This window comes from Nicotiana tabacum, chromosome 16, assembly GCF_000715075.1.
Source record: "Nicotiana tabacum cultivar K326 chromosome 16, ASM71507v2, whole genome shotgun sequence".
NCBI classification, from domain to species: Eukaryota; Viridiplantae; Streptophyta; class Magnoliopsida; order Solanales; family Solanaceae; genus Nicotiana; species Nicotiana tabacum.
Window position 1 is genome coordinate 95,574,698 of NC_134095.1, and position 144,179 is coordinate 95,718,876.

General features: G+C 38.4%; 2 protein-coding genes and 2 long non-coding RNA genes across 7 annotated transcripts in view; 2 read left to right on the forward strand and 2 right to left on the reverse strand.

Moving 5' to 3' along the window:
* LOC142170736 (uncharacterized) overlaps nucleotides 1-3,841 on the forward strand; it is a 6,319-nt gene extending 2,478 nt beyond the window's left edge. Inside the window, exon 2 of the long non-coding RNA XR_012700171.1 lies at nucleotides 3,465-3,841. This is a non-coding gene — a long non-coding RNA (uncharacterized LOC142170736). The remainder of the gene's footprint in view (nucleotides 1-3,464) is intronic.
* Nucleotides 3,842-6,728: 2,887 nt separating this feature from the next.
* On the forward strand, nucleotides 6,729-12,783 carry LOC107792424 (mitochondrial pyruvate carrier 4). The gene is made up of 5 exons (XM_016614638.2): nucleotides 6,729-6,902; nucleotides 8,783-8,881; nucleotides 9,010-9,062; nucleotides 12,075-12,148; nucleotides 12,355-12,783. The coding sequence occupies exons 1-5, from the start codon at nucleotides 6,848-6,850 to the stop codon at nucleotides 12,398-12,400; spliced, it is 327 nt and encodes a 108-aa protein (XP_016470124.1). The 5' UTR covers nucleotides 6,729-6,847; the 3' UTR covers nucleotides 12,401-12,783.
* Nucleotides 12,784-62,560: 49,777 nt separating this feature from the next.
* Nucleotides 62,561-65,410, reverse strand: LOC142170737 (uncharacterized). The gene is made up of 2 exons (XR_012700172.1): nucleotides 64,923-65,410; nucleotides 62,561-62,868 (listed from the first exon to the last, which is right to left on the reverse strand). It is a non-coding gene; the product is annotated as an uncharacterized LOC142170737 (long non-coding RNA).
* Nucleotides 65,411-69,436: 4,026 nt separating this feature from the next.
* On the reverse strand, nucleotides 69,437-119,857 carry LOC107792423 (uncharacterized). Of its 4 annotated transcripts, XM_075233080.1 has the most exons (14): nucleotides 119,341-119,857; nucleotides 117,706-118,432; nucleotides 109,762-115,742; nucleotides 107,036-108,525; nucleotides 105,177-105,440; nucleotides 95,007-95,227; nucleotides 93,413-93,684; nucleotides 82,964-85,985; nucleotides 82,746-82,878; nucleotides 76,198-76,272; nucleotides 75,512-76,026; nucleotides 74,399-75,301; nucleotides 72,429-72,620; nucleotides 69,437-70,032 (listed from the first exon to the last, which is right to left on the reverse strand). In XM_075233080.1, exons 1-14 carry the CDS (start codon nucleotides 119,682-119,684, stop codon nucleotides 69,835-69,837), a joined length of 14,337 nt encoding a protein of 4,778 aa, XP_075089181.1. In that variant the 5' UTR covers nucleotides 119,685-119,857; the 3' UTR covers nucleotides 69,437-69,834. The 4 variants fall into 4 exon arrangements, 3 of the variants coding, with proteins under 3 accessions (XP_075089181.1, XP_075089182.1, XP_075089183.1); XM_075233081.1 differs by lacking the exon at nucleotides 76,198-76,272; XM_075233082.1 differs by lacking the exon at nucleotides 117,706-118,432 and having other exon boundaries at nucleotides 119,341-119,444.
* Between the last annotated feature and the right edge of the window lie 24,322 nt (nucleotides 119,858-144,179).

Sequence of the window (144,179 nt, forward strand, 5' to 3'; positions counted from 1 at the left end):
GGTGCATTTCATGTGACGCAGTCCAAAGACCTATGTTTTAAGCGACGTTCACATTCTCGTAAAAACAATAATAATAAAGCGGTTAAAAGATAAAATTTGTACATAAGTTCATATTGTATTTACAATCAGATAATCAAGCCAAATATAACAGTTGAGCGACCGTGCTAGAACCACGGAACTCGGGAATGCCTAACACCTTCTCCCGGGTTAACAGAATTCCCTATCTAGATTTCTGGTACGCAGACTGTAATATAGAGTCATTCTTTTCCTCGATTCGGGATTAAAATTGGTGACTTGGGACACCCTAAATCTCCCAAGTGGCGACTCTGAAATAATTAAACCAATCCCGTTTCGATTGTCCTTTAATTGGAAAAAACTCCCCTGCGCCCCCTCGGGTGCGGAAAAAGGAGGTGTGACAAGTACAATACAATCAATATAGGCTAAAAGAATCAATTCCACAAGAAAAATACGAAATTATATCCAAAATCCAAAATCGACTCAAACCTGCCCCCCCGGCCTACGTCTCAAAATCTGACAAAAGTCACAAAATCCGAACACTCACAGGCCTAACCATACTAAATTTACTCAAATCCGATAACAAAATCCCATTTAAAACCCCAAAATTCTGCCCAAAAACTCTTCCTCATTTCCCCTAATTTTCCGCCCCAAATCACAAATTAAATATCGAATTGAAGGCATAATCATGAAATTTGACCAAAATTAGATAGGAATTACTTACCTTAAATACCCACGCAAGAATCTCTCCCAAAATTACCTTATACCGAGCTCCCACTTCAATTTTATGATATGAGCTTGAAACCCCCGTTTTGAATCTTTTAAATCTGTCCAGATGCACCTTCATCGCGAACGCGACCTTCCTCTCATGTTCGCGTAGACCATTCTGACTGCCCATCAATTTAACTCTTTGCGAATGTGACCCCAGCTTCGTGAACTCAAAGTTTTGCCAACCCCACTCTTCGCGAACGCGTCCACTGACCCGCGAATGCGTAGACCAAAAGACTGGGTCCTCGGCTGCCTCAACTCCTTTTCGCGAACGCGATACCTCTCCCGTTTTCGCGATGCACTCAGAGTCGACACCTTCGCATTCACGTCCTCTTCTTTGCGAGCGCGAAGAGCAAAACTTTCTCAAACCACAGACACCCTTCGCGAACGCGAGAACCCTTTCGCGAACGCGTAGGAGAAAACCAAAAGAAACACACCAGCAATTATCAGCCAATAAGATAAGCCCAAAAATGATCCATTAACCACCCGAAACTCACCTGAGACCTCCGGGACCTCAACCAAACATACCATCAAGTTCCAAAATATCACACAAACTTAGTTGAACCCTCAAATTACCTCAAACAATATCAAAAACATGATTGCACACAGATTCAAGCCTAATGAACTTTGAAATTTCCAAATTCTACAAACGACACTGAAACCAATCAAATCACGTCCGATTGACCTTAAATTTTGCCACAAGTCATAAATGACACCACGAACCTGCTCTAACTTCCGAAAATCCAATCCGACCCCGATATTAAAAAGTTCACTCCCGGTCAAACTTTTCAAAATTCCAACTTTCGTCATTTCAAGCCTAATTCTACTACGAACCTTCAAATCATAATCCGAATATGCTCCTAAGTCCAAAATCACCTAACGAAGCTAACAGAACAACCAAAATTCAAATCCGAGATCGTTTACACATAAGTCAATATCCGGTCAATTTTTCTAACTTAAGCTTTCAATTAGGAGAGTGTCTCAATTCACTCCGAAATTTCTCCAGACCCAAACCAACCAACCCGGTAAGTCATATTGTTACATCCCGTATTTTTGTATGTTAAAGTTTCATCATAAGTTAATCGACGTAAGTTCGGGGATGAGATTATTTTGAGATTTTAAGTATTATACTATTTCAAACAAGTGATAAGTAAATTCGTGAAGGTGAGAGGGAAAGCAAGTCAAAGAAAATAAATTTTCGTCTAAGTTTGGCATGTTCGGATAAAATACGGCCCGAGCTAAAATACTCAGTATTTATGGAGTAGTGCCATACGAGGTACCACATGACCATGATAGTAAGGTGTATAATGTATGTAAAAAGTGAATAGTATTTTAAGTAAGTGGGACTAATTCTCAATTATGCGGGTAATTGGTTAATTACCGATAACGAGACATTACCTAATAAGTGGATAAAGATTGAAATTTCTTACCTCACCCCACGTGGCAACCCCTCCCTTTCAATTGAAGGACTCTTAAGTCATTAGTATATGTGGCAACCTAATATGATAATCACAAGACACCTTTATTCATATAACCATAGATGTATGTATGTTCCATCTTTTGTAGCTACCACCTGTACATATAATTCAGTTTGCTTTGTGATGAGATTGCCTATATATCGGTGGAACAATATATAGAATAGTATAACATTGGAATGTGAGGGAATTACTTTTGTTCCATATATCCTGGACTTTGTATGCTTAGTATACACTAGACTTAAATTGCATCTTGAATAAAAAAAATAACTCCAATACCTGAATGTGAACCCACTAAAACATGTTTCCTAATTTGGTCCACAAACATAATTTAAGAAGTTCTTTTTCTCATCCACTTTCATTCCTATCAAAGTTTGGCATTTGCTATACTATTCTTGTTGTTTTGGTAGCTATAGAAAGTCAAAAAGTAAGGATTCACACGAGTTTTAAGGATTTTTCGCTACTTCGATCCGCCGTTACGTGTTTTGTCGTAATCAAAGTGTGTTAAAGGGATTGTTAAGAGAATCGACTCAGGTATGTTAAGACTATCCTTTCTTTCTTTTGGTATGATCCATATGATACAAACAAAATGAGCAAATGCACAATTTCCATAAATGGCTCTATTCATAGAAGTATTAAAGATGACTATATTCTTGAATTCCCATATGTCATATTATTCTATCATCTGTGCATGGGTCTTAGAAAATACGTAAGTTAATTTTATGATATCAATCAGAGGCATAATGGTCTTATGACACTTCGAAAGATTTTATTGACGTACTTCTCATGCATTGCATTCATGTACATTGACCCATGACCAGATGGCATTATATAAGCGTATATATGTACTTATATGTATAAGGGATATGGGAAAAAGGTTACGACATTATATACGTACCACCACCTGATCAGCTGGTATACATTGATGATATTGTCCATAGTGGCCGAGATGATATGATGGGATGCCCTCAGAGGCTTGATGATGTTATGAACACATGTACCTATTGACAACATGACATTCATACACATATGCATGGCACTATAAGAATTTCATGATTTACAGAGTTATCTAGACTTACAGATTGTGTCATTTACTCTATATTTCTTCCATGTCTTTTATGTACTTATTTATGTGCCTTACACACTCGATACATTATTCATACTGACGTCCCTATTGACTGGGGACGATGTGTTTCATGCCCGCAGATCCCAATAGACAGATTGAGAGCCCTCAAAATAGGCTATCAGCTCAGCGGAAGATGTTGGTGCGCTCCATTTGCTTCGGAGTTGCTCGCTTGGTTAGTATGATTTAGACGTGTATTGTTTTATGGCGGGACTCTGTCCCGACCTTTATGAAAATTATGTATTCTTAGAGGCTTGTAGACAGATGTCATGTACGTAAAAGATTGTATGGCCTTGTCGGCCTATGTTCAGTATACGAGTGGATATTTGGTCTTATAGGTCCGTATGTCTTATGTATAAATTGGTATCTCACGTTGTATTCCTCCTATTTTACGGCAGCCTCTCCGGCTCAGTTATCTATGATAGTATAATATAAAAAGATACGTTATGTTGGTACTCAATTGAGTAAGGTACCGGGTTCCTATCGTGGCCATCGATTTGGGTCGTGACACATATAACAGTTGTAGAGCATAACAGGAGCAGTAAATAGGGGAACGAAGCTATAACTCTCGAAATAACCATCTGGGTCGTTACACGGTCATGTGGATTTGGATCGTAACAAGCTACTATCTGAGTTTTAAGAGAAGAGAACACTATTTTTGAAGCAAAAAATCGCTCAGAAGAGTCTTCAATCTATAATGATCAAAAATTTGAAGAGTTTTTCATCAACCATGTTTATTTTCTTTTATTATGGAGATTCTTTTGATAATAGTTGTTTATTTTTTTAGTATAAACATGAATAGTTAAATTTTTTATACAAGGCATTGATGAACTTGTTGTTGGGTGGTTTGAGTAAATATTCCCGAATCGTTAATACTTATTCTATTTGCTTTGACTGCAATTTTAATGAATTCAATTATTTGAGCTTGCAATTATTTATGCTCTGTTGCTTGTTTAATCTGAAAAAGATTTACAGGTTTGGGTAAGTCAAACAATAATACTTCGAGTTAAATTAATGGATTAATTAACTCGACTTAAATTATTATAGGGATGACGTGATTTGACTGTAAACTATAATTGGACGAGTTTATTGTCTTGTATTAATTTTGAGAAAAATAGTTCAAGAACAACGTTATTAGTTATTGGAAAACTTTAGCAAACAACTTTAGGTCCAAGATTGATAGAATAGTGTCAAACAAAGTTTTAAGAGTTAACCCAAAACTAGCCCGACAGTTTGAGAGATTCTCTACCCTAGTTTTATTATCATTTGCAATTTTCAATAGTTGTTTACTGCTTTATTTTAGTTTATTGTTAGTTATTTGAATTAAATTCATTAGTTAATATTCACAAAACTCAAGTATATTTAATCTTTTGTTCCATTAGATTGTTTAGTGATTATGTCAGCTTGAATACTTCATAGTTCTTTATGGGATTCAATCTTGGTTCATAGTTGGCTAAATTATATTGCATACGACCATATCATATCTTTTAACAAGATATATTGTGGACGTCATCAATAGCCATTGTGTGAATGTACACTGTCAGTTTGGGTTCATTGCGGAAACTAGAGTTTGGTCACTCTGTTATACTAGATGAAGAAAAACGAAATAACAAAGTCATATGGATGAAAACCAGCGAAGATATACTTTGGCGCTCCAATACTAGCATGGATAATTTTGCAAATATTTTTATATTCTGGCCATTTTGTTAGTGAAATTAACACATTGCAGAAGGTAGCTGGTTATTGAATATGAATATATTGCAAAACTAGCCAAATTGGCTTGCACATATGGCCACACAAGGGTCGAATAGAGAATAAAAAAGAGCAACACATGAGCTTAACCGGCAAATAAGGAGGGTATATGGAGACCATTTATTCATGAATACGATATATCTTTGGATACATATTAGGATGGACATGATGTACAAGTTTGATGACCTATATGCTTTTATTTGTAGAACATATCGTAAAATTCAAGTGGTGTCCTTCTACACTTGGACAGTAGTTTTTACTTGGTACAAGTTCTTACTACTTTCACTTGTAAAAACTTTATATTATATTCTTGATTATTAATAAAAAAAGCTATTAAGAAAGCAACTTAGTAGCCTTTGATTTAAAAATAAATAAATACAACTCCAGTGATCGATATTGGAGTTCAAAGCTTTGACAAGTGAAACTCCAGCATAATATGTTGGAGTTCAAAAATTTCCTATAGGTAAAACTCTAGTATTATATGCACGTTTGAAATCTGTAAAAGTAAAAATCCAATAACTATTCGTGGAGTTTAAAGCTTTATCAGTTAAAACTCTACCAATAATTCCCGGAGTTCAAATATTTATTGGAGTTTCAAACCCCCAGTAACCATTCATGGCGTTGGAATCTTAATAAGTTCAAACCTCAATAAAGATTCTTGTGGTTGATGCATGCCTTCATCAACATGATTATGTCTATTGCTACAAATATATATGAATTTAGTAAATCAACTCGTTCAACGTTTTAATTTGGGAACAGAGCTTCATATTGCTGGTGGTTGGATTCACAATAAAGTTTAGATTCTAAGTTCTAATCATAACCTTCCTTTATTTATTTTATTCATTAAAAAAAGGGAGTCGTAATGGTCAAAACTACCCAAATGCTGGTAGTAATGATGAGAGGTTTGTTTACAAGAATATATGATCAAAAACACTTTCTGCTACATTTTGCATCATGTACACATCGACCACACCACGCATTAAGGTTGAGCTTCAGCATATGATGCTGAGATTTTATTTTTACAGGTTTCCAAACTGTAGTTATAGAGTACTTTTATATTTCAATACAATGTGTTGGAGTTTTACTAATCAAAAGTTTGAAATCCAGCAATGATTGGTTGAGTTGTTCCATATTTTAGGTAGGGGTATTTTTGTCCAAACTGACAATAGTTTTTTAAATACCAGCTAAACTCTAATAGCAGGGATTAAAAGTTTTCTATGCGAATCATTTTTATGTACAAAAGGGTTCGAATGTTCTAACGGGTAGTATGGTTGATAGTATTGAAATAGTTAATCCCAATATAAAATCTAGAAGTGAGATGATACAATATTTTGTTAGCCGTATAACAATCCTTCATATTAATCACATTATAAGCAATTGCTACATTATAATCACCATATCACTATTGTGTGAATCAAACAATCCCTAAATTGAAGATAAATATTTTTAGGCATACATTGCCTATAAAATAGGCCATGACTAGACCAAGTTGGCTGGGGGTAATGGACCACCACTTTGACAAGCTATAGTCACACCAACCACCAAAAGAATAAAACAAAATAAATAGAAAGATCCTATTTAGCCACCAAAACTTATGATGACCATTACAAAAATATTTCTTTTGACAAAAATATTCATTCTTTTACTTTAGATTGTGCACAGACTGCATACCTTGAACGCAGCCGTAAGAGACACCAATTAAGCTCTTTCTTCCATGGCGACGTCCAAGCTCCAGGCCCTTTGGAATCACCCTGCTGGCCCTAAAACCAGTCTGTTCTTTTCTATCTCTTTAATTGCATATAAATTCGATTCATATTTCTTGTGTTTTCAGATCAATTGAACTATCCTCTTTTTAGATTCAGATTTCCCTTTTTCTTATGATTGCTTTCTGGGTTTTTCTTAGGAGTTGTGTGGAATGTAGAATATCTGTTTCTGAAAATGGGCTCATGTTTAATTTAATTGGAATTCATTTGTTCTGTACAGAGAAGAAAAGAAACTGAAATGGATAAAAGGGAAGAATGCTTGTGTTCTATTTCTGAAAATGTTAAATGGCTTTTATCCATGTCAATGGTGATTTCTTTCCGTATGTCCAAGCTTTGGCGGACAGAGTTACTCGGTACCTATGCTGGTGCGAGGTAGCAGGTACCTTGTGGAATTAGTCGAGGTGCGCCCAAGCTGGCACCACCATGGTTATAAAAAAAATTATCCATGTCAAAACTAAGAAGCCATATATCTGTATGCTTGTGTGGCCTGTGAAACATGGGTTAAGCTAACAAGATTAATTTTGATTAGAACTGAGGTGCATCATGGTTCGGCTTAAGCACTGATCATGCCAACAAAGTGGTGCCAGTGATGATGTCCACAGATAATAGCAGTGTTGTGAAGAGCACGAAGCGAGGAAAAGTGACAAGCCCCTTTTCGCTTAAAGTGTGAAGATGAGAAGCGAAACGCTCGCTTTTTTGAGGTGAAGTGGAATTAAGAAAAAAAATCTAAAATAAAAGATGAAGAACTTAAGAATCTGCAAAAAAAAAAAATCGCAGAATGAAGAACTGAATAAAAAAAATTGGCAGCATTTCACTGCTATTCTAAGCACTGAAACGAAAAGAAGAAGAAGGAGCAGAAGGAGGAGGAGGAGGAGATACAAGAAAACATACCTGGGCTTGAACTTGAAGAAGAAGAGTGCTGAAAATTTAAACCCTAGTCGCTGCTTGCTCTGCTACTCGCTGATTTTGTAAAAAAAGTCTGACCTTTTTTTATTTTTTCATTTCAGTACCGTTGGCAGTGACTTAAAAGACAGAAGCGAGCGCTTCAGTTGCTTCACGCTTCACTAGTGCTTCACGCTTTTTGGCAGAAGCGGTCACTTCCAAACACCGCTTATGCTTCACCCAAACGGCACTATGGCCGCTACGGTTCGCTTCGCGCTTAAAGCGCTGAAGCGAGCGCTTTTCACAATACTGGATAATAGAGCTGCTTATTAGGCTGAGCACTTGTTTTCTTTGGTTAAAATGGTATTACTGGATTGGCTAACAAGAGAAAACCATTAAACAATAAATTTGGAGCGATCTGGAAAAGTAGCCATGGTTGGGGTAGAGTGAGTGAAGGAAAGGGATAAAATGAACTCTCTACGCCTATTCGAAGAGGAATGATCCCGGGGATGGCTATACCCTGAACCCTCTGAGGGATAGATGATAGTTGAGGGGAATTTTCACCATGCACAACAAAGGCTGTAAAAAATCCTGCCTCTATTCGCCCCCATCCCGACCCCTACCAATTCATAGAAAGACACTGAACACCAGGCCTATGTTCATATACCACTTACAGGAATGAAAATTCAGTAAATAATACCCCTTATTGTTCTGAATATTACAAAATATTGTGAGCCAAATCATAGCATAAAGCACCATCACATATCTAGTCGAAAAGGGGTGGGTTAGTGTCAAGTAGCATCACATTACTTGTTATCATCTATGGTTCAAATGGTTGACCCCTCTGAAATGGTTTCATGTGACTTTTCACGCGTTGAGTTTGCTACATCTCTTGTTAAATCATAACTCTCACTTGACATGAAACGTTTTTTCATTCTTTGAACTGTTTTATGGCTTGATTTTGGTTAGTCATTTGAACTCACTCCAGCTCTGTGTTTCACCAGTTCATTTCTGGGCACCAACCTTCAAGTGGGGCATTAGCATAGCAAATATTGCTGATTTCTCCAAGCCACCTGAGAAACTTTCGTATCCCCAGCAGATATGTAGGTGGTCCAATCTGTGTATCAAAAACATGGTCACATTGGTTTAGCTATACTCTATACGCGAACTGTACAAAGTACTAACAGTATAACTGTTTTCTTTTATGTTGCTTATCACTGCCATCATGCAGCTGTTTCAGCTACCGGAATTATCTGGTCACGCTACAGCACTGTGATTACTCCTGTAAGTTAATCTATTGCTATTAAAACAAAGTTTCTTCTCTATTAAATGCCTGTATTCTTTGGATACTGCACTTTCACCAAGTCGTTGTAGACTCCTTAATGTTATATAATGTGTGAATATTTTAAGAGAAGTTTTTTTTTTCCATCTGTTGCTTCCATCACTATGATCTTCCTTTCATGATTTTAGATGAAGTTGCAGCTTCTCTTTCTTCTTCTTTGTTTTTGTTTCTGTTTCTTTTCCTTCAAAGCCTCATGCACTTTTTTTTTTTTTTTTTGAGAAGGTAATAAGTTTTATAAATTTAAGTAGAAAAACCTTTAGCATAAAGATTACAAGACCCTCGAAAAAGAGCAAAAACGCAAACCCAGACTTGTGGTAGTTACAAAGACCCAATAATATCCACTATAGACTCTACATCCTCTACAAGAGCTTCTTTACACCAAAAGTGAAACAAAAATATACAATTCATCTTGATCTTCTGTTTAGTGTTAGCTCTATCTTCAAAGCACCTTGAACTTTTTCTTCTTCCTTTTGTGGTAATTAAAGTATTTTATTTATCAAAGAGATAGGCACAGCTCAAAAACCAAAAAATGAAAAAGAAAACAACTGAAGTTGGACATAGTCCCAACTCCCTATCAGACAAAAACAGCAGAAAACACATCAACTACACCTAACCATCTGGTAACTACTTAGTATTCATCTTACACATCTGTTGAGCTGCTCTATTCTCCTTGCCTATTTAGGCTTCAGGCTTGCTCTATAGATCGCCTCTTGAACAATCTGCTTTAGAATCACTTGCCCCTCTCTTTGTCTACTCTGGAAGCTCCTTAGATTCCTTTCTTTCCATACAAAATAATGCACCTAGCAAGAGACATCCTATAAATTTCTTTTTCTTTTGCTAGATGCATCTAAAGGGAAAAGATTTTGACTACCTTTTCTTTCCTGAACTAAAAATGTTTAAAGAGAAAGATTGAAAGTGTTCAATACCCACATACAGAGAGCATAGAACAAAATGTGACACACCTTGTGTTTTTCTTTCTATCAGCATGGTAAATCCTAATCTTGTGAGATCAGGTATCTGACAAATCTGCCCATCCTTTCATTCTTCCATGTACTCTGTTCTCACTTTTCATTCAATATACATTTTTTCGATCTCGTGTTAAGATTTTATTTATGAAGGGGAAAAATTTGCCCATGTATTATACCAGAAAAGAAGAAACCTACAAAAAGATATGGTTTTGTAATAACAAAATCAATCTTCTATGCATAAAGGAGCCTCATGGGTGCACCAAAAAAGTTACAAGTGATAAGAGGCTATTCTTCAAATGTGCAAAATCAATATAAAAGAATTCTGCAAACGCTCTCCTATTTCTCTTTCTGCAAATGAATCAGATACGTACTAGTGGAGCAACATTCCACGCCCTGCATCTTGTCCTCAATCTTCCATAGATCCAGCTGAACATCTTATCTTTCATAGTGTTTGGCATTACCCAAAATTTTTAGTCCAAACCACCTCATGATTTTCCACCACAATCGAGAAGCTACTCGTCAATGTAGAAGGAGATAGTTGACATGTTCACCCAAGCTCTGGCATATAAAACACCAATTGACCCTTCCTCTTCCTCATAATTCAATCGTCAAGATCGCCCCTCTCGTTGGTAGTCAAGTGAAGAAACATACTTTTCTCCGCACCTTAGGGATCCAAAACGAGAGATGTGGAGGCAACCTCCTCCCTAACCAAAAGCTTTTCATAGTATGACTAAACAGAAAACACTCCATTGTCCACCCTCCCCCCCAAAAAAAAAATCTGCAGTATTAATTTCTTATCCTTCTAAAATCAGTTGTTATCACATATCCTTTCATTCTTCAATGTAATTCTCGCTTCTCATTCTATGTATTTTTCTTGTCCTTGGGAAATCAGTTGTATGGTAGTAGCTGTAGTTATTGTATAATGTCATCTGTTACGTTCTTCAGAGCTGTTTGATTCCCATGTCTTATCAGAACTGTCTGAGCTGGTAACCAGTTAGTTTGCTCAGATTGAACTATGATTTTTGCATCTTTATACTGTCCTTTTTTTCCCGCTTCATCACATCTTTTTCTTTAATTTATCTAATCCTTTGTGGATAGAGTTACCTGGTGCGGTAGCAAGTGCCCGATAAAATTAGTCGAGGCCCGGACACTACCATTATTAAAAAAAGGAATTAATTTGACTGTCATTAATACACTTCTGTATGAATCACTATAATGTGCTTCATCTGTGTACAAGTTGATGATTATTGATCTTTAGGTATCATGGATAGGCCAAGCATAAAAAATTAACATAAATGGCGTCACATCTGAAACACTGCCATTGTCTCTTTTTTAAAAAACAAAAATTCAGTTGCCTCATATGTTCTTCATCTAGTCTAAGCCTAGGGAATTGAAAATAATGGACAAATCTCAGCTGATTAAGTGCTGTAGCTCTTAGCAAGTGTAGATTCTTTTCTTCCCCACAAATTCTTATGCCTGGAACAAGTCCGCGCTTCTCAATAACTTACCCAAAGTCATGTCTGCTTAACTACCTTATTGTGTTTGGTGCAAGCACTTTCTGTAAAATTGCAATCTACTCTCTCACTCACTCACTCACTCACTCAATGAGTTAAGGTTCCGTCTTTTCTGCTATCCATCTGCTTGTGTACTCCTTCCTCACAAGTCTGCACAAAGTGTAACCTTGAACAGTTGGCTTGTGGACATCAAAAAGGCAAGGAACCTTGTTTCCTCTACAGCTCATGCTGGTATCATTGAGTGAGGGTTTCAGTAAATTTCGTAGCTATAATCCATCCACCCTTCACATATGAACATATTTTCACGCATGCATGGTATCGACAGGCCCTTCACATGCACAAAGGTTCCACCATCTTTTGAAAATGTAGAAGCAGACCTTTCATGTTACTATTCGCTGTTTAAACATTGTTGGTTTGGGAAAAGGACATCCTGAGTCTTGTTTTTGGCTGAATAATTGATTCTCGGTTACAGAAAAACTGGAATCTTTTCAGTGTGAATGTGGCCATGGCATGTACAGGACTCTACCAACTCTCAAGGAAACTTCAGTAAGTTGCTTTTCCATTTTATATGAGAATAATTTGTCTTAAGAATGCACCGTCTTTGTCTGGAGCCAAAGCTCCAACATTGAAGAAGTAGGAGGTCGACCTGACCTATATTTTAAGCATCGGCACTCTTTCATGTTTAAGCTGGTCACAATTCTATTCCAGTGATGTCCTTTCCAGTTATCTAAACCACATTTTTGTCTTTTCAGGCATGATTACTCAAAGGAGGAGCAAACAGAAGCACTAAAAGAATGATGACGAAAATCAGTAACCTCTGGCCTTGCATCAAATCCAAAACATTGGAACTGACTCATCACGCCCATAAGTGGGTTTTAATTATTTCTCATCTTGCTCCTTCTTGCATTTTGTAAATGATTTATGACACGGTCAGGTATCAATAGTAATAAGCCTTTGGAGCTGTAAAAACTGCTCAATGTCTTTCTATGGGCTTGGTCTTCAATGTGATAGTGCATATTTCTCGAACAATTCAAGAAATGGCGAATTAAGGTAGTGGCATTGGTCCTTAGGTGTGTAACTAAGCTTAATGCAAAAATGTTGGAGCTATTTGTCATTCAAACATGATCGAGTGGGCATGTTCAAACAGGAATGGATCAAAGGCACATCATGTTTTTCATTTACTTTGCTGATATCACTCTAGTACATATTAAAGTTACTCTTCTGCTGAATATTTCCTAGCTTCACTTGCTGATAAACTTAGTTACATATCCTTCTACTTTCTAAAATCCATGTTTTAGTTTCAAAATTGATGATCATGTCTTGTTACCACTGTCATCTTATATGAGCCCCTTTGACTTTTGAGACCTCGTTTTTTTACTTCAGAGAGAATGGATTTTACCTCAAAGGGTGAGGTTACATGCATTCTACGTGCCGATGATGCGCCATATGTTAAAGTTACGTCTACCTGGTATTTTTTGGATTAACTAAATATAGAACGCTTTAAATAATATTAAACGAGTATATTTATCTGTGCTTCATGTGGTCATAAAAGAAAATAAAAATATGTTCGAATAATTGATAAATCTTTATCTGGTTTCAAGTACTTTGGAGTGCGAGTTTTAAAAAGAATATTTTTGTGAGCTGCAGAAATGGATTAATCATGTTATCACACTACATGTCCGTTTGAGCAGCTGTACTTTGAGTCATGAGTCAAGTCCCAGGGCCAGCACACAGGCAAACTTTTGGCTGATTTCATAACTTAGCAAACAACACAACCGAACTATTAATCAAATTATGCATAATTTAATAACAAAATTAACATAATACGTCAACATGTACAACAATTAAATAAACCAAAGGTTATCCAAGTAGAAGGTTCTACAATTACATAAACAAAAGGTTCTACGATAACACATTAAACACCTATGACAACTGCCGTACACCTTGATCCAACGTTGCATGCTAGATGTTACACCTATAATAAACTTTCAGATGATTTGGCAATGGTGTTTATCTTTTTTGTCAGTTTTTTTGGCATCTTAACTCATTTTTCTAGTAAAAAAATCAATATATTCATGTAATTACAACATAATATATATATAAGAGGGAATAGATAAGGTGATGTGGCACCTCTACTTGGTCAAGGATTCTAAGACAACTGAAAAGTCACATATTCAAGTACCTAATTATTACTACAACCTTTCATATTCCTTTTTGGATCATTTTATAAGCTGCCCAAAAACCATTTCACTTAAAGTTATGGAGACTGATTTGAGTCAGATTTGAAATTTGATTTTGTCATCTTATTTCGCTCATATTTGTATTTGACTCGTAACAATGTTGCGGTATTACTGGTGCTTGGTGGGGCTCATAAGCACTTGGTATTATTTATGTCACACTGAAGAGTTCCTTTGGTTTGTTTGGTCTGGATTTCCATCTCTATAGTTGCCAATTTGGTAGGGAAAGCTTCTTCTAAAACTGTTGCACATGCTGATGTAGAAAAGGAACGAGGATTGAACCTCGAGATATTGATTTGGTTATGACACAAGCAGGTGTGTCAAGGAGCAAGTTAGGCAAAGCTTTGGAATCCTGCAAATTAAAGGAGACATAGTTAGCGCCACAGTGGTGCCGATTATAAGCGGGTTTACAATTTATCTTTGTATTATTGCTCTGTCATGAATTTTGCAGGCTTTGAATCTTAGTCTATTTTTATATTGTTGCTCAACGGGCAAGTTCCCTCTCAAGTAATTAGATCTTGCTTTATTTCAGTTGACCCCAATATATTTTATTTATGAATAATGTGATTATATTGATTTTGTTCATGCTAAAAGAAATGATATGTTTCTCTCTTGAATCTGAAACAAGCTTCTTAATTCATTGAGTTGTATCATTAGGCAAATGTTATGTAGATCTAAAAAGCTTAATTCTTTTATATTTGTAAAAAGGTGTACTGGAACTTCTTATCAGTAAGTAACCTATTATATTCTTTTCTTTTGCTTTTTGCCTTTTTATTTCTTTCTCATTTCCTGCTTTAATTATATTTAAAAATTCGTACTGTGCAAGTACAATTATATAACATTTTCCCTGCCGTACAGTAATTCATTTACTAAATACTTTATTACCCATTTATGTCTTATTTTATGGTTTCAAACTTTTCACATTCCTACTTAATTGTTCATTTACTTAGTATTTTAACATCAATTTATGTGCTTCCTTAAATTCTCTTTTCATAGTGTTATCCTCTCTTTTTCTTTCTTCTGTTAAACCTATTTGATAACTTAAAAGGAGGCAATGTAACTATCAAATGCATCCTTCAACTTGGAAATTGATATTTGGCATTTGTTCCTTTTGTTGTTTCTCCTTATTTTTTTCTATAAAATAATTATTTCATTCCATGGAAGAAAAAGGAAGGCCAAAAAGCATATTCTACAACTCTAATTGTACAATTAATTATAAATATTCTTAAGTAGTAGGTAATTAATTTAGTCAAAGTTTTTACCATGCTGTGTCATATAATTAACTAAGTGTATCAGAAGCCTTGGTTTTATCCTTTAAATTATTTTTTCTTTACAAACTGGAAATAAATTGAGCATGTGAGTTTAAACATGCACATTTAGTATGAAAAGCCTTTAAAAGGTTACATATTACTCAATGTATGTGCGTGCATTATGATTACAAATTAATAATTTTGATAATACATAAAAAGCTTATCTTCCAAATTAATATATTAATCAAAGAGAGAAAATTTTAGTGCTTTTGTTGCATATGTTATACTCCATTATTTACGCATATCATTTAACTAGTGAAGGAAGGCAAGAAGACTTATGTACATAAATGTTTACTTATCCTTCACAATTTAGAGGACAACTGTATATATCATTATAAAAATACAAAGTGGTAGATAATATGTTATTTGTTTGAATTTGTTTTCTTTTATTTGTTCATGTATTTTTTTCTTATTGTTTTGAATTTTTTATTTTCGTCTTAGGTTATACAGTTATTTTTTAATATTTGGTACTTGAAAAAGTTTACTTCTTTATCAACTAAATTTACAAAAGAAGAATTTTTTTACAGCGCAAAGCGCGAGTTAGTTAACTAGTTTATATATATTTAACTATAGTTATGTCGTTCCAGAAATGACTGTTACAATACCACACTTTAATAAGTACTGCGACGTTCCAAGAATTGCCGTTACTATACCAACGTTTCATAAGGACTGAGAATGAATGCTAAACATTCACATTTTATTTGTAATGAAAATAAAGAAAGTTATCTTAACAGTTACTATACCATCCAATTTGCGTTTTCTCCTTCTAACTCTCCTCTCTTTTTGACTAATTGTCATTTGTAAATGAAGGCCTTCCCTTCCCTTCCCTTTTGTCTATGTGGTTATGCATAAAAATTCTTTTCACGATCAGGTATATATATGTTTCAGCAAGTTTTTTCGTTTACCTGTGTATAGGGTATAGCATGCCACGCGGAACCAAAAACATATAAAAGGCGAATCATGTGACAACCAGTACCGGGAACAACATCAACAGTTGGTATCGAATAAACCCCAAAGGAACCTAACCAACCAGAGAAGTTCAGATGTTTGCCATCAGATATCATTCAATGAGGAATATTCTCTAACATTAAATAGGCAGCCATTGCAGAGAATATTTGCATTCATGGCCTTCCATTACATCTTCATCAATGACCCATTTATTGTCATCTAAGAGGGGCTTGATCTTATGATCTTATTTCCCTAACAACCATTGTAACAGAGGAAAATTCTTAGCAAAAACTTATGCTATATTCCATTCTCAAGCTTAATCAAATAACTTTATTTGCTCTTTTACATTGCTCATTTCTGTCCTCGGAGGCATTGCTCTCGGAACCAAGCTTGTCATTTCCTTCGATTTTAACCGCTAAGTCTTATTTTTAATCCTATTTATTTACTATTTTGGATCAGATCAGTTCGCTTGTCTATAAATCACGTAATAAATTCAACTGTACCATTTTACGTGTAAATAGTTTGGCGCCCACCATGAGGCTTAGACAGTTGAGTAATTGAGTTGATCCTTGCATTTATTACTAGCTTGTTTGGTTCTTTGTTCCTTAGCAAAAAATCAAAATATGACCTAACGATGTCAACATCGCATATAACGTTGATGGACATGAAAATCTATGACACTCACAATGAGAGGGATGAGGCAACCCCGGTTCGTGAAGGACAATACCCTCGACATGGACGGGAGCCAACTCCCGATGACGCGGAAGAGGAACACGTTGCGGAACAATAAGAATCCTAAGAGAACAACAAAAGGCAATCATGGGACACCTCTCTAGGCAGGATCAGGTGATGACGGAATTGAAGCAAGCATTGTCAGATGCTTACAACAACACAAACGAAAGGGGCACGGTTCGTTTCAGCGTCCCTGCAAATCAAACGGCTCAAAAAGTAGATAATAATACCCTAGGGGTGAGGTCAATTTCGATGGTGCGGGGGGGGGGGGGGGTAGCGGATCTGGTAACAATAATGACAATGGTCCCTTCAAAACCAAGATCATGAGATTTATGAAAGAAATAAACGAGCAGATGGATCAGAACACGAAGGAGTTTCACGCCCGAATGGATCAGATTTCGGGCGCACCACCAGTTTTGAAGGGTCCAGATTCGAAAAGTACACTCAGCTGCCGTTTAAACCAAGCGCAGCACCGGAGCTAATTTCGAAATGTTTAAAATGCTGGACATACCAAAGTATAATGGGACATAAGATCCTCAGGGCACACCACAACTTATACAACAGCCGTGAAAGGGAATAATTTGGCTCAACATGAGATCGAGACGGTTCTACTGAAAAAGTTTTGAGAAACCTTCACGAAGGGGCCCCTGACATGGTATTCACTCTTATCCAAGCATTCAATTGACTCTTTTGAAATGCTTGCAGATCCGAAACTAGTCAAATAATGTGCAAATCAATCAAAATATACACAATGCGTATAATTTAACAATTTATAATAATTCTCAACTCCGCTTGAAAAGTCAACACTCGGGCCCACGTACCCGGATTCCGAAAATTTTTGAAGATAAACTTTACCCATAACACCACGAACTCAAATTTATGATTTTTTAAAAAGCAAATATATCACTAGGCAGGCTGCCTAGTGATGTTTTTTTATTAATATAAACAAAACAAAAATAAAATATTTCTGAAGGTCTCACAAAATGAAAGTGCGTAAAAGGAAAAAAATACATGGAACCTATTATCAAAGTGTTGTGCAAGACAACCCATCGATAATAAAAAATGAGCTAAATACCCTAAATATAAATAGAGCCAGATTAAGAAAAAACTGGCCTTCTTATATGCGAAAACTTTAGGGAATTTGTACTTCTATTCTTGAACCTCAAGCAGCTTCATATGATGATCATTAATGAGTTTTGAGTTTGGGAATGATTGCCTTTGAATAAAATTCCATGCGAAGTCTTCAACAGCATAATATATTGCACATTGAAGCTTTGCCATCAATAAAACTTAATTATACCTGGACCATTTTGTAATAAACTTGCTATGATCATGTTCCTTGTGTTTGATAGATGTGAGGTATACCAGGAATTTCTTCCAAAACATGCTAGCTTGACCCGTCCAAAAGGCAGAATTCCCTTGATCAATTCTAGTTATTCTGGGCAGTAGCATGCCTTTGGGGTGTCTCTGGCCATTGTATTTTGATAAGACCAGTACACTAAGTAATGCATTCCAGGAGATTTTCATTGAGAGAGTCATACCTTCCCGTGTACTCCACCTTGAACATGGGAATGAGCCATGGTGCAAAGGCTAAAGAGTAGCCTGTTCTATGGCTTTTTATATTTATTACTGGATTGGCCTAAGTAAAGGTTAATCTATAGGGAATGGGTATCAAAGATACTAATACCACCCTAATAGATTTGGCTAAACATAGATCCAATCCACCTCCAAAGTACCTGCAAAATGAGCAACCATGTTAGTATAAAACTCATTCCGTATCTCCTCCCTTAGGATTTGAGTGGGAAGTTGATATTGATCTCCCTTTTGTTAGTGCTTGTTCCAGCTCCTCAAAGTATCTACTCCTCCTTATCATAGCTTCAGGAATCATCCCCACACCCTTCCTTAATAATTCTTTTATTTCAATTATCACTTTGCTTGGCAGTTCTTACCCTATCATAAGGTATTTTGAGCTTGTCATTGTTCAATATCCTCCTACCCTCTGATTCCATTTCCCGGAATGAGTGCACCTGAATCATATGTTGTTGATCCAGTGTCAAATTAGCAAAATGATCTGTTAACTTGTTTTCTTCCCTCAATATATGAACAATCTAGAAAATACCATTAGACATAAGAGATTTTTTTTCATCCACCTGATTAGAAATGTTCCAAGGTGATTCCCATGCATCCTTCAATACTTTATTCATCAATAATGAATTAGTCTCAATTATACAGGGAGGAAACTACATTTGATGAATATACCTGACTGCTTCAAGAATGGCCTGAGCTTCAGCAATATTATTTGTTGCTTCCTCCACTCCATCCGCCTGAGCATATATAAGATCTCTAATACCACCCTAATTCAAAAACCATAGGAAGCTCCCCCATTGTCTCCTCTACAAGACCCATATGTATTACATTTAATCCAACCATCTGGAGGTAGCTGCCATAACACCTTAGTGTACCTCAATCTAGGGAGATGATTTAGCAATTTCTCATGAAGATCTGGCCAGTTAGAAGTAACACCCTTGAACCCTAGTTTTCTTACCTGCATAAATATATGAATTGAGGTTGAAATCTGGAATATCAACCTATTAAATGATACATATTTCCCATGCTTTCCAGAATTCTTTTTCTTCCACAAGTGCCATAAAATGAAGCATGGCATTTCCTGGTACACTACCTTCAGACTGGAATTTTCAGATTTGAGCCACCACTTGTTTATCACTTGAACTAGTTGCTTCCCTTATATTCTAATCCCTAGTGGAGCACCATAGTAGTTCCATACAAATTTGGCTGCTGGAGATGTCAAGAATACATGGGGCAAAGTCTCTTCTTTAGGGTGCATCTTGATGTTCTGAAATATCCCAACCTTAAGAACCAATCATCTAATATGGTAGTTTTGCTTCCAAAGTCTCCACATGAAGAAACTCATCTAGAAAGGCACACCCTTCACCCAAAAGAATTTATATAACTTGCTTTCTGCCTTTCTCTTTCTTATGTATTGCCTAGCTAACTTCACAGAGAATTTCTCTTTTGTTTCTAACTTCCATCATGGTTTATCCTTTATTGAAAAATCTGTAGGTGGTGAGATTGTATCCATAATATAATCTGCTAACTCCTCAAGCATTAGCTATCTTAACAGGCCTTCATTCCATGCACCATTCTCCATCACCTCATCAACATATTTAAAGGATTCATCACACCAATGATCTAAACCTGAAGCATGATAAAGAGCTCCAAGTCCAGTTTAATTATCAAACCAAAAACTGGAATTCCTACTTTTCAATTGCCACCAAATTTGATGTTCTACCTTATCCCTGTTTTGGATCATTTTCCTCCACACATGAGAACCCTATCTCCATGGCACTACCACTTTATTGATCTTCTTGCAATATTTATTTCTCATGAAAGCACTCCATAAAGAATCCTTAGTTCTATAATTCCACCAAAGCTTGGCAAACAAAGCCTTGGACACATCATGCATCGATCTAAAGTCAAGTCCTCCTTCATTTTTAGGCAGACACAAAGTATCCCAAGAAACCTAGTGTCTTGCCCTTCCATTGCCTGAATTGCTCCAAAAGAACCTAGCAAACATCTTGTGTAATTGTTTGATCACATATGCTGGAGGTTCATGAGACGACCCGGCCGGTCGTCTTAAGAATTAACGCCCCGATCCCCTATTAACTGCTTTCCCCAAGTCTATTTCTACTATTTTGATTTGCCGGGATGTTTGGTTTTGAGTTTTGGAGAGTTTTGGGACACTTAGTCCCGAAATGAGAGCTTAAGTGTTGGAAAGTTGACCGTAGTTGGAATGATGTAAAGACAGCCTAGGAATGGAAATCCAATAGTTCCATTAGCTCCGTTGGGTGATTTTGGGTTTAGGAGCGTGTTCGGATTGTGTTTTGGCAATCCGTAGCTAATTTAGGCTTGAAATACCGAAAGTTAAATTTTTGAAGTTTTCGGTCTGAAAGTGAGATTTTGATTCGAGGGTCGGAATGGAATTCAGAAAGTTGGAGTAGTTCTGTAGTGTTGAATGTGACGTGTGTGTAAAATTTCAGGTCATTCAGACGAGGTTTGATAGACTTTTTGATCAAAAGCATATTTTGAGAGTTTTGGAGTTCTTAGGCTTAAATCATGGTTAATTCAAGGTTTCGATGTTGTTTTAGGTGTTTTGAGGATTGGTACAAGTTTGGATAGTGGTTTATGACTTGTTGGGGCCTTTGGTTGAGGTCCCGGAGGCCTCAGGATGATTTCGAATGGTTGACGGAAAGATTTTGGAATTTAAGTTGCAGCTTCAGCTGTTGGTTCTGTCATAACCGCACCTGCGGTTTGGGTTCCGCAGGTGCGGCGCCGCAGAAGCGGCTAACAGGCCGCAGAAGCGAAATTGAGGGAGGTCAGCAGGTTCCACAGATGCGAGAGATTTTCCGCAGAAGCGGACCCGCATATGTGAGTTAGAGACCGCATAAGCGAAATTTGGCCATCTCTTCAGGAACTGCAGATGCGGGTAGTTCACCGCAGAAGCGGTACCGCACCTGTGAAAGGGTAACCGCAGATACAGAAATTGGCCATTAAATGAAAAGTCACAGATGCGACCTTGGATCTGTTGAAGCGGGACCGCACGGCCGCAAATGCGAAAATCGTTGGGCAGAACATATAAATTCTTGCCTTTGCGAAATTTAGCCATTTTTCATCTTTTCAAAATGGGAAGAAGCTTGGGGAGCACTTTTCAAGAGGGATTTTCAGAGTTCATTGGGGTAAGGTCTTTGGTCCCTAAACTCGTTATTGGAATGATTTTTATCAATTTAAGCATGAAAAATTAAGAAAAATCAGTGGTAATTGGGGGGGGGGGAGGTTAGGGTTTGTCTAATTAGAGACCTTTGAGTGATGATTTGAGGGACGAATTGAGGTCCGATTTTAGTACTTTTATTATGATTGGACTCGTGAGAGTGCGAGGTTTCTGGAAATATAAATTTTATCCGATTTCAAGACGTGGGCTCGAGGGGCATTTTGGTCATTTTACATAATTTCGCGTATTAGCTTAGAATTTAATTTTAGAATCAGTTACTTGAAGTGTTATTTACATTATTCAATTGAATTGAATAGATTTGGGCTATTTGAAGTCGAGTACTCGTGGCAAGAACGTGGTCCCGGGTTGATTTTAAAGCCGGTTCGAGGTAAGTGGCTTGTCTAACCTTGTGTGGGGGACCTTCCTCTTAGGATATGATATATTTGATAATTGAAATGCCTTTACGTGAGGTGGCTAGCGCGTACTTGAGCTAATTGTTGAAAATTCGGTTTTTCCTTAAGTATTTCAATTGAGTTCTTTTTCCTGTTTTATTCTACTTGCGAATTTAGCCTGTTGCTAGTTTAGAAAAGCATGTTTAGGTGACTTAATTGCCTATTTTCCTAAACTGCCTTAATTGCATTACATGAAGCATGTTAGGCTAGAATTAACTATTTACTTGGTACAAAATTTAGCTTAATTGAGTATTCTTGTGTTGCTGCTGTTTGTTTTTACTTTGGGACAGTATCCCGGGAGATCCCGTGTACGTATTTATGATCTGAACTGAGGTGCGGGATACCAAGATATCCCTGGCATGTATATTGAGGATATCAAGAGATCCTCGGGATACCGAGAGATCCCTAGCATATATTGAGGATACCAAGAGATCCTCGGGATACCGAGAGATCCCTAGCATATATTGAGGATACCAAGAGATCCTCGGGATACCGAGAGATCCCTAGCATATATTGAGGATACCAAGAGATTCTTGGGATACCAAGAGATCCCTAGCATATATTGAGGATACCAAGAGATCCTCAGGATACCAAGAGATCCCTAGCATATATTGAGGATACCAAGAGATCCTCGGGATACCAAGAGATCCCCGGTTATCATCCTTGTTCTTAGTGGTACTTCCTTGTGGTTTGCCTTCATCTCTGTTTTCCGTTATTATACTCTTATTATCCTGTATAGATTCTTACTGTAGATTCTCAATTGTATTGCTTATTTTATCCTGTCATCTTTATATTTATTTAATCTCAGTAGGGCCCTAACCTTCCTCGTCACTACCCAACCGAGGTTAGGCTTGACACTTACTGAGTACCGCTGTGGAGTATTTATGCCATTTATGCACATGTTTTTCATGTGCAGATCCATGTACCTCTACTCAGGCCTACCATCCTTGAGGGAGGCGACTGCTTTAGAGACTTTGAGGTACATCTGCCGCATCCGCAGACCGAGAAGTCCCTTTCTACTCCTGCTTTTTAGTACTTAGCTTTCTGTATTTACTGTTCTTGTTAGACATTCCGGAGTTAGAGCTACGTAGTACTTCTTAGCTTGTGATTCATGGGTTTTCGGGTGTTGGATTTATGTATTAGTATTGAGGGTTAAACATGGTGTAAGACGAGCAGCACATTTAAATACTGTTACTACTTTATTTCTATTTTAAATTGTTTTACTTCCACAATTTTGGTTTTTCTTCCGCAAATTAGGCTTACCTAGTCGTAGAGACTAGGTACCATCATGATGGTTCACTTAGGGCGAACCGGGGTCGTGATAAGTTGGTATCAGAGCTCTAGTTCATAGGAGTCATGGATCACAAGCCGGTTTATTAGAGTTTAGCTGATCGGTACAGAAGCGTCTGTACTTATCTACGAGAGGCTATGTAACTGTTAGGAAAATTCCACTTCGTTTGATTTCCTTATAGTGCGATATTTTGACATCACAATTCTAAACTTCTATCTTCTATTCTCTCACAGATGGTGAGGACACGCGCTACCCGAGACGATCAGGCACCTGCACCCCCTACTGCAGCCGTCAGAGGCCGGGGTAGAGGCCGAGGATGCGCACGTGGTGCAGCTAGAGCACCTGCACAAGCTGCCGCCGAGGTACCACCAGCAGTTCCAGCCGGAGTCCAGGCGCCTGACATGCCTACTGCTACTACTACTCCAGCCCTTCAGGAGACTTTGGCATAGTTCATGAGCATGTACACCACTCTGGTTCAGGCAGGGTTGCTTCCCCTTGCTGTAGACACATCTCAGGCCGGGGGAGGAGTAAAGACTCCCGTCGCCCGCACTCCTGAGCAGCGAGTGCATGTTGAGCAGGTCCCTGAGATTATTCCTGTACCGCCTACAGTGCCAGCTCAGCCCGAGGACAGGGCAGCGGCTTCTGAGGAGGAGCAGTTGAGGCTTGAGAGGTACAAGAAATACAAGCCTCCTGTATTCAGCGGTCTAGCATCGGAGGATGCTCTGGGATTTCTAGACGAGAGTTACCGTATTCTCCGTACCATGGGTATATCAGGATCGACCGGGGTTTCCTTCACTACTTTCTAGCTTCAAGGAGCCGCCTATGAGTGGTGACGTACCTATGAGTTAGACAGTCCGGATGAGGCTGCTTCACTGACTTGGACTCAGTTTTTAGATCTGTTCCTGAGAGAGTATGTTCCTCAGAGCCTCAGGTTGGCATGGCACGCCGAGTTTGAGAATTTGCACCAGGGTGCTATGACTATCTCAGAGTATGCTGTCCATTATATCAGTTTGGCTAAGCATGCCCCAGCCTTGGTTTCTACTGTCCGCGAGAGGGTTCGCCGGTTTATTGAGGGGATTATTCCCAGCATCAGGTCTAGCATGGCTCACGAGTTGGAGATGGATATTTCTTATCAGTAGGTGGTGTGCATTGCTAGGAGGATTAATGGTATGCATGCTAGAGAGAGAGAGAGAGGAGAGGGAGGCCAAGAGGTCTCGAGAGTCGGGCCATTATTTTGGTGCCCGTACCCCAGCTGCAGGTCGTCATGGTAGGGGTTATATGAGTCGTCCTATTCATTCGGCTCTTCTAGTAGCCAGTAGTGCTCCAGCTCCTCCTAGGCATAAGGAGCCTTATTATGCACCACCGGTTTCTAGCGCGCCTCTAGCGCGGGGTGCTTTTAGAGGTCAGTCCAGCAGACCTGGTCCGAGCCACTCACAACCGCCACGTCCTCCTAGAGCTTGTTTTGAGTGTGGTGACACACGCCACATGGTGGTGGATTGCCCCAGACTTGGGAGGGGTGCACCTCCACAGACTTCTCAGCCACAGCGTGCCCCGCAGAGTTCTTAGGCTATGGTTACAGCTCTAGTTGCTACCCCACCTGCTCAGCTAGCTAGAGGTGGAGGTCGGGGAGGTGAGGTCATCCTAGAGGGGGAGGCCAGGCCAGGCCAGATACTATGCCCTTCCTGCCCATACCGAGGCTGTTGCCTCCAATTCTGTCATCATAGGTATTATATTGGTTTTCCACAGAGATGCATCAATTTTGTTCGATCCAGGCTCTACTTATTCTTATGTGTCTTCTTATTTTGATCTGCATTTGGGTGTATCTCTAATTCTTTGAGTTTCCTCTATTTATGTTTCTACTCCTGTGAGAGATTATCTTGTTGTGGATCGCATTTATCGGTCGTGTTTGGTTGCTCTTAGTGGTTTTGAGACCAGAGCCGATTTATTGTTACTCAACATGGTTGACTTTGATATTATCTTGGGCATGTACTGGTTGTCACCCCATTATGCTATTCTTGATTGTCACGCCAAAACCGTGACGTTGGCTATGCCAGGTGTACCGCGTGTTGAGTGGAGGGTACTTCAGATCACACTCCCAGTAGAGTTATTTCTTTTCTTAAAGCTCAGCGTATGGTTGAGAAAGGGTGTGACGTATTTAGCTTATGTGAGAGACGTAAGTATTGATACCCCTTCAGTTGATTCAGTTCCAGTAGTATGGGATTTTCTCGATGTATTTCCAGCTGATCTCCTGGGCATGCCTTCTGATAGAGACATTGATTTTGGCATTGATCTATTGCCAGGAACTCAACCCATTTCAATTCCTCCGTATCGTATGGCTCCTCCTGAGTTGAAGGAGTTGAAGGATCAGTTACAGGAATTGCTTGAGGTGCTCCTTGAGGTGCTCCTGTCTTGTCTGTGAAGAAAAAAGATGGTTCTAGGCGTACGTGTATTGATTATCACCAGTTGAACCAAGTGACAGTTAAGAACCGTTATTGTTTGCCTCGTATTGATGATTTATTTGACCAGCTTCAGGGTGCACGAGTGTTTTCTAAGATTGATTTGCGCTCAGGTTACCATCAGTTGAAGATTCGGGAGCCAGATATCCCGAAGACTACTTTCAGGACTCGGTATGGTCATTACGAGTTCCTTGCCATGTCATTTGGGCTGACCAATGCCCCAGCAGCCTTTATGCATTTGATGCACAATGTGTTTCGGCCGTATCTTGACTCGTTCGTCATTGTCTTTATTGATGATATTCTGGTGTATTCCCGGAGTCGGGAAGATCATGAGCAACACCTGAGGACTGTGCTTCAGACTCTGAGAGAGAAGTTATATGCTAAGTTCTCGAAATGTGAGTTTTGGTTGGATTCAGTGGCATTCTTAGTCCACGTGGTATCGAGTGAGGGTATTCAGGTGGATCTGAAGAAGATAGCTGCACGATTTTACCCACTCTCACACCTCTCGGTAGAGAGAGTGATTTTGCCCAATTGACTTTTTCATGACCAAATGGGTAGGCAAATTTGCTCAAGCAACTAGGGTTCAAGTCGGGTAATTACTCTCTCGAGGGTTAACCCTTTAATTGGGACTATCAATTCTCTTGAGTCCATCCCAATTCCTTGTTGGGTCAATTGTGGAGACTTAGACTCTCTTTCTCAAGAAGACCTATGTCAACTTAGCACAAACCAGTGTTTGCAACCACCAATTCATAAATTAAACCATAAAATTGACCCAAATAACAAACACCCATAGTCAATCTAGCCCTAAATCACAATACCCATCAATTACCCACACTAGGGTTGAGCCACAACCCTAGCTAATGGGTCTAGCTACTCATGCTTGAAGAGAAAAACAGAGAAATAGATGAAGATAAAGACATATTAATTAATTGCTAAGGTAAATACAAAGATTCGATGATAAAAACTAAGTAAAAATGCCCAAAATGGCTACAGATGGTCTTCTCACGAGCGCAACTCAGTCAAAAAATAGCTGATACCCTAAAAATGTAAAAAGGTTCTATTTATACTAAGCTGGAAAAACAGGACAAAAATGCCCCTGCGGGGTCAGTGCGGGCCGCACAAAATGGTGTGCGGCCGCACTAGGCTCTTGACTCTGAAATTTCAACTCTCTGAACCCAGGCTCCGCGGACCGCGCAGAATTGACCGCGGCTGCAGAGGCTTCCAATGCGGTCCGCACAGAATGGACTGCGGACCGCACAAACTTGAACCTTGGCACTTGACACCTCTCTTAAGTTTGCTTCTGCGGACCGCATAAAATGGTAGTGCGGCCGAGGTGTCTTCAGTGCGGACCGCACAATATATACTGCGGCCGCACTGTTTTGATTAGGAGTGGGCATATATCGGGTAAAACCGATAACCCAAACCGTTAATTCTTTATTGGGTTATCGGTATTGGGTTATTGGGTTAATGGTTCGGTAACAGGTTAATTTTTTTTTAATTGGGTTATCGGTTCGGGCTCGGTTTGCATTTTTGTTATTGGGTAAAAACCGATAACCTAATAAGAATGATGTAATTTACTAATTTACCCTTAAGTATATACTAGGGTTATTTATTTTCCTAATTCCCTCTTCACTCTTCAGTCTTCAGTCGTTTGTCTCTCAGTTCTCATTCTTGTTTCCGTCGCAGCCCCCAAGAGTCAAGACGCAAGACTCACCACCAGTTCTCCACCAGACATCAGTAGATACTGCACAGAAGTGGGAGCGTGCTTTTGTTAAGAAACAACAAAAGTTGGCAGTTTACACGTTCTGGAAGTTTGATTTCTTTGTTTTATATATTGCAATTTTTTTTAGTTGTTTTATGTTATCGGGTAAACCGATAACCGAACTGATAACGATATTTAACCGATTAAACGATAACCTATAACCAATATCTTATCGGTTTGGTTATCGGGTTATGATATTTGTAAACCGACAACCGATAGGCAAAACCGATAATGTTTAAAACCGAACTGAACCGACCGATGCCCACCCCTAGCTTTGATGCCTTCAAATCCAGCTCTCTGAATCTCCTTAGTGCGGACCGCACAAAGTGTAGTGCGGCCGCACTAGGCCTGTTTGTCCTGAGTTGTCTTGTCTTTGGTACTTTTGCAGGTTTCACTCCTTTTGAGCTGATCTTTGACGTCTCGTCACTTTGTTGATCAAACCTGCAATTAAGCACAACTTATGAGCCTTTTTTGGACTATTTTGTAAGAATTTATAATCAAAGCGTAAGCAAGGAGCATGAAACAGGTCAAAATCCCTAGTTATCAACTCCCCCAAACTTAAGCTTTTGCTTGTCCTCAAGCAAACAAAATAAGACCCACCCTTAAGGGAAAATCCAAGAAATTTTTAGTTGTCCTAAAGTAACCTCATCTAGAATCAATTGGGACTAACAATTGCCCTTAATACAAATGAATCATTAACAACTTTTACTCCTTTAAAAAACCACAGATCAAGTGTGACACAAGAGCATAAAGAGTTGACTCATTATATCAAAGAACTCTATCAACTACTTTGGTCACTGTGGAACATCCTCAACTCTCACTAAGCAAACCTCACCTTTTAGAATATTGGCACACAAACCGAGGTTAATGGGAATTCACTCATCTTTCTAGAAAAGGTCACAAGTCCGGCTCTAAGTACCATATGCTTGCCCCTTATGTAAGTATCCACTAATGTAATCTTCATTCAACTCAAGATCATATAGGGCTTTTGTGGAGTCATTGTGAAGGCTTTTGGTTCAGGGTAGGAAATGTTTTGATCTAAGTGGGTTCCATCTTCCCTTAAGCACTTCTTTTGATTCATTTGGCACACATTCTCTTGACTCTTTGAGTCATCTCACTTCTTTTTAAGGGGTTAGAGGGACACGCTATCACTCTTTCTTATGCAATTCAAACCGTTTCTCCTTTTTCAATTTTCCATACCTTTCATTCTTTTGCTTTTCTTGAATCCCTTTTTATTCTTTTTCACATTGAGCATTCTTTTTGTCTTTTGCTTTTCTTTCTTTTTCATTGCCTTTATTTTTCTTCATTTTTGTGCCTTTTACCACTTTGTTGCCACCCTTGTCTCTCCCCCCAAACTTATACTTTTGCCATATGCTCAAGGAAAGATCGGGTGCCAAGAGAGGGTATCTTTTAGAACAGGTATAGGCTTGTCTCATGGTTCTTAAAAGAAAAAGGTCTAAGGCTCGAAAGGGTTAACTAGGGATCATATCATTGGTAGGCTATGAAATTTTTCAAGCTATTATTTGGATCAAGGAGGGCCTATAATCACGTCTCAAGTCAAATTTCACTTAAGATTTCGCCTCAACAAACATTCAAGGCAAGTTCTAGACCAGTGGCTCGGGACTTGGACTCGCAATTTGATTTCTCACCACACAAGCTAAAGGATCGCTAAAGACATAGAGTCGAAGGCCCACAACGACCTTAGATACAATTTGAGCACACAATGGTCCCGAAAAATCACTTGATGATTATCGGTCAACACAAGAGTCTCAAGGTCACGACTTTCACCATCCTAAACACAATATTTTGTCTTTGACCATGGGATCAAAGGCAAATGTACTAGGCCCAAGTGAAGCTTTGCTTGAGGTATCCTTAATTATAAACTACTAAAAACAAAAACAAAAACGGACTCAAACCCTTAAGAAGGTTGTCACGCCATCCATCATTGGGAAGAGCCACCCGGTTCACACAACACTCCACCTTTGGAAAGAACCGTGGCATTAAGAAAACCAAAGGCTTATTGAAAACGTCCAAAACAAAGCAAAAAGCTACGAACATAAATAAGAAGCTAAAAACGAAATTTTTTTGCGAAAATAGAGTGAATATATACAATAGGGGACTTGAATATACAACGGGGATGAATATATACAATGATGTAACTTTATATACACACCCAAAGAAAGATGAAAAATGCGATAAAAGTAACTAAATATCAAATTATATACAAACCAAATGTGAATATCAAAAAAGCATAAAATGAATCAATATAAGCATAAAAAATAATAGAAAAACGATATGAAGACTCCCTAAGATGTGTCTGTCTACATATGCTCATGGGTGGTCCCTGGGTCCTCTGTGTGATCGGGAACCTTAGATTGGTTCCCAGTGGTCTGCTCTGCTACTACTGGGACCTGGGCCTGGACCTCGACATGCTGTGGAACTGGTACATCCTGTGGCTGACTAGAGGAAGCCTCAGGTGGGTCTGCCAACTAGATGATGGCATCATCTGCTCTAGGGATCTTCCTCCTCTTCGGAGGCCTCTAGGTCTGCTCTGGCTGTGGATGAGCTGCTGAGACTGGGTCATCCAGCAACAGGTCCAAAGGCAACTGGTCTGCCTTCAGTCTATCTACATCTGCCCGCAGCTCCTTCACGGACTCCTTGGAGGTCCGTGTCTTCCTAAGCTTCTTATGCTCCCGAGCAAGCTCCTTGAGAGCCTTGCTGTGTGAATCGACTGCCTTGGTCAATGTCTCCTGAGTAGTGAGGATTTTCTTCTGGTTCTCAAGTATCTCTTTCAAAGCATCCTCTATCGACTGGGGCACCTGTGGGGCTGGAGGAGCCGACTGAGCCTCTACTGTGGTAGTCAATGTGGACAACTTGGATGAAGCAGTCTGTATCTAGATGTTTAAACTCAGAAAAGCCTGGCTCAGCCGGTGGGCAGTGATGGGATGGGACCGGGTAGATGGGATCTCCGGGCCTGATGATGTGGAAGGTCCGGGAGACATCTCAGTATGAGTGGAGGCAGGCTCAGCGGGGGTCTCTACCACAACTGGCTCTTCAGACTGGCCAGTTGGGGCAGAAGTAGGGGCTTTGTAGTTCTTGTCCTTGGAGTTGTCATTCCCCTTCAAGCTGTACCAGGAGAACGGGGCTGTCGCCTTGACCTTGATGTCGTATGGCCTCTTATCCACCTGCAAGTCCCGGAAGTACATAGTAAGGGTGTTGGGGAAGGGATAGTTCCGGTCACTCTTGGCACCCACTATAGAAATGATCTGGGACATTGCATTCCCCATGTTGATGGGGTACCCCGCCATAATGGAAGCAACCAAAATAGCCCGGTAGAGAGGAAGTGTCTGGTCATGGGTAGTAGGGTCTAACCGGCTGCACACAAATGTCTCCCAGCCCCTCGCCTCAAAGTTTAGAGTCCTCCATAGTATTTTGACCCCAACAGTCAACCACTCCGGAACGGTACCTGGGATTTCCAAGTACTGAGCTAACCATGGACGAACCTCCTCGCCCATCTCTAGCTTTTCCATATAAAGAGACTCATCTTCCTCATTGAAACCCAAGTATTCATTGAGCGACTTCCCGTCAAACAACACCTTGAGGTTCCGAACCTTAGTCACTTTGGAACCCTTTATGATGTGGGCTACATTACAGTAGAACTCTTTGACTAAGTGTTCATTAGTATCCATGCAGTCATCTGAAAAGTGCTCGCAACCCGCTCTTATTCTGAACTATCTATGCACGTCAGGGTTGTGGGGTAAAAGATCTCTGTCAATGAAACTCTGCTATGGTATCAATTTTCTCACTGGCCACCACTCCCTAAATTTGTGGTACGCCACCTGGATCACGAACCTATCCTCCCAAACTTCGGGTTTTCTAGTTCGGGCAATGCCCCCAACCTGAGGCTTACCACCCTCAAATACCTCCTCATCCCCTTGCACTTCCTCCTCACCTCCGTTTGCACCCTCCCCAGATAATGAAGCTGTGGGGGAGGTGGAGTATTAACCATTGCCGGCTGCTGAGCCCTTAGACGACTCAGTAGAAACATGCCTTGGTGCTTGGGCAGTGGGTGATGGTGGAGGAGTGTCATCTGTCAATCTGAAACTTGAGTAGAAATGTGTTGGTGCTGAGTTTGAAGAGATATATTGGGAAGGCAGATACTCATTCCCCGACAGATCACAGGCTCTATCAGCTGCCTTAATTGCCTTTCTCATCTTCTTTATGTTTTGACGAGCCTAGGGAGTGAGTTTAACCAATCTCTACTTCCCTCCCCGGGAGGAATCGCCTCTGCCGGGTTGTTTGGAGCCTTTTCCTCTTTGTTTAACCATTATCTGCAAACACAGTCATCTCACATTATTAGTATCAATAGAAGCATTGAGCAACATTTCTGCAGAAAGAATTGCAGACAAAATTGAAAAGTTGCAGCCAGGTTGCAGAAATAGCCCAGTGCAGACCGCACAAAATGGAGTGCGGCCGCAGAAGGACCATCGCGGACCGCACAATAGCGACCATGGTCCGCACAGGGATGGGGTTCAGACTACCCTTCCTCTGAACTGACCAGTGCATCCCGCACATAATGGTACCGCGTCCGCACTGGGCCAGTACGGACCGCACAAAATGTAGTGCAGCCCACACAAAATAGTATCGCGGTCACACTGGGTCAGTGCGGTCCGCACAAAATGTAGTGCGGCCGCACTGGGCAAGGGTCACCTTGACACAAGATCATCAGTGTGGTCTGCACAAAGTGGTACTGCGGACCATACTAGGGAACCACAGACCACATAAAAACGACCGTGGTCCGCACAACATGCCCAGAAGTGGCACTGAGTTAGGGTTCTTAGATTTGCCTTAAAGTCCAATTTTCCACTAAATTATTGTCCCTAAACGATTTACCCAGTCCATAAAACTACTAAGCCCACAGAAATCAACCTTTAAACTAATATAATCCTAGAGTCGAACTAATTACGAGAGGAAGAAGAAGAAGTATATTCTAAGAAAAGGAAAATGAAAACAGAACAAAATTACAAAATTAAACATGGAAGAAATGAGTGTAATGTTACCAGATTATGAGGTGGAGTGAAGTTTATCAATGCTAAGCAAGCTTTCACGATCAATATCAGGGAGTGAACAGTAATAATATGCTCTGAGATTCAATTTTTGCAAAAAGAGTAAAAAGGGGGTCCCCAGGGTCTATTTATAGAAAAGCCCCTGGGGCCCAGCCTTACCTATCAGTGCGGACCGCACAAAATGGACCGCGGTCCGCACTAGGCTGTTATGATCAAGCTTGGCCCAGTATCCCACTATGGTCCACACAAAACAGACCACGACGGCGGACCGCACAAAGTGTAGTGCGGCCGCAGTGGCCAACTTCAGAGAGGTATCACTTTGGCCTTTACCAGTGCGGACCGCACAGAGTGTAGTGAGGCCGCACTGGCAACTTCAGAGACTGAACATTTTCTTACTATGTCTTGCACTGCCTCAACACATTCCCTGCAACATCTCACAACCAGTCAACCCAAAAATCAATCCTATACTACAAAGAAAATCAAAGAAAACAAGAAGAAAAACACATGGGTTGCCTCCCAAGAAGCACCTGATTTAACGTTGCGGCACGACGCATGTTACCATCACATCACTTGAGATGAAGGAGAGCCACCACGTGGTTGTCATCAAACTTTCCAAGATAATGCTTGACCCGGTGCCCATTAACTCTGAAGACTTCACCATTTTTATTTTTCAAATCAAGAGCACCAAAAGGGGTCACAAACACAACTTCAAACGGTCCACTCTATTTGGATTTGAGATTTTTCGAAAACAGACGTAACCAGGAGTTGAACAAGAGAATCAAATCACCTATGTTGAACTCCTTTCCACGAGCATATTTGTCATGAAGGTACTTCATCTTATCCTTATACAAGGACGAACTGGAGTAGGCATGGAATCTAAATTCATCGAGTTCATTGAGTTGTTCAACATGAAGATTAGCTGCAACATCCCATTCAAGATTCAACTTCCTCAAAGCCCACATGGCCTTGTGCTCTAACTTAACCGGAAGATGGCATGCTTTCCCAAATATCAACTGATATAGAGACATCCCAATCGGAGTTTTGTAAGCCGTCCGATAAGCCTATAGAGCGTCATCCAACTTCTTTGACCAATCAGTCCTATTTGTATTGACCGTCTTTGACATGATACTTTTGATTTCTCTGTTGGAGACTTCCACTTGATCACTAGCGTGAGGATGATAAGGGGTCAAAACCTTATGATTGACACCGTACTTGGAAAGCAATGTGTCGAAAGCTTTATTGCAAAAGTGAGACCCCCCATCACTAATAATCGCACGAAGAGTGCCAAACTTTGTGAAGATGCTATTTTTAAGAAATGCAACAACACTCTAGGCTTCATTGTTAGGCAAAGTCATGACTTCAACCCATTTTGAGACATAGTCAACTGCCACGAGAATGTAAGTATTCCCACAAGCGCAAACAAATAGACCCATGAAATCGATGCCCCAAACATCAAAGATATCCACTTCAAAAATGGTATTGAGAGGCATCTCATCCCTTTTTGAAATTCCGCCCGTTCTTTGGCAATCGTCACACCTCTTTACAAAATCACCCGCATCATTGAACAAGGTGGGACAATAGAATCCACAACTAAGAACTTTTGAGGCGGTCCTCACCCCACCATGATGGCCACCATAGGGTGAAGAATGGCAAGCCTCTAAGATACTCAATTGTTCTTCTGCCGGGAATTATTCACACCATCCGTGCAAATCTTGAACAAGTATGGCTTATCCCAATAGAAATCCAAAGTATCTCGCTTGAGCTTCTTCCTTTGGTTAGAAGAGAGCTCATACGGGATTACTCCAATCACAATGTAATTGGCAACATCGGCAAACCATGGCATATCATTCATTGACACCGCAAGGAGTTGTTCGTTGGGAAATGAATCATTGATCTCAAGGCCATCACCAGGCCTCCCCTTCTCCTCCAAACGGGGCAAGTGGTCCGCCACTTGATTCTCACTACCTTTCCGGTCCATAATTTCTAGATCAAACTCTAAGTTCTTGAACCCGTGCATCGGGGAATAGATTCACAATTAGGATAGACATATACCTAATTGCCTTGCTTGGTTGAAATACAAAAATTGTAAATGCATTCTTGTTAATCTTAATTCCATAGACATATAGGTATTAAGTTAATTGAATAGGCGAGTAAGGATTCGACAGATTCTTATGAGTAATATCAACCTTGTCAATCAACAATCCAGATAAATCAATTAGTCATTTTAAGCCAAGAACGCAACACGATTGTTAGCTAACCCGTGACCCTGGAATATTCTCTCCTCCCGATTGTTAATCGAAATTGTTTATTTGTTTTGGTTGATTTCTAGTTAATTCATTGCTTGATAATTTTAGGTAGTAAATTAGTCACTTCTTTATTTTGTGAGAAATCTCTTGAATCGATAAGTTATTTGAGTTTAAATCAGTCAAAAGTTAATCATAAGTCTTCGTGGGAACGATACTCTACTCACTACTCTATTACTTGGCGATCGCATACACTTGCGTGAGTGTTTTTGGTCGCAAGGGAAAAAATGTCTTTGAAACTCTGAGATCAAGTGGATAATATTCATTTCATCTACTGGTTCTCCTTCATGCTTATAAAAGGAAGATTTTTCTTTGTTGATTTTCCTGCCTCATAATATCCCAAACATTCATGACAAGCTGGACTGCCCCATAGTGAGAAGAGCAGAAAATGATTGTATCATCTGCATAGGATAAGTAGTTGGTGTTGCGGCACCACTTTGGCATGCCAAAGCCTATGAAATCTGGATTATCAAATAATGCATCCAATGCTCTCCCAAGCACCTCTACTGCTAGAATGAATAAGGTAGGAGATAAAGGACCTCCTTGCTTGACACCCCTTGAAGATTTGAAAAATCCATTAGCCTACCCATTCAATAGTACTGAATACCAATTGTTGGATACTTATCTGAATATCATGTCAATGAAAATCTCTCCAAACCCCATCTACCTCAAGACCTTTGTCGAGAACAACCATGACACTCTATCACAAGCCTATGCCATATCTAATTTGATCACCACATTGGTTGGCTTCCCTCTCAATTTTATATCAGTTATGATCTCCTGAGTAAGTAGAATATTTTCCACTATACTCCTTCCCTTAACAAATCCAGCCTGATTAGGAGAGATTAGGGAAGGAAGAAGCTCTACTAACCTCTCATGAATCACTATAGAAATGATCTTGTTGGAAAAGTTGCTCAAACTGATTAGTCTCATGTTTGAAAATGTTACCACATTCTTCTTCTTTGGAAGCAATACAAGGTTTGTATGTGTGATGAATTTTGGTACTTCTGCACCACAAAAGAAAGCTCTCACCATATGCAACACATCTTCACCAATAATCTCCCAAATAGCCTGAAAGAAATGTACAGCGAATACATCTGGACCACTAGTACTGTTACTATTTAGACCAAATACAACTACCTTAACCTCTTCCATGGATGGTTCTTGCCACAATAATTCCTTATGCTCATTAGACACCAACTTAGGTACATGCTGGATGATGTCATAGTTGGTGGGAACCCTCTCTTCAGTGAATTGAGCATGGAAGAAGTCCAATGTCTCCCCTGCCATGGCTTCTTGTGTGTTAAGACAATTCCCATTGTTATCTAAGATTCTTGGTAGTTGTAGTCTTTTCCTCTTTCCCCTCACATGAGCATGAAAAAACTTAGTATTCCTGTCTCCATCCTGAAACCATTGCATTCCAGCCTTTTGTCTCCAAAGTTCTTCTTCAAGATGATAGAACCTTATGAGGTCAGCTTCTACCTTGTGCAATTTAGCCCTATTCTGGACTGTTGGATTCAATTCAAATTCAATTTCATGAACCTTTATGACATCCTCCAATGCTGCAATTTGTTTGAAAATATCTCTAAAAGTTTCCTTACTCCAGGTTGCCAGTGCTGACTTTACTTTCTTCAACTTACTTTGAAACATGATGAATGGATTTTCCATAGTATCAGTTACCTAATTCTCCTTTATCACTTTCAAAAAGGACTCATGTTTAGCTCAAAAATTGAGAAACTTAAAAGGCTTCTTCACCTGGACAGTGTCAATATTACAAGACAATAGAAGAAGTGCATGATCAGACCCATCCTTGACGAGATGCTCAACTTCTAAAGTTGGGAATAAATCAAGGAATTCCTGATTTGCAAAGAACATATCAAGCCTTTTGAAGATGCAATCTATTCCGACCTTCCATTCCACCAAGTATGCAAACTCCCTTTGAAGCCAAGATCATATAGTTCGCATGTATCCACACAATGTACAAAGTCTTCCACTTCACTCAAATACACAGGACGGGCCCCATACTTTTCCTTCTCAGATAATATCACATTGAAATCCCCTCCAACAAGCCAAAGGGATTTCATATTCGAAGATAAATGGTACATTGAGTCCCATAGCTCAATTCTTTCAATAGCATCACATTTGGCATATACAAGAGTTACGTAGATCTCCTTGTTCGAATTCCTATGAAACAACTTCAGTGTCATTTGTTGTTGCATGTTCATTACAATATCTACATCGATATCTTCATATACAAAGCCCAAATTTTCCATTCATATTTGAATAAGCAGAATGTAACCCCAACTTTTTTCTGTACTCCTCCAGTTTGCTAATGTCTTGCCAATGTTCTGTCAAGCCTATTAAATAGAAATTGTACTTTCTGTGTAGTTTAAGTAACCTATTGAAAGCCTTATGAGTGTTATCGACCTCACATTCCATACTAAAGCATTATACATAAGATTATTTGGAAGTATAAATCACACTCCTTTTTGGGTGCACCCTTAGAGGCACTCTGTCTTTGTTGTCCTTCTTCTGTCTCCTTGTATGTTTTGTTGATGATTTCTTCTTATCCACAATCAAAAGGGATATGTCACCATCCCTTACTGCTTGTTTGAAGTTGGCATCTGTAGATTCTTCTTCTATGTCCTCCCCCAAATCTTCCTCATCTCCTTGTGCACCTTCAACCACCTGAAGGGATAAAGGATTTGGTTCATGATTTTTTGGCAATCATTCCCAATTCCCTTTGACCCTTATTATTGAGCAGAAATCCTTTAGCTAAGATTCCACTAGTGACATTGAAAGTTTTCCTAGCTAATATGCCAAGATCATCAATAACAGCATCAACTAATTGTATATCATTGTTACTTTGTCCAGCTTCCATGTTTCTACCAATAGGAGCCAAGTCCTCAATGTGACTGTCTTGTAGCCTCCTTCAACACTATTGAATCGATCTCCCTAGTCTCCACTGCTTCTTGAATATCCCTGAATTGCAACTTATAGACATCTCCCAAGCTAGGGTTAACTGTAGAAGCAAACCCTGAAATTACTGTTCCATTGCCTTGACCCATCTCCCTAACAACTGTTTGGTTAGGAGACCTATCTTTATGGTCTAGTACTTCAATATGATCATTCCCATGATTAATCCCAGCTGAAACCTCCACCTGATCACTGTCAACAATAGACAACACCTGAGAATCACTACTAGGGTTTACTGTCTCATTGATGCTTTTCTTAGCCGAAGCCTTACTCTTCGATCCACCTATGAAACCAGCTCCTTTTTGTGATTCTTGACCAGTTCCTTTCATTGGAATAGTTGTTGGTTGCCCAGCCCCTTCCTTATCATCAACCTTAGTTTTTGAATTCCTAGGGTTTACAGTAGAATTAGGGCTTAAATTTGCTGTCAAATCTTCCTACTTGTTATGTCTTTCTCCTTTGTTTTTGGGACTCAACTTTGCATCAACAACCTTCTCCATACTCTTTACTTCATAACTCCATAGCTTTGTACTAGAACTAACGTCCAAATTGTCCTCCATATCCTTTGAATCTTCATATGTTTGTGATGGAACTTCCAGGAAAGAATGATTAAGGGTTACATTCATCTTCCTCAATTCTTCTTTATTTGTGCCAAATCTTCTGTGAACCCACTCAATAGTGGATTCTTGTTCAAATTTTCATTCCCAGCTACACTAGGATTAGGAATGGGATGTCTTTAGCTATGCCTTGAGTTGAATCCTTACGCGGAGAGGTTTTCCCAAAGGAGTAGGATTTACCTCATGAGTTGAATTCTTACACTGCTCCTTATTTAACACCTTTTCCACTGCCTCTTTCTTAATTTGTTTTTGAATTTCCTTCTCTCCTTCCTCTAATAAGGAAAATTTGTTATAGTTGTCACAATATTATTAACCTTGTCCTTTCCAACAACTTCTCCCTTCCAGTCGACTCCTTTACTTTAGACTCCTTATTTTCCTCCTGCTGCCCAGTTTTCTTCACACAGTTATCATGAACCTCCTTACATTGTTCACCCATGCTTTCAACAACTTTACCACTCGATAAGATCATGAGAGGCTGATTCACATTGTTCTGATTCATATTGTTCTTCTTCTTCTTCTGCCCATTTTGATCAGCAACTTCATCATCTTGCTCATCATGCACAACTTCCTTGCCATTGTCTTTGCTCTCCATTAATTCTGGATGAATATGCCAACACTCAAACTCATCATGCCCTTATAATTTGCAAGTCTTGAAATACTTAGGTAGATAGTCATAATTGATCTTCACCCATTCAGTACGAGTTTCCCCAGTAGCTTCATTCTCAATGTCTATACGTACCTTCTTTGGTAGGTCAGCAAATAGATCGACAAGTACCTTAACTCTTGCACAGCTAGGTCGAGTCTTATTTATAGCAGCCATATCCAAATGTAAAGGCTTCCCCACAGCTGTGGCTAAAGAGAAAAGGCATTCTTTAATGAAGAAAGTAGGTAGTAGGTTTGGAAAAGAAATCCATGCCATAAACTTTGGTGTTTCTTCCCCGGCTTTAAATTTAGCATCATAGATCAGTGTTCTAAGTTGGTATTCATAACCATCTTTACCATTCACATAATAAACACTTTTTGACGTAAAATTTATAAAATCTTCCCACAATGTCAACCTAATCAAAACATGCCTATCTCTAAGATACCCAATGTTACATTCACCTTTGATTCCACATTGTGCAGGCACAATCCTACGTAATTCTAGGAGTTCAAGCCAGACATAGGAGAACTTACACACGACAGTATATTGAAGTCCTTCAATGACATTCATACGATCAACTTCAGCTTCAATAAACTTCACCACTGGTTGTCCATTTACAAAGGATGCACATCGAAGAGGAACTGGATCAACTGTCACGCTAGAACTAGGGTTCACATTAACATGAGCATTCAGCGTGACTGGTTTTAGTATGTGGGAGTAATCCAAGGGTGTTTTTTGATTGTGTAGTAGGGTTAGGAATGATGGGGGAAGGTTGGAGAGGCAGACCAGCCATTGGAGGAGGCTGGCCGCAGCCTAGAGAGACCATTGACATAGGGTTTTGGCTTCAAGTTTTTACTGTTTTTGCATGAGAGAGAAGAGAGCATTTTTTTCCTTATTCTCAATTCCATATCCAATTTCTTGATCAAAATCCAAAAATATAAATTCTAGGTTTTTCTACCAAAATCCCACAATTTCCATAACTTTTCATTTTTAAATCCATATATTATCCATGTATTTCACTAACATTATGTGGGAATTACTTACCTTGTCATAGATGACAAAAATCTCCCCTTGAAGCTCTCCAAAAATCGCCCCAACCGAGTGAATGAAAGAAAATGGACCAAATCCCGTATAAAATCAAGTCTGCCCGGGCCCATTCTTCTTTACGATCGTGGGGTCATCTTCGCGATCACGAAGGCTAAAATTCGGCTGCCCAAAGTTTACTCTATACATTCACGATCTTCACGTCACGTTCGTGTTAAATGCATCGTGTTTGCGAAGGCCAAATGTCTCAAGGGCCCAGCTCCCTTTCTTTCTTCGCGTTTGCGAACTCCATATCACGTTCGCATAGGTTGCCTCAGGCTTTTCTCTGCGTTCGCGACCCCTGTGTGGCGTTCGCGATGAGTAAATCCCAACATTCCCAAAATCCTTCTCTGCGAACGCTTGAATCCCTTCACGTTCCCAAAGAACAAAACCAGACATCGCAACCAGCTACAATAAATAATTCAAACTTGGTCCGAAACATACCCGATGCCCCCGGGACCCCGTCCAATCACACCAACCAATCCCAGAACATAACACGAACCCGCTCGAAGCCTCATATCACACCAAACAATATCAAAATTATGAATCGACGATCGAACCATTCCTTTCAACTTTCAAACACTCAAACTTTGACGAACGCATTCTAATTATACTTAAACATCCCGGAATGGCGCTGAACTTTATGCACAAGTCAAAAATCATGACACAAATCTATTTCAAGGCCCAGACCCTCAAACGAACATCGATAATACCAAATTCCACTTCAAGTTAAACTTAAGAAATTCTTAAACTTTCAAAATGCCAACTTTCCATAATAAGCACTGAAATGATCCCGGACTACCTGATACTCAACTCGGACATATGCCTAAGTCAAAACTCATCATACGAACCTATTGGAACCTTCAAATCCTAATTCTGAGGTCATTTACTCAAAAGTCAAACCTTAGTCAACTCTTCTAACTTCAAGCTTCCGAATTAAAAATTTTCTATCCGAATCAACTCTGAACTTTCCAAAATCTAATTTCGACCACACGTACAAGTCATAATACATGAAGTAAAGTTACTCAAGGCCTTATACCGCCTAACGACGCACTAGGGCTCAAAAAGACCGATCAAGTCATTACAATTATAGTTGATATCAAACTCCTAAATTGTAGGAAAAAATAATTAAATGACAAATTTGTCCGGTATGAAATCTGTTTTGAAAGAGTAAGGCGAACAACATTTCTCTAAGGAGCTTCATGCTTTTAATGTAGTATAGATAGTTAGATCTAAACCAACCCCAACCTAAAGTGTAAAACCATAAGGGGTCATTTGGTGATAAGTAGGAATTTTAACCTATTATTTGCTCTCTTTTACTTGTATTTTAGGCTACAAATGCTTGAAGGTATTCCCGGAAACTAATGAAATATGCTTGCTTGTAGAAATTGTTCAAAATGAGCCAAAGGAACCTTAATCAACTCACAAAGAAGTTAAAAGTTGAATAAAAACCAAGGCTGGGAAAAGAATTCTGAAGCGCGGACCGCACAGATATTGTGCGACCGCGAAAGCCATGATGCGGCCGTGAGCATAATATGCAGTTCACATAAGGGAGATTCAGAGAGTGTGATTTTTGGGATAAAAGATTAGCGTGGACCGCACTAGAAATGTGCGGCTGCGAAAGTCCCTGTGCGGTCACGATTGAAATTACGCGGACCGCGATGACTGAGGTTCACAGAGTTTACAATTTGAGCAAAAGAGAGAAGTGCGGTCCGCGTCAGAATTGTGCGGCCGTAGAAGTCCCTTGTGCGTCTGCAATCGGAATTATGCGGCCCATGAAAGCTCAGCTCAACCCAGATCCAAAATTGAAGAACGCGGACCACACTCAGAATTGTGTGGCCGCGAAAGCAGTAGGGTTATTTTTGTTAAATATTTTCAGCTTATTATAAATAGAACCTTTTGTGATTTTTAGGTCATGTAATGTATTGGAGGAGCACATGAGACAACTGAGTTTTTTGTTTTGGGAAATTTTGTACTAGATTCATTTTTTAACATTAGATTTTTATCCTTTAATCTATATTATGAATTTTATCTTCATTTCATCTTTAATTTCTGTTATTTCTATGAGTATCTAAACCCATATCTAGGGTTGTGACCTAATCCTTGTATGGGTATTTGATGGATATTTAATTTTAGGGGTTGAATGTGAATGGGTTAGTGATGTTTAGCCTAGTTTTTGGTAGAACTATAGAATTAATGGTTGCAAACATTGATTCATGCCTTTATGACTTAGTCTCTACTTGAGAAAGAAGGACTAAGTCTAGGAAAACTAGGCTAACAAGGAATTGGGGTGAACTCAAGAAATTGATAGCCCCAACTAAAGGGTTAAACCTAGAGATAGTAATACTCGACTTGAGCTAATATCACTTGAATTGCATGAATACCCATTTGGACTTGAGAAAGCCAATTTGGGCAAAATCACTCAAACTACCGAGAGGTATAGAGTGAGTACCGGGTATGATAGCTATATTACGACCCCAACTAATCAAGCTTACCCTAGATTCTTGCTACCCGTTAGATATCCACCTAGGTAGAAGTCATTACCCTAGTCTCTTTAAACTCGTGAAAATCAATAAAAAAAATATTGTGCTTAGTATCAATCATTACATACAATAGAGTAAAGTTAGAAGTAGAAATCACACCCAAAACTTGTGGAAGTGTAATTAGACTCAAAGCCTGTATCTAGCTTAGATATAAAACTAATTCCAAATATTAACTCCTTGTGGATTCGATCCCGACCTAGTTGGGTTAAAACTGCATCGACCACCCTCTCAACTCATTAGTAGTGCAGGCTTGGACCCGATTAATTTTTGGCTCCCTTGCCAGGGAGTTGGACGGTCTTAGCTATTTATCTAAGTATTTGCGTGTTTTGTTTTTCTTTCCTTCCATTTTTCTAATTTTGTGTGTGAATTGCTTTTAGGTACCAAATGGCTCTTAACGACGAAGCCCTCAGAAATTTTCCATTGGGGGAGGAGGTAGATGATGATCAAGTGGATGAGATACAACCCGAACCTCAAGTACAAATGAGAGGCCGCCCACGTAATGAAAACATCCCAAATCCTCCCCCACCTCCTCCAAGGGCAGCATACAGGGTGTTACCAAATGAAGGCTATGCGAGTGCAATAGTACCGCCCCAGATTAGGGCGGGAAACTTTCAAATAACCAATGTCATGCTTACACTGTTGGAACAGAGGGTTTTTTTTACCGGAGCTCCACACCAAAACATCGATAAGCATCTCAAAGGTTTTGTTGACACGTGCTAGGGAAGCAAGCAGACTAATGTCTCCGAGGATGCGTTGAGGTTAAGGATTTTCCCATTTTCTCTAAGGGGGAAGTCTTTGGATTGGCTAAAAAGGTTACCCAACCATTCCATACACACTTGGGATGAGTCGGCCGAGAAGTTCATTGCAAAGTTCTTTTCTTTGGGACATATAGCAACACTAAGATATAAGATCCTTTCTTTTAAACAAGAACCAAATGAACTGTTGCATAAGATTTGGGAAAGGTATCGGACGATGGTTAAAGAATGTCCGAATAATGATATGACCGAAGCCATGATCCAACAAACATTCTACCATGGCATCAATACAACAAACCAATATGTGGTTAACCAACTCGCCGGGGGGTAACTTCATGAACACGCCATATGCCGAAGCTTGTGAAATTCTTGATGAGATGGCGGATACCTCTTCGTCGTGGAAAAGTAGAGCCAATGTGCCACAAGGTAACCCTAATGTTATTCATCTTACACAAGGAGCTATATGACCACATGCAAGCTATAGCCGAGTTGACAACTACCATGAACCAATTGTCCAAAGCTCAGCTTCAACAAGTTCAAGGGCCAAAACAAGTAAATGCCATGGAAGGAGTGAACATGATGGTTAACAAGAGAAGGCAACGAGGTCCACAAGTTCAAAACAATCCGGATCAATTTGAGCAAAGTGGTAGTGGGTACAATCAAGATGATTCATATGATGATCAAAGTGAAGAGGTTCAATATGTCAACAATTATCAAGGTCAACGGGGCAATGATCCGAATCAACAACAGTGGAGATCACAGGGAAACCAAGGAAATTGGGGCAATCAAGGTCAACAAGGAAATTGGAATAGTGGCAACAATAATAGTAATTGGGGAGGCAATAACAATCAAGGGGTTGGAACAACAATAATCAAGGAAATCAGGGGTCGGGCTTTCAAAGGCCCCCCAATGTATCAACAACCGAACAACCTGCCTCCATATCCGTCACAAGGTCCTAGTTCTTCCAACAATGAGATGGGACAGATTGAAACCATGTTCGAGCAAATGATGAAGAAAAATGCCGACTCCGATGCCCAATTATCCTCCCACAATACTTCTATCCGCAACTTGGAAGTCCAACTTGGCCAAATTTCTCAAGCTTTGAATACTCACCCTAAGGGGACACTACCAAGTGATACAGTAGTAAACCCAAAGGGTGGGAACAATACGGGGCATGCTATGGCGGTGACTACAAGAAGTGGGAAACATGGAGTTGATAGTACCTCAAACTTAAGGAAGATTGTGAATGATGATGTGGTGATGCAAGATGATGATGAGACAAGCAATGATGTTTAAGTAAATGATGAGGTGAGGATAGACATTGATGAAAATGTGGAGGAGACACAAGATGATGTGAACCCGTCTAGGGGACATGTGATAGACATACCGGATCCGGTAGCGCACAAAGCCAATGCTCCTTTGCCTAGGCCTCCTTCACCATATCCTCAAAGGCTTGCAAAGAAATACAATGAGAATCAATTCAAAAAATTCATTGATATGATGAAAAGTTTGTCTATAAAAGTGCCATTGGTTGAAGCCTTAGAACAAATGCAGGCATATGCCAAGTTCATGAAGGACTTGGTAACAAAGAAAAGATCAATGAACTGTGAAATGATCAAAATGACACATCAAGTGAGTGCCATTGGGCACTGTGCACTCCATGGCTCCAAAGCTAGAAGACCCCGATGCCTTTACAATCCCATGCACTATTGGTGGTGCCGATTTTGCCAAAGCTTTGTGTGACTTGGGGGCAAGCATTAAATTGATGACCTATTCCGTATTCAAGACATTGGGAATTGGGAAACCAAGAACCACATCCATAAGGTTGCAAATGGCGGACCGGACAATGAAGAGGCCATTGGGGATATTTGATGATGTGTCAGTTCGGGTCGACAAGTTCATACTTCCCGCAGATTTTATGATACTTGACTGTGAGGTTGACTACTAGGTGCCAATCATATTGGGGAGACCTTTCCTAGATACAGGGAAGGCCTTAGTTGATGTGGAAGCTGGGGAGCTCACCTTTCGGGTAGGCGATGAAAAAGTTGTGTTCCATGTTTGCAAGTTAATGAGGCAGCCTAATAGCAACGAAGTGTGTTCGTTTGTGGATCTTGTAACCGAAGTAATTGTTGATGACATAAGTGCTGTGATGAATGTTGAAGACCCTTTGCAAGTTGTGTTATTGAATCATGATGAGTATGAGAAGGAAGGCTTGGTAGAATGTGTCAATGCTTTGCAAGGAATAGGTTCATATACATATGAGCCCCAAAAACTTTCCTTGGACATTGAGAACCAGAAGACTCCGCCAACAAAGCCCTCAATCGAGGAGCCTCCTACATTAGAGTTGAAGACCTTGCCTTCACACCTCAGGTATGAGTTCTTAGGCCCTTGTTCCACTTTACCTTTTATTTTTTCCTCGTGCTTAACTAATGTGCAAGTAGATTCAACCCTTGTGGTGCTCCAAAGGAGGAAGAAGGCAATAGGTTGGATATTGGAGGATATTTGGGGTATAAGACCCGCCTTTTGCATGCACAAAATCATATTGGAGGAGGATGCCAAACCCTCAGTGGAACATCAAAGAAGGTTGAATGAGGCCATGCAAGAGGTAGTCAATAAAGAGATCATCAAGTGGTTGGATGTTGGGGTTGCCTACCCCATTTCTGATAGTTCATGAACTTCACAGGTACAATGTGTCCCAAAGAAAGGGGCATGACTGCGATTACAAATGACAACAATGAGTTGATCCCCACAAGAACTGTCACCGGTTGGAGAGTATGCATGGACTATAGGAAGCTCAACAAAGTGACTCGGAGAGACCATTTTTCGCTTTCATTTCTTGATCAGATGTTGGATAGGCTAGTCGGACATGCTTATTATTGCTTCTTAGATGGGTATTCCGAATATTGCACCTGAAGACCAAGAAAAGACCACCTTCACTTGTCCGTATGACACATTTGCATTCTCAAGGATGCCATTTGGTTTATGTAATGCACCGACTATTTTTTAGCGGTGTATGATAGAAATATTCACGGATATGGTAGAGGACTTCCTCGAGGTTTTCATGGATGATTTCTTTATTGTGGGGGATTCTTTTGAAGAGTATTTGGATAATCTTGATAAGGTATTGCCATGTTGTGAAAAGACCAACTTGGTGCTTAGTTGGGAGAAGTGTCACTTTATGGTCGAGAAGGACATTGTCCTCGGCCACAAGATCTCCAAGAATGGTATTGAAGTGGATAAAGCAAAAATTGAAGTGATATCAAAACTCCCTCCTCTTACTTCCATCAAAGGAGTGAGGAGCTTTCTAGTTCACATAGGGTTTTACCGTCGGTTCATCAAGGATCTCTCAAAGGTGGTGAACCGCTTGTGAAAGTTGTTGGAAAAAGATGCCAAATTTGTTTTCAATGATGATTTTATGAAGGCATTTGAGCTACTCAAGTATAACTTGACTACCACTCCCATCATTACCGCACCAAATTGGAGCTTACCATTTGAGCTCATGTGTGATGTTAGCGACGTGGCGGTAGGAGCAGTATTGGGGAAAAGAATCAATAAGATATTCCGTCCGGTCTACTATGCTAATAAGACCATGAAAGACACACAAGTCAACTATACGGTGACCGAGAAAGAACTCTTAGCCATTGTCTTTGCTATGGAAAAGTTTCGCCCATGCCTCATGGGTACCAAAGTGATTGTTCACACCGATCACGTGGCGCTTCGTTATTTGATGAGTAAAAAGGATTCAAAGGATAGATTGATGTGGAGGGTACTTCTTCTACAAGAATTTGATCTTGAAATCATAGACCGAAAAGGGAGTGAGAATCAAGTGGCGGACAATTTGTCCCGTTTGGAAGAGGAGGGGAGGCCCCACGATGGCCTTGAGATCAATGATTTGTTTCCGGATGAACAACTCCTTTCCATGTCTTTGACCGGGATTCCTTGGTTCGCTGATGTGACTAACTATTTTGTTAGCAGAATTGTCCCCAATGAGCTCTCCTAAAACCAAAGGAAGAAGCTCAAACGGGACTGCTTGGATTATTGTTGGGACAAGCCATATCTTTTCAAAATTTGCACTGATGGTGTTATCTAGAGATGTGTTCCAGAAGAAGAGCAATTGGGTATTCTTGAAGCTTGCCATTCTTCTCCCTATGATGGTCACCATGGTGGGGCTAGAACTGCTACAAAGGTCCTAAGTTGTGGATTCTATTGGCCCACCTTGTACAAAGACGCTCGTGAGCTCGTTAAGCGTTGTGATGATTGCCAAAGGGCTGGTGGGATTTCCAAAAAGAATGAGATGCCTCTCACTACCATCCTTGAGATTGATATTTTTGATGTATGGGGCATCGACTTTATGAGTCCATTTGTGAGTTCGTGTGGGAACACCTATATTTTTGTTGTTGTGGATTACGTTTCCAAATGGGTTGAAGTTGTGGTTTTGCCCAACAATGAAGCACGGAGTGTGGTGACTTTCTTGAAGAAAAACATATTCACAAGGTTCGGCAGCCCAAAGACCATCATTAGTGATGGGGGTTCTCATTTTTGCAACAAAGCTTTCGACACTCTACTCTCCAAGTATGGTGTCACTCACAAAGTGTCAACCCCTTATCACCCCCAGGCAAGTGGACAGGTTGAAGTCTCCAACAGGGAGATCAAGAGTATTCTATCCAAGACTGTCAATGCAAATCGGACTGATTGGTTAAGGAAACTTGACGATGCTCTATGGGCCTATAGAACAACTTACAAGACTTCAATTGGTATGTCTCCTTATCGGTTGGTGTTCGGGAAAGCATGTCACCTCCCAGTGGAATTAGAGCTTAAGGCCATGTGGGAGTTGAAGAAATTAAACCTTGAGTGGTATGTAGCTACCAACCTTTGGGTGGAGCAATTGAATGAACTTGATGAGTTCCGGTTCCATGCTTACTCCAGTTCGTCCTTGTATAAGGATAAGATGAAGTACCTACATGATAAGTATATCCATAACAGAGAGTTCAAAGAAGGTGACCTTGTTCTCTTATTCAACACTCGGTTATGGATGTTTTCGGGAAAGCTAAAGTCAAAGTGGAGTGGTCCCTTTGAAGTGGTGCATGTGACTCTTTTTGGTGCTCTATATTTTAAAAACAAGAATTGTGAGATCTTTAGAGTCAATGGGCACCGGGTGAAGCACTACCTTAGTAAGGTTGATGATGGCCACGTTGTGGCATTGATCCATTTCAAATGAATGATGGTAACATGCGTCATGCCGCGACGTTAAGTCAGGCGCTTCTTGGGAGGCAAACTCATGTGTTTTTCTTTCTTTTGATTTTCTTCTTAGATTAGGAATTGTTTTGGACTAAGTGGTTGTGAAGTGTATGTAGGAATTGGTTGTGCAGTGCAGGAAATTGACAAGGAAAAATTTGGCTAAGAGGTGAAATTGTGCGGATCGCGCCAGAATTATGTGTACCGCATAAGCACTTTGTGGCCGCACAATTTTGTGTGCGGTCTCCCAAAATGGGGAAAATGCTAACTCTCTGAAGTTTGGCTTGACAAAATCCTTTAATAGTTCGCGGCCGCGCCCAAAATTTTGCGGTCCGCACAAATTGTGCGACCGCAACCATTTTTATGTGGATCGCACTAATAAAGCTGATGCTGAGCTACAAAAAGTAAAGAGTGCGGACCGTACCAAAAGAGTGCGGACCGCACCAAAATTGTGCGGCCGCACTCAGGTAAGTCGGTGGATCACTGGGGTCAGAGTATAAATAGGACATCTTGAAACTATATACACTTTACACACTCTGACCTTTCAAGCAAGCCTAAAGCACAGTGCACTTCCTTGTTTTCAATCTCATCTTTCAAGGCACTGTACAACTGGTATGTTCATTTCAATGAATTATTTTCATCTTTCTCTTTTCTTTTCTCATTGTTTTAGTTTTCTTCTTTAGCTAGGGTTAGGTTCATGTCAAATATGTCGAATTGATGCTTAAATCGTGCTTAGAAATATATGGGTAGTGTTTGAATGCATAATGGGGGTTGGGGTAGTAGCTTTTATTGTCTAATTGCCATAAATCATGCCTAATTAGTGAAAACCCTAATATTAATCGTACCTCAGTGCCGATATGATTCGAATTTTGCGGCCGCACACATTTTTGTGCAGTTCGCAATAGGGTATCGGCCGCATACAAGATTGTGTGGTTCACGATACCCTAGTTTCAAGGCACTTTTAATTGCTTAGATTGTGTGGCCACACTCAATTTTGTGCGGTCCGCGGTTGGTTTTTTGCGGCCGCACTTAATTTTGTGCGGTCCACGGTTGGTTATCTTCAGAGAACCAGTAGTCTGAACCTGGTATCTCCGTGACCGCATTCAAAATTGTGCGGTCCATGATGAGCATTCCGCGGCCACATTCAATTTTATGCTATCCGTGATGGGCAGTCCGCGGCTGCACTCACTTTTATGAGGTCTGCACTGCCCTGTTCTGAGAATTAGTGTCTTTCTTTTCAATTGTAATTCAATAACACATGTTGAATCCTAATTCTAACTGACTTTCACTACTTGTGTGTTGCAGACAATGATGCATTCATGTAGTCAAGGTGATACTTCAAAAGGGAGGGCAAAACCCTCCCGAGGTCGGGGCAAAGGTAAAAGCAGCTTGCCTCTCGCACTTCAACGAGTTATCAATAAGAAAGCAACCCCCAGTAGAGCCTCAGACACTTCTAAGACTAGTGAGTATGTCCCCTCTGGGGAAGCTTCTGAACGAAACTCCGTGCAAGCACAACCGGAAGTCTAGTCCCAACAAATCCCCAATGGACCTTCTCATGGAGGAGACAATCCCAACAGCACATGCAGCAGAGCCTGAGGCACCAGGGGCAACAACCGGCCAGTCTGAGGAGCCAGCTGCAACATCACGCACTGCTGAGGAGCTGATTCAGATGCTCAACAACCCTGTAATCCCCCAATCAGAGGGTGTGGAGATCTAGTTAGAGGATACGGAGGGTGCTGATGTTGAGGACCCAATGCAGACATAGACCACATAGGGAGTTCTCTTTACTCTCTACCCCTTTTCCCTATTCTTATTTGTTATTAGCATTGAGGACAATGCTATCTTTCATTGGGGAAGGGGGGTGGTCCATTTTGATTTTATGACATTTGGTATGTCATAACCATTATACTATTTTTCTTTATCTTTATTTATCTTTATTTTCACTTTTGTTATGTATATATTTTTACCATTCGATGTATATATTCATTTCCATTATGTATATATTCGTTTTACTTCATTTTGTACATATTCAGTTTACTTTCCGTAGTTTACTTCATAACTTCTTTCATTGTTTTTCCTTAGTAGCATAGCTTCTTATTTCCTTTAGTAGGTTCTTTTTAAGTTGTTAGCTTCTTTTTTACGTTTTATGTGAACAATAAGCCTTTGGTTTCCTTAATGCCATGGTTCTTTTAAAGCTGGATGTTGTGTGAACCGAGTGGCTCTTCCCAATGATGGATGACATGTCAACCTTCTTAAGGGATTGAGTCCGTTTTCTTTATGTTTTGGTATATACAGTAGTAATGAATAAAAGTGTCTCAAGTAGGCTTCACTTGGTACTAACACATTTACCTTCGACCTTATGGTTAGAAACAAGTTGATTGGCAAAGAATAGCTCTAGTTGTGACATTTAGACTTTTGTGTTGACAAAAACAATTATCGAGTGATTTCTTTGAGCCTTTTGTGATGTTCAATCTTAGCTTGGGTTGTTGTGGGCCCTTGACTCTGTTCTCTTTAACAATCCATCAGCTTGAGGGGTGAGGTATTGAATTGCAAGTCCAAGTTTTGTGCCAATAAGTCTAGAACTTGCCTAAATGTTTGTCTAGACAAAATTCTAAGTGTAGCTCGACTTGAGAAATGATTGTAGGCTCTCCTTGATCCAATTTGAAACTTGAAAGCTTCTGTAGCCTGCCAATGTGATATCTCTAGTCAACCCCTTTGAGCCGAAGCCCTTTTTCTTTCAATAACCACGTTACAAGCCTTTATCCGTTCTATAATGACACTCTCTTGGCACCCGATCTTTCCTTGGCATTATTTATAGACAATTGGCAAAAGCATAAGTTTGGGGGATATACGAGAAATGTGAAAGCGATAAAAGGTACAAAGAACAAAAAGAAATGAAGAATAGGGAAGTCAAAGAAAAGAAAGAAAGTCCAAAAAGAAATATGTCAAAAAGAAAGTGAATAAGGAAGAAAGTTGAAGGGATTCAAAGAAAACAATGATGAAAGGCATGAAATGATTAGAAAAGAAAACAATTATTGTCATGAGCAAGAAAGAGTGACAATGTGTCTCTCTAGTTCCCCTAAGGAGGAAGAAAATAACTCAAAGAGTCAAGAAAGTATAAGCCAAAATGAGAAAATGGAGGGCTTAAGGAAAGATGAAACCATCATATACCGATAAGTCCTACCTTGATCCAAAAGCCTTCATTACATTCCCGTAAAAGCCCTATATGATTTCGAGTTGAGTGAGCTTACATTAGTAGTGATTTACATAAGGGGCAAGCTTATGGTACTTAGATCCGGACTTTTGTCATTCTTTTGAGAGAGATGAACGTACTTCTCCACAATCCGTGTTTGAGTGTTATATTCTAAAGTGAGATTTTCTCATGGAGAGTAGAGGAGGAGGAGTTTGGGTTCCACAATGACCTACGTGATAGAGCAAACTTCCTTAATGAATTAAGTCAACTCTTGATACTCTAGTGCCACAATAGAACTATGGTACTCAAAAGGTCATAACATAGTGTTGTTGATAATTCATTTGTGTTGAGTGTAATTGTTAGTCCCAATTGATGCATGATTGATTCACCTTAGGCTAGCTGAAATATCCTTTTTTCTAGTGGAGGTGGGAATTACCTTATTTGCTTGAGTATAAGCAAAAGCTTAAGTTTTAGGGAGTTGATAAGTAGGGATTCTAACCTATTATTTTCTCTCTTTTACTTGTGTTTTAGGCTAAAAATGCTTGAAGGTATTCCTAGAAACTAATGAAATATGCTTGCTTGCAGGAATTGTTCAAAATGAGCCAAAGGAACCTTAATCAACTCACAAAGGTGTCACGACCCAATTTAGGATCATGACCGACGCTTAGGAGCAAGTGCTCCCAAGTAAGCCTCTTCGATAATTTACCGAAAATCAGACAGTTTTCCTTATTTTAGGACTATCCAAAAATAAACCTGTCTTAGAAATCAACAACACAACCAACCTATATCGACCAAACAAGTTATAATCCTCATTCACGAAGTATTTCCAACACAATAATACTAACTTCATCTCCAAGTACACGATAGGAAAGTCTAATACGAATCATAAGTCTATATCAATAAATGAATACCTATGACACTCATAAAAATGACTATAGAGCGACTTTAAGAGTTTTAAGAAATAGACTATAACAAATAAACAACAATCTTTGCCCACGCGAACGGGGCTCACAAGGAACTGACAACTCGTGTACTCTAATTAACGGAATCCTTGCCTGTGTCTACTGTTGTCTATGTAAAAATAATAGCGGGGAGTGAGTCGCTAGCTCAGTGAGTAATAATACTTAACCACAACCGTTTTTACTAGGGGACAAGTCAGAAAACATGCTTGTATAATAATCACAAAAGAAAATGCCCTTTTTAAAAACGGTAATAATAATCAGTCTTATCATGCATTTCCTGTAACAAAATCAATTTAATAATTCAGTAATAAACTCGGTAAATATTGTGTCATAGCAAATCTTTATATTTGGGAGGTTTCCAAAAAAGGATCATGTAATCTGTATCACTGTGTAGACCTTCGTAAAAGGAGTCAAATATAATTGTATGTCCCTACTCGAGGGAAAATTGTAACTGTCACACCTCCTTTTCCTACCTACACCCCCGTAAAGGAGTGTATAAGGGAGTTTTTTACAACTTAAAGTGACAATCGAAATGGGATTATTTATCTAAAGATTCAGAGTCACCACTTAGGATAATTTATGGTGTCCCAAGTCACTGGTTCAAATCCCGAATCGAGGAACAGATTGACTCTGTATTACAGTCCGCGAACTAGAAATCCGGGTAAGGAATTTTGTTAACCCGGGAGAAGGTGTTAGGCATTCCCGAGTTCCGTCGTTCTAGCACGATCGCTCAACTGTTATAATGGGCCTATTATCTGATTTTAGTACATGTTTTAACGTATGGTGGAATTTTAAACCTTTAACCGCTTTTATTCATTTTTAAAGAAAATTGCAACGTCATTTAAAATATGTTTTGAACCGCGTCACATAAATGCACCCGCGGTCCACGACACATTTTACCTAACATTGTTGAGATTTGGATTTGGGTCACATAAATGCACACCCCAATTGAGATTTATGTATTGTGACCATGCCACGGGATCCGTACCCATAGCCACGATAATTTATTATAATTAACGCGCCTAAATCAAGCTACGATGTTACTGCGCTATTCATTATTCCTCCTAAAAAAGCCTTCAAATTTATTTATTTTTTCTAAAAGTACGACTACTATCATTTAATGGTTCAATTAGTCAAAAATTGTAAACAAATTAGTAATACGAGAAAAGTAAGATTCTGAAAAAAAAAAATATAATACTACAAGACAAAAGAGAGTTAATGGGGTGCATAAAAGTGTGGCTACATTACTGCCTTTGATCACATTTTCCAACTCTCTTTAATTCAATATTGGCCAAAAATGCAATAGTTTTGCTCACTTTAGAGTGGCGACGAACACATAGATGAAGTAAAAAACAATAACGGGAAATAGAAATGAAATATTACCAGAAATTCGATGACTATACTGATCAGATAGATGAAAGATTACCAAAAATTTTGACATTAAGTTTCTCTACATTTTCCGTAGTTGTTGTGGAACAAAAGAGCTTCAGTCTGATAAAATACAAATGACTTGTTGCGCCATTGTTACCAATTCCACATATCTAATCCTATTTTAGCGAAACCGACGAGAAGGGAACTGGGGTGGCGGTTATTTCTTGTAAACAGGAATGCTGATGGTGTAAGGCCCTTAGCTTAGGGAATTTTGGGTAAGGCGTGCGGCGGATTTTTCAGAAAATGCGCCGTTTTCTGTTTTTTTAGGGTCTAGGAATTGAAAAACTTAGGGTAGGGTTTCTATAATTGGGTATTTTATATGGAAGTGGGAAAGGATGATGGTCATTGGATTAGAAGGAAATAGAAGGCTAGGATTAAATCTTGCACTTAAATGGGCTCATAGGTTGGGAAGAATGGGCTAAGGGTAATTGGGTTGGACCATGTCTTTTTTTTTGTGTTTCAATTTTGGGCTAAGAAGACTCTCAAAAATTATTAATTAAAACCATAGCTAAATTCCCTTAATATAAGATAACTATACTACATGATGCAAAAATAAATTCTAATTAACTAAACTAAACTATATTAAAACATGAAACTATTACATATTTTTTGTATTTTCAAGATTATATGAAGATAAAATTAAGGTACTATTTTTTGTATGTTTCTTTACTTTATGAAAGGTACATAAAATAAAATAAAAATATTTTTTTGTAATTTTCATTTTCTTGTAGTAAAATAAAGTAAAAGAGTAAAAATGAGTTGAAATAGTTGTCCTAAATTAAATATTTACGTGCTAAAATATGAAAAATCTTGGGGAGGGTCAAAAATCTCATGTCTACAGCTGTCCCTCTTTGACTGGAAACGCGAAGAGTTTTCAGACAAAGAACGACTAAACAGGTTTTTGACCCGACCCTTATTCGGAGAGACTAAAACTAAGAGAGATGGGAATGTGACCGAGCCCTGGTATCTGAGCTGCCTACATATCCTTGGCTATAAAGGAATTAGGCCACGTGTAGTTCAGAGGTGAATGAGGTGATGGAGTATGTCGAGGTGAAGACTCGATCGAGGTGTCGTTCCGCCGAGGTTCCGGTCCGCGGTCCTATTATTACATCAAAAAAAATCAAAAGATGAAAAAGACTAGCTAAACCTGTCAACTGCGAGTTACAAGATTCCTATCTATAAGTCTTCTGAAGCTTGAACTTGAGTTTTTAATGGTTCTTCATGCGGACCTTAGATTGAACCTTGACGCTTGCTAGTTGCAGGTGCTAGCTCGTTCTTCTACAACTTTTTGGATCAAGATCGGACATGTAGTGCTTGTGACTTCCACCACGTCTTAAACAGTTCACATTTTCCATCAACTTCTGCATTTGGATTCACTTCTTGCCTTTCTCTCTTTTTTTCTTTATTGTGACTAACTTCTGTTGATCACCTCGGACTGTTGACTCGCATTCTTGCCGTGAGATTCTTTGGTTGCTGACTTGAATTTCAATCTGAGATGCTTTTCCTTTTCTTCAGGTGGACGCCAGATTGTTGAACTCGAATTGTATTCCCTTGCTCTCCAAGTGGGCGCCTGACTGCTGAACTTGAATTATATTCCCATTCGTTCCAAGCGGGCTCCTGATTGCTAAACTTGAATGTATTCCGTACTCTCCAGGCGGGCTCCTGACTGCTGACTTGAAATGTATTCCCTGCTCTCCAGGCGGGCTCTTGATTGTTGAACTTGAAATGTATTCCCTACTCTCCAGGCGGGCTCCTGACTGCTGAACATGAAATGTATTTCCTGCTCTCCAAGCGGGCTCCTAACTTCAATAAAATAGACAAAACAAAGAAAATTTTCTGCCCCCGTTTGGGTATCTGGGCACACATGTAAGTGTAAAACGGATCATATTACCAAATATCAATAAAAACTTGAAAGCTAAAACTTGAGTTATACTCCTTTGTTCTCTAGGTAGGCTCCTGATTGCTGACTTGAAATGTATTCCTTGCTCTCCAGGCGGGTTCCTGACTACTATATTTGAAATGTATTCCCTGCTCTCCAGGCGGGCTCCTGACTGCTGACTTGAATGTATTCCCTGCTCTCCAAGCGGGCTCCTGACTGCTGATTTGAAATGTATTCCCTGCTCTCCAGGCGGGCTCCTGACTGCTGATTTGAAATGTATTCCCTGCTCTCCAGGCGGGCTCCTGACTGCTGACTTGAATGTATTCCCTGATCTCCAGGTGGGCTCCTGACTGCTGAACTGAAATGCATTCCCTGCTCTCCAGGCGGGCTCCTGACTTTTAGACTTAAACTGCTTCTCCCTATTCTCCAAGTGGGTACCTGATTTCAACAAAAAATTAGACAAAATAAAGAAAATTTTCTGCACCAGTTTGGTAACTGGGCACATATGTGAGTGTTAAACTAAATCATATTACCAAATATTACTAAGAATTTGAAAGCTAGGTCCCATTATCCAGGGGGGTCCTGACAACTCTTAATTAAACGACAATAGGGTGTGACTTCTGCTAAGTTATGTCAGAAAGGTGTCAGAAATGAATTTCCCTTATTATATTTTCATCTAAAGGTGTGACTTCTGCTAAGTTTTGCTATCCAAGCAAGTTTTAAAACTACATCTCATTATCCAGGAGGGTCCTGAAACTCAAAATCAAGTCTTGTCCTAAAAAAATAACACTTTTACGACTGAATTATACTGCCCTACGACAGAATTTATGATATATCTTGTGATCTAATGGAAATCTTAAAAATAGGTCCCATTATTTAGGGGGAATCCTGAAAACTCCTAATTGAATTCTATCTTAAACATGCAAACTTTGAAACCAACTTACCTTCCTCTATGCTATTCATTATTGTTTTGAATTTTAACTAAGCCACATTTTCCAGGAAGGTCCTGAGAGTTTACGGTCAAACCTGTCTGGTGCTTGCTTTTCCTTGCGAAGGGTTTCTCCGAAACAAACGAAATTTTCTGCCCTTGTTTCAATCAAAGAAAAATCTTGTCAGTTTAAAATGTGGTGGTTGGTTTGCGGCCTTGACTTTGAGGGCGATTTCTCCTTCACTTCCCATGATAACTGATTTCCACTCAAGGACCTTGCTTGCTTATGGACTAACCACTTTCTTTGTCATTCTTATCACAGAAAATACCCCTTATCCGTTCAGACCCAATTCCCTTTATCTGTTGCATTGCTCATGAACTGACATTTACCAACCTTTGTGTTTCACCAAAAATACCTTTGATCCGTCCACCTAATACCCTCCATCTGTTGCATCGTGCTTTTGTGTTGACATGAATTCCAAATCACGTTAATTGCCATCCACTTAGTGCGCATGCTGTTCCTTCCTGACTTAAATCACTAGCCTTGGCCTTGAAGTCTATTGTTCCCTCACTTGTCACAATAACTTTGATTTCTGCTTGGAATACCTTGCTTGTCACTGGTTAAACACTTTATTTGTTGACCTCATCACAGAGAATACCTTTGACCCGTTCACCCAACATCCTCTATCTGTTGCACTGTTCACGAATTGAAATATACCAAACCTTTGTATTTCTCATGGACTCCAAAGCATGTTGATTGCTACCAACTCAGTGCGCTTGTTGTTCTTTCCTAACTTATGCCACTTTGATGTGCTGGCCAGATCCCGTTTTGTGCAATTGGAAAGCTGGTGGCAAATTTTGAAGTCATTTCTCACTTATTCTAACCAGGCGGACTCAGGAAGAAGAAGTAAACAAGACAAAAGGAACAAAGTAAAGGACAAAGGAAAGAGATAATTCCTGACAAGAAAACTACAAAGTAGAAACCTATCAGATGTGGATACCAACTCTAATTACCATGAAATGCACATGTTGATTAAGTGGCCTAAAAATTCAAACAATTCTGATGTTCAACTCTTGTTATACCCCTGAACCGTGAAACTGGACTTTAATGCTCCGATTATCCAATCTGATTCACAATCCTTATTCGACTTGTGGTGCCCGAAGGGTTTTCACCATCAAGCCTCTCTTATTCTGTTCTTTCTCTCAACTTACCGCCGCCTTACGGTGCCTGCGAGGGTTTTCACCAATAAGACTCTCTCATTTTTGGATTTCTCTCAGCTCCCGTCGCCCTACGGTGCCCGTGAGGTTTTTCACCAATAAGACTCTCTCATTTTCATTATTTTTCTGCTTGGACCAGAGTGTTGTCCCTGATATGAATTACCTCTCCTTGCTTGACTTGGAATCTCTCGAAGACTGATCAGAAGGTCTTTCTTTGGACCGTAACGTGGGCTTTTGGATAGGGTTAACAAGAAAGGATATCAAAGGCTCAAAACAATTCACATGGGTTCAAAATTACAACTTTCGGAATCAGATTTCTTACAACAACCACAACTTCTGCCCCAGTTTCTTGCTTGGGGACTTTTGGATTTTTATTTTGATGAGACCGAACCGTGAGGCTTCCTACGTATCCTTAAAAGGAATCAAGTCGAACGTAGTTCATGACATAGGAATTACTTCGTTGTTGTGATTTTCTCTTTTCTCTTTCTTTTCTTTCTCTTTTTTGCTTTCTTTTTCTCTTTTTGTTGTTTTTCTTCTTTTCATTCTTTTCTTTCTCTTTTTTTTTCTATTTTTTTTATTTTCATTTTTCTTCTCTCCCTTTTCGTTCTTTTCTTTTCTCATTTTCCTTTACTTATCTTTCACGCTTGTGTTTCTGATCTTTGCTACTGATTCCGAAAGAGAAAATAAACAAGGCTCAAAGGGGTAACGAATGATAAGGTGTTTAGATAGTAGAACAAAATGCCTTCGTCATTCCAAGTCACTAGAGTCAATCAGGAAAAGAACTATAAAAAGAAAAGGGAACTAAATGAAAATGACTAGAAATTACAGAAAACAAAAAAATTGAATTAGACAGATGGTGAAAGGGTTTGAACAAACAAACAAACTAAACTGGGGTCACAAACCTAGAACAAACCTAGATAACACTTAATGAGAAACTACAACTAAAGGAAATAGACAAAATAAAAGGATAGAAGGGTTTGAATCACAGACAATATCCGGATTACAACTCTGAAATAACCCGGACAACAGAAATGATAACAAAATAAACTACCAAAACTCCTCCCTGACTAACCAAGGAATGAGCGTCTTTCCAATTGTCAAGCTCGGATCTTAGCCACTGAATTCTGCATCAACATTACTAGGACCCTCACAAACCTCCATCACATTGTTCTTAATAAATTGCTTTTGGGTTCCCTTTGCTGGCTCGTTCTTAAGATCAACCTCTGATAGCACTAAAAACTTTGTAGCGTGTGGACCTTCGAGGATCTCAGAAGAATTCTCATATTCCTTTTCAAAACAAATCATTCTCACCATATGCATCTCATTACAAACAGGCGATGGACTTTGGCTAGTGTCTGCTGCATCTGGATTTTGCACGACAATGTCACCTGCATTAATAAGCTTCTGAATTACTTTCTTCAGATTCCAACACTTCTCTATGGCATGCCCTTGGGCATCTGAGCAATATGCGCACCTTTGAGAAAAATCAAACTTCTTTGACAGGGGGTTTGGCATTTTTATATGAATCGACTTCAACATGTCCAATTGCTTCAACCTTTGGAACAAACTGGCGTATGATTCTCCAATAGGGGTGAAAGCCTTTTCTTTTTTCAGCAACCTCTCATTCTTAAATGCTTGATTGGTCCGGAAACCTGATCCAGGAGGTTTTTGGTAGGGTCGTGGGGGTGGATAGGCATTTTGTGGAGCTGGGTACTGGGAAAGTGATGTACGATTTTGGGAGTTCCGTGGAGAGAAGTGGCATTGGGGAGGATCATCTTGCTCACAAGGATATCCACGGGGACGATGTCGAGGTTGGAAGTGTTGATCGGGAAAGCCCATCAGATCATCTTTTCTGTTTCTCTTTCTTCCACCCAAGCTTACTGGGGTGTGCTGAATGTCTTTTGAACAACTCATGATTTTGCCTGACTTGATTCCCTCTTCCACTAGCTCCCCTATTTTTAACACATCTTTGAAAGGCTTTCCCAAGGCCAGGATCAAATGACTGAAGTAGGTGGACCCCTGGGCTTCTAGGAAAAGCTCAATCATTTCTTCTTCACCAATCGGGGTATTGACTCGAGCAGCTTGCTCCCTCCATCTGAGCCCAAACTCCCTAAAGCTTTCCTCCGGCTTCTTTTCCATTTTAGATAGGGAGGAGCGATCTGGGGTAAAACCTGATCTGTATTGAAAGTATCGAACAAAATCCTGATCCATGTCACCCAATGTAGGCCACTTACCGACATCTTGACAATTATGCCATTCCAAAGCTACCCCCGTCAAGCTATTACTAAAATAGGCCATTAACAAGTCATCTTCCTCTCCAACACTTCTCATTTCACTGCAATAAACCCTTAAGTGGGCTACCGGATACACATCATACAAGTTAAATTTTGGTACTTTAAACCCCGCGGGCAGGCGAACGTCAGGGGACACAGACAATTCTTTGTAAGACACGTTACCCTGGCCTCCCATTCCTTGCTTGTTCTTTAAGGACTGTTCTATTCCTTTCAGCCTCCTGGGTATCCCATCTCGCCCTTCTCTTCCTGTGACTTTCTCATGTTCAGCATGAAGCTCATCCCGAGGGCTCTTCTTGTATGAGTCAGGAACCTTATGGGCAACCTCTACGGGGTAGTATTGGTCATCATAAGCTTTGAGTGGATATTCATTGTTGGGAATAGTGGATATGACAGGAAGGCAATTTTGAGGAGAGGTAATTGGAGAAAGAATGATCGAGCCACTAGGGTAGTTAGGAAAGTTGTGATAAACGGGTGGATCTGGAGAGTATGGGGAATTATCCGGTACTAGGACTAGAGTTTGGGTAAGGGTAGCATCTAAGAAGCTAGGTGGTGGCGGGGGTGGTGCCTTCCCAGTCATCCAGGCCTGATACATGTCCGCCATGTATTGTCTTAACATCCTCACCTCTTCAACCAACCCATTGTCATGTTCAACCAATTGCTTTTGGGCACCTGTATCAACCAACTCAGTTTTGTTGTTGTCTGCCATTGCCTTTTGACTTTATGTTGTGGAGAGGAGTTACTACTTCGAGGACCACAAACCAACCACCTTTATGCTATGAATATATCAAAAAGAACAAAATGGGGTCATCCCATTAGCGTTAAGGCATTTAACACCAGAAGTATCACATTGCTTGCAATGCACCTAGCAACAATTAATGGTTCTAGAATGACTTTGAGGGTCATAAGGTCACTTGACATCATCCCAATCTGTCAATTTGAATCTTCTCTTTTCTTTTCTTTCCTCGCACTTCTTAGCTCGCTTATTTTCTTTCCCCTTTTCTTTCTGATTGTCGCTCTTTTCTTCCTTCTCAATTCTCACCTCCCATAATTTCACCATCTTTTCTCTCTTTCTTTTCTCTTTTTTTCTTTTCTTTTTAAAAAAAAAATAATTCGATCGAACCCTATGTAGGTTGCCTACGTATCATGACGCCGCATAAATCAGATCTTTGCGTAGTTCGGGAAGATCAAAAATAAAGGAAACAAACTGACGTTCTCTGTTTCTTTTTATTTTTCTTTTCTTTTTACCTTAATGACTACTCTGCTGAGAAAAGAGAAATAAATGAAGCAAATCTTTTTTTTGAATTTTCTAAACTTAATGTTCTATAACCTATTTTAAACTCAAGCTTAACAGATTTTTTTCTTTTCTTTGAAACAAATACTCTATTAAGGAAAAACTCTAGAAGAGAAAAATATTTTTTTCCTTTTTTTAGGAAGAAAATCTAAAGAGTGAACCACAGAAAAATATTTAGAATTTTCATTTGATATTCTGATGCAAGGTTTCGAAACAAGCAATGAAAAAGATAAAACAAAATATTTTTGGATTTCAATTTTGATTGCCTAAAGAAGAATTTCTAATGATAAACAAAGGATAAAGTATGTTTTTTTTTCTATGTACAATATCCTACAGTTCTAATGAAAATAAAAAGAATTTTTTTTTCATTTTTAACTAATTTCCCCAAGAAACACCTCAAAAGAAAATCTTTTTGGATTTTTGAATTAATACCTTAAAGAAGGATTTTAAAAAAGTACTAAAAGAAGATTCTCTTTTTTTTTTTTTAATTTTGATCCTAATATAGTAGAGAAAATATAAAAATAATTCATTTTAAGTCCTAGATATTAATTGCCTAAAGGAAAAACAATCTCAAAGGAGAATTTTTTTTATTTCTTATAACAAAAACGCAAAATTTCTTCTTTTTTTCTCTCTAGATTTTCGACTTGTAACACATTTCCACATACAAAATAAGAAATACAATAACAAAAGACTCGGCAAACTTAACCTGACTATTACAAACTCTAACATCACCTAAAAGACTGAATACTACTATACAGGACTAGAAAATAAAACAAAAACAATTGACTCAAAAACATAAAATGGCTCCTCGAGCAGCTCCTGAATGCAGTAATCCTGGAGTATTTGTCATGCTCAAACTCCAGTAAGTAGATCCACACCTGTATGAGAAAACTTAAACTAGCACTATGTGCGACAATAACATTCCCTAAGACACATGCAAGACATGATTGAGGCTATTTTTGCAAAATGGCTTATTTGGCCAAAAGGTGGCTACAAGTGCAAAATTTGGATATGATCCCGCAAAGCCAAGAACCTAAGATTTACTAGGAAGACCGGACCCTATGTGGGTTGCCTACGTATCATGTCCCGAAAGACGAGAATCAGGTATGCGTAGTTCGGGCAGATTGGATACGGGCGAGAATTAAAAAACAACCAAATTAGAGAAAATATGTTTTTTGTCTCTTTTTTTGAAAAAATGATGAAACATGCAACATCTTTTTTTGGATTTTCTTTTTCCTTCTTCTTTTTTCTTTGATTTTTGATTTTTCGGAAAATGATGAAAAAGTGCAAAATCTTTTTTTTTGAATTTTCAAGCCTTTTGTTTTTTCTAACAAAATGTGGCAGAAAACATAATTAAGCCCCACTCGCTTTATCTTCACACTTCACCCTCTCTTTTTTCCTTTTTTTTTTCTTTTTTCATTTTCCCTATACTATCATTGGTCCGCCAAATGACCCTTTTACCCTTGAACAAATGCAACATGTAGCACATAGGATGCATCAAGATGGTCTGTTATTTTGGGTACACCTGTCCTAGACGGACCCAACCCCTGTGTTGAGTTCCCTAAGTCAAGTGCACATGATGCAAACAAACGTTCCTACTAAGGATCTGGCATGAGGCTGAGTTATTTTAGGTTTAATAGGTTTATTTGTTCTAGACCTGGCTTACCCGAGCGGACAACTCGAGCCGAGGAGGGCTGCGTACCGGTAACCAAAAGATCATCCAGCTTTACAACTTGTCCAAACCTTGTTCTATTTGGGATATGACACTAACAGAAAGAAGTCACGACCAGTGTGCACTCCTCAGGAGAGAGAAAAGAAGGATCTCGTAGCAGTTTATATATACAGTTCAAATAATATCAAAGCGGTAAAAGCAACATTTAGCACATTAGGTCCAAACATGTCATAAAATCAGATAATAAATAAAGCCAAATATAACAATTCATCTAAGCTCGAATTCTGAACCCTAAACCAGAGATTCTGGGTTCGTTCCCCAGCAGAGTCGCCAGAGCTGTTACACCTCCTTTTCCTACCTACACCCCCGTAAAGGAGTGCATAGGGGAGTTTTTTACAACTTAAAGTGACAATCAAAACGGGATTATTTATCTAAAGATTCAGAGTCGCCACTTGGGATAATTTATGGTGTCCCAAGTCACCGGTTCAAATCCCGAATCGAGGAAAAGATTGACTCTGTATTACAGTCCGCGAACTAAAAATCTGGGTAAGGAATTCTATTAACCCGGGAGAAGGTGTTAGGCATTCCCGAGTTCCGTGGTTCTAGCACGATCGCTCAACTATTATAATGGGCCTATTATCTGATTTTAGTACATGTTTTAACCTATGGTGCAATTTTAAACCTTTAACCGCTTTTATTCATTTTTAAAGAAAACTGCAACGTCATTTAAAATATGTTTTGAACCGCGTCACATAAATGCACCCGCGGTCCACGACACATTATACCTAACGTTGTTGAGATTTGAATTGGGTTACATAAATGCACACCCCAATTGAGATTTATGTATTGTGACCATGCCACGGGAACCGTACCCATAGCCACGATAATTTATTATAATTAACGCGTCTAAAGCAAGCTACGATGTTACTGCGTTATTCATTATTCCTCCTAAACAAAGCCTTCAAATTTATTTATTTTTTCTAAAAGTACAACTACTATCATTTAATGGTTCAATTAGTCAAAAATTGTAAACAAATTAGTAATACGAGAAAAGTAAGATTCTGAAAAGAAATATAATACTACAAGACAAAAAAGAGTTAATGGGTGCATAAAAGTGTGGCTACATTTTTGCCTTTGATCACATTTTTCAACTCTCTTTAATTCAATATTGGCCAAAAATGCAATAGTTTTGCTCATTTTAGAGTGGTGACGGACACATAGATGAAGTAAAAAACAATAACGGGATAGATGAAAAATTACCAGAAATTTGATGACTATACTGATCAGATAGATGAAAGATTACCAAAAATTTTGACATTAAGTTGCTCTACATTTGCCGTAGTTGTTGTGGAACAAAAGAGCTTCAGTCTGATAAAATACAAATGCCTTGTTGCGCCATTGTTACCAATTCCACATATCTAATCCTATTTTAGTGAAACCGACGAGAAGGGAACTGGGGTGGCGGTTATTTCTTGTAAACAGGGAAGCTGATGGTGTAAGGCCCTTAGCTTAGGGAATTTTGGGTAAGGTGTGCGGCGGATTTTTCAAAAAATGAAAGAAGAAGAAGAAGAAGGAGCTCTTGTGCTCCGTTTTCTGTTTTTTTTAGGGTATAGGAATTGAAAAACTTAGGGTAGGGTTTCTATAATTGGGTATTTTATATGGAAGTGGGAAATGATGATGACCATTGGATTAGAAGGAAATAGAATGCTAGGATTAAATCTTGCACTTAAATGGGCTCATGGGTTGGGAAGAACAGGCTAAGGGTAATTGGGTTGGACCATGTCTGTCTTTTTGTGTTTCAATTTTGGGCTAAAAAGACTCCAAAAATTATTAATTAAAACCATAGCTAAATTCCCTTAATATAAGATAACTATACTACATGATGCAAAAATAAATTCTAATTAATTAAACTAAACTATATTAAAACATGAAACTATTACATATTTTTTGTATTTTCAAGATTATATAAAGATAAAATTAAGGTACTATTTTTTGTATGTTTTTTTTACTTTATGAAAGGTACATAAAATAAAATAAAAATATTTTTTTGTAATTTTCATTTCCTTGTATTAAAATAAAGTAAAAGAGTAAAAATGAGTTGAAATAGCTATACCGGGCCTAAATTAAATATTTACGGGCTAAAATATGAAAAATCTTGGGGAGGGTCACAAATCATATGTCTACAGTAACTGTATGCTAATTCTACCTTCCCACTAGCGAGGACTCTAACTATACTCAGTAATCAGTAAATAAAAGGTGCACCAGGTCTAACGAACCTGCCGTTAGCTACGGGATCCTTCAAAGTCTCCTCCCATTCATACTTTTCTTTGTAAAAGTAAATCTTCACGTGGAAGCAATTTTCAAAACAGTACAAGGCATTTTAATTTTTATCAAATCATGTAATCCAATTTCGGTAACGGTAATCATGTCTCTAGTAATAGTAAAACATGTCTAGTAACAGTGAGAACATTTTAAATAACTGTAAACATCTCAAGTAAACTATTCAGTACCATATCAAGTAAAAGACTTGTCCCGCATGCAATTTCAAATATTCGGTAACACATTTTATTTTCAAAATAATGTCTAAAACATGCAGGTTAAAAAACACAAATTGCGGTAAGATTACTACTCACAGAACTCGTGTCGAAATATCAAACTTGTCACTTCGAGCAATCTGTATGGCTTCATTCGATCAATCTATAATCACATCATATAGCTCTGGTGTTAATTTTCATGTTTAGACCAATTCATAATTAATTTAGAATACCCAATCCTCGGGGTTATATATTTGACTCTCAATTCGTCAAATTGTTATTTTTATTTTACCCAAGCTATGAGTAATTCTACATCTTCATAATCTATCACAAATTTGCCTTTTCAAATCTCAAACCTTTTTTATTCAACTTCTTTTCTAAATATATTAAAAATTTGCAAGGAATAAAAATTAATAGTTTACATCATATATCCTCTTGATGGTTTTACAGAAGCACAACAGGTTAAGTAAGCATTTTGACTACATACTTAAATTATTAAAATATAAATTTGATACGGTTCGCCTTGTTTTCTACTTAGCCTATTTCAGAATAAAGTTTCTAATTATTCATGGGTATTCTCATATCTATATAAGATGAATCAAACTACTTTTGAGTTGCAAATATTACTATTTACCTCGACCTATGAAAATTTATATCTACTCATGCTACAATTAACCCAAACCAGTTCATTATCTTCTAATTAAAGCGCATTCGTATTGTCTATTCACTATACCCTTCAATCTCATTAACCATGTGAATTAGAAGGAACTTGACTAATATTGTTGCTTATAATATTTCTTACCGGTATTAACTTTCAATATCCAATTTAATCTCAAAAACATCATGATCAAAATTAAAAGAAATTGCTAGAAATTCAAGTAGAATCAAAGGAGGGGGAAAATTTGACCTTTAAGTCGAAGAGTGCTTTCACGGGTAGCAATTATGAGGTGAAATTTTCCTTCTTCAGTTGCTTTGTCTTGGAAGCCTTATTGAGAGAACTCTATTCTTTTCGTTCTTTTGAAACTTTGATTGACGGCTGCTACTGTTTATTTTCTTTTTCTTGAAGCTTTTGGCTTTATTCCCCTAAACCCTTTTGAATGTTACCAGATTGTTTCTGGTGGCCTTCGGCCCTTTTTGTTCCATTTTTTTTAGTTTTTTTGCCAATTACTTAACTACCCTTTTGTTAAATGTCAGGTATTACAAAAGGAGTCAAAAGTTGAACAAAAACCAAGGCTGGGAAAAGAGTACTGAAGCGCGGACCACACAGATATTGTGCGGCCGCGAAAGCCATGATGGGGCCGCGAGCATAATTATGTGGTCCGCATAAGGGAGATTTAGAGAGTGTGAGTTTTGGGTTAAAAGATGAGCGCGACCCACACTAGAAATGTGAGTGCGCAATTGAAATTATGCGGACCGCGATGACTGAGGTTCACAAAGTTTACAATTTGAGCAAAAGAGAGAAGTGTGGTCCGCATCAGAATTGTGCGGCCGCTGAAGTCCCTTGTGCGGACGCGATTAGAATTATGCGTCCCGCGAAAGCTCAGCTCAACCCAGATCTAAAATTGAAGAATACAGACCGCACTCAGAATTGTGCGGCCGCGAAAGCAAGAGTGCGGCTGTACTCAGAATTATGTGGCCGCACAACCTCCGCAAGGGTATTTTTGTCAGATATTTTTAGTTTAGTATAAATAGAAATTTTTGTCATTTTTAGGTCATGTAATGTATTAGAGGAGCACCTGAGACAACTGAGTTTTCTTTTTTGGTAAATTTTGTACTAGATTCATCTTTTAACATTAAATTTTCATCATTTAATCTAGTATTATGAATTTTATCTTCATTTAATCTTTAATTTCTATTATTTCTATGAGTAGCTAAACCCATATCTAGGGTTGTGACCCAACCCTACTATGAGTATTTGATGGGTATTTGATTTTAGGGCTTGAATGTGAATGAGTTAGTGATATTTAACCTAGTTCTTGCTAGAACTATAGAATTAATGGTTGCAAACATTATTCATGCCTTTATGACTTAGTCTCTACTTGAGAAAGAGGGACTAAGTCTAGGAAAACTAGGCTAACAAGGAATTGGGGTGAACTCAAGAAATCGATAGCCCCAATTAAAGGGTTAAACCTAGAGATAGTAATACTCGACTTGAGCTAATATCAGTTGAATTGCATGGATACCCATTTGGACTTGAGAAAGCCAATTTGGGCAAAATCACTTAAACTACAGAGAGGTATAGAGTGAGTACCCGGGTGTGATAGCTATATTACGACCCTAACTAATCAAGCTTGCCCTAGATTTTTGCTACTCGTTAGATATCCACCTAGGTAGAAGTCACTACCCTAGTCTCTTTAAACTCTTGAAAATCAACAACAAAAATATTGTCCTTGGTTTCAATCATTGCATGCAATAGAGTAAAGTTAGAAATAGAAATCAAACCCAAAACTTGTGGAAGTGTAATTAGACTCAAAGCCCACATCTAGCTTAGATATAAAACTAATTCCAAATATTAACTCCCTGTGGATTCGATCCCGACATAGTTGGATTAAAACTGCATCGACTACCCTCTCCACTCATTAGTAGTGTAGGCTTGGACCCAATCATTTGGTCGAACACAAATTATGATGTAGGTACTGCCTCCGTTTTAATTTAGATGATGTAGTTTGACTTGACACAAAGTTTAAGATAAAAAAGAATGACTTTTAAAATATGTAGTCCTAAAATCTTAAGGTGCAAAAGGTTTGTTGGGCCATAATATTTGTGTGACTATAAAAGTTCCTCACTAAGGGTAAAATGGGTAAAATAAAAAGTTTATAAGTTAAATTATTTTCAAATATAGAAATGCGTCATTCATTTTAGAATGGGCTAATAAGAAAAGAAATTATTAGGCATAAATTGATATTTATTCCAAAACGTAAGACAAGAAGCAACATAAAAAAAAAGGAAAAAAAAAAATTATCATTGCAAATCATTCCAGAATGATATTTACGAAAATAAAAATCATTACTATATATGTGAGAATATTTTATATATGCTTGTTTATCATTACTTGTTTTCCATTTGTTTTAGTTAGTTTAGATTCAAAAATCCTTATTTAGATAATTAAGATAGTTTGATCTAGTCTAGTTAATAGTTGATAACAAATTCTCGTGGATTCAACACTCTATCTTATCATTTTATTACTTGACGACCACGTATACTTGCGTGTGCGTTTGGCCGCAACAAAACGCGATGCTATAAAAGCATAAACTTTTCAATTCTGATTTGATTTCTAAAATGACATCATTTAGAACATCATCGCAAATTTCTGTACATGATTAGACCTTATAAACTACGATTTTGTACATGATTAGAATATAAGATGCCCTATCTATACAAGTAACTCAAAAGTGGAGCTCTCTATATACTGCTCCATCTGCAAGAATTTCTTTTTTGACACGAAATAAATCGGGGCTTTAATATGGTATCCGAAGTAAAGCTCCTTGGCAACTGGGAGAATAATTCAAATATCTCTCAAATAGAGACTCTTCAAAACTGCATCAATTATCCTTTAGCAAAGGATATCATACCAGGCAAATGAATAACACCAATGAAGTTCACGGTAGGAAGGTAGGTAATTTGCAGCAACAATGTATTCAGGGCCGGAACATTCTCATAACCTTAGAGACTTGAAGCCGACAGAACGGACACCTGGAAACTGCAGACGAGCATCTACGGCAAAGCACATGACCACAAGGGACTATAGTAACGTCCACTTCAGTGTTGAGACAGATGCGGCACAACCATGATGCTTTAGCTGTGTCAGCTTCTTTCGTAGCCATGTCAAACTTTTCCTGCAAATTCACAAGGTTCACCAAGTTCATATTCTAAATTTTGGCTGTCTACTCGACATACAACAATATTTGTAACTTTGAGAGGATGATTCATGATAATATGGTAGAAATTCATAGGGACCAAGAAAATGACATCCTGTTTCTAGAAAAGCAACCACTAAAAAAGAGGTGGGGGTGTTAGCATTATATTGACATAGTTCATTTCTACTTCACAAATAAGGACAATATTGTGAATTGTCTTTAGCATCTCATGAGTTCATAAGGCAATTAGCAGCAGATTTTAGCAGAAACTTGATAAACTTTTAATCAAATACTGTTTCGTGGAACCTCAATTACAACCAACAAATTTGTATGAAAAATTCTCATAAAAAAGGAGAAGAAACTCGATACCCATTCCAAACAGTGTGTTGGATTAAAGAAAGGAGAAGAAAGAAAAAAAGCCTGTTTAGGAGAAAAGAACAGTGAGGAGAGTGAATGATATAAGAGTATTAGGTTTTTTCAGTCTCTTGCTATAGAAAAAACAAAGTACACCAGTTAATTGAAAACCCTTCATATGTATCTATTTTTGTCGGCCATGGTCAATGTTGGCAGCTAAAAGTTACTTCCCATTCTGTTTCTAGCCACAAACTCAAATAAATGTAAAATAGAATCAAAGACATAAAGGCTGAGATTTTGTTCACTACCTACACTTTCGCTTTCACTCCTCAACATTAAATCCAAACTTGCAAAAATTTAATCAATTCCTCTAATTCAACTTTTCCTCTTTTCCTATTCTCTATTAAAGCTATCCATTCTAACTGCTGTGATGTACCACAGATGTCTCTTCTCAGCATGATATACTTGAGATAAGGATGACAAATAACAAACCAATTGATGCTCCTATGAATCCTAATGTAAAACTTTTTCCAGGTCAGGGCATGCCTCTTAGTGACCCCGAGAGATGCAAAAGATTAGCTGAAAACCCCAAAAAACCAAATTATCTTACTGTAAAAAGCCCTGATATCAGTCATTTTCAGATAGTCCATGTGAACTCATCGAAGATGCGTTAGTCTGTATCCTTTGGTGAACTAAATTTGCTCCAAGAAAATGGCTACTTAATCAGGATCGAGGACATGAGAAAACTATTGGGTATATGGATATTGTGTTATAGTTGGAGGCAATTTAGTATTTTGAAAGACCAAGAAAGGTGTAATTGAGTGATCCAATGCTAAAGCTGAATATCCATTCATGGCAGTCGTGAACTCATAAGGACTGAACAAAGCTGGAAAAATTGAAGTCACCACACAAATTTAACTTATTTGTGATAATCAAGTTGTGCTCCATATCGTTTCAAATTTAGTATTCCATGAAAGGACTAACAACATAGAAATTTATTGTCACTTTGACAGAAAAGTCACTATCAGAAGTTACTGTCACGAGATCTGTAAAGTTCAATGATCAGCTTGCAGACATATTTACCAAATATCTCGCACATCTTCAAGTTAGTTATGTATGTAGGAAGCTCAGCACATACGATGCGTATGCACAGCCTTGAGGAGGAATGTCAGATAGGCTAGTGTAGCACTATACATATTAGTGTCCCACATTGGACAAGTGTAGGCACTCATTGGAAAACATATATATAATTAGAAAGAAGCGTGAGGTGTAAAAGCCACGCATTCCCATAATTCTCTCGACTACTATTTCTCACGCTAATTATCCTTTCATAAAGAAAGATGATAAAAATACTTCAAACTATTTTTACACAGTAATATCTGAAAATTTCATGCAGGACAAAAACCTTAATATTCCCAAAAAAATAGCCTCTCAGCTATATGGGTATTAATGATACAAGACAAAATCAGCCCATACACGGGGAGAAAAGTTATTCGTGAAGTCATTCTATCAGCACCCTTGATGCAGTATATTCACGCTATAGTGCTTTGATCAAAGTTGCCTCCTATGTTCTTTGTTTCGTTGTCAGATAAGAGAATAGTCAGTATTGTCCCTTAATTGGTGACAGGCAATGTTACTTGATTCTTTGCTTTGCATTTTCTTTTGGACCACAATGTAGAATCCTAAATTCCTTAAGTTAGGATTTGAAAGATCTTTGTTTGCTGTAAACGAAGGTTTAACTCTCCTCATCACTAAACTTCAGCATTTTGCTTTTAACTTTTTTTTTTGGGTGATAAGCAGGTATCTATTTCGAATTTGTAGGCTCTCGAGGTTGGGGAAATTATGCAAGCATGGCATTCTCTTTGCCTAAGGACACGTGTGCATCAATGCACAAAGAAGAATTGGTGGATGGGCAGCATGATCATGTAGTAGTAGGAAAAAATGCTGCGAGAACCGGAAATGGCAGATGTGCACTAAACAAGGAGAGATACATGAAATTATACATAGTTCACATTAGATACCTGCTCGAGCAAGAGTGCTGCTTGGGACTCCTTTAATTGCTCTTGCAATGTGATTGTTGTTTCTAGTAATGATTGCTTCTCCACATCCATACTGATTCCTGCTGCAGAAAGCATCTCCTGAACTGCCTGGACCAATTCTGCAGCAGACACTCGGCCATGCTGGAGTGCTTGAAGCTGCTGCTGCTGGTTCCCCTATCAGAAGCATCACTTAACTCTATAAGTAACAAAATTTCAGACCAATTTCGCAAAAAATAGACCTTGAGCAAACTATTTGTTAGAATCCAGTCGGTTAACTGTATGGACTATTTTCTCCTTATATGGCCCTTTTAAAAAAAAAAAATTATTCTCCTTATATGGCTTTTGGACAATTTTCAGCACTTGAGCTAACTTATAGGTGAATTAGGTCTCATTTTTTCTCAACATGGCATCAAGGCACATGTTATGCTACTCCACGCTTCAGATGTCCACCCCTGGGCATATGAGGGTTGTTATAATCCTACACCAATTAAGCGCATGGTCCGTATTGAAGACATAATTAAGTAAATAAAAGTGTGTTCTCTCTGACAACTTAAACTTTTAGATGAGATTGTCACACACTTCAACATGGTATCAGAGCATCCAGAGGTCCTGAATTGGAGTCTCACCGCCACTCAATATGAAAAAGAATTTCCACATGCTTGGCTCATCAAAAAGAATCAAGCCCGCGCGTGAGGGGCATGTTGAAGACATAATTAAGTAAATGAAAGTGTGTTCTCTCTAACAACTTAAGTTTTTGGTTGAGATGGTCACACACTTCAACATGCCGTAATCTCTTTTTTATCGTTTTGGACGATCCTCACCACTTGAGCAAGCTTTTAGGATAAGTTAGATCCAGGATCCATGTTTCTTAACAATATTAAAAAATAAAAAAATAAAAAAGTGGTAAAAACACTAACCATAGAAGTCTTACTTGTTCTATTGGAAAATGAGAAAGAGTTCCTCTAAAAATCACATCACAATGGATTTTAAAGGACGCATAATTCGACATATTTTGAGTCTTATTTTTCTAAAAGCAACAAAGATACCTATTGACGCTGAACTGTGGATCAAAGAGCTCTTTCAGAAGGATCCCTAAAAGACATATTCACACACCATGCTAAAGAAGTGGTTTTACTAGGGTTCATATTAAACGTTGGTTTGCTCAAGTTGTTCATATTTATGAATTCCAACACTGTAAAGGGAAACAATGAAAAAAAAGAAGACCAGCTGCCCTGAATAACATCCAAGCAAGCTCTTTTTTTTATCTTACTCGAAGAGGCTTACATATACCGGAACGGAAAGGCTTTCCGAGTTTCACTCAGAAGTAACATTTGGGAAAGAACAAAAGATTGATCTCTTACTAGAGAGTAGAAATTTTCAGATCAAGAGAGTTAAAAAAAAAATTCCATAGCAGGAAAGATGAATTCAAGAACTAAAGCCCTCAGGTTGCGTCAATTTCTCCACTGAGCTATCTTAGAAGAAACAAGGTGAGATGCAGAAAGAGCAGTGGAAATTTATAATGCAAAGCTCATGGTGCTCAAGTGATCCAGCTACTCAGGTGCTAGCTACTACATAGAAACACTGAAAAGAGATACATTCTAGCAGCAAACATTCTCAAAATAGGAAATTTTGTATCTTAAAATAAATTCCAACAAGCCAAAATGCAGAGAGGATTCTCTAATTTCCTTTAGCACACAATACAGTGCCAACGCGTACACCATCTTTCAGGTCCATACTTTCTCCCTTAATAACAAGGATGACCTCACTCCACAAATAAAAACTATAGACTTTCACCTTATTCTTTATTCCACCCATGAATATCAAGGGCATAAACTGAAAAATTATCTACTAGTTTTACTGACATGTTTTTGCTCAAATCACTAAAAAATGAACTGCTACTATAAAATGTAAACCATTGGATTCTAAATCAGAAATTTAGCAAGGATATGTACCTCAGAAGGTCTTGATTTAACTCTTCCAGCAACACCTTCACTCCTGGTACTGTCCATTGTAACAGAATCCTCCAAGAAATCAGCTGAGGAATCCTCACCAGAGACTGTGACACTTTTGAACGAGAAGACATGAGCAGACAGAAGAAGCTCAACCAAGCCCGGTGATGTTTCTACCTTGAATCTGTAGAGTGCTTGGCCTGCTGACGGTCTCACATTCTCTATAACTCTACCATACCTCAACTTTTCTCCATTCTGCTGCCGCCAAGCTACTATTTCTCCAGCATAAAAAGGTCTTAATGGGTGAAATTGCACTTGTAAAGCATCTTGGGGTAATAGTTCCCTGCCAAGAAGACCATCTTTTTCACTTTTGCTTCCATTAGCTTGCATCTGAGAACAAAGTTTCAAGATATCGACAAGGGCAGTCTCAGAGCCCTCAGGACAGAGGAATAGAGAGCCCATTGGTAATGGGATGGGGAAGTCCAAAACCCTGCTTACAGCAATTGCTATTACATCAGCAATAGAGACATAGTCTGGTGGTTCGGCAATCAGCACAGAAGTTTTACACCGTTCAACAAAGTAAAGGGCCCGGTTACGTGATGTATCCTTCCACTCCGGGAACAACGATTCCTGTCTAACTTGAGTTATATCCAAAGATTTTGGAAGGAGCACAAAGCGTGTATATAGACATTGAACAAATTTCAACTTCTCTGCAACCAATTTCAATGAACTTCGCATGACCTCAAAGGTAGCCTGATCAATGCTAGGAATGTTGCTTGCCGTGCTACTGACCACCGTCCACATTGCAGCTTGAAAAGATCTGCTCAACAACTTGTGCCTTATAGCCTCTACTGGAACTGATCCAATGCATTCCAAAGTTTGCAAAGGTTCTTCACAATATATTTCCTGGAAATAGCCCATTAACATCATATGAGAGACCAAAATCTTGCGGGAATACAGGAAGAACTTGTTAGTGTAGATTTAATCATTCAGAGAAGAAATGGGGGTGAAAAAATTCAAGTACATATAGCAAATATGAATTCTTCAGTGCACGAACATGACCAGAATCTTATGTAGAGTAGAAATTTATATAAGTAACCAGATCCTCTTGGGTACCTCTATAACCACATCCGAGAGCTTTTTTATTCCAAAGGCAATGCATAACTTTCCAGGGAGATCTTGGTGGACAAACCTCAGCTTGGAAATATCAATATACTTGATGTAGCTAGAACCATAAGAATCTATGTATACACATGACCTAGCATGTACAAGTCTGCAATCATTATCAGGGACAACTGCTTCAGAACACCAAGCGCTCATGTCAGAAGTGTTTGCTTGATCACAGATGAAATGCACAATTTCCATCACAGCACGGAATTCATTTGGATTTAAACGCTGATATCCACATGCTTTTTGAAGATTCAAAAGCAGGGTCTTTGCGGAAGAGATAGAAAGATTGTCCTGAAGGCCCAAGTCTTTAAGGATATTCACATAAGGCAGGTAGAGTGAAGGGAGTTCAAAAGCAAATGGGGAAAGATTAATTGTCAGACGTGTGAAAAGGCAGCTTGTTGTCACCAAACGTGTACCATTTGCGGCAGGCATGAAGGCCACTAGACGCAATGCCTCCTTGTCTGGCAAGGAAAAGAAAAGATGCAGAACAAAATTTCATCAGCTGACAAACAGAACCAGAAATGCGCATAACACAGCTTATCTACTTCAAATCAATATAATGCGAATGAAGTCAGTCTTTCAGGAGAAAAAGAAAGCAAAAATTCCAAACTGAAATGGTCAGGTATCCTTACTACTCATGCCACCAGCACTCTTACAATGGGAAAGCGAACCTTGCCGCCTAAGCCAACTCCTTAAATCCACCACTCCTATGGTTCATGTGATAGTTTTAGTGACGAATATATTACTCATAAACATGGTTCAAACTTGTCTAGTAATGTGCTGATTGACATCAATATTCATTGCTGCCATATCAAATTGCCAATATGTTTCCAGGTGTGCCTTTCTTTAATTGACATGTTTACGACACATTTGGGAAAAGTTTCACTTATGAGAATGCAAAAGGCAACGACATTTGGCACATTATGCTAAGTGAAGAAACCACAGAATTACCTAATCATAAGATCCTTGACTCCTTCCCCAGACACTCCCTACGCAGCCAATACTAATTAATACTTTCAAAGTTACTTGAAAGAAGCACCTTGAGGTGAGGCAACTCATGCACCTCAATGCACCAGGGGCCTTGATTGTCCCAAAACACTTGTTGGTCATAATGGGAAGCAGATCACCGTAAAGCACTTTGAAAAAAGGTTGATTCATTTTACAATTTACGCATATTTCCATCAAATTGATTTGAACTATATAAGTTCTGAAAGTTAGTAGAAGAAGATGATAATGGAAGAAGCAGCCCGTGAAACAAGAGAGGCAAAACATGACATTGTTCTGCACCATATGGCTATATCCATAAGAGTCTCAAAATATGCTTTAATTTGGGATAGGAGGCAACTCACTCTCTTCTTTGCTCTATAAGTTTGGTTAAATGATTTTTTGATTCTCATAACAAGCTTGTGAATTCAAATCTGTAACTTATAGTACGTCATTTTTGCCTTTCTAAATTATAGTATGGCTCTAAATACATTCAATTGGGAAATAATTTATACACATTTAGTGTATTTTGTTGTCCAATAAATTGAGTAAACTTTATGTCCGAGAATTAAAACACAATAATTAAGGATCACTATCCCCACTTGCTAGTGCTGGACTCGAATCCAACTACCATTACATGAGTACCAGACATGAATATGACAATAAACACATGTGGTTCATGTGCTACGCAAAGAATTCGTATTATATTCCAGATTGTTCTGTCGTCCACGCTTCAACAAACTAGGAAATTCAATAAAACCAAAGTAAGATCAATTTATTGCAAGTCCAATTTATTACTCTGTATAACCAGATTGCATCTGCTAAACAGTACAGCCAAATGAATCAATGCTTTCTCTGCTTCTTGAACATAGTAACTAGAAATGAGCAATCAGTACACATGTTCCAGTCAATAATTTCTGGAGACTTATATGTTGATTTAAGCTCGCTGTGCACATACGTACTGCGGAGCACTTTTATTCCTCATTATGATAGCAAGATATTGATCTACTTCCATGACAGCTTAATGACAACTTTTACAACCCACCTACTATAAGATTCACTGAAAAAAAATAAAAAATGCAACTTGATGCTTGGATCATCACCAAACGCCAAATTAATCATACTACGCAATGAAACAATGTAGCAGTGATTGAGCCAATAAAAGCAGAGGAATTGCTAATCACACAAACGAATTCCCAAGCCTCCAGCCATACTTTTCCAATAAGTTAGTGTTAAACAGTTGTAAAGCAGGGATGGGATAATGATTAGAAAGGAATCAACACATAAGTCACCAACGCAATCATTGCTACAATGTTTGACAATACAACTAAATGTGATATAAGGGTTAACCCAACACATAAAGTACCTTCACAGTTGGATTTGTAAGTCAGCGTTCTAAATGAAGGGAATAAAATCAGCAGGGAAGAGGGTTGCTTTATCAACTTGCTATACCAATGAAATGGTTTGAAGTAAATTGCTTCATCACCTTTTTGTTTATACTTGTTAGATAGTTATGTAACTAATATATAATTAGTCCTAGTCCCACATGGAATAGGAATAGGATATGTATTGTGTATAGTTATAAATAGGGCTCATTGTATTATAATTAATTGAGAAATAAGATATTCTTTCCTGTGCTAATTCTCACATGGTATCAGAGCGTGAGTGAGAAACATCTAAGAAAGAAAACCCAGCCAAGCAATCGCCATGCTTCAATTTCTAGCGACCTTTTAGAGTTGTTTTGCATTATCTCCTTTTTTCTTTAGTGTCGTGCAAAATCCAACACTACCACAAGATTCCCCTATCACAGGCGACCATACCCCACAAAATCACACCGGCAAAAACACATCTACTCGCATCCCAGACAGTGGAAAATTTGGCATCTCAAACTACGGAGAATAGACGAGGAAAAGCTCATTTTAGAAGATCTCGACCCAAGTGTTTTATTGTAATAAACTTGGACATACTCGTAAAGTGTGCTATTCTTTATATGGTCGACCACCCAGAAATTCTCATGTTGCTCAGACCGAGACCATAGGTAACCAGAGATTTTTTTTATCTGAAGGGGAATATAATGAGTTCCTTCAGTATCGAGCAAGTAAGCAGACATCTCTACAAGTAGCCTCAGTTGCTCAGACTAATACTTTTGTTGCTGGTAATTCTTTTGCTTGTGTTTCCCCGTTTACTATTCTTGGACCGTAGGTGATGGGCTCAAGCGCTTCTAAACATATCTCTGGTAATAAATCACTTTTTATCGAATATTATGTATTCAGTCTCTTCCCACTGTTACTTTAGCCAATGGGTTTAAACTAAAGCAAAAGGAGTTGGGACAAACTAATCCCCTATCTTCTATCACTCTAGATTATGTTCTTTATGTCCCTAGCTGTCCTTTTTAGTCTTGCATCTGTTAGTCGCTTGACTCGTGCCCTCCATTGTAATATGTATTTTATTGATGATTCTTTTATTATTATGTAGGACTGCAGTACGGGACAGCCTTTATTGCCTTAATTCACTCAATCTCTCCATATCATGTCCAGTTACAGATTCTCCGGACCTAATTCACAAACTTTTAGGATATTCGAGTTTATCCAATCTTCAAAAGATAATGCCTAGTTTGTCTACATTAGATTGTGAGTCGTGTCGCCTTGGGGAACATACCTGAATTACTTTTCCGCTTGCAGAAATTTATATAGAGCAACCACCTGGTTTGTCGCTTGGTGGAGTCTACTGGCCTTGTATGTTGGTTGGGTCGGTCGGTCACTCTATGGTCTAAAGCAGTCTTCTCGAGCCTGGTTTAGTAAGTTCAGCACAGTTATTCAGGAGTTTCACATGACTCGTAGTGAAGCTGATCATTCTGTCTATATTATCGGCATTCTGCTTCAAATCTCTGTATTTATTTGGTGGTTTATGTTGACGATATTGTTATTACTGGCAATGAATAGGCTAGTATTACTAAGTTGAAGCAACATCTCTTTCAACACTTTCAAACTAAGGATCTGGGCAAATTAAAGTATTTTCTAGGTATTGAGGTCGCTTAATCTAGCTTAGGTATTGTAATCTTACAACGGAACTACACCTAAGACATTCTTGAGGAGACAGGAATAACAGGCCGTAGACCTGCTAACACTCCTATGGATCCAAATTCTAAACTTCTGTCAGGACAGAGGGAGCCGCTTAGCGATCCTGCAACATATATGCGGCTGGTTTGTAAATTAAATTACCTCACAATGACTGGACCTGACACTTCCTTTCCTGTGAGTGTTGTGAGTCGGTTTATAGATTCTCAATGTGATAGTCATTGAGATGCAGTTGTCCACATTCTTCGATATATAAAATCAGCTCCGGGCAAAAGATTATTGTTTGAGGATCAAGACCATGAGCAGATCGCTGGATACGAAGATGTTGATTGGGCAGGATCACCTTCTGATAGACGTTCTACGTCTGGATATTGTGTTTTAGTAGCAGGTATTTTGATATCTTGGAAGAGCAAGAAACAGAATGTGGTTGCTCCGTCTAGTGCAGAAGCAGAATATCGAGCAATGACTATCGCAACATATGAGCTAGTTTGGATCAAACAATTGCTCAAGGAGTTGATATTTAGTGAAATCAGCAAGATGGAACTTGTGTGTGATAATCAAGTTGCCCTTCATATTGCATCGAATCCGGTATTCCATAAGAGAACTAAACATATTGAGAATGACTTTCACTTTGTTAGAGAAAAGATATACTCAGGAGATATTGTTACAATGCTTGTGAAGTCGAATGATCAGCTTGCCGATATTTTCACCAACTCCCTTACTAGTCTCGTATTGGTTACACATGTAACAAGCTCGGTACATATAATTTGTATGCACCGTCTTGAAGGGGAGTTTAGATAGTTATGTAATTAACATGTAATTAGTCCTCGCCCCACATGAAATAGTAATAGGATATGTATTGTGTATAGTTATAAATAGGACCCGAAGTATTATAATTAACTAGTGTTAGAACCCGCGCGATGCGCGGATAATTTGATAAAATATTAATCTTATAAAATTATTATCTAATATATCATATTACTTTAATAAATACTAGTTGTTATTTTATTATTTGATGTACCGTGCACAAGCATACTAAAATCTATACAAAAGCAGAGAATATACAACATATAGTAATCAAATAAATTATTTTTTCCTTATTTATTCTTTATTAAATTAGCTAGTACTTAGTACTATACATTTACTCTCTCTCTCTCTCTCTCTCTCTCTCTCTCTCTCTCTCTCTCTCTCTCTCTCTCTCTCTCTCTCTCTCTCTCTCTCTCTCTCTCTCTCTCTCTCTCTCTATATATATATATATATATATATATATATATATATATATATATATATATATATATATATATATTCTTAACGGGTTAACGGATTATCCGTTAAGTAAAAACTTATATACTGTTCAAAATTCTTAAATTATCTAAATTTATCAATAATTTTTTGGAGTGTTATTTATTTATCTTTTATTTTTAAATTAATTCAAAATATAAATATCATAAAATTATCTTTATCCCCCTCTTTTCGTACATTCTTTTCTACTGTAATATTTGATTAGTTTTCTCATTTTGCATTCTACCTGTAATTAAAATTATGTAATACCTTTTTTACTAAATTATAATTTTGATTTTTCAAAAGCATAAAGATATAAGCCTTTTATTATTATTTTTTAAAAAACATACTAATATTTTTAATAATTAGTAAATATATATATAATGTGCTTATCGTATAACATATTAATAGTATCTTTATATTTTTGTATTTTTTATTATGAAATTATGAGTTCTCTTTATTAATTAAAATTTCTTACATGAGATATTTAATTAGTATATACGGTTTTACACTATCGCTTATTTTTTTTTAGTATTCTTCCTTTATAACTATTTGTTTATTATGATTTTAGTTATGTGTATATGCACGACTTTTTTTTTCATGACCGAGAAATTCGTCTGGGACCGATCCTTTAGACCAATTGCAGCCTTCGAAACTCAGTAGATAATGGGCCCGCCCCTCTACCCTTCTCCACTTAAATACCAGGCTTTGCTTTGCATGGTGTGGGGGCTTGAACCTGTGACCTAAGACACAAATCCACCAACCTTTGCCACTTGAGCTAGGCCCTGGGGGCATGTATATGCACGACTTTTCTCATCATAATTCTAATTATAAGTCTTATATTTTTATATTTTCCAATAATTTATATGTTATTTCCTTTTTTTTGTTCCTTGCTTAAGTAATTGTATTATCCATTACTTAATATAATTAAATTGTCATATGAATTTTAAATAAATTACCAATTTAATATAATATAATGAATATAATTTTGTATAACTCTTGAAGTTAACTTGATTTTATCATGTATGACTTTCTCATAATTATTTCGATATTTAAATTTATCAATAATATTTTCGAGTATTATGTATTTACAATTAATTTTATCAAATAAATTTAAAGCGTTGATAGAATCACATTATATATATCTATTCTCCTCTTTATACATTAGTTTTTGTTCTACAATATATTAATTTTTTCCATATAGTGTTTATCTATAATACGAATTATTTTTCTAAATGGATGGATTTGAATTAGTTCAAAGGTTAAACAAAGAAGTTCTTTTATTATATGTCGTAATCTACTTAGAATTTTAATAATTATTATGTTTATATTTTATTCAATAAGAAATTAAATTGAATTATTCTTCACGTTTGTATTTAATATGAAAGTTTAATTTTTTTATTAAGATTACTACATAAGAAGTTAAATTATATTTTTATATATTTTATTTATTTATTGAAATTATTGTTTATGTTTGTCTTTAATTTTACCTATTTGATTAGCAAATTTGAAATTATTTATTGATATTTAATTATTTCTAATTCAAATTCAAAAGAGTAACTAAGTATTAACTAACCTAACTAATTTTGTCCTAAAATTTGACACGTTGAATTTTGATTGTGACACTTGGCATCATCACATTGATTTGCTTCTCCTATTCTATATAGATACATTGATAAATGATATATTCTTTCGTGTGCTAATTCTCACAATACTAGTTTGCTGCTAGAAGTCCCTAGAGTTGAAACCAAAAGGACTTTGAACAGAAGTTGACTGACCTGATTTCTCCCAACAGAAACATGTGATAACCTGAATAGAGACAAGTGAAAAGCATGTACCTGCAGAAGAGAGAGAACTCCAGACCCTGTCCAGGTACTTTAATACATCAAAGGAAGCTTCATCAATTGTCTTTAGGCCTGTAGTAGCTGGCCAATGAGCAAGCGTGTCTTCACCATTATTTCTTCCAATAACCTACAGTAACGGTTTTTCTACCTAGTTAAATGACTTAATAATGTGGAACCATTGAATATAACTAAAACTGAAATAACCACCATACCTGGAGGTGCCTCAAAACTGTAGGATAGGCTGGAGGACTTCTCAAATTGAGAGCCCCCCAAGAGTATTCTGGTGGGACAATACTCTGCCTAGAAAGCATGGGAGCACAACTCCAAGCAAGTTGCCAGTCCTTTAATATAATAGCTTCAGAGTATGAGCACAGCACTCGCTTTCCGCTTCTCTTACCGCCCATATTTGGGAAGCCTTTCTCAGCAGGAACACATGCAATCTTCCCAAAAATATTGCAAAAGTGGTTACTATAAAGGACAGCGAAGTTTGATATTATAGCTTTCACAAGGCTTTCAGCCAACAACCAGATTTCAAATGATACTCCATCCTGTGAGCTGAATAAATCTTTCTCAAGATCATCAGTAATCCCTGCAGGTGGAATGAAGTCTCTTCCAAGTGACTCAACTCTCTTGGCACATTCAAGGATAACATCAGATTCAGCTGAAGTGCGAAGACCCACCTTCTTCAAAATACGTAGCCATCCTTCAGAAATAAACCTTTCTCCAGGAAATTTTATTCTCATGCCTGAGAACACTGATGCTAATAAAGCATCACTGGGATCAAACAGATCGTTAGGTTTATAGAGTTCTGCAGACATTTCATCAGCGCTTCTAACAAATTTGGTCTCCTTAAGTACTTCAATAATTGACGAGTCTTCTTGTAGATCCTGCCAATTTGAGTATAGGTATATTAAAATATCTTCCTGTACAGACTGAGGCTTTCCATCGAATCCAGGCAATCCAAATTTGACAAAAATCTGTTGATCATGCAACTCCGGGACCCCAAGGGCTCGAAAAAGAGGTTTCACATTAGAATTAGTGTAGACAGATAGACAGCGTTCATCAAATGGCTTAAGAAAGGTATTAGAAGGAATCATACAAAGGTCATGACTCTGCAATCTCGTATATGTTCCCACAACTGTTTTGTATATAGGCAAATCACGCAGTACTTCAAGCTCTTCTCTTCCATAGCCAGAGCTATTGGCAGAAAAATCAGAAGCAAATAGGGCAAAAAGCTCATCACGTTCAGAATCTGGAAAGGAAGTGAGTTCCGGAAAGTAGCCAGCATTTTTAGCTGCGACAAGCTTGGATGCTATAACTTGACCTAATGAGTGCTCCTCGCTGGGTAAACATTTGCAAGGACCAGCACAATCCAAGAAAGAGTTATCAAACATGGGTATATTGCACTGGTTCAGCAGCGACATCAACCAAGGGTATTTTCTCTCTGCAACTTTAAATGATAAGCTGTAGGATTGAATCTCTTCAGATTCCAAAGATAATCCAGACAGATCAGCTTCTCTGCTTCCCCTGTCATCAATGGGTGGAATAAAAACAAGTTTTCGCTCCTTCACACGGCATAGGACTGGACGACCAAGAAAAGCAGGAATAAGAGGCCAATCAGCAAAAAGTGCTAGGTCATCTGAACAGTTATCGACCATCTTCCAGAAAAGTCTAATCCAATTGGGAGAAGGACCACATTCACTTGCGTAAGTAGCATTGTTCTCCCATGAGAACCAGGGTGCCATATTTGAGTCCACCACATGATTTACCCAGTTTTCATGGAAGAGAAACCTCATATGATTTGCCAGCAAAATAAGGGAGAAATTTTGCAGCTTTAATAATGACTGAATCGTGCTGTTAGAGAAAATGTTCACCAGTATTGATCTCTCCAGTATTTTAGGATGAATAAATTTAGCAGCTAAGGAAATCATTAGTGATTGTTGGTCTTTGTTTCCAACCCAAAGTTCAGTAGCACCCAACCTAGCAAGATGATTTGTTCCTGTTGGACAGGGTAACCCTCTGAGTTCACCAGCTACAGCTAGTAGCTTCTGATCAATTCTATTTCTGATACTATCTCCGATGGTTCCCGAAATAATATTCCTTTGAGATAAAGCACCTCCTCCACGGCCAATATCTTCAACAACAACCCGGCCTAGATCAAATAAGGCCTTCCCTAAACTTGTCATCATCTCAATGGCATCTCCTCCTGAACTGCTTGAAGGTTGCAGAGTGTTGCGACTTCTAAGAGAACTGGAGCTTGATTCAGAGAAAGAATTCGTCTGACCTTCAGCAATTTCCTTAACAGAACCTAAGTTGCTAATGTCTCTGGATGAATCAGGCCCACTTGGTTCACAGGTCTCTAGAAGCTGGATAATATCTGATAAGCAGTACTCAAGTACATCTACATAAGTCTCAACTGATCCGAGAACAATAGATGTTGAAGAAGCCCGAAGAAGGTCTCGGACCATTTTAGGTTTGATTTCCCTGACAGTAACCCCTAAGGCTTGTATTTCACTCACCAACTCCCATGGTACAGAGAAAACTGGATAATGTTCTTTCACGAACGCACAAACTGTAGCTGGAAGCAAGCCACCCTCCACTCCACTTCCAGGCTGAGAAAGAAACATACCTTCCTCAGCCTTCACTAGATTTCCTGAATACAACTTCCAAACAGGAAGATCGATAAGACGAGCATAGAACGGCTGAATAACTTGCTGAGTTATACATTCCCAATCTGATTTGCAAACCTTCACTGACGTGGAATCATTTCCAATTTTCTCTTGTTCAATCAGCAAATTTCTGGTTGACCTGGGCCAAAATGAATAGATCTGATCACCATAAGCGTTCAGAGTCAAACTGACAGCTCTGGCCAGACTAGGCTCCAGAAGAGATGTTGATGGTTCCCTCCTCAACTTTTGCATTTCCAATACCAGCTTCAAATAAGAATCACGAACACAACACATTAGTTCTCGATTCCAAGCTTCAATCAATTGATTTCCAGCATCAAACCGCGACCCTGCCAAAGCCTCCATTTCTTGGTCTTTGAAAAGAAAGCGTCCCTGATTATGACATACTAGGAAATATCCAAGTATAGTGACTGGTATGTTTATAGCACTTGACAGTGGAAGTGGGGACATGATAGAGCTTGACGAACAAGTATTGCTAGGCTGGCCATTTTGCGATATCAGTGTTGCGACACCACCAACAGGTGTAAGGTTGTATGCCATGTACCGCCTGCAAAACTGCTAGTAAGCGACCTGATGACCCAAAAATGATAGATTGATGGAGAACATGCTAATAAGGGAATTGTTACAGTAAAATATCAAAGGATATTATATGGTTTGGGGGGTGGAAGGGGAATGGTGGATTCAAGCGCGAATTACAAGCCTATAAAAGTGCAGTGTATTCTTTGTTCCACTAGGCATTCAAATTTCTAAGGATAATCAAATAGTCCTCAACTGTTTTACACAACAGGCCATTATCTGTTCACGCAGACATACTAGAATGATTTTCAATTACACATATTTTAAGAAAAAAGCTAGGATTTGATCTGTGTAGGAGTTTACTTGATTAGCTGAACAAGTACGATATTCTTCAAGGAACTGAGTAACCATCTGTCTAGTTTTCAAAATCAGACAAAAGGATGTCAGGCCTACCGGAAATGATATCAGAGGATTGTACTTTTACGTAGTTCTAACTGGATATTACATTTGAAAATGAAAGTTGTTAGATACTTTATGTATATATTAGTATACTTGGTCCTGCATTGGAATAGGAATATTATGGATTTGTAGAGTGTAGATATAAATAGGCTCCTTGTATTATAGTAAATGAAGCATATCAATAATTCTCACATGGTATCAGAGCTTTTAGGGAGAAAATTATCGATGTGCATCATTCCAGCGACATCCGGGAAGAAAGACCTCACTACCGAGCAATTTTCCAGCAGTATACCACTGTTTGAGGATTCGCTGTTTCCTAGGTGTGTTGCGCATACACCAGTACCACCAATAGTATCGGAATCCTTGTGCAACGAGAACCCAATAAAAATCATTGTCATCGAACCTCCAACGCGCCCGCACACGGCGGCCAGAAGTTATTTTCCAGCGAGATCCAGTCATGCGCCGGCGCATGAAGACTCGCTCCGGCAGATTCTGGCGGGTAGTTTTTTTCTTCGGTAATCGCCTATTTATTCCGAGCCTACCCATCCAGATTCCACTATTCCGATGATTTTTTCTAGATTGCAGTGAACTTTTTCAGATTCCGACAACTATTTTAAGAATTTTCCAAATTCAAACTTATCTTTATGGTTCTTAGGGTCTTCCAGCCAGCTCGAAATAACCCATCCATCTTTCTTTATATATTCTGACCATCAAACTAGGGTTCCAACGAGGTCCAGTTAATCTTTCCAGCGAATTCTCATCTTTAGCGATTAAACAATATTTTTCGGCAATATACAGAGTGTTTCCGGTGTTTATTCACCTTTTGCAGCATTTATCCAGAGTTGTACCAGTATTGTTCACCCATGATTTGTTTTCGACAAGTTTACAAGTGAAGTTGGTATAATTACCTGAGGTTATTTGAATTTTGATTGCAACTGTTGAGTTGTCCCACATCGGAGGGATTTGAGGTCCTTGGTCTCCTTATATGGCTTGGGCAATCCTCACCTCATAAGCTAGCTTTTGGGATTGAGTTAGGCCCAAGGTCCATTCTTATCATGGTATCAGAGCCAGACTCATCCCAATTATTGTTACCGATGTTGGGCCCCCATTTATGTTGTCCACGCTCCAGAGATCTGGGCGTGAGAAGGGGTGTTGAGTTGTCCCACATCGGAGGGATTTGAGGTCCTTGGTCTCCTTATATGGCTTGGGCAATCCTCACCTCATAAGCTAGCTTTTGGGATTGAGTTAGGCCCAAGGTCCATTCTTATCAGCAACAAATGGCAACAAATACTTTGAACCGTTGGATGGTTTCTCTACTAAATTATATTGAGTTCTTTCGGTATAAAGCACGTAAACAGACATCTTCCGTTGATTGATTAGAGATTTCCTAGCTTAATTGTAGGAGTAATGTTGACCGATTAGAAATGTCCTAGCCTAACTGTAGGAGTAGATTGATTCTAAAATATTTCCTTTTACTATAATTGATGTGTAATTGATTGTCTTTCCTTATTTAGTCTGATGACTCATTATATAAGTACCCATTCTCATGGGATGTAAAAATAATCAAGAAATACAAAGAAGCCTTTTCTTCTTCTTGAAATCTTCATGGTATCAGAACCATTGCTGCCTTTTGAGGTGAGTTTTCTTCCTCTACAGCACTAGGGTTCCATATTTATATCAAGTAGTCGAGTTTTTCCTCCCTTCTTCCTCGTCACTGCCATAACAGTGATTGTTTGCGAAACCTACAAACTGCTAGATTTTTTCGTCCACTTTCTGAAGCAATATTTTCCTTGAAGTCTGTAGAGTTATTCCAAGCTTGGTTGGAAGACTCATTTATCTCTCACACTAGACCAAACATAGCCTATTCAATTAGCCTCTTGAGCTAGTTCATGCATGATCTCAGAGATCATCTTATACTTTCTTTCACATTTTACGGTATCTGAAGTCTGCTCCTGGGAAAGGTCTACATTTCTCCAAATATTGTCACCTCTAAATAGAAGCCTTTACAAACGCGGATTAGGCTGGGTCTCGAGATCACAAAAAATTTACATCCGGTTACTGTACACTCATAGAAGGAAATTTATTACTTGGAGAAGCAAAACGCTAAGTGTAGTTGCTAGATCAAGTGCGGAGGCAGAATATAGAGTTATGGCTCAGGTATCTATGAACTTTTGTGGTTACAAAAGCTACAAGAGGAATTGAGATTGTTCGAAAACAGGAAACTTTCCTTGTATTGTGATAATAAGGCCGTAATCAGTATAACTCATAATCAAGTCCAGCATGACTGAACAAAGAACGTTGAGATTGATCAATATTTCATAAATAAATTTAAAAAAAAGTTACGCGTGGCATCTTAAGTTTGTTCCATGTGTCATCAGAAAAGCAGCTAGTTGTTTGTTTACCAAAGGCCTCAACAAACGGACTTTCCATATACTGGTTTGCAAGTTAGACATGTGTGACATCTTTGCATTAACTTGAGGGGGAATGTTGATTGAGTAGAGATTTCCTAGCTTAATTGTAGGAGTAATGTTGATTGATTAGAGATTTCCTAGCTTAATTGTAGGAGCAAATTGATACTACAATATTTCCTCTTATTGTAATTGATATGTAATTGATTGTCTCTCTTTATTTAGTCTTAGGGCTCATTGTATAAGTGTGCATTCTCATTGGATGTAAAAATCATCAAGAAATACAAAGAAGCCTTTTCTTCTTTTTAAAATCTTCATCTTATAGGATTATGTTGTTCATATAGGTAATAAAGTGACTTGTATCTTCCAATCTTCTTCCCACTCTCAGGTCATTGATTCAGGTGCATTTGATCACATCTCTGGTAACAAATCTCTTTTCACTACTATTTCTTTACTCAATAGTTGTTTCCAACAATCACAATGGCCAATGGATCCCAAGTCATGGCAGTTGGAATAGGTCAAGCGAGTCCACTTCCTTCCTTACCTTTAAATTCAATTCTTTATGCTCCCGGTAGTCTTTTTAATCTCACATTCATTAGTCGCTTAGCCAAATCATTTAACTGCTTTGTTCTATTTTTTGATGACATTGTTTTTATACAAGAACGCAGTACGGGATAGATTATTCGTAGCGGGCATGAATCAAATGGACTTTATTATCTTATCCTTGATAAATTATATGAACTCACACCTTATCCTCCTTTAACGACTTGTCTTGTTACTGCTTCACCAGATTTATTACATAAACGGTTAAGACATCCCTGTTTATCCAAACTTTAGAAAATGGTATTCGGATTGTCACACTTGTCCGCTCTAGAGTGTGAGTCATGTCAACTCGATAAGCATACTCGTTTCCATCTTCCTCGGCATCCTGATCATCAAGCAAAGCCACATTTCACTTTAGTCCACTCCGATGTTTCGGGTCCTAGTCGGTTCACTTCTACCTTATGATTCCACTACTTTGTCAGTTTCATTGATGATTATTCCAAGTGCACTTGGATGTTCTTGATATAAAATCGATCTGAGTTGTTTTCTATTTTTCAGACCTTTCACGCTGAAATCCATAATCAATTTGGAGTTTGGGGCTTCTATCTGCACAGTTCATAATGATAATGCCTCAGGGTATTGTCTTTCATATTTTAGTAATTTATGAACTCTCATGGGGTCATTCATCAAACCTCTTGTCCATACACATCTCAACAAAATAGGGTAGCTGAAAGAAAGAACAAATATCTCATTGAAACTTCTCTTTTTCTCTCTTTCTAATTCTAAGGATTAAGTCTTCCGCTAACATAACAAAAAAGAAAGGAAAGCAGGGAAGAAGACTAAGCTCTGTCCGAGAAGATCGGGTATTCAACTTCATTCATGCCGAGCGGCAAGAGGGGTAGCAGGAACTGGAAAGGATTATTCGACCTGATCGATTTGCCTGGCCCAAAACGTGTGCTTCCACGGAGTATGGTTCAACCCGGGCTAGCTATGGAACAGGCCTATGAACTAGGGACTCCGTTTCGGGATCTTCATCGACTGGATAAAGAGTTTCCACTGATGGGGAGGTTCTTTAATTGGCTAATTGACTTAGTGAATCGGCTCTCATGTTTCATTGTGTTATTGGGAGGGATGTAGTTCTTGTATCCCCGCTCACCTTTGTTCTCTTCCACCCCGTGTCTTTGGGAGCACGCATTTTGTTCATAACCACCTTACTCCAAGAAAAGATAACTTAGCTCCTCGTGCTGTTAAGTTTGTATTTCTAGGTTACTCAAGAATGCAAAGGGATATCGATACTATTCATCTAACCTCCAGCAATGCCTTATGTCTGCTGATGTTACCGTCTTTGAAACCTAACCATACTTAACAGATTCAGGTGATCACCTAGACATTTCTGAGGTGTTACCAGTACCATCTACCTCCACAGCTCCAGCTCCACCACCTACCGCTTCAGTTCTATCACTTATAGCTCCAATTCCAGCTCCACCACCTACAGCTCTAGTCCTATCACTTATAGCACTATTTCCATCAATTGCGGGTCCAGTTCAACCTTCTACAGCTCCACCACTCCTGACTTATCATCGTCGTCAGCGTCCAACACCAGGTCCAGATGATCACGTCCTTTATCCTTCACCTACTGCGGACTTGTCTCCTTCTAGTTTATTTATCACACTTCGGAAATGTATTAGATCCACTCTTAATCCAATACCATTTATATTAGTTTGAGTTAATCATCGTTTATCATCAACTCGTTATGCCTTTGTGTCATATTTGTCCTCTATTTCTATCCATAAGACCAAAGGTGAAACGCTATTTCATCATAGATGGCGACAGGCTATAATCGAAGAGATATCTGCTTTACATGCTAGTGGTACATGGGAGCTTGTTTCTTTACCTCTAGGTAAATCTATTGTTGGTTATAGGTGGGTATATACGGTCAAAGCTGGTTCAAATGGTCAAATTGATCACCATAAAGCCCGCCTTGTTGCCAAATGTTATACTCAGATACTTGGGCTTGATTATAGTGATATTTTCTCTCCCGTGGCTAAAAATAACATATGTCCGCCTTTTTATATCCATGGTTGTTCTTTGTTATTGGCCTCTTTTCTAGTTGGACATTAAGCATGCTTTTCTCCACGGTGACCTTGAGGATGAAGTTTATATGGATCAACCACCTGATTTTATTGCTCATGGGAAGTCTAGTGGCATTGTATATCAGTTGCGCCAGTCATTTTATGGTCTAAAACAATCTCCTAGAGCATGGTTAGGTAAGTTTAGCACAGTTATTCAGGAGTTTGGCATGACTAATACTGAAGCTGATCATTCTGTGATTTATCCGCATTCTGCTCAAAATTTGTGTATTTATTTGGTGGCTTATGTTGACGTGAAATAATCAAGATGGTATCACTAGTTTGAAGCATCTCCTTCAACACTTCCAGACTAAGGATCTGGGCAGATAGAAGTATTTTCTAGGTATTGAGGTCGCTCAATCTAGCTCAAGTATTGTTATTTCAGAGCGGAAGTATGCCTTAGACATTCTTGAGAAGATAGAAATGACGGATTATAGACCCAGGGACACTCTTATGGATCTGAATACTAAACTTCTACAAGGACAGGGGGAGGCCCTTAGCGATCCTACAAGATATAGGCGGCGACTCGTTGGTAAGTTTAATTAACTCACAGTGACTAGACTTGACATTTCCTTTCCTGTGAACGTTGTAAGTCAGTTTATGGATTCTCCTTATGATATCCATTGGGATGCAGTTATCCAAATTCTTCAATAATAAAATCAATCCCAGACAAAGGAATATTGTTCGAGGATCGAGGTCATAAGCAGATGGTTTGATACACGCATGCAGGATCACTTTTTGATAGACGTTCTACGCCTGAATATTGTGTTTTAGTAGGAGGTTTGGTGTCTTAGAAGAGCAAAAAATAGAATGTGGTTGCTTGTTCTAGTGCAGAAGCAGAATATCGAGCAATGGCTATATCAACATGTGAGCTAGTTTGGAAAAAACAGTTGCTCAAAGAATTGAAATTTGGTAAAATCAGTCAGATAGAACTGGTGTGTGATAATCAAGTTGCCGTTCATGTTACATCAAATCATGTGTTAGATTGTTATTTTGTCAGAGAAAAGATACTCTCCGGAGATATTGTTAATAAGTTTGTGAAATTCAAATGATCAGCTTGCAGATATTTTCACCAAGTGTCTTACTGGTCCTCGTATTAGTTACATTTATAACAAGCTTGGCACATACATATGCGCTGGCTTAAAGGGGCAGTTAGATAGTTTATGTATATATTAGTACGCTGAGTCCCACATTGGAATAGGAATAGTATGGATTTGTACAGTGTACATATAAATAGACTCCTTGTATTATAGTAAATGAAGCATATCAATAATGTATATTTCCCGTGCTCTTTCTCACAAAAGCCCAAAAATAATAATAAAAAGAAACTACTGTTAGAGACGGACAATCACACCGTTAAACACATATTCCATTCTAGTTTGTCCAAACCTCCCTCATTGCCAGTCCCAAACAATGTCTAATTCCCTTAAAGCCCTACCATATTGGATTTTTTTATAAATAAGTTTAATTCCCTTCAAGCTCTACCCTATTGTATTTTTTATAAATACACTCCTAACACTAACTTATACTCCCTCCGTTCCAATTTATGTGAACCTGTTTCACTAGGTACGAGATTTAAGAAAAAATGAAGACTTTTGGAATTTATGGTCCTAAACAAGTCAAAAAGGGGCCCAGAGTATTTGTGTGGTTATAAAAGCTTCTCAGTAAGGGTAGAATGGTAAGTTTAAATTAAATTGTTACTAAATTTAGAAAGGGGTTATTCTTTTTGGAACGGACCAAAAAGGAAATAGGTTCACACAAACTGGAACAGAGGGAGTACCTTCTTACTTTTTCCAAAAAAACAGTACTACTTTCTATGACCACCAGGTGTGCCCAAGTCAAAAGAGGACCATTCACCTTCGGGTGTAGGGAAAATAAAATTGCTCACTGTACATAGTTCAATTCATCTAGCAATCTACCTGTCAAGTGCCATGTTTCTTGTTTGTCCTGAACCCAGACTAAGCACAACAAGCCAACGGTCAACTATTTTAGTTCCTTGTTTCCAAAAATTCACATCTATGACTTGTAGCTTGATTGCAGAATTTGAGCTACTGAATAGACTAGATATCTGGAACTTTTTCCACTTCTTCTCCGGGAAAGGGTTTCTACTAACTGAATACAACGGATCAATGTCAACAGAATAATCCAAGGATGGTTGAGGGCTTCCTTGCTCCCATATTGACAATGAAATCTGAAAAATATTGTTTCATGAAAAGAACAATGTTATGTAGATCAGATCCACAAAGAAATATGCATACAGCAATTCCAAATTGACAATGAAATCTGAAAATGTTGTTTCACATACTGAACAAAGTTATGGAGATGAGATCAATAAAGGATATGTGAACATTAATTCAAAATATTAAGCAAAAGCTTGTGCGAAATAAATCATAGGATAATTAGCCATCCTTAAGGATAAGTAGAATTAAAACATATCCACTCAATTTTAGCCAGCGTAAAAAGAATGAAGTTTTTGGGAGATTGGCCAGGACCATGGAGTTTAAATGTAAACAATTAAGAGATCTAGGCTCAATTTTTCAGTAGAATGACACAATAGACGAAGATCTATCATGTGGAATTGAATAAGAAAGCTGAAATAGAGGAGTGCTACTGTAGCAGTACGCAATAGGGCCCTACCTAGCAAGATGAAAGGAAAGATATACAGGAAAATGGTGAGACCAACGAATTTTTAATGGGATTGAATATTGGGTCTTTAAAGCTCAGCATACCCACAAGATGAATGTTGTAAAAATGCGGATTTAGATGGATGCGAACTCATACTAGATAACACAAGATTAGAAATGATAGAAGGCTGCCCGAGACAATATTATCATGCCTATGTAGACCTCCAAATACATTAGTCTGTAGTTGTAATACCACGAAACTTATTGTGTTAACAAAGATAAATCTAAGACCACATGACGAAGTTTTCTCAAATGACCTACAGCTTTTAGATTCCATGTGGATTTTGACGAAGGACAAAGCACAATGGAAGCAATATCCATATAGACATGCCAACTAGTTGAACTTAAGGTTTAGTTGTCATTTAAACACTTACATTGGGCAGTGTTTGACATGGGTATTTTTAGTTTTGTTAGAGATTCTATGTCAGTATATGGTTAATTGCGAAATTTAGAAATTCCTAGTTTTGCGTAACCTCTAATTTGTCCTAAAAACAAGTTAATTTGTTCAGGAAATAAATGGTCCCAAATGGACAGAATAGGTACGAGAATTCACATAAACCCAACTAGTTTGAAATTGAGGCATAATTATAGTAGTTGTTTTTGGATAATTGGTTTTAAAATGCACAAACATTTATTTATAGTTATTTACTTTTAGCCATGATAAATAACTCATCACGCAAGATGATCTATAACTGGGTACTTCATAAAAAAAATCTATATTTGAGTAACCACTCTACCTTAACAGGTAAAAGATTGGAAATAAACTAAGGTACCACTTAAAAAAGTTAAAGGTATTAACACATCCAACTTGAAAATAGAGAAGCATTACCTGCAAAACTGACTTCAAAAACAAGATCGTTGCAGAAGCATTATTTAAGAATTTATCAAGTATCATTGAAATCTTCTTCAGGCCAAATTCAACTCCATCTTTCATGCATTCTGGTGAAAAAGGCATGCGTATGACAGTAGAATTGGACAATGACCATGGCACATTTTGATCAATCAACAAGGGACTGAATTGATCACGGAATCGCTCTGTCAAATTTGTCCCTGCACCAAGCCAAGAAAATAATCTCGTTCATCAATGCCTAACAATGTTGGATGTAATACTTGAAATCCTCAGAAAATCTTATAGAGCACATGTTAAACAGAGATGAGCTTGGTTGATGGAGCTGAACCAGAAGTTCTGGACAGTGAAAGGAAATACAAAAACAAGATTTCTGAATATTTAGCTAGGAACACATCAGCAGCTATACCCCATTTGTACAATATTTGGTTGAAATTAAAACAACTGCGCATTTGAACTTGAAGTTAGAAAAAAGTATTTGGAAGCTAGTTTGTGTTTTGGATATGAACTTCACTTGGAGAAAAGTTGGAGTAGACTGTTAATCATTTCACTTGAAATACTCCTCAAACAATTTTATCAACTTCAAATTCTCTATTTCAAGTTGAAGTTGAAAAGATGGACAAAATAATAAAATAAAAATTGACTCAATATTTGCATATAATATTTGGTTTGAAGTTCCAAAAAAGGTCTGTGTAGATGGGATTTGGAGACATCTCCCAACACAATTCACTTTATTGATTCCAGGGTAATGAACACGTTTTAGATCAGTTATGATTTTTGTTCTATGGTCTGACCTCATAACATGTTGATACCAATCCCAGTCATGATTTCACCCATTGCATTAATTTATTATTCTTTAGTTTCACGTAATCAATTTTACCATCCATATTAACACACATAAAGCAACAATAACTTCTAGAACCAGCCCTCGTGGATTATGCCAGATAGTTTTTAGTTCCAAGTGGTGACTTTAGGAACTTTTTTAGTTCTTGATCTTTCAAGAACACGTTTCTTGATCTAAATTCGTTCTTTTGATATCATAGAATCATAACTTTCATTGAATTGGTGCAGCATCAATATTTACTTGTTTTGAACGAGTAAATAGTCTTTCTTATAGTTCAGATCGTTATCTTTCACCTCGTTTTGAATCATCAGATTCTGAGTCCTAAAACTTGAGATACGTTGTTTCTTGAAATCAACCCACAATTCACGTTTTCGTTTCAAGACCTTGATCCTGGTCGGTTGGTTCTTTATTAACTCAAAAAATCACATCAATTTGGTATCAGAGCTATAATCCACAGGTCCAAAGGTTGAGAAATCATCATGTCTAAGATTCAACTAAGAGGAAGATTCTTGGTTCAAGAAGATAAAAAAACGAGACAACATGAATCTCGTTTCCACACTAGATGTACCTCCCATGGAAAAGTTTGTTCATTGATCATTGATCGTGGGAGTCACATAAATATCGTTTCTGAAGAGATTGTTATTGAGCTTAGTTTGTCAACCAAACTTCATCCATATCCTTACAACATCGAAGTTGAAGGTGATGATGGTTTAGAGGTAACTCGTCAATGCCTAGTCTCTTTTTCTATTGGCAATATTTACAAAGACCAGATTTGGTGTGACGTAGTGAATGCGTGTCACTTATTACTTGGAAGACGATGGGTGTCTGATAGGTGTGCTAAATATGATGAAGACCTTAACACCTATTCTTTTACAAAGGATGAACGTAAGAGTATTTTAGTACCATTGAATCCCGAAGAAATTGCTAAAAATCCGAAGACCAAGAATGATTCTTTTGTGACCAAATTACAAACATTTGGTCCAATCAATAGAGAAAAGTCTTTGAATGTTGGTATTACTATGGAAGAGCACAAGAAGGAGGAGCATGCACTAAATCCACAAGCTGAGGATTTACCTCCGAAGTTTGATGATGATCCGTTGGAGCATCCCATATGTGAGCTTAACTTTTCACCTAATAGAGATGTTCAACATAATATTGATTTGATTGTTGATTTTATCCTTCCAAACGAGGCAACATATTGCATTAATCCAGAAGTCCATGAAATTTTGCAAGTACGAGAGGAAGGGCTGCTTAAAAAGGAGTCCATAATGGAGGGTTTGAGTTCATATTTTGTTCCAGCTTTTTTCTTGCCCCCTGTTAGAATAGTTATGTAAATAGTAGTAAATAACCCTAATCTCATATGTATTAGTAGTAGGACATGTTATGTATATATATAGGGCTCATTGTATTATATTTAACATATGAGAATAATATCAATAATATTTTAACCCGTGCTTTCTCACATGGTATCAGAGCAATTGTGAGAGATTTATCGCTATGCATAAATTCCAGCGATTCCGGGAAGAGAAATCAGTCACCGGAAGCCTTTTTCCGGCGACTTTTTCAAGGTTGTTTTGCGTCTGCATTGTCTCTGTCAGTGTTGTGCAAAATCCAACACTACCACAAGAGTCACCACTGTCCGGCGACCAAACCCTAGAAAAATCTCCGGCAACAGCCTCCCACGCGCCACCAGAAGCTCACGTGCCGGCGCGTGCAGCATCCTCCAGCCATTTTTTGAAAAACTTTCTTCAGAACAGTTGGGTCGTGTACCAATTCCGACCCCACCCATACTGTTTTCGTTTGATTCTGACCACTTTGAGTTTTTCCGGCGACTACACTGATTTTTTCCGGCAGCTACAGTAATTTCCCGACAAAAACAGTGCCTCCTTCATCTGTTTCAGCGAGTTTTCAATTGATTCTTTCTGTTATTTGGTAATAATTTTATAGACCTCACTTCAATCCAACGATGTCTTTGGGAGTCGATGCTTTCGGGTCTAAAAACCTGGGTTCTGGCAGTTCCGGTGTTATGATTACCTCAGAACCTTTAATGGGAAGTTCGAACTACTTAGCTTGGGCTTCGTCTGTCGAGTTGTGGTGTAAAGATCAAGGAGTTCAAGATCATTTAACAAAAAAGGCTAGCGAAGGTGATGAAAAGGTCAAAACACTTTGGGAGAAGGTCGATGCTCAGTTATGTAGTATCATGTGGCGATCTATTGATTCCAAGTTGATGCCCTTGTTCCGTCCACTCCAGACATGTTATTTAGTTTGGGAAAAGGCTCATAATTTATACACTAATGACATATCTTGTTTCTATGATGTAATATCGCGAATGACAAGCTTGAAGAAACAGGAATTGGATATGTCTACTTACTTGGGAGTACAGGCAGTCATGGAAGAATTTGAGACGTTGATGCCAGTTTCTGCTAGTATTGAAAAGCAACAAGAGCAACGACAGAAGATGTTTCTAGTTCTTACACTTGCTGGACTCCCTAATGACCTTGATTCAGTACGTGACCAGATTTTGGCTAGTCCGACTGTCCCCACAGTTGATGAATTATTCTCTCGATTACTTCGCCTTGCTGCAGCACCAAGTCACCCAGTGAGCTCATCACAGACACTTGACTCATCTGTTCTCGTATCCCAGTCAGTGGACAATCAGGCATCTCAAACTATGGAGAATAGACGAGGAGGTCGTTTTGGAAGATCTAGACCCAAGTGCTCTTATTGTCATAAACTTGGACACACTCGTGATGTGTGCTATTTTTTAAATGGTCGTCCACCCAAAAATGCTTATGTTGCTCAGACCGAGACTACAGGTAACCAGGGATTTTCTTTATCTGAAGGGGAGTATAATGAGTTCCTTCAGTATCGAGCAAGTAAGCAGACATCTCCACAAGTAGCCTCGGTTGCTCAGACTGATACTTCTGTTGCTGGTAAATCTTTTGCTTGTGTTTCCCAGTCTAGTACTCTTGGACAATGGGTTGTGGACTCAGCCGCTTCTGATCATATCTCTGGTAATAAATCACTTTTGTCAAATATTGCGTATTCACAGTCTCTTCCCACTGTTACTTTAGCCAATGGGTCTCAAACTAAAGCAAAAGTTGTTGGACAAGCGAATCTCCTACCCTCTGTCACTCTAGATTCCGTTCTTTATGTCCCTGGCTGTCCTTTTAATCTTGCATCTGTTAGTCGTTTGACTCGTGCCCTCCATTGTGGTATATATTTTATTGATGATTCTTTTATTATGCGGGACCGCAGTACGGGACAGACGATTGGAACATGACTTGAATCAAAAGGCCTTTACTACCTTAACTCACTCAATTCCTCCCTGGCATGTATAGTTACCGATCCTCCGAACCTAATTCACAGACATTTAGGACATCCAAGCTTCAGAAGATAGTGCCTAGTTTGTCTAGTTTATCTACATTAGAGTGTGAGTCATGTTAGCTCGGGAAACATACCCGAACCTCCTTTCCTCGTAGTATTGAGAGTCATGCAGAGTCTGTTTTTTCTTTAGTTCATTCTGATATATGGGGTCCTAGTAGAGTCAGCTCAACCTTGAGATTTCGTTATTTTGTTAGTTTCATTGATGATCATTCAAGATGTACATGGATTTTCTTAATGAAAGATCGTTCTGAGTTGTTTTCTATATTCCAGAATTTTTGTGCTGAAATTAAAAATCAATTTGGTGTTTCTATTCGCACTTTTCGCAGTGATAATGCCTTAGAATATTTATCCTCTCAATTTCAGCAGTTTATGACTTCTCAAGGAATTATTCATCAAACCTCTTGTCCTTATACCCCTCAGCAAAATGGGGTTGCAGAGAGAAAGAATAGGCACATCATTGAGACTGCTCGCACACTTCTCATTGAATCTCATGTTTCGTTGCGTTTTTTGGGCGATGCAATTCTCACAGCTTGTTATTTGGTTAATCGGATGCCTTCATCTCCCATCCAGAATCAGATTCCATATGCAGTATTGTTTCCCCAGTCACCCTTATACTATGTTCCCCCTCGTGTTTTTTGGAGCACTTGTTTTGTTCATAACTTAGCCCCTGGGAAAGATAAGTAAGCTCCCCGTGCTCTCAAGTGTGTCTTCCTTGGTTATTCTCGTGTTCAGAAGGGATATCGTTGTTACTCACCTGATCTTCGTAGGTACTTTATGTCATCTGGCGTCACATTTTTTGAGTCTAAACCTTTCTTTACCTCTTCTGACCATTCTGACCATCTTGATATATCTGAGGTCTTACCTATACCGACCTTTAAGGAGTTTACTATAGTTTCCCCTTCACCTTCCGCCATAGAAGTTTTACCCATTCCAACCATTGGGGAGTCTAGTGTTGCTCCTCCTAGATTCCCCGCCACAGGAACACCACTCTTGACATATCATCGTCGTCCGCGCCCAGCATCACGCCCAGCTGATTCACGTCCTGCACCTGACCCTGCTCCTACTGCGGACTTGTCTCTTCCTAGTACACCGATTGCACTTCGGAAAGGTATACGGACCACCCGTAATCCTAATCTCCATTATATCGGTTTAAGTTATCATCGTTTGTCATCACCCTATTATGCGTTTATATCTTCTTTGTCCTCTGTTTCCATCCCTAAGTCTACAGGTGAAGCATTGTCTCATCCAGGATGGCGACAGGCTATGACTGACAAGATGTCGGCTTTACATACGAGTGGTACTTGGGAGCTCATTCCTCTTCCTTCAGGTAAATCTACTGTTGGTTGTCACTAGGTATATGCAGTCAAGGTTGGTCCGGATGGCAAGATTGATCGCCTTAAGGCCCGTCTTGTTGCCAAGGGATATACTCAGATATTTGGGCTCGATTACAGTGATACCTTCTCTCCCGTGGCTAAGGTAGCATCAGTCCGCCTTTTTCTATCCATGGTTGTTGTTCGCCATTGGTCTCTCTATCAGCTGGACATTAAGAATGTCTTTTTACACGGTGACCTTGAGGATGAAGTTTATATGGAGCAACCACCTGGGTTTGTTGCTCAGGGGGAGTCTCGTGGCCTTGTATGTCGCTTGCGCCGGTCACTTTATGGTCTAAAGCAATCTCCTCAAGCCTGATTTGGTAAGTTCAGCACAGTTATCCAGGAGTTTGGCATGACTCGGAGTGAAGCTGATCACTCTGTGTTTTATCGGCACTCTGCTTCGAGTCTCTGTATTTATCTGGTGGTCTATGTTGATGATATTGTTATTACCGGCAATGATCAAGATGATATTTACTAAATTGAAGCAACATCTCTCTCAACACTTTCAGACTAAGGACCTGGGCAAACTAAAGTATTTTCTGGGTATCGAGGTCGCTCAGTCTAGCTCAGGTATTGTGATCTCACAACGGAAGTATGCCTTAGATATTCTTGAGGAGACAATAATGACAGGTTGTAGACCTGTTGACACTCCGATGGATCCGAATTCTAAACTTCTGCCAGGATAGGGGGAGCCTCTTAGCGATCCTGCAAGATATGGGCGGTTGGTTGGTAAATTAAATTACCTTACGGTGACAACACCTGACATTTCCTTTCCTGTGAGTGTTGAGAGTCAGTTTATGGATTCTCCGTGTAATAGTCATTGGGATGTAGTTGTTCGCATTCTTCGGTATATAAAATCAGCTCCAGGCAAAGGTTTATTGTTTGAGGATCGAGACCATGAGCAGATCGTTGGATACCCAGATGCTGATTGGGCAGGATCACCTTCTGATAGACTTTCTACGTCTGGATATTGTGTCTTAGTAGGAGGAAATTTGGTATCTTGGAAGAGCAAGAAACAGAATGTGGTTGCTCGGTCTAGTGCCGAAGCAGAATATCGAGCAATGGCTATGGCGACATGTGAGCTAATTTGGATCAAACAATTACTCAAGAAGTTGAAATTTGGTGAGATTAGTCAGATAGGACTTGTGTGTGATAATCAAGTTGTTCTTCATATTGCGTCAAATCCACCACAAGAGAACTAAACACATTGAGATTGACTGTCACTTTGTCAGAGAAAAGATACTCACGGGAGATATTGCTACAAAGTTTGTGAAGTCGAATGATCAGCTTGCAGATATTTTCACCAAGTCCCTCACTGGTCCTCGTATTAACTACATATGTAACAAGCTCGGTACATATGATTTATATGCACCAGCTTGAGAGGGAGTGTTAGAATAGTTATGTAAATAGTAGTAAATAACCCTAATCCCGTATGTATTAGGAGTAGGATATGTATTGTATATATAGGATGAATATTTTCGAGAATATGTAGGAACATGAAATCTCAACACAAATTCCATCTATGGTTATGATCTAGTTAAATATGAGAGCATTGTTGCTGATGAATTCTCAAGAAGATATACTTCGATCTCTATTCCTCAGGAAGTTTTAAAGGGTAGGAATGAATATACTATTCCTCCAAAAGTGTTTGGGTGTGTTTGCTTTGTCCAAACTAGGAATTCTGGAAATTTGATCCTAGAGCTATAAAGTTGTTTTCATTGGGTATTCTCCGATACAAAAAGGTTACAAATGTTATCATCCCTATAAGAGATCTTTTGGTAGCATGGATGGTACCTTTCGAGAATATGAGCCCTATTTCAGTATTATCTCATCACCTCTTCAGGAGGAGAGCAGTAAGGAGGAAGAGATGATTCTACCTAGTTCCATTGTTGGACCTCTTGATATCATTGTCACAAGGAAAAGTGAAATTGGAGAAAGAATTCAGGGGGAGACTATTGGGCGTTTGGATAGGCCTGATTTGAAAACTTACTCAAAGAGAAATAGAGCTGAAGAAGCCGTCATGCAATCTAGTTAAGCTGAACCTTCTTCTACCGCAGAGTTATCTACATTTCCTAATGAGTTAGATGTGCCTATTGCTCATAGAAAAGGAGTCAGATCTTGCACCACCAAACACCCTTTATCTAGTTTTGTCTCTTATAATTCTTTCTCTCCCTCCTATAGAGCCTTTTCCTTGTCTATTTCTTCTATATCTAATCACCAAAATTGGAGGGAAGCTTTTGCAGATCCTAAATCGAAGCACGCTGTGATTGAAGAAATGAAGGCCTTGTCAAAAAATGAGACTTGGGAACTTGTCACTTCACCACCACGCAACAAGTTAATTGGCTGCAAATGGGTCTTCACTATGAAGCACAAAGCTGATGGCACTCAGACTTATGGAATGGATTATTTAGAGACAATTGCTCCTGTGTTTAAGATGAACACTATCAGAATTCTTTTGTCTTGTGCAGCTAATCTTGATTGGAACTTGCAACAGTTTGATGTGAAGAATGCATTTCTTCACCAGAGACTTAGAAGAAGAGGTGTATATGGTGATTCCTCCTAGATTTGATACTGCACAAAGTCAAGGAAATGTATGCAGATTAAAGAAAGTCTTGTAAGGGCTGAAGCAATCCCCTAAAGCTTGGTTTGACAGACTCTTTAAAGCAATGATCTCATTTGGTTACCACAAAGCAATGTTGATCACACCCTCTTCATAAAACATCAAACGGGTAAACTCAATCTTCTCGTAGCTTATGTTGATGACATAGTAATAACAGGAGATGACAAAGAGGAGATGGCCCGATTGAAGAAGTTGTTGGCACATGAATTTGAGATCAAGGATCTAGAAAAATTTCAGTACTTCTTGGGAATTGAGGTTGCTAGATCAAAAAGATGAATCTTTATTTATCAGAGGAAGTATATTCTGGATCTCTTGAAGGAAACTGGTATGACAGGTTACAGACCCGCAGAATCTCCCATTGAAAGCAATCACAAGTTACAAAGTGGAGTTGGAGAGGTAGCTGATAAGGAGAGATATCAGATGCTGGTTGGAAGACTCATTTGGTTGGAGGACTCATTTATCTCTCCCACACTAGACCAGACATAGCCAATTCAATTAGCCTGGTGAGTCAGTTTATGCATGATCCCCGCGATCCTCATATGCAAGTTATCTTTCACATTTTGTGGTATCTGAAGTCTGCTCCAGGGAAAGGTCTACTTTTCTCCAAACATACGATCACCTTCAAATCGAAGCTTTTACATATGCGGATTGGGCTGGATCTCTAATGACAAGATCTACATCCGGTTACTGTACGCTCATAGGAGGAAACTTGGTTAATTGGAGAAGCAAGAAACAAAATGTAGTGGCTAGATCAAGTGCGGAGGCAAAATATAGAGCTATGGCCCAGTGTGTTTGCTAACTGCTTTGGCTACAAAAGCTACTAGAGGAATTGAGACTATCTGAAAAAGGAAAACTTTCCTTGTACTGTGACAATAAGGCTGCCATTAGTATAGCTCATAATCAAATCCAGTATGACCGAACAAAGCATGTGGAAATTGATCATCATCAAAGAAAAAATTACAACTGGTGTCTTGAGTTTGTTTCATGTGCCATCGGAAAACAGCTAGCTGATGTGTTTACCAAAGGTCTCAACAAGCGAACTCTCCACACATTGAATTGCAAGTTGGGCATGTGCGACATATTTGCACCAACTTGAGGAGTGTTAATTAGCATGATTTTAGAAGATTTGATTAAATTTAGGAGATTGTTGATTAGCATAATTTTAGGAGATTTGATTATACTCTAGGAGATTTGATTTTATTTGATTCTATTTGATAGTTGGATTGATTGTACAGATTTATTTTATTTCCTTAATTAGTATTAAGAGCTTTATATAAACTCTCTTGCTCATGGGATGTAAACACACACAAAAGTACAAGAAGCCTTTTCTTCTTCTCAAAATCTACAATGTGTGCATAATGCAATTTAGAACTACCTTTTGTTATGAGATCATAACAGACCATGGAATGTGAAAAACCCACAACTACTTGTCTAATATAACAAATACTTTGCAGTGGCAGGTCATGTCATCGTTATACTAAACTTATCTTAATGTTACATATTTACATATTAATATACGACAATGAATATTTTCTGTTTCTACATGGTAACTTCGAATAGAAACTGCTAAATTACATTTTTTTTCCTTTTTATGGAATCATTTCAGACAAATTTTGATTAATAATCATATAATCGGGTACTGAAGGAGAGCCTTAGCGTAACTGGTAAAGTTGTTGCCATGTGACCAGGAGGTCACGGGCTGGAGCCGTGGAAACAGCCTCTTGCACAAATGCAGGGTAAGGAGTCCGGCCCTTTCCCGGACCCCGAGCATAGCGGGAGCTTAGTGCACCGGGCTGCCCTTTTTTTAATCATATAATCGGTACTGCATTGTATCTGTAACAACCAAATCTGTTCACATCTCTCTAGCATAAAGCACAGGAGTATATAAGCATGATTAAACACTTGAGCAACTACAATGCAGTATGTACCTCTTAGAGAGAACATTTTTGCAGCCGGTGCGCGATGTGAAGGCATTGCAAGAGCTAAACCTCGAGGATCAAACATGTACAAGAATCCATCTGAAACAACTGACACAAAATCACTTATCGAAAAACAACTAAGCAACCCTAGCCCATAATTCATGGTATCACCACGCAGACTCCAAGGTGGAAGAAATTGTAGTCCAGCTACTTCATCTCTACTTAAGTTTGCCCCTTCAAGGATGACAACTAGTGCAGGCCCTTGAAAGTCACCTGCAAAATAAGAGGCTTCTGAATGAAGACGAACTTCTACAGTGCCTAAAATCCAGACTACTTACTATCAGGAAACACAGATCATAGGAGGGGAGGTGGCACAAAAGTTATTCCTCAGAAAATCTCTAGAGGCAACTGTACATATTACAAAGTGCTTTAGTCGTCCTTTAAGATGTGGGTTATTAGTTATGTTCTTACTTTGTTTACGTAATTATTTGTTTTTGGGATACAATTGTTTTACTTTTAAGCAGTCACATTATGGACAAAACTTAGGAATCCTAGTTTGTCTAGGATAATAGGTATCAGAGTATTTCCGTTACCTAAAAATGGAGCTAGATATAACCTACCATTCATTCATCTCAGTGTGTAAGAAATAAACTATTGACTACCTGGAGGCCACAGAATGAGGGACCAAGATGACATTAAAAGCTGTGTTTTTAGAAAACAGTAGAAGTGATGGTACAGGTTTTTGAGAATGGTAACAACTTTTATATAAAGTGATGGTACAGTTTATGATGTACTCTAGTAGTCCTTAAACGCCGGTTTTTAGGATTTGGGCTATTTGTTAGGTTCTTATTTAGTTCAGATCAATTTTTCATTATATGAAATCTAGTTGTTTTTCAGTTATTTTACTGTATTTCTTTCTTTTTTTAAGCGGCCTTTTGATGGAAAACAGTTAGGAATCCTGGTTTGTTTGAGGATAATAGGTCCAAGAAATATTTTCTCCTTATAAATGATTCAAGAAACAACTTTTTAGTCATTCATCCTCTTATCTTGGATTGGCACTTCTGAGATTTACAATGGAACTTGGGTTTGCTTTGCTTTGTAGCAGTCTTCTATAGGCTTGTCATTTGTTTCCCTCAGATATACTAAGACTTTTATATGAACTGAATGCATTAAAAAAAAAATACTGCGCCTCCTCCTGGATCACCACATTAATGTAGGAAAGAACAATCAGAAAAAGCAATTAGAATAACTGTGTCAAGGGAGCACAGCTCAACTGTAAAGCAGAGTGCAAGAAAAAATGAGAACATTTAAGCTCGTAAAATATTTAAAATGCAAATTAGGTTAACATTCAAGCTCAACTCTGGATTTCTGCCAACACTATATTAATTAGATTGAAAAGAAGCCTCATTGATGAAAACCAGAAGTAAAAGCAAGGTAATGGAATGCAGGCACAAAACCTCCCCAGTAAAGAAGAGTAAAAGAAGACAAAGAAGAAATAGCAGTTGAAAGATGCTATGGTTATAGCACATGCTAATTGCATAAAAATGTCACCATGAAAATCGCAACACATCAATTTCTATAAAACCAAAAAAAACCTAAAAAGTCACCTCACTATTCATATTTTTTATCGTTAACCTCGCTATTCATATTATTGTGTACTGAGATGCATAAACCACCTACCTCTAAATGAGAAGGTATACTTAAGTTATCTGATCAAAATATTAATCTTTAAAACTTCAGAGCAGAAAATAAGCAAGACCATACAGCAACTGAAGGTGCTTTCAAGCTCAATAACACGCAAAAGTCACATGTTTCTGCCATTAAAAATGTCGGAGAAATAACCAATAAGTAGGTTTAGAACTATGTACCTAGATTATGCTGCAGAAGGGACTGACACCGATGTTCCCTTCTGTCAAAAATCAGATGAAGCTTTTTTGCTTTGCAGCAATCTGCCAACTCAAGTAGGTCATACAAAAGGAAATCAGTCTTTCCATACAACTCTAGAAGTTCACATATTTTTGGGTAATCCATGCACAGTAAGTCTTTTGTCATTTCTTCACTGACTAATGACACACTTCGAAGCGATTGAATACCCAATCTGTCAGCAAGATTCTGGCTGATAGACGGATGAACCAGACGTTTTCCACCAACAGTGCTGCTCTCCATCCAAGGAGCATCGTTATAAACAAGATTCCCAGCACTCATAAGAGCTCCAGAAGAATCAGGAAGTAATAAAGGAGTACTGGAAGCCTCAAACATTAAGCTATCCATGTTGCAATCTGCAATTGCTTCTAGCACATGATTGACAAAACTCAGCTGATCAGCAGTAAGGGGGAACCCTTTCACATCATTTTGCAACCTTTGTAAAACTTTGAAGTAATCAAAAACATCAAAGCTGAGTCTAACACCTAACTCCAGAAGCAAATCTCTGAAATCCGTTAACTCAGATGGTACAACATACAAGTAGGGGCTGTATTTCACAGGTGAATCAAAAGCAAGTACATCAGGAGAAACAAAATCATCTCCTATCCATACCCACCGAGCACCATCTAAGGTAGACTTGAGAACCTTGAAGTCGTCAGTACCAATAGATTCTTGCAACTGTGAATAAATTAAGAGCACCTGCTTCTGCAAAACTGAATCAAAATTATGTGCTGCATCTGAGTCATCATTTACCTCCACATAGAATTTAGATAGTCCAAGCAATTGTTCAGACAGAATCTTTATACTTGGGCTATCCATCCAACCAAGTTTACGTTGCAGATGCTCTGAACATTCACCATCCAGGATATGCATCTTAGATGAAACCATCCACATCTGCGACTTGGGCCGAACGTTACTTGGCATCGCAATTTTTCCTCCTGAGGCTAACCACGGTAATCCTCTAATAGGCGGATCTATAAGTACAGGACACCAACTTATGGATCCCAATGCTGACCAAAATTCTTCTCCAGACATATCATCGATCCAGTTGCTGAGAAATGAAATAAATCCTGAGAGGTCCTCCAAGAGGTTGTCAGTAACATCAACAGCTCCTTCATTGCAAACACTAAGACATAACCCCTGAGAAGATTCATGACCAACACTGGGTTCCCCTTCCTGTGATGAGAGTTTTGCTGCAACTGTGTCCAACAAGTAACACAACCTGCTACCATACTTCACCACTTCTAACTCTTCGGAATTATGTAACAATGACACAGATGTGGCACAATCTAGCAAACCAGTAAAGCTCAAAGATTGCCGAAGCCCAAGGTTAACCAAAATATCAAGACACTCAGGAGTAGAGAACTTTTCAGATGGAAAAAAGGCACCTCCATGCAACAACATTTTCAGTTCTGGTATACGAGGATCATAAAGCCTACAGAAACATTACAAATTCCACAATCATATACTCCCTCTTTTTCACTTTGTTTGGCACTATTTCCTTATTAGTCCATTTAAAAAGATAATGAGAAGCATTTCTAGTCACACAAATGCTATGTCATGTTTAAAACCACAAGTTTAAAAAGTTTTATAGCCACACAAATATTATCGAATATTTAAGACTACAAGTTTCAAAAGTCTTCCTTTCTTTCTTAAGTTTTGTGCCAAGTCAAACTACAACAAATAAGTTTTATAGTTTAAAAACTTAAGTTTCACAAGTTTAAGTTTTCTTTCTTAAGTTTTCTTAAGTTTCACAAGTTTAAAAAGTTTTATAGCCACACAAATATTATCGAATATTTAAGACTACAAGTTTCAAAAGTCTTCCTTTCTTTCTTAAGTTTTGTGCCAAGTCAAACTACGACAAATAAAATGAAACGGAGGAAGTACGTAAGAACATACCCCCCGTGTTACACACACACACACATGAGAATGTATTGTATGTAGATCACATAAATACACCATACTTAATGGTATACGTTAAAACTTCTAAGCATAGGTAGAATAGCAGAAAGAGTTTGAGCATTTGATGGATTTTATAATCCGACAGCACGGGTACCAAGTTGCTAACTCATCAAAAATATTCTTTCAAAATAAATTGCAGTGAAGACTCCCTGCTAGTAACAGATTTTATGTGTTAGATTTACTCGACTACACATCAATTACAGTGAGTATGTTGATTATGTAACACAATCTTCAGTCCAGCCACTTTTTTAGGAAAAGATTCAGCTTGATGATTTTTGGTGTTGATATTTAAATGAAAAACTTCTGTAGCAAAACCAAAAACGACCAAGAATGTACCACTAATTTTATATTAAGTATACCTTTAATACTACAATAGATTGTCACTTCTCATAAGAAAATGACTCCTCGTCTAATTTTATTTTTTTTCGTGAAATATGATCTACAACCTAGTGACCTACCCCTAGGAAATAATGCTGCTTTTTCCGTAGAATTACTTTCTGCATCATTTTCTTGACTTTTCTCAGAGAAAACATACCAATGATTTTACCTTTTATATTGTTTTACAATTGATAGCATTACACTTGTGCCTAACAACTTCTAAGGAGACCTAATTTGACTGAGAGAAACAAGAAACTATTTGAGATCATCAAGGATTAAGTCACTCGCGCATGAACATAAGAAAGTTGAGTAGATGGATAAATACACACACCTGATAGGCTCTCTCCAGGAACCATCACGAGTTAAAACAAAAGTCGCTTTGGAGATTGCTTCTTTCAAGGAGTTGTCCTCTTCCATCAAATATCTGATATCTTGTAAAATGGCTGAGAGTAATCCATCTTGAGAAACAAACTCAGGCATGTGAGGGATTACATAATGTTTGAAGAAGTCCGCCTTTGTAGGTTCTGCAACTTCTAAGTATTTATTCAAGATACTCCTTTCCTTATCTGATTCAATTCTCAAGAAATCATCATTCAATAGATCTTCACGTACACCATTTGGTTTTAACCATTTAGTTAACCTACTCAAAGATACCATTTTTCTGCTCTTGAAAGACTCAAACATAGGAATCTCTTTGATGATAACCATATGAGTGCTATTCATTGAATCTTCACAGAACCACTTCGACTGGAGAATGTAGCTCCTAAGTTCATGCATTTCTCCCTCCAATGCATTAGTAAAGAGCCCCTCGATCTTTTCTATTTTCACAGCTGCAGCCAATATTGCATTTAATATACCATTTGCAGTCGGAGGCTGGACATAACGTATTAACTGAGGATGGTCTATTGGGAAGTCACGCCTCAATATCAGGCATCCAACGCGCAGCAAAAGTGATGACATATTCTCACTCCAGCCACCATCTTTGATCACATTGGAATTTTCCACTAGCTGCAGGAGACGATTGTTTAGAACAGGTAAAATAGGCCACTTCGAAAACAAAGAGAGATCATCACAACAAGACTTAAGATAGCTCCACAGCAGTCTCATCCAATCCAAATCAGGATGTCCTTGACAACAAGGGACCCAATTCACCTGTTTAGCCAGCTGCCAGTCTGCTGGGAGTAATTGCACGAAAAGCCTCTCAAGCAAAGGGCAAGTCAAGAAAGTAATGTTAAAATCTTCACTTTGGGCTACTTCACTTAACTTGTCATAGAGAAAAGCAGAGATCCCAGAGTCTACAAGTTGGTGGGGAAGAGAATCCTTAAGAAGACCATATCCGTCGCCGTCAGCAATATAAATTTGATCACTCTCCCCCCTCTTCTGAAATTTTGTGAACAAACCATTGGAAAGAGGTATCAGGGGTAAGCCAAAGAAAGTGCTAGATTGAACTGGAGTTCTTAGGTCAAGCAAGCAGTATTCTAAGGTTAAGATCATAGCATTTCTATCTCTAAATTCACGATTCCTCCTAATTAAAAGAGTGCGGAGTAGTTGAGGTGTAAGAAAATGCAGTCCGGGGCATATCTCCTTAAATTTTTCCACAAGAGCCTCGGGAATGGTCGCCACAGGCAAACCAGCATCTGATAATGCATCCACAAGTTCCCTTGCCTTGTCAAAAGTGAAATCTGGAAAAATTGCTTGCTTCGTTGAGATCCATTGTCCACCTCTGGCTTTTGTATACAACACTCTAAGACCAGAACCAGAGATGAAATTATAGAGTTTCCGCACCACTGACGCCCATGGTTCATATCCCATCTTGGTTGGCCAAAAGGAAAAGAATGAATCACATGGGCCAATTTCTGAAGCAACTTTCTCAAGCATATAACCATAAGCTGGAGCAATGACATCTTCAAGTAGGTACATATTCCACTCAGAGCGTTTCTTCCCACCCCCAGCCATGTCATTGCCAAACCATATATCTCTTCGGTTTGATGATAACTCAAAATATGCATTGACATGCACAGGAAGCCCAGTAATGACTGGCAGTGGCAAAAAACAGAAGGCACGACCCTCAAAATTCTCTATAGCACCAGTTGATGCCACTGGGAAGTCTAGCAATTTAGGAGTAATGAGATCAGATTCATCAAAATCACCATCCAAATCGCTTTCAGTTTTCTTTGTGTGTAAACAAGTAGCGACACATGCCCAAGGAATAGTGTTATGGTACTTATCAAGGTTGGCATGACTATTCTTACCTCGAAGAAAGCCTAAGCACTCACTAGTTAACCACAAATGTGCACGACCACCAGAAGTGCTCTTCTCGGACACCACAATCTTATGACACTTCCATGGCAAGTCTATATTCACAGACTTACATAATTGGCTGAGGAACTGAGCTTTATTACTTTTGTCATGCCGCTTCCCATACATAAGACTGAAGACCTGATGATTTGGATCACTTTCATCCTCAGAATCACCTACATATTGCTTGTCAACACAATGTAGCAGTTGCATTTCACTATTAGCACCTTCTTTCACAAAAATCGATATACTTTTCACGCTCCGCAGGAAAAGCAATGTCTCAGAGACAACCTCTGAAAAGGAATGAAACAGTGCTAGGACATCATCAGGTGTGTACCCTTCTTTCTTTATTTGGCTTCTAGAAGCAACACTTGCACTCCGAAGAGGGAATCGGAAGAGGGTTCCAGGGAAAGAATGTTGCAGATCACACCCGAAATGCAGAAATGGAGAAAATTGGTCAGGAAATTGTTCTAATATTCTTCTGCCCGTAAATTTGATCCGCAGGCCAGGATGTGAAGGAGATATCCCAGGTAGATTGCAGGAATGTGGGTCAAACATGACAATATTTTCTCCCGAAACAAAAGTTGGTATATCTGTGAAGTGATAAACACAATTAAACCCCAGCCCGAATCTTCCAATGGCAAATGGTTTCTCTAGTTTAGTTTCTTGACCTATACGAGAGATTGCATACAAATCTTGGGGAGTAAAAACAGAGTCATTGAAACAGTACAAAGCAGGTCCCTGCCAATCCGCCATTTCAGGAGAGAGAACGGATGAAGTCCCATATTGAGTTTTATCCAATAAAAAAGTCACCTTTGAAGCATTAGCATCCTCGGCATTTTGTACCAGCTCAAACAGAGTCCCAGGTCCATCTGCATACATTTCAAGTATATGTTTAAGCCTGGTTGTTAATGCTTCATGCTGCCCAAATGCTTCAGCAGCACCAGACAAGCTCAGGTTCATGGAATCAGCACTTTCTGCAAGCAATATCATTCGAAGAGAGCGTACTCCTAGTTTCTCAGCAACATCATTAGAAATGTTTCCATGCACAAATCTATGGACAGTTTGACTTGCATTAAAAGCCATTGTAGATGAACTACCAAACGAGGAACTAGGATCTTCTGAATCAAGCAACCAGGGAGCGTCATTGTATACCAAATCTGTAGCAGAAAGTAATCTACAGGACACATCAGGCAGGTAGATCTTAACTGGATCTTCGGAAAACTGAACTTCAGAAAGATGTTGTGCAATTAATATAGCAGCCCTGATTTCCTGAGTATGCAAGGGAACAGAACCTTTCCTTACTGCCATTCGACTTAATATATTAGCATAATCATTAGGACACAAGAACTCTCGGATGCCCAGCTCCAGGAATAGTTCTTTGAAAACTGCCAAATCCACAGGTATAACACGCATATAAGGAGCCAAATGAAGAGGGCCATTGAGGACAACCTCATCAGAGGTCGCAAATCCATCTCCAACCCAAATCCACCGACTTCCCTCTAAAACAGCCTTGACAATGTCAATTTCATCTGAAGCAAGCATGCTCATCAATATAGAATATATCCTTGGCATTGCTAAGGCCAATTCCTTCCTTAGCACTGGATCTGTGACAATCTCACTATTTTTCCCAAGCTCAAGAAGCTGTGCAGCAATTACACTTCCTCCAGGTGGAGAAGACCAACCTAGTTGACTAGATAAAGCTGAAGAAGAGCATTCTCCATCCAGTATGCGCATGCTTGCAGAGACAAGCCACAAGTCAGAGTATAATCTCACAAGTTTAGGAGGAGCAACCATGGACGAGACAGCAGGCCATGGTAAAGACTGATACGGAGAAGAAACAAGAACCGGGCACCAACATATCAACCGAAGATCACTCCAGAACTTTTCTAAGTCAGATTTAACATAACGAGGTTTAAAAGCGTTTGTGGCTCTTGAGAACATTCTATTCATGCTTCCTTGATCATCCTTGGTTGGATCAGATAGCCACTTCAATGCATTCACTTCCAAATATGAAAGAAGCACTTTACCTCTAGAATGAGCAATTTGTGGATCGGTATGCATCAATTTTTCCACCCTTCGAGCACTTTGTATCACTGTCTCATTGGACACGGTTGTCCTGAGACCCAAACCTTGTAATATGTCAAGAATACCAGATTCCTGGAAAGCACCATAAGGAAAACTATCACAATCTTCCAATAAGGCATATAATTCCTCATTTCTTGGATCATACAACACCGAAGGACTTCTCATGGAGCCATTAGACGAAGGGATAAAGTCCAAGTTCCTCAGATTTTCTTTAAAATGTGCATCCTCAACACAAAGATGAGGCAGCTCTCTCAAAATCATAACCATGATGTTGTCACGAACATCAGGATCCAGCAAATTGACCCTATCTAAGACATGCTTCTTGTAGAAGTCTGCCTTCCTTATACGTTCAATACCGAGATATCTATTTAGCACCTCTTCTTCGGTATTTGAAGAACTACTAATGAACTCAGCAGAAAGGAGAGATGCAGAACACTCCAGGGGTGGCAAGTATTTTTGAGGGTTTACTAAATCAGAGAAATGAAAACTTTCAGAGCACTCTCCACCATAAACTCGATAAACAGGCAACCTCTTGCAATTGTGTAAGTCAGAAACATCCATACAATTGGAAATATACCACCTTGGATCCAGAAGAAATCCACGAAGCTCATCTCTGTCTTCCATTTCCAGATGTTGAAGAGATTCTTGTGCTCTCTCACTTGAAGAGACAGCATCAAAGATAGACTTCAGAACACCGCCACCATCAGCATCACAGACATAACTAGATAAGTCTGGATGCTGAATATCATGACTGTGATCTAGTATCTTGCATCCTATCTTAATCAGAACATGTTGCATTTTATCAGACAAGTTTTCTGCATTCAGCAATTTTAAGTTCCTAGATGGTCTATACAAATGCCCCGAAGCTGATGGTAAGATAGGCCAATCACCAAAGAGACTTAACTCTGCACATCGATCTCTAAGATAACGCCAGAAGAGCACAAACCATGACAAAGTTGGATGGTTAGAACAAGACCCAGGGTCCCATAGAACTTTAGTTTTATACTTCCATTCAGCAGGGAAAAATTTGGGTAATAATTGAAGGAGCTCAGTAACACTAAAGAAACTAAGGTTTGCACCAGATGCCTTTGCCACAGCCATCAGTCTGTCCAACAAATTGCAAGGGATTCTCCTGTCGATTACTCTACCAGAAAGGTTATGAAGAAGTGTGTATTCCAAATCGTTGCATATAAAATAAGAGATTCCCTTTGTCGGTTCAGACAACAAACCAAAGTCTCCATTTGCTAAAGGAAGTAAAGGCAAACCAAATGCATGTATGCCAACATCTGTATCAAGGAGGTCCTCAAGGCAATACTCTAACAGCATAAGCCTGTTAGATCTGTCAATCGCACTTGCAGATTTTCTTTTCCTAAGATAATGGCGTACTGAATCCGGTGTAACTACTTTCCATTTAATAGAAGTAACACAGGTCACAAGCATATTAAACAATCCATTTGGCAAACGAACAACAGGCATGCCTAGCTGGACGAGCGCCTGCTCAAGCTCTTTGCTTCTTGACAACTCGCTATCATGAAGAAAAGCTTCTCTTGCTGAAACCCAGTTTCCACCGTTGACGTTTGAATATAAAACAGGGTACTCAATGATGTTCCGGTAGATGTGCTCAACTAAAACATTCCATGGCTCTTCAAATGAACCAGTGGGCCATAAGGAATAGTAAGTCTCAGTAGGACCAAGCATCTGTTGCACGCCCAGTAGTATTTGAGCATAACTAGGAGCTACAACATCTTCTAACAGAAGCCTGTTCCAAAGAGAACGAATTCTTCCAGATCTGTCCATATCAGCTCCATACCAAATGCCTCGACGATTCGATGAAACCTCAAAGAATCCATTAATATGTGCACTTAATCCAGTTTTGACAGGTAAAGGCAAGAAACAGAAAGCCCGACCTTGCTTAAGAACATCATCCTGCAAAATGAAAAATAAACGACGACAGAGAGCTTAGATGAGTAGGCACTTAAACTAACAAATAGAGAGGCCCTGAGCCAGTGAGCATAAACCTTGCAATCAAATAATTCTCAATGGAGGAGAATCGAAAGGAAGCACAGAAGTACACAGTCTCCCAAAATTTTAAAGCCAATGCTTGAATTTCAAGTAATCATGTTACAGTAAACTAATACTCAACAAGTATACCGGAGTCCTAAAATCCGGTAATATAATAAGCCAACAGGTCAAATAAAAGCACAGGTAATTCCTAATATACTTAAATCTATAAGCTGGTTTATCAACGTGATTCCCATCCTCAATCAATTAGATGGAATAACTTCCCGTTATACCTTAGAAGCAGACAAGACAATACATCTTGAACACCAACTAGGACTAAAGGCGCACCAACAAGCACTGATTCCTAGTACGATAGTAGCACCAACAGTTTAGGTTACAAGCTCAATGTTAAGCACACACAGTTCAGGTTACAAGCTCAATGTTAAGCACACAGAGGCAATCCACTAGAGATCAGAAATTGTTAAAGAAACGACAAGATCCTTCTTTTGTCCCTTCCAGGAGATCGTTAAGATCAAGAACCCGCAGGATACCAGAACATGAGCAATATATGACACTTTAATTATAGAAAGGAAAACAGTACATTCCGGAAATCCTCGTTCATTTCCGTTCTTTTTTGTTTATTAGCCAGCAGGGGAGAGGAATAGGAGAGATATTTCCAGAGAGGAGGTTATCGTCACTCGGAATTTTGAGGATAGACTACCTATTGTATTGTCCAACCAGAAGATTAAAAGGTCTGGTCGGAGTACTGGCAGAGGTAAAAAGACATTTTACTAAGTACTTTCTCTACTTCATTTTAAATGACATAGTTAATTTTAACTTTATCCCAAACTGTTTTGTGCCTCTACTTCATTATAAAAAGGCACACTGCCCTTTTAATGCGATGCAAATTGTTCCATGAACTTCACAAAACAAGATAAATAACAGGGTGCACACCAATCACAAACTTAAGGTGAATTGATTTGAATTTAGTACATCATAGTGATACAGGAATATTTAGTCCTTAATTTGATATGGTTTTTGAAGGACAGAATTGGATCATGGAGGGGATCTAATCTCTTCTAAATGCTATATTTTTTTTTACATACAGGAGATGTGCTAATGGGGTGATTCTAGCCATTTCTCATTTCCCTCCTCTGTTTTTTCCTCCTACTGATGCTACCTTAGCAGTTGTTCTGTTCTTTCCTCCTACTGACGCTCCCTTAGCAGTTCTCTCATATTTACTTCATTTGTTATCTTGCTTTGTCTTTATGAAGATTTTTTTGTATCATAGCCTTTTGTTTTGTTTGGTATCGTAGCCTTGGTTAACTAGAGAACTACACGTCATACTTAATTGTAACTTCGCTATGATATAAATCATTTCATATTACTTGTAATAGGTTATCTAAACATAGGCCAAAAATATTTTTGTCACAGGATTTATTACTATCTACTTCAGCACAAGGATTTATAATTATCTACACTATACACAAAAGTGGAATACAAGTACTACAATTCCATCCAGCATCCAAGGGTATGGCCTAATGATCAATGAAGTAGGTTGAGAGCTATAAGGTCTCGGATCCAATTCTAGCAAATGCAAAAACCCAAGATGATTTCTTCTCGTCTGTTCAAGTCTTGGTGGACAGAGTCAACCGGTACATGAGCTGGTGGGAGGTAGCAGGTATTTATGGAATTAGCAGAGGTCCGTAAAAGCTGGACCGGACATCATGGTTATCAAAAAAAAGAAAAAAGAGCACTACAATCTCATCCTTGATCATCTCGTTATAATTCAATGATATCCTCCTTATCTGCGAAGCTTGACTTCACCTGTTTACTTGATTGATTGACTTGTAACCCGTCAAATAACTGGATGCAGAAGCTACATTACCTTAGATGAATTATCTGATATGCAAACAGCAACCGATGCCCAAGGCAGAAGGTAAACATCAAAGTCTTTTGAAGCTTTCGCCGCAAAAGCACCTATCCTGCTCGATGGTGAAGACAATCTTTGTACTATATAAAACCTATCAGTTCTCTTCTGAGGATGATTGTCATTAACTGCCTCGCTCAAGAACTCCAATGAGAAGGTATCCACGGTGGAGTCATTTGAATCAGTCAATTTCGATAGTCTCAAAAGTGCCTGACGATGCCAAATGGTATCACCGTTGACTGTGTTCACAGAGCAGGAATATGTTTTCCGTGGCCCGGCCATACCAACATCCCATTCATACATCTCTACTGATAATACACTTTTAAGAAAAAGTAGTGAGAAAACTCCTTCCTCGTAAAGTTGTACTAACATTGAAGAGATGTCATCTTCCAAGTAGCCTTGCTTGGAGAGCTTACTGCTAGCAGCCTGATCTGCGCTCCTCAAAGGGAAACGGAATAAAGTTCCATGGAAAGGACTTTTCATGTCACAACCAAAAGCACAATATGGAAAGAACTGATCTTTGTACAGTGAGATGGCTGAAGAACTAACATACTCAATTCGTTTTCCAGGATTTGATGCTGAGACATTTGGAAGGTAAACACCCTGGGGATCAAATAGTACAACATACTTTCCACTTACAAAGGAAGGCAAATCAGTTAAATGGTACACCGAGTTGAAGCCAACCCTGGAAGAAAACACACCAATTCAAAGAGATAAGTTGATTGCATTTGCGAGAAACTTAACCAAGATTGAGGAAGAAAAGGGTACAATTTCCCCTCAACCTCTTTGTTGTTTCCTTTTTAAGGAAAAGGTGTAAAACTTTCTGTGTTTTAAATTTACTAACAAGTTTCCATTGTGAATTAATATGAAAGCAATTTAGATAAAAGAACGGGAAAGACTCTTCTTCAGAATTAATAACACCTATAGCAGAAATCCTCAATAATAAAAAAATAGCAATGTTTGGTTTCAAAATGTTCTTTTGAAGAAAAATAAACACTTCTATAATATAGCAGTTGATATGTTCACACCTTCTACAGAGAATTACAACTTACAACACCTTTATTGGGACATAACTACTACTTAAAATTTCAACTGTTACAGCCAGCCACTTTCTGACCAAAGTTCCTAATAATAGAGTAGTTGTTTTCCACTTTCTAACTTGTTTCCATGTAATCTCAGGAAATTCAAACACAGACAAATCACAAATTTACGAAATCAGCCTAGTACCAGCTCAAACTCCAAAAACGATAATGTTTGTCAAGTTCTCATAAATATCTAGTAGACTTTAGACATTTCGACATAAAAAATACTTCAGATAACACCTTCCCACCAAAATTTAACCATAAGCCAAAGTAGCATTTATCCAAGTATACACATTAGGGCACCGAACTTACACAAGGATTTATGTTATATAATGAACTTTTTACCCAGTGAGTGTATTTAACATGGTATAAAAGGTAACATATCATTTATTTTAAGTTACCAATCGATGTTAGTATTAAATATGGCTACCTGCAATTATCTTTTAAGTAACCTGATTATGCGCAATATATTTTTAAAACCATCAGTGTATATTTGAAATGAGGAAATTACCCAAAGCGACCGGTTTTCCAAGTCTGGCCATGCTTGCCGCTGCCCCCAATCCTAGAAATACTAACAAAATCCTCTTCAGAGAAAACGGCGTCGTTGTAAGCCAAAAGCGCAGGGCCTTGCCACTGTCCGAGCTTGTCAGAGAGCAATGACTCAGTCCCGTGATTCCGACGGTCAAGGCAGAGGCAAACTTTGGTAGCTCCGGCATCGTCGGCGTTCTGAATGAGCTCCTTAAGCACCGTAGTGCCCTCCGGATAATTCAACAGAACCTCTCGGATTCTCCGAGTTAGATCTACTTTCTGGCCGAAATCTTCAAGGAAGATTGACTCCGGCGACGGAGAGTCCATATTATTTGGGATCAAGTCGGCGGTAAGAGAAACTTCTGAGTCAAGTCATTACAAAATTTTGATTTGATGTATGAACTAATGACGACCTGCTTGAAGAAGAGGAATATCTGCAGAAAGAGTAAAATGAGGCGCCAAGCGGAACGAGAAATCACCGATTGTTTCTGATATTTGTCAGCATAGTAGAGATATGACGTTGAATTTCCTTTTTTCTTTTTATTTTTTTATTTTTTTATTGAATTTGTGTGGGTGGGGTAGAGGAAATATAACTTTTTAGACAAATGATTGAAATTCAAAATTTGTCAAAATTACCAAATGTCAAATAATCATGTCTATGTAACTACACGACTCGTCGGTTTGACTTCTAGCTTTCCGTTTTGTGACTTGAGGTCTTGAATAGCTTCATTTGATATTTTATGACTTGTGTGCAAGGTTTATTTTGATTTCCAGAAAGTTTAGATGTATTTAGGAAGAAAAATTCTTATTCTAGAGTCTTGATATATGGAGTTGACCACGGTCAACATTCTTGGTAAACGACATCGGATCAATGTTTTGACAATTATAATAGGTTCGTATGATGATTTTGGACTTGTATGTATGCTTAGTTTGGGTTCCGGGTGACCTGAGGTCGTTTCGGAGGCGTATAGTTGAAAGTTGGAAGGATTGAACTTATGAACTTCAAATATAACTTTTTAAATAAAAGATTGAAATTTGAAATTGGCCAAAATTACCAAATGTTAAATTATCTAATATCTATATAATGACACGATTGGTCATTTTGTGATTTGAGGTCTTGAATAGCTTCATTTGGTATTTTATGACTTGTATGCATGATTCATTTTGATTTCCGAAAAGTTTAGATGTGTTTAGGAAGAAAAATTCTAATTCTAGAGTCTTGATAGTTGGAGTTGACTTCGGTCAACATTCTTGGTAAATGATATTGGATCAATATTTTTGACGATTCTCGTAGGTTCGTACGATGATTTTGGGCTTGTGCGTATGTTTACTTTGGGTTTAGGGTGACCCGAGGCCGTTTCAACTGCTTACAGTTGAAAGTTAGAAAGTTTGAACTTATGAACTTCAAAATTTTGTTTGATATTTGATTCTTATCTTTAATGTTATTTTTGGTGTTTTGAGCCTTCGAGGAAGTTCATGTTAGTTCAACATCTGCTAAGTGAGCCTTCAGCCTAGCTATCTCAGCATCCTTGGCCTCACTTTCCTGAACTAAAACCCTGACTTTACTATTGATAGGTGTCTTCTTGGATGAACCAGGTTCATTTGGAATGACAATGACTAGATAGTCACAAGCAATCAGAGTATTGATCCCAAAGTAGTCCTTGCTTGTGGCCATTTCCCATTTCTTCAGAGGCACCTTGCATCGATCCAGAGCAGTAGTCAGAATAAATCCATAGGGGGTGGCATGGGCCTTGTAGCCATTGATAACCCTGTCCAGTAGCTTGATGATGAATTTCAGGCCAGTTGATTTGTCTTCCTCTTTCAAGGCACTCCATCAGAACTAAGTCCATATAGTTAGCAATATGCCTTCTTTCCTGCCTGGGCAGTAGGCACTTGTTGACAAACTCAAAGAGGACTTTGTAATGTGGCTGCATTTCACTCTTGTGCACAAACTTGGCCTCATTCACTTCTTCAGCATCACAGAATCTCCTAGTGATTTCCAGGGCAGGAGGAAGGGAATCCAGACTTGGCTATCTTTGCTTGGTGTAGTCATCATATCTCTCAGCAAGGATGTCAAGAATCTCTCCCAGCTTCTCTTCATCAAATGTCATTTGAACTCCTTTTACTTGGCTGGTCACTTGCCATCTTTGACCTCAGCATTTGCCATGAATTTAATGATCTCATTCCTGGCTAGCCTTCCATCCATCTGAAGGACCATGTCTTTCCAACCCTGAATAACTAGGGCATCAACTAAACGAACCATTCCTGGTTCCACTAAGTCTTTCAGCAATCTTCCCTTCAAAAAATTTCTTTTGCCAAACTTGGCCAGTTTGTCTTGTTCACCATTAGACTCACTTTCTTCTTCACCACTCTATTCTTCATCTTCAGAAACTCTAACTTGTTTGCTTTTCACTGCAGACCTTGTCCTCTTGGCCAATGAAGGTTCAGCAGCCTTAGACACAAATGAAGACTTCTTGGAAGAAGTCTTGGTCTTTTGGGGCTTGAGAGTCTGAACCTCCATTGTTGTATGTTCCTCCTGATGGACCTATTCCATCTCCTCAACATCAACAGCTTCAGAGGACTCTGCAACCTTACATTTTCCTTTATCCGTCATCTTCTTCTTACTTTCAGTCAAAGCCTTTTGTAGTTCACTCTCACTCTGTTTCACCCTGCTTCTTGTGGCTCTTCCCTTTGGCAAGGGAGTTTTAGTAGTTGTTGAGGTGGAAGCCTTTCGTTTCTTGGAAGGTTTAGCAGCACTGGGGGCTTTTGGTGTTGGAGTTCTCATTTTCTTTGGATCATAACTGGCACCTACTTTCTTCAGAAGGTCTGCTAGGGTCTCCTCAATAGATGAACCTGGTTCATCTGCCTGTGAACTTAGATTAACCAACCCTTCAGCATCCTCCCTTGAACCACTTCCCCCTGACGTCTTGCCACTTTCTTCCACTGTTGCTTGTGCTACCCCATAGATAGCTGATAACGGCAATTCAGTAGTGGGTGAAGAACCAGCCACTCCTTTCCCCTTTCCCCTCACATCACCACATACACCCTCTCTCTCTTTTTCTTTTTAATTTTTCTTTTTACCTCCACTCTTTCCCATTTCAGGCATTTTCACATCCCTGATAGGCCTAACCAAAACAAACCTATTTTTTAAATTTTCAACCAAAGTGAAACTTACTTTAAAAAGGTGGTTTTGAGTATTCTCAGAGACAGAAGACCCGGGTCCTTCCCCCTCACTCACAGATTTGAACAAATCGTCTAAATTCTTAGAATCTTGGGCTTGGGCAGCCTTCAATTGTGCGTTTAATTTCTTTGACAATGCACCTGAGGCTACAATTTTTTGGGCTAGCATTTTAACACATCTTTTCTTAGGCTGGGGGTTTGTACTAGGTGGAGAAGGCGTGGAGGAACCAGAAAGGGATGGTGGTGGAGGAGTCCTTGGGTTATCTTGAGGGTTCGACATTGTAGCTGAAGGCTTGAGAGATTTTGTGAGTTAGGCTTTTGGAGAAGAAAACAATTTAGAGTGAAAAAGAATTTTTGACGGTTTGGAATAATGAGGGTGGCAGAAGGTAATAATGGGTATTTAAAGAGAATGAGTCATTTAATGGATAATAGTAACTTTAGCAGTCAATCAGAGGTCTGATCAACCTAAAATTGCAGGTTGAACGAACGGTTAGGATTCCCTAGATTTAGGCATTTTTTTGTGGTGAGAATTTTAGTAAGGATAGAACTGGTTCAAAAACAAACGGATAGGATTTTCTAATGTGTTGAACAATGGTAGGACTCTGCTCATGATTAAATATTTAAAATTTTAATTGTGCAGAGTATAAAAAACATATCTTGTCATTCAGATGAACCAATACTGATGAACCAGGTTCTTCATTTAAAATTCTCTTGATCATGCCTCGATTTACCACAATAGAGAAATTTTGTTAGAGATCAGTGAGTCATATCAACACATGTCACAGGAGTATACTATTTACAGTATGAAGCTGAGTAAAAATTAATCTAGATATATATACAAGTTCCAGATTTCCTAGCCAAAAAAAAATCAATTTCAATTTTTTTTCATTGTGTATTTTGAGCTGGTCCCATTAGGTGATCTTAATCATCCCTAATTCTAACATGTTCCTTTCAAAACTTTCTCTACTCAGTGCTTTAGTAAATATGTCAGCAATTTGTTTATCAGTAGCACATAATTTTATGGTAATCAATCCTTTCTCATAGTTGTCCCTTAAGAAGTGATGTCTAACATCTATGTGCTTAGTCCTCTTATGATGAACTGGGTTCTTTGTCATACTTATAGCACTAATGTTATCACAAAAGATAGGAATGCAACCAACTTCAATGCCAAAATCTATCAGTTGCTGTTTGATCCACAACAATTGAGAGCAACAAGAGGCAGTAGCAATATATTCAGCCTCAGCAGTGGATAAGGCCATTGAATTCTGCTTTTTAGTAGCCCATGATACCTGACATGAACCAAAAAAATGAACCATACCTGAGGTGCTCTTTCTATCCACAAGGAAACTTGCATAGTCAGCATCAACATATCCTACTAGATTAAAGTTACTACCTTTAGGGTACCAAAGACAAAGATCAGTAGTGCCTTTCAAATATCTTAGTATCCTCTTGACAACAGTCAAGTGAGATTCCTTAGGATTTGCTTGAAAACGAGCACAAAGCCCTACACTGAAAATTATGTCAGCTAGTAGTAAGATACAAAAGTGAACCAATCATACCTCTATACAATTTCTGATCAACAGATGAGCCAGGTTTATATTTGTCTAATTTAGTAGCTATTGCAATGGGTGTGTCTATTTCCTTTGATTCATCCATTTTAAACTTCTTAATCAACTCTTTTGCATATTTCTGTTGATGGATCATGGTTCCATTTGGGTTTTTTTGATCTACAAGCCTAAGAAAAAGTTAAGCTCGCCTATCATACTTATTTCAAACTTACTCCCCATTAATTTGGCAAAGTCCTTACTCAGTTTGTCAGTGGTTGCCCCAAAAATTATGTCATCAACATATATTTTACTACAAGAAGATCCTTACCTTTTTCCCTCAGGAATAGAGTACTGTCTTTTTTACCTCTCTTGTAGCCATGTTCAAGCAGGAATTTGGACAGTCGTTCATACCATGCTCTATGAGCCTACTTGAGTCCATAGAGAGCCTTGTCTAATTTGTACACATGTTCCGCACACTCCTTGCTCTCGAACCCTGGAGGTTGTTTGACAAACACTTCTTCTTTTAGGTAGCCATTCAGGAAGGCACTTTTGACATCCATCTAATGAAGAGTGAATTCCATGTGTGTTGCAAAGGCTATGAGGAGTCTTATTGCCTCCAGTCTTGCAACTGGAGCAAAGGTCTCATCATAATCTATGCCTTCCTCTTGGCTATAACCTTGGACCACCAGTCTTGCCTTGTTCCTTGTAACTGTTCCATCTTCATCAAGCTTGTTTCTGAAGACCCATTTAGTGCTAATTACTGATCTGTCCTTGGGTCTTGGAACTAGATGCCAAACTTGACTTCTCTCAAATTGATTGAGTTCATCTTGCATTTCATTTACCCAATTTGCATCCTGTAAAGCCTCAACAATATTTTTAGGTTCAATAATAGATAAAAAAGCATCAAAAGCACATAGATTCTTTAATTGTGATCTAGTTTTAACTCTAGATGTTGGATCAGTAATTATGTTCTCAATGGGATGAGAAATTTGATACTTGTAAGGTTTTACAACCAACTGGTTTCTGTTTGATATTTCTCCCATGTTCTGTTGCTGAGGAACCGGCTCATGGACAGGTTCCATTAGGGGATTGGTTTCAGTTCTTCTTTGTTCAGTTCCCCCTGTCAGGTTGCCCTAGATGGAAGAACCTGTTCCATCACCTGTTCTTTCTTTTGGTGCATCTTCAACTTGAGCTGTGACTTCACTCAATTCTTTTACCAGCTCAATAGCTTCATCTTTATATTCCTGTCTCTCAGAAAGAATGTTAGTTTCATCAAAAACTACATGTATGCTTTCTTCTACACATAAAGTTCTTTTGTTGTACACTTTATAAGCTTTGCTATGTGAAGAATATACCAAGATTACTCCCTCATCATTTCTGGGATCAAACTTACCTAGTGAGTCCTTTCCATTATTGTGCACAAAGCACTTGCATCCAAATGCCCTAAGATGGGATATATTTGGTTTTCTCCCTTTAAGTAACTCATAGGGAGTCTTCTCTACAAGAGATCTAGTCATGCATCTATTAATGTCGTAACATGCAGTATTTACAGCCTCTGCCCAGAAGCTATGGGGCAGTTTACTAGAAAGAAGCATAGTCCTAGCCATATCTTCAAGAGTCCTATTCTTTCTTTCAACTACTCCATTTTGTTGAGGAGTCCTAGGGCAGAGAAATTATGATCTATACCATGCTCATCACAAAATTCAGCAAACTTAGCATTTTCAAATTCAGTTCCATGATCAGACCTAATTGATGCAAGTTGATTACTTAGTTGTTTTTGAGTTTTTCTAACAAAGGCAGTAAACATGTCAAATGTTTCATCCTTAGATATTAAAAACAGTACCCAGGTAAACCTAGAATAATCATCAACAAGTACCATCGCATATTTTTAACCATCTCTACTCAATGTTTTCATTGGACCACAGAGATCCATATGAACCAGTTCCATCGTTCTGGGTGTGCTTACCATTTTTTTTGCTTTTAAAAGATGATCTTACATGATTCCCCCTTGCACAAGCTTCGCAAACTTTGTCTTTCTTGAACTTGATGTTAGGTAACCCTATCACCAGGTCCTTGGAGACTAATTTGTTGAGTTGATTTAGACTTGCATGACTAAGTCTTTTGTGCCACAGGAGGGAATCATTGTCCATCATACTCAAGCAAGTGAGTTCATTTTCTGAAAGAGTAGACAAATCTACAATGTAAATATTGTTAACTCTTTTTCCCTGCAAAACAATCTTGTCAGTGGTAAGATTAATCACAAAATATTTGGTAGAGGTGAATGCTACCAGGTTACCTCTGTCACACAGTTGTGATACACTGATTAGGCTATATTTCAAGCCATATATCAAGTAGACATTCTCAATGGAATGTGAGTCTGTCTTACCTACCTTTACAACCCCAATGATCTCACTTTTCTTCCCATTTCCAAATGAGACATTACCTCCTTCTAGATCCTCAAGTGAAAGGAACTAATTCTTACTTCCAGTCATATGTTTTGAGCAGCCACTATCCATGTACCATATTTGGCTACTTCCCTTCACTTGGACCTGCAAAACGAAATCAAGGGTTAGTCTTAGTAACCCAAACTAGTTTAGGTCCCTATTTATAGGCAAATGGGTGAATTAAATTCATTTTGGCCCATCCAAGAAGCCTATTTTTCGCTTGAACAAAGGTTTTGTTCTTTTGACTGGCCTTTTCTTTTGCATTACATTCACTTTTATAATGACCAGTCTTGCCACAGTGTGTGCAGATTTTGTTTTCAGGAAGTGTGATGTATTTGCTTTTGGGATCCCACTTAGGTGTTGGGGTCCCATAGCCAAATCTTCTCTTATTGCTATTGTGGTGCTCTTGTAGCCAAGATAGTGCATCAGAGGATTTATTCCATTTGCAAGTTCTATCTAGTTCATGCTTCACCTTGCCTAGATCTTCTTTTAGGACTCTTATCTACTCATCTTTCTTGTACAACTCATCCTTCATCTTTCCTAGATTTTCTTCTAAGGTGAGATGTGTGTGATCAGCTTTCTTCTTACTTGTTTCTAATTTCAGTTTTAAATTTTCAGACCTAAGTTCTAAGACACTAGTGTCAAGTTCAAGAACCTGGTTCTTCAACTCAACATTTTTACTATCACTTTCACTGGCCCTAAATTCCAGATTTTTGCACTTGGCCTTTAGGATCACACATTCCCTAGACAGTTGTTCCTTCTCATTGTTTATGACCTCAGACTTATCAATGAAGTCTAGCAATAATTTAGATAGTCTTTCTTTAAACAAAAATTTAATCTTATCTTTGAAATGAATAACACTTACCTCTTGTTCATCGTCTAATTATCTAATGGCCATAAGTGCTTGTTCATCACCAGCTTCATCTTCTGAATCCTCATCTGAGGTTTCTCCCCAAGCAGCAACCATAGCCTTTGTTGATTCTTTGTTCCTTTTAGGTTGAACCTGTTCCTTCTTCCTGTTTCTTCATTCAGCCTTTTCCTTCTTCCATTCAATTTCCCATTGGGGACAATGTTTGATCATACGGTCGGTCTTACTACATTTGTAGCAACCCTCGTTGGTTTGTTTTTCAGGAGCCCTTGGTTTGTTGAAGGTTGCACCTCTTGAAGAACCATTTCCTCTCATTAGGTACTTCTTGAAGTCCCTTGTGATCATAGCCATTTCATCATCTCTCTAAGTCTGCACCTTCAACTATTTTGAGAGTAAGGCTTCTTTTCTTCTTGGGCATCCATCTTCATGGTTTGCCTTCTCAGTTCATAGGCAGTGAGATTTTCAATCAGTTCATCCAACTTGAGGGTAGCAATGTTCTTTAATTCCTGAATAGCCGTGATTTTGCTTTCCCAAGTTACTGGCAAGACCCTTGTCAAGATTTTTTCAACCTTGTCTTCTTCAAGGATAATTTTTCCAAGAGACTTAAGTTCATTTGTTAGTGTTTTGAACCTTGTGTACATCTCTTGGATGGTTTCTCCTTCCTTCATGGTGAAATTCTCATATTGAGAATGTAGCAGTGTTCCTCTTGATCTCTTTACTTGAGGAGTTCCTTCATGGGCCACTTGTAGGGTGTCCCATATCTCCTTAGCAGTGGTACAACTTTGAATCCTGTTGTACTCGTCTGGACCTAGTCCATACACAAGCCATTTCTTGGCCTTGACATTCTTTTTCCATTTCTTCAAATCTTCAGCAGTACATTCAGCTCTTGTCTTTAGCACGTCCACTCCTTCAGCATTCTTTTTGTAGTAGCCAGGGGACCATCAATAACTATGTACCAGAGTTTATAGTCTTCTCCTATGATGTAGTCCCTCATCTTGTTCTTCCACCAGGAATAGTACTGGCCATTAAAGAGTGGAGGCCTAGCAGTGGATTGCCTTTCCCAGTTTCCAGGTGGTACACTCATCTTGATCTGTTCCTAAGGTGTTAGCCTCTTCAAGGATAACCTGCTCTGATACCAATTGATGTTTTAGACTTCAATACCACAAAAGAGGGGGGGGGGGTGATTTGTATGATACCCAATTATTGATTAACTTGATTATAGAAGGACCTGGTTCTTCTATGTGTTCCAACTACTACTATTGCAGAATAATAAGTACAGAAAATAAAGAACACAGAGATTTTACGTGGAAAACACCTGGCCCAAAAGGTGAAAAAACCATGACCTACCTTCCAGTAGGATTTTCCCAAACTCTCAACTAGAATCACTGAGCCAAAAACTGCATTTACAAAAACTCTTTTGTAAACCTAGGATTAACTCTAATCTCGTTGTGGTACACAATCTTAACTGTTGCGACAACTTCAAGTTAACTCTAACTTGAAAACTCTAAGTACCTAATACAATTGCTTCTATAAAAGTTGGAAGATACAATGTAAAATCATCTACTACAATTAAACTAGAATAAAAGATAGACACTTGGAACTAGTTCTTTGTATCTGGTTTAAGTAGCTTTAGGATTACACTCTTGAATCACACATAAATTGCTTGCAAAATTGCCTTGCTATTTTGCTCTCAATTCACGTTTAATTTCTGCTTATGTACATTACATGTAAAAGAGAACAATACTAATATTTAAGGAGTTAGTAATTCGAGATTGACTAGGATGGAAGAGTTCTAGTTGATCTCATACTCTAACTCTATCCTTTTCCTAAATTGTGTTCTCTTTGTGTAAGGAGTCTTTCTCCTTATCCAATATTCAACCTTTTCGATCATGATCAGGAGATATTACTTCTGATAAGTTAGATTTATCTCCTTCACGTGCATCTCACATGTTTGAGTTGATCACGACTATGCTTCACAAGATGGACCTGGTCCATGTCTGAGTTCTTTTATCAGTATTCAAAACTTCACATTTACTTGGGCCAACATGTTCATTGCTGGTGCTACTGTGATCGCATTTGCGATAACAGGTTCGCAAATGCAAGGTCACATTTGTGAATGTCGCCTAGCATTTGCAAGATAGGAGGAGCTTAGGTAGTATTGTATTTTGCGATGCTATGATTCGCAATTGCAATATCGTAATTGCAAAGACAAAGTCGCATTTTTGACTATGTATGCTCACGGGTGTAGTCGCATTTGCAATTAATTAGTCGCATTTGAAAAGAATTTTTCACATTTCTGACATCTGCAGTTGGGATAAAGAAGGGCTTTGGGATCAGTTTGTTCTTTTTCACTTTTGAGACCTAAACTTTATAAGGAGACGATTTTGGTGAGAATTTTCTTCCCAACTTCAAATGTTAGTATTTCTAACTTAGTTTTGATTAATTTCCATGATTTTTCATAGATTTTCACCCTTAAATCTAGGATTTCAAAGAATAGAAAATGGGGTTTTGGGTAGAAACTTAAGAGAGCTAATTTGGGGGGTTTGGACCTCGATTCGAGGTCGGATTTTGATACGAATCACATACTTGGACTCCTGAGGCTATGCGTAATCGGGATTTGGTCTTGATTTTGGATTTTGACCATGTGAGCATGGGTTGACTTTTCGTTGACGTTTCTAAATTGGGTAAAGATCAAACCTTATTATATAAGAAAGATTCTTAAGGCTTTTTCATTTCGGATCTGTTTGGAAAGCCACCAGATAATTGAAATTGATGTAATTACTAAGGTAGTAATTACACTACCTAGTAATTACATAGTTGTGTAATTACGACGACCTGTTTGTTTGTCATAGTGTTATTATAGTGTAATTACAAGTTTACTATTTGGCTGCACAAGTGTAATTACATAGTTAGATTAAATTTTAAATGAAGTAATTATCAAAATTTAAAAGCTAATATAATAAATATATGCATATAAATTTTTATAAGTATGAATAATATTATATTTGGTATTTAAGATGTATATTTTTTGTAAATATACATTAATTAGTAATCATATATTTATAACTAATAATTGTAAAAATAATTTTTATATATTTTTTAAATTAATAATATTTAGTTTAGATACTTACAAAAATTAAAAACATATGTTTTATAAGAATATCATGGAATTCATGTTAGATAAAATAAATTAATATTTATAAATATAATGTCATAACTTTATTCAAATATTTGACAAAACCAATCTATCAATTCTAACTAAAAAATAAACAACATGCAATGTGAGCTAATACTACTAAAACAAGTAAATTGGATCCATGAATATAACACAATTTCAAAACACAAAAAAAGAAAAAAAATAGTTTAACATATGTCAAATTTCAACATAATAATAGTAAGTTCCACTACAACTTAAGATTAGGAAACATAATAAGTTTATAACCACATTCAACAACAAAATTTCACTTTAATTGCATCACTCATAATATGCCAAGTTTGTTAATGACTTATTATTTCTAATATTATGAGGTATAGTTTCAAAAAATAGAATAATAAAATAAATAATAAATAAAATATAAGCAACTACATGGAATCACGAGTAAAGGTATAGAAATAAAAGATAAATAATGTACAAAGAAAATATATTTCAAATTTCAAAGAAATTAAAAAAAATAGAAATAGGAGTTATAAAGAAATAAATTAAAATAAAAAGGAAAGAAACTAAAAGGCAACATTGTAATTACATAGTGTAATTACCACAAATTCTCACCTCCCTCTTGAGAATTGGAGAGTGTAATTACACCCCTCCAATTACACCTTATTCCATGCTGACCAAGTAATTACTTGGCCAAACAAACATGCCAAACTGCGTAATTACACCCAACTACACCTAAATCCAATTCCTAGGTGGCTTTCCAAACAGGCTCTTAGTTGTTTGGAACTTATGTGAAAAGTTTGATTGCGATCTGATGTCTAAGTGTGATTCGGATGCATTCTGCGAAGTTTGAATGATTGAAAGTTAAGAGAAGGATTTTGATCTTCGATTCTTGGTTTTGATGTTATATGTGGTGTTTCGAGTCTGTGGGTAACTTTGAATTAGTTATATGAACTTGTTGGTATAATTAGACGATGTACCGGGGGCTCGGGCAAAGTTCGGACCGCCCGAAGCATGTTTGTGATAGATGATTTATGTTGGTGTTTGGTGTTCATCGCATTTGCGAGGGGTGTATCACATTTGTTATAAAGATATCGGGCTAGGGGTCATTTTTTCTTTGTGTTTGCGTTGGGGAGTCGTGTTCGTGAAGGCTTGAGGCAGTAATGCTTCGTGTTCGCAAGAGTGACGTCGCGTTCGTGTAGGTATGGCAGGAGATGCTTCGCAATCGCGAGGGTCCTTCGGCAATCGTGAAGGCGGATTTTTTGAAGAGGCTGATTTGTGCTTCACGAATTCGATCCTTTGGCTACGTTCGCGAAGGGTGCCCTTGGACAGTACATTTAAGTAAGGATTTCAGGATTTTTACTCATTCTCTCATATTTTGAACTCTTGACTTGGAGAGGGACAATATTTCAAGGAGATTTTCATACAAGACTAAATGGTAAGTTATTTCTACTCATTTCTGGTTATATTTAAAGAATCTGCATGGATTATTGAAACCTAAAAATATGAAATTTTGAAGTGAAATTGGGATATTTGCCCACAACTTAAGGGGATGTATTTTGGGGATTTGAGAGTCGATTTAGGCTCAATTTTAGAATCTAATCATAATTTGACTTGTGGGGTTGTGGGTAGTCGGGATCTACCCCTTAACTCGTTTTTGACCATGTGGGCCCATGTTGACTTTTATTTACCTTTTGAGAATTGATTAAAGATTAAAGTTTTATTTTTTGGAATTGATTCTATAGCTTTGTTTGACTCATTTGAATACCATTTGACTATATTCGGCCATTTGAAGGTGGATATGAGAGGAAAAGCTATTTTTGAAGGCTGAAGTTGTTACAGGATGGAGGTAAGCATCTTGTCTATCCTTGAAAGAGAAAATTCTCCCATATAACGACCCGACCGATTATTTTGTGTATTTGAGTGTCGTTTCCCTATTCGATGCTTCTCATGTGTTTGTTTGTTATTTTTTGACTTGTGCGAATTGTTGGTTTGGTTTCAGGAAGATTTGAGAGGGATTTGGGACACTTAGTCTCATTTTGGAAGCTTAAGTTGTAAGAGTTAATCAATGTTTGACTTTTACTCTGATTGGTGATTTGAGAGTTCCAATAGGTTCTTACGGTAATTTTGTACTTGGGCGTATGTTCAGAATTGGATTTGTAGGTTCCTAGGATGTTTTGGCGTTATTTGCCGAAAGTTATCAATTTGAAGGTTTGGAGAGTTCCTAAGTTTGACCGGGGATTGACTTTGAGGTTATCACATTCAGATTATTGCTCAGGAAGGTGGAAAAACTTTTTTTTTCCACTTGGGACTTGTGTGCAAATTTGGAATGAAATCCAGATTGGTTAGCCTTGAATCGGATGTGTGGTTGGAAGTTTGGAAATTGATAAACTTAAGAGAAGCTCAACTTGTGTTTCAATCATCGATTCGTGATATTGATGTTAGTCATGGTGTTTTGAGTTTTCGTACAAATTTGGATAAAGTATTGGCACTTGTTGGTGTGATTGGATAGGGTCCCAGGGGGTTCGGTGTGTTTCAGATGGGTTTCAGATCATTTTGGTGAAGGTTGGAAGTTCTAGTGTTGGTGTATCTCACCTGCGGAGAGGGGACGTGCATGCACAAGGTTACATCTGTGAGCAGGAGGTCCGCAGATGCAAAGAGGAGGCTGGGAGGCAGTGGTTGCTTTTGTGAAGCCTGGGCACTTCTGCGAGGGGTGCTTCTACGAGGTTTATCCGCAAATGAGTGTGCCACATTTACGAGGTGTCACGACCCAAAAATCCTTCCGAAGGAGTCGTGATGGTACCTAGTCTCTAAACTAGGTAAGCCTAACATTAACCGAGTTAACATTGATATTTACTAATTTTAAATTAAATAACTCTAAACAAATTACACTTTCCCAAAACCGGTGGTACAAGTCATAAGCCTTTCTAAGAGTAGTTATACAAAATAAATACATCACTGTTCCGAAACAAAAGGAACAAATGAAAATAAGTACAAATGAAAGTGACTCCGAGGCCTGCGAACGTTGTAGCAGGTTTACCTTGAGTCTCCACCACAACGACCTGCACAGCTACTACCGATCAAATACCTGGATCTGTACACAAAAATGTACAGAAGTGTAGTATGAGCAGACCACAACGGTGCGTAGTAAGTATCAAGACTAACCTCGGTGGGGTAGTGACGAGGACAGTCCAAATACCTACTGGTCAAATAAATTGAACAGGATATGATAATAAGCTATCAACCTAAAGATGACAAAGTAATATCAACAGCAAGGAAAGAACAAACTGCAATCAATAGAAACAATAAGGTAAGCACGGATGGAAACGAAAGATAACCAAGTAAATTAACACCAACATAGCTGGAACACAGACAAGTAAAAATGTACTCAAATGAGGAAGGCGATGTCAGCTCAATAAATCATATCATTTCTGATGCATAATCTCAGCCATCTCAAACTCGATGTCTCATATCATAACCTCAATTACCAAACCTTTAGCACACCCAACACCTTGTGCCCACGTATTTCTATCTTACTTTACACAACCACGTTCTCATGTTACTCAGTACATAGGGTCCATAACCAATGCAATTAAGATGTTCAAGGAGTCTCATTTATATAAAATAAAGCAGAGTACAACTTCCAAACCAATTAGGAACTCAGCAAGGAAAGATGAAGTTATTTTTAGAAATCATTTGAATAAAGAAAGTACCATTTTCAGTTAAAATACAACATCGAATGAATTATTTCCTTTAACATGGGATTTGATAAATTAAAATTTAGTAGAAATTCCTTTTTAAGTAAAATACAACCTCAGACATTTTAAGGGAATATAATTGAGAAACTAATTGAATTTAAAATGTAACAAATATTGAAGTTTGAACTTTGTGTGTGTGTGTGTGTGTGTGTGTGTGTGTGTGTGTGTGTGTATATGAGTACGACGAGGTATTAAAAACGCCACAGGTTCCAACACAAAGGATCAAAGCAGTAAAGGAATTTAGACAGTTAAAATATTTGAATTGGTAACAACAAATAAACATAGCAAACAGAAAGTGCACGACATCACCCTTCGTGCTTTATCACTCTTTCCTCACCATATGAATAATATAAATGTGCACGACATCACCCTTCGTGTTTTATCTCTTTTCCTCACCATATGCATCAATATAAATGTAAATGTGCACGGCATCACCCTTCGTGCTTTATCACTCTTTCCTCACCATATGCATCAATATAATGTATTCGTGCTTTATCACTCTTTCCTCACCATATGAATAATATAAATGTAAATGTGCACGGCATCACCCTTCATACTTTATCACTCTTTCCTCACCCAAACAGTAGAAACAATAACATCTCAGCAAGGGAATCAACAACAATCCAACAATTCAATCACAAGGAATTCCACCACCAATAGTATGAATATACAACAACAAGAGAATTACGGAAAACCAAGAAGCACAATAACTTTAGCAAAACAACAAAACCTAATAGGCACGTGATAGCTACACCGACAACCACAACAATTTGGACACATAGCATATATACACGGGGTCATAGAGGAATTCACAATTAAGAGATAACAATACGATAAGGAGAACAATCACTTCAATTAAGGCAAATAAAGGCCAAGTAACAAGTAGGGGTTAGAGGAAAGCTAACAATATCGTATGAAGCATATAGAGATAAATTAAGCAATTGGGAAACCAAATCATGACAAAATACTTCTCACATAATGAACATAAGGACCTAAGAACCCTAAAGACAAATTTCCCACAAATAAGTCCGAGCACACACTCGTCACCTCGCATGCACGGACTACGATTAGCATAGAAGACTCAAATCCTAAGGGGAAGTCGCCACACAATGTTTGGCAAGATACTTACCTCAATCCGGCCAATTCAATACTCAATTTAGCTTTTCCTTTACCAATTCATCAACGCTCGACTCAATCTAGCCGAAAATAACTTAAATACATCAAACAATGCAAGAGAAAATAATTTCAATTGACAAAACTATGATTCTTATACAATTTGCCAAAAGTCAACTCCCCGGGCCCGCACCTCGGAACCCGACAAAATTTACAAAAATCAAACACCCATTCACCCACGAACCCAAATATGCAAATTGGTTTAGAAATTCGACCTCAAATCGAGGTCTAAATCCCCAAAATTTGAAAATCCTAATCTCTACCCAAAAAATCCAATTTTTTACCATGAAAACTCTAGATTTTTGGTTGAAATATTGTTAAAACTTGTTAAGGAATGAAAGGAATTAGTTAGAGATCACTTACCAATGATTTGGAGAAGTTTGGGTCTTTGAAAAATCGCCTATGGAGGTTTAGGGTTTGAGAGAATTGAAAAATAGGTGAAAATCCCGTCTAAAATCTCACTTAATAGGCCTCAGATGTCGCATTTGCGACCATTGTGAACCCTCGTAAATTACGAACAAGGCAAGGCTGGAGGAAGTCGCATTTGCGACAAAAAGTTCACAATTGTGAACTGGGCATCGCAATTGCGATGAAAAAATTCGCATTTGCGACCACACCAGAAACCATCAATTTTTTCCTGACACGAAAATGAGCATAACTTCCTCATACGATGTCCAAATTCGATGATTCTTTTTCCTATGGCTCCATAATTACGATACAGATCTAATGGTTAAATAAAAACTGAATTTGGAGCTCATTTGCTTAATGAAGTATCATTTATGCTTGAAGAAACGACGATGAAGCATAAAAAACAAGCGCAACATAGCCTTAACCTATCCGAAACTCACCCAAGCCCCCCTTGGGCTCCACACCAAATATGCATGCAAGTCTAAAAATATCATACGAACTTGATCGTGCGATCAAATCATCAAAATAACATTAAAAATTATTTTCTAAGGCTAGGGACCTCAAAATTCAATTATGGGCATATGCCCAAGCCCCATATTTTACCGCGGACCTCCCAAGATCATCGGAATATAGATCCGGGTCCATTTACCAAAAATATTGACCAAAGTCAACTAAAACCCAAATTTTTACTCTAGAAATTACTATTTGTTCTTCATATTTTTACATAAAAGCTTTCCGGTTTTACGTTCGGACTGCGCACATAAGTCGATACACATAATATGAAGCTGCTCGTGACCTCAAATTGCCGAACCGGACGCAATTGCTCAAAATGACTAATCGGATCGTTACACGAGAAAAGCCCATATCTGCAAGGAGTGGCTAGTTGAGAGGAGTTCCTAGATGCGCAACTTTGGATCGCACCTGCATGCTCGCATATGCGAGGAGTTTAACCGCAGAAGTGGTAATTGCTGGGCAGTCTTATATTTTGAAAGTTAGCTCATTTTCATTATTTTGAGTTTTGGAGCTCAGCTATGTCACGACCCGGATTTCACACCCTCGAGAGTCGTGATGACGCCTACTGGTGAAAGCTAGGCAAGCCAAATTATCCTAATTACTTAACCTTTTTCAGTTTAAACTATTATCAGTGATGAGTAGATATCATGCAAATAGCGAAAATAATTAAGCGGAAGACAAAATCTGACAACATATCTTAATACAAAACTGCGGAAGTCTAAATACAACTCTACCCAGAAATTGGTGTCACAGCTTCACAAACGGTCTAAGAATACTACATACAAAGTCTGAAAGATAAAATGAACATTGTTTCTGAAATGAATAAAGGAAACATGATAAAGGAAAGAATAGGAGGTGACGCAAAGGCCCGCAGACGTCTGCAGGACTACCTCGTGTCGCCTGTGTGGGCTGAAGACAGCACCCTCACTGCGGTCCAAGCACTCCGGTATCAGTATATGCACACAGTGCAGAGTGTAGTATCAGCACAACCGACCCCATGTGCTGGTAAGTGCCTAGCCTAACCTCGGCGAAGTAGTGACGAGGCTAGGACCAGACTACCAAATAAACCTGTGCAATATAACATACAAAAATAATAGGAAGCAGATAACAATGATGGCAACAATGATCAACCAGTGATATAAAGAGCATGCAACAAGAACACCATAAATGTTTCTCAACAAATAATAGATACAAGTGCAATCAATTTATCAAGTCCTTCAAATATAAATCTTTCGCCTATAAATCCTTCAAGTAATAATCTCTAAGATAATATGCTTTTCAATGAATATATATCGAATATATTTCCTTTAAATAAAATATCTTTCAAATAAGCATCTTTCGAATATAATTCTTTCGAGTAAATGTCACCTTGTGACGCCTCATTCACTTAACATAAAGTAGAGTACAACTTCCAACCCAATTAGGAAATCAACAAGAAAATATGAAGTTATTTTTAGAAATCATTTGATAAAGAAGATACCCTTTTCAATTAAAGTCAATATCGAATGAATCCTTCACCTTTAATACGAGAAATCAATAAATCAAAACATAGTCGATTTTCCTTTTTTTTGTAAAGTACAACCTCAAACGGTTTAAGGAAAATTTAGTTGAGAATCAATTGAGTTAAAGAAAATGTAACAATTGTTGAAATTTGGAGTATTGAATATATATATATAAAAAAAGTAAAAATAGAATATCAAGAGAATTATAAAGGAATCAAAATCCAATCACTAACAAGAATAAGGGAAACAAAAGCATATTTCACTTTCTTTTCACATCTTGTTGCAGGCGTGCAACCCGATCCCATTTCATGTATCTCGTGGCAGGCGTGCCACCCGCTCCCATTTCATGTATCTCGTGGTAGGCGTACCACCCGCTCCCATTTCATTATGTCTTGTGGTAGGCGTACCACCCACTCCCATTTCATTATATCTTGTGGTAGGCGTACCACCCGCTCCCATTTCCTTATATCTTGTGGTAGGCGTACCACCCGCTCCCATTTCATTATATCTTGTGGTAGGCGTACCACCCGCTCCCATTTCATTATATATCTTGTGGTAGGCGTACCACCCGCTCCCATTTCATTATATATCTTGTGGTAGGCGTACCACCCGCTCCCATTTCATTATATATCTTGTGGTAGGCGTACCACCCGCTCCCAGTTACAAGCCAACAATAATCACAAGGAATCCCGGCAAGGGAACAAGAGCAATATAACAACTTTCCGGCAAGGGAACAATAATATTTCAACAACATCCCGGCAAGGGAATAATACTATCAAAACAAACATCCTGGCAAGGCAACAATAATATCAAACAAACATCCTGGAAAGGCAACAATAATATCAAACAAACATCCTGGCAAGGGAACAATGGTGATCATAACATATGAAGCGCAATAAACCACAATGGAGTCATAACAATTATAATACAAGACTCACGGACATGCTTGACACCAACGTATAGATACTCGTCACCATGCCTATACGTCGTACTCTACAATTAACATGTAGCAATTAAGACACAACTCCTAATCCCTCAAGCTAAGGTTAGACCAAACACTTACCTCGCTTTGCAACCAATTCAAAATTCCAACAAGCCTTTGCCTCGCGAATTCGTGCCCGAAATTCTCAAATCTAGTCATAAACAATTCGATTCAGTCAATAAAAATTATAGGAATTAATTCCATATGAAATTCTACATTTTCCATTAAAAATCCGAAATTGCACTAAAAATTTGCCCGTGGGGCCCATGTCTCGGAACTAGACAAAATTTACGGAATATGAAACCTCATCCAACCACGAGTCTAACCATACCAAAATTACTAAATTTCGATAATATTTCGACCCTCAAATCCTCAAATCTATCCGAGAGAGTTTTCAAACTCTTCCAACTAAATTCATAGATTTAATACCAAAACTAGTAATAGATTCGGGTAATCTAACCAAAATTAAGTTAAGAACACTTACCCCGTTGTTTTCTCTGAAATCTCCCAAAAATCGCCTCTTCCCGAGCTCCAATTTGACAAAAATGGAAAATGGGACAAAGTCCTATTTTCAGAAATAAGCATTCTGTCTAGAATTCGGGGGTTACTGTTCACGCATTTTTACTGTTCATGGGGTACTATACATGGTACTGCACACGGGGTACTGTACACGGTACTGTTCACGGGTACTGTTCATGGGATACTATACACGGAACTGTTCACATGCTGTAAAAGAAAATTCAGCAGCCTTTTTATATCGGTTAACCTTCCGAAATCCACCCGAGGCCCTCGAGACCTCAACAAAATACACCAACAAGTCCTAAAACATAATACATACTTAGTCGAAATCTCAAGTCGCATCAAACAATGCTAAAATCATGAATCACACCCCCATTCAAGCCTAATGAAACTAAGAACATCCAACTTCTATATTCGATGCAAAAACCTATCAAATCAAGTCCGATTGACTTCAAATTTTGCACACAAGTCATAAATGATATAACAAAGCTAGGAAAATTTTTAGAATTAAATTCCGACCCCGATATCAAAAAGTCAACTCTCCGGTCAAACCTAAGAAATCTTTAACCTTAGATTTTTAGATTTCGTTAAATGGCGATAATTTAATCTAGGGACCTCCAAATTCGATTTCGAGCATATGATCAAGTCCCAAATCACGATACAGAACTACCGGAATGGTCAAAACTTTTATCCGGGTTCGTTTGCTCAAAATATTGACCGAAGTCAACTTAGTTGAGTTTTAAAGCTCTAGTTCACAATTTAATCCATTTTTCACTTAAAAACCTTCTGAAAAATTATACGGACTGCACACGCAAGTAGAGGAATTTTTGATACCGCTTTTCAATGTCTTAAAAATACCGAGATGATTATTTAATTTAAAGATGCCATTTTGGGTCATCACATTCTCCACCTCTAAAACAAACGTTCGTCCTCGAACGTACTAACAATTATTCTGAGGTTTCCAAATTAATGATTTTACTTTTACACATATACTCGCGGTTGATCCCACATTACCGCATTCGACACAAATCCGACAATACCATTTTAGTTGAGATTATTTCCTTTATCCATATTTGTAAACTTTGAAACAAATTTCTTACACTCCAATTATTTCCAGAAAGGTTCGATTTTCATGTCAACACACGATATTAGTCCCGACTGGCTATAGCAACTCGTGCCTATGCACCCATCAAATACGGGGTATTACAGTCTCCCCGACTTCGGGTCATTCGTCCTCAAATGAGAAGATGTTCTCCAACACATAATGTAACTTATCTCTTTCTTTGCACATCTCAATATCCCAAATTCTTTTCTAACTCCCAAATTTTGCAGAAATTTTGGCAGAGTCTCCCCTGTAATTGGGCCTATCCACCTGTCAGAGTAACACCAAAACAACTCCTAACAACATGTCCACAACCCAACAATGCACCACAAAGTATATATCAATAACACTAATCTCCGCATTACAAGCACGCCATTATCACAATGATATCTTGACATAAAACGCATCATATGTATGACCATAACCACATCTCTGGTCTTAATGGTTGTTCATAATAGATTACAACATTACCAATTAACCTCATGTTAACAAAATTTCGTTTCAAACCTCCAGATTACTAACAACAAGGAATGTGGATCTTATAATTACTTACCCGAAGTAACGAGTCACAATTTAACGCCACCTGGGATCTCACCTTATAGGCTAAAACTCAATAGTTACAATAGAATTTTGGCAAATTATGCACAGAAATATTCATACAAGAATTTTCAAATAAGCCTAATAGGCATGACTCCCTACAAGTGCTACAACACAAATTTTAATTTCACAAAAGGAGAATTTGAACACATAAAATTTTCACCACCAGGACCTCGTCCTTATATAACATCCACCGCAGCTTGTAGCCCGATTTAAATATTTCATATCATATAAAAATGTGAGGATCTCATCCTCAACTCTGAATCACAAGTATTTTGCACATTGTGCCAACTAAAATTTTCCATTTCCTTTCTTCCTTCTTTCAAAAAATTTTGGTTAAACAAAATCACAACATACAATGATCCCTCATACCGGTAGGGCATATAATTTACAATGGAAATCAATTATTTAGAAATTAAATCAAACTCATCGAATTGATTAACAAGAGTCACTTTTAGCCTCACAACTATTTTTAGTGACTAACACATAATGATAGACATAGTTATCTCCATATAATCTCCCAACAGGAGTATTCACATATGTAGATTTAAGAATTACGAAGCTCACTCATAAGTGGAGCACAATAGGAGAACTTTCCTCGATGCTCAAAACCGAATCAAGTTAAGGAAATTTTGACTTTATAATAATTCGAGACAATACTTATAACGATACCGTCTGGTGTAGCAACCTCAGCCATACCATAGAAAATATATCAACGGATTGGGTCTCCACCTCTAGGAGTCTCACCTCCACCTCTAATATCCTGACCTCTACCTATGGTTGGTCATGTAAGTGGAGTAGTAACTGCAATGGGGCACGTAGCCTGAGTGCTTTGACGAAATATGTCTCTCCCAAGTCTAGGATAATTTCTCAAGATGTTCCTAGTATCACCATTTTCATAACAACCCATCCGCAATTCAACTGCTCATACTAAGTCTGTACCGGATAACTTAAATAACCATTGCAGGAAATTTCATGCCACCGGTACAGTAAAAGATGATTGCCCCACGCGAGTGTTGTGATTAACTTAAGCACTACGAGTATACTAAATATGTTTTCATGACCCTGCTGATACTGAAATGTAGAATTATTAAGGATGCGGGAATATCTCAAATCTCATCATCATCCCATTCAAATCTCAGCTCTTGATCATATACAAGTTTTGGAAAACCTTTCAATACCACATAAATACATCTCAGGCCAAAATTGACCCCGCAATTTGTTCATTGATAGTGGACTCCCCTCACTTGGCACGAAGCCATAGGTCACAATATCCGATAATCCACAATATTTGACCTTCACAACTCAAATAAATCAACTAGAGGTCAAGGTGCATTGAACCCCAACATGATTCATTAGGTGATCTCTTGATACGTCTACATTTTCCGTCGGAGCCACAAATGGTCTAGTAAATACATTATCTTTCCACTACCTCTACTTGTCATCTAAAACACAACACAATCAACCCCATCGCTTTCGACTATTCTCACATTCTGCAATATTTCATAGCAGCGGTAAAGATAATCCCGTGGGTCCTCAAAAGATGCACCGCTGAAAGTGGTAGCGAAGAGCTTGGTGAAACCTATCCAACATCCGCTGCCTCCGAAGACGTAGTTGATCTATCCGGTTTGTGCTGTTGTTCAGCTGAAGAAGCGGTACATGACTTTGACATTCGTGAAAGGACAAGAGTAGAGGTTTCAATTTAGCAATGAGAGAACAAAATCGCACGATAAAGAAGAATGGAAGTGAAACTTTTCCTAACTCTGTAGCCTCTGGGGGATAAATACAGACATCTTCGTACCGATCCCTCAGACTCTACTAAGCTTGTATATGAATTGTGAGACCTATGTAACCTAGAGCTCTAATACCAACTTGTCACGACCCGGATTTCACACCCTCGAGAGCCGTGATGGCACCTACTGGTGAAAGCTAGGCAAGCCAAATTATCCTAATTACTTAACCTTTTCCAGTTTAAACTATTATCAGTGATGATTAGATATCATGCAAATAGCGAAAATAATTAAGCGGAAGACAAAATCTGACAACTTATCTTAATACAAAACTGCGGAAGTCTAAATACAACTCTACCCAGAATTTGGTGTCACAGCTTCACAAACGGTCTAAGAATACTACATACAAAGTCTGAAAGATAAAATGAACACTGTTTCTGAAATGAATAAAGGAAACAGGATAAAGGAAAGAATAGGAGGTGACGCAAAGGCCCGCAGACGTCTGCAGGACTACCTCGTGTCGCCTGTGTGGGCTGAAGACAACACCCTCACTGCGGTCCAAGCACTCCGGCATCAGTATCTGTACACAGTGCAGAGTGTAGTATCAGCACAACCGACCCAATGTGCAGGTAAGTGCCTAGCCTAACCTCGGCGAAGTAGTGATGAGGCTAGGACCAAACTCCCAAATAAACCTGTGCAATATAGCATACAAAAATAATAGGAAGTAGATAACAATGATGGCAACAATGATCAACCAGTGATATAAAGAGCATGCAATAAGAACACCATAAATGTTTCTCAACAAATAATAGATACAAGTGCAATCAATTTATCAAGTCCTTCAAATATAAATCTTTCGCCTATAAATCCTTCAAGTAATAATCTCTAAGATAATATGCTTTTCAATGAATATATATCGAATATATTTCCTTTAAATAAAATATCTTTCAAATAAGCATCTTTCGAATATAATTCTTTCGAGTAAATGTCACCTTGTGACGTCTCATTCACTTAATATAAAGTAGAGTACAACTTCCAACCCAATTAGGAAATCAACAAGAAAATATGAAGTTATTTTTAGAAATCATTTGATAAAGAAGATACCCTTTTCAATTAAAGTACAATATCAAATGAATCCTTCACCTTTAATACGAGAAATCAATAAATCAAAACATAGTAGAAATTCCTTTTTTTTAAAGTACAACCTCAAATGGTTTAAGGAAAATTTAGTTGAGAAATCAATTGAGTTAAAAAAATGTAACAATTGTTGAAATTTGGAGTATTGAACATATATATAAAAAAAGTAAAAATAGAATATCAAGAGAATTATAAAAGAATCAGAATC

Excerpts from the sequence above, each read along its gene's own strand:
- LOC107792423 (XM_075233080.1), bottom strand. The coding sequence starts at position 119,684 with ATGGACTCTCCGTCGCCGGAGTCAATCTTCCTTGAAGATTTCGGCCAG. Across the intron at positions 118,433-119,340 it reads TGGAAAACCGGTCGCTTTGG|GGTTGGCTTCAACTCGGTGT; the intron begins GTAATTTCCTCA and ends GTTTTCTTCCAG. Across the intron at positions 85,986-93,412 it reads AGAAACATGGCACTTGACAG|GCGGTACATGGCATACAACC; the intron begins GTAGATTGCTAG and ends GCAGTTTTGCAG.
- LOC107792424 (XM_016614638.2), top strand. The coding sequence starts at position 6,848 with ATGGCGACGTCCAAGCTCCAGGCCCTTTGGAATCACCCTGCTGGCCCT. Across the intron at positions 8,882-9,009 it reads TTCGTATCCCCAGCAGATAT|CTGTTTCAGCTACCGGAATT; the intron begins GTAGGTGGTCCA and ends GCCATCATGCAG. Across the intron at positions 9,063-12,074 it reads ACAGCACTGTGATTACTCCT|AAAAACTGGAATCTTTTCAG; the intron begins GTAAGTTAATCT and ends TCTCGGTTACAG.